General features: G+C 44.5%; 2 protein-coding genes, 1 long non-coding RNA gene and 1 other non-coding gene across 9 annotated transcripts; 3 read left to right on the top strand and 1 right to left on the bottom strand.

The window, feature by feature from the left end:
- Positions 1–37,565: 37,565 nt before the first annotated feature.
- ZNF746 (zinc finger protein 746) lies at positions 37,566–62,511 on the top strand. Of its 5 annotated transcripts, none has more exons than XM_024249647.3 (7): positions 37,566–37,893; positions 40,892–41,191; positions 41,326–41,407; positions 42,424–42,537; positions 57,567–57,758; positions 58,275–58,400; positions 59,842–62,511. In XM_024249647.3, the coding sequence occupies exons 1-7, from the start codon at positions 37,870–37,872 to the stop codon at positions 60,933–60,935; spliced, it is 1,932 nt and encodes a 643-aa protein (XP_024105415.1). In that variant the 5' UTR covers positions 37,566–37,869; the 3' UTR covers positions 60,936–62,511. The 5 variants fall into 5 exon arrangements, with proteins under 5 accessions (XP_024105415.1, XP_024105414.1, XP_009241667.2 ...); XM_024249646.3 differs by having other exon boundaries at positions 37,567–37,893; positions 59,839–62,511; XM_009243392.4 differs by having other exon boundaries at positions 37,567–37,893; positions 41,281–41,407.
- Positions 62,512–76,592: 14,081 nt separating this feature from the next.
- On the top strand, positions 76,593–106,556 carry ZNF777 (zinc finger protein 777). Of its 2 annotated transcripts, none has more exons than XM_024250362.3 (6): positions 76,593–76,711; positions 81,471–82,331; positions 83,273–83,399; positions 86,445–86,558; positions 101,080–101,331; positions 104,986–106,556. In XM_024250362.3, the coding sequence occupies exons 2-6, from the start codon at positions 81,486–81,488 to the stop codon at positions 106,140–106,142; spliced, it is 2,496 nt and encodes an 831-aa protein (XP_024106130.1). In that variant the 5' UTR covers positions 76,593–76,711; positions 81,471–81,485; the 3' UTR covers positions 106,143–106,556. The 2 variants fall into 2 exon arrangements, with proteins under 2 accessions (XP_024106130.1, XP_024106128.1); XM_024250360.3 differs by lacking the exon at positions 76,593–76,711 and adding an exon at positions 77,321–77,499.
- A 9,458-nt stretch (positions 106,557–116,014) lies between these two features.
- Positions 116,015–122,631, bottom strand: LOC134761695 (uncharacterized). The gene is made up of 2 exons (XR_010140773.1): positions 121,873–122,631; positions 116,015–117,127 (listed from the first exon to the last, which is right to left on the bottom strand). It is a non-coding gene; the product is annotated as an uncharacterized LOC134761695 (long non-coding RNA).
- Positions 122,632–122,668: 37 nt separating this feature from the next.
- On the top strand, positions 122,669–122,740 carry TRNAC-GCA (transfer RNA cysteine (anticodon GCA)). The gene has a single exon. It is a non-coding gene; the product is annotated as a tRNA-Cys (tRNA).
- Positions 122,741–140,048: the final 17,308 nt, after the last annotated feature.

Here is a 140,048-nt window from a genome sequence, read left to right as displayed (position 1 = left end):
CCAGGGGCCCTCTGTAGCATCCAAAAGCTAGGGGTTAGAAAAGACAACCTTGAAACTGAAGTTTGATTTTGGGAAGCCTGTTAAATATGTTAGAGGTTCAAAGCACTTGACATTACAAAATACAGTTCCAGATGACTATAAGCTATTTATTTTAGTCAAAATGATGACTCTAATCTAAAACAACCCTTTAACCCTAGACAGAAATTTACATTTCCATGCCTTCTTATAATCTTTTACTAAAAACATTTTACTGTTTTTGCATACCTTGCATGTAAATCTATTTTCAGTAATCTCAATTACATGTTATAATGGTAACTCTTAGCAATTTTTAACTTTAATGTAAAACCTGGCAAGTTGTTTTAATTATATACTAGGCACAGATAAAGTCTGACACCTTCCAGCATAGTTAAGGGCATGGTAAATTTGATATGTACTCAGGGCTTATCAATTGTGAAGCAGCCAAGTCAAATAGTTCTCAAAGACCAAAGAAGCAGTTTATAACCTTAAAACATTTAGCAAACCTAGTATCTGACCTGCATAATTTAAACCACATATTTACATATGAAAACATTTGTATTTTACTAATAATCTTTAAGACTGGTCTTATTTCTTAAAGATTAAAGTGACATGAACTAAATGCATTATAGCTTTTATTTTTCCTTCAAAAAATATTTGATCTAACTGCTTATTAAGCCAATTGATTAGAGCTTTTTAAATATAAACATTACACACATAATACATATGACTACACAGACAGAAGATGCAGCCATTATAAGGGTTTTTTTTGTTTATCAATCTCCATATTGGATTACCAGCCTCAGGGTGCAGCCCTTAAAGAGAAGGACTAGCAAAGCATGCAGTTTCTAGGGCCTAATAAACAGGCATACCTGGTATACAAAAACAGATTTTGAGAGGAATCTATTTACCTCCAATTCCTGGTGTTCCATGAGGAAAACAGAGATTTCTCCCAAAATGGAATCCATGGCATCTTTTCTTTCTTCTAAGGAGTCCCAGGCCATTAGAAGTTGTCCTAGAGCTTTTTATGCATGCATTAAGAGTGGCAAGAAAAAGTAGAGAAAAGTAATTTAGTTGACTGAGGGAAAAAAAAAAAAGAAAACCTTTCCAGAAAAACAAGATCCAAGAAGAAAAAACATAAAGGCCTTTTTTTTTTGACAGAAAGTCTTGCTCTCTCACCTAGGTTGGAGGGCAGTGGTGCAATCTTAGCTCAGTGCAATCCCCCCTCCCAAGTTCAAGTGATTCTCCTGCCTCAGCATCCTGAGTAGCTGGGACTACAGGCACACGCTACCATGCCCAGCTAATTTTTTTGGCATTTTTGGTAGAGATAAGGTTTTGTCGTGTTGGCCAGGGTAATCTCAGACTCCTGGCCTCAGGCAATCCACCTGCCTTGGCCTCTCAGTGTGTTGGGATTACAGGCATGAGCCACCATGCCCAGCCAAGGCTTTTAAAAATATACCTATAACTTGGATATCTACTTTTTTGGAGGGGGGCGGGCGGGGGGCAGAGTCTCGTTCTGTCTCCCAGGCTGGAGTGCAATGGCTTGATCTTGGCTCACTGCAAGCTCCACCTCCCAGGTTCATGTCATTCTCCTGCCTCAGCCTCCTGAGTAGCTGGGACTACAGGCTCCCACCACTATGCCCGGCTAATTTTTTTGTGTTTTTTTTTTTAGTAGAGATGGAGTTTCACCGTGTTAGCCAGGGTGGTCTCATTCTCCTAACCTCTTGATCTGGCCACCTCAGCCTCCCAAGGATATCCACTTTTAATTAAGCTGAGTATTCTTTAAGAACATCCTTTTTCATTAATTAAAACTTTGCAGAGGATGTAAACAGTGATCCTTATCATTCCTTTTACCAGTTTGCACAGGGAGAAAGAAGACAACAGTCCGACTGGTTAAAAAAAAACAAAAAAACTTTTATCCTTTTGCTGGCATGTCCGGCTTCTGGATTTTCTAGGGGAGTTTCTTTGAGGTCCTCCTTGGCTGCGTAAGTTTGCACCACTACCTGTTCACAGTCATGTTCAGGTTCTCCAGTTTCCTTTGGGGGGAAAGTGGCTGGGTTCAGACAAGGACAGGTTATTAACTGGACTGTGATCCCTCTAATAGCAGAGCCTGATATTTGGGGAGGCAATTATTTGTTAGCCAGAGACTTCCCTTAGAGAACAGCAGTTCTAACCACATTATGTGGGGTATATACACTTATTCCCAATGGTTAACTTGGTGACTTCTGGCACCAGCAAAGCCACCACAGCAACTGCTCAGAAGCAGGCTGGCCATCCTTTAGCCACCAAGTCTAGATCCTTGCTTAGGTAACCTACTGGCTGTTGAGCTGGACCTCGAGCCTGAGTCAAAACTTCCAGGGCCATTCCCTTCCTTTTTGATACATAGAGACTGAATGCCTTCCCTATGGGAAGACTATGGGCTGATGGTTTAACTAAGGTTTGTTTTAACTGATTAAAGGCTTCTTTAGCCCCAAGTTCCCAAGTCAGGTAGTGAATCTTAGCTGCTTGAGTTTCTTTTATAAGGCAGTATAAAAGGTGAGCTATCTCACCATACCCAGGTATCCATAGTTTGCAAAATCCAGGAATGCCTAAGAATCCCCCCAGCTGTTTAAGAGTTTGGGGTAGGGGAAAGGAGAAAATGGGCCTAATCTTTTCCTCACCTAGTGCTCTGGTCCCTTCTGATAAGACTAGTCCTAAGGACTTTACTGAAGTCTGAGTCTTAGATATTGAAACCCTATATCTCCTTTTAGCTAAGAAATTGAGGACAGCCTCAGTGCCTTCCTGAGACTTTCTTGGTTGGGGCACAGAGGAGAATATTATTGACATACTGCAACACTTCAAATTGACGGTCAGAAAAGTCAGAGAGATCTTTGGACAGGGCCTGTTTTTGCAATTTCCTTGTGATATCAGGGGCTGCCTGAGTAATAAACATGTTATTTAAGATTAGGTGTCCTTCAATTGAATTGGGAGACAGGGAGGTGTGTTTCACTAATGTTTCTCTCAGCTTTTCCAGACAGGCTGAGGGATTTTCATCTAGTTTTTGATCTATTATGGAAAGCTTGAGGTAGTTAAGAGGTTTGGCTCTAGTCTTTTGCAAGCCTTCCAAAATACACGTTTGAAAGAACTTCCCTCTCCATCTCTGATGCTATTATCATGGTCCCATTTAGGGTCCTCCAAGGGCATTACTACTCTCCCAATTGATTAAGGCTCTTCCCCTTCCCTGGCACTGTATGAGACAGAAAATTTATCTCCAAATTTCTCTGTTGCTTGCAGGGCTTCCTGTTTCACAGCAGCAGTTAGTTAGGGTTTGATTTAGAGTAATATAACATCCTTCCAGGAGAGTGTAAATACTTGGGTTAAATCCTAGAAGACCCTATATATGAGTGAACTTGGGGCTTTCCCAGAGCGAACTTCAGGGTCTGAGGGTTAGAGGAGATCCAGGCTACACTCAAGTGGAGTGAAGGCTTGAAGATCTAGAAAGGGAGGTGGGGAAAGGTGTCCCTTAGTCTTCTCCCTCCTATTAGAGTGACCCAGGGTAGAGAGAAAGATAGAAAGAGTGTACCCTTCTCCTCTTTCCTTTTTTCTCCTCTGGGTCCCAGCAACCATCATAGGTGCTGCCCATGGATGCAAGCATGACCTTCACCCATGGATCTGTAAGAGCTAGTCAGCAGGAGTAGTCATGCTTACCTACTTGATGCCTTAGCTCTCTGTCTGTCTCTGGGTTTCCCAAACCTACTCGACCCAAAAGGCTTCCAAGGTACCCCATGAGCCCAGGAGAGATTGTGCAGTAACTGGATTTGGGCAAGACCCTTTAATGGAGGGAGTGTCCTGACTCTATACCTGGCTTCTCTTACTATGGCTCTAATAAAGTACTGAATTCCCAGAGAATGGAACCAATGGATTTCTAAGCAAAAAATCCCCTTTTCGTTTAAATGGCAATGTAGCTGGATGTAGAACAGGTGCCTCAAAAGAACATAAGGATTAAATGGCTGTCATCCCTTCTATGGGGACAGTACTAAGCTAGAATTTGTCTCTTTAGGGTGGTTTCCTCCCAACTATTGAAAGTGGAGTTTACCTGCCTATAAATAGGGCATGGGGTCTGACTACTGATAGAGGGATGTAGGAGGGAAAGGATTTGGGGAACTAGAGGTTTGGGACAAAGGGCCGATAAAGCCCCCTATGAAGAAAAATTCCATTTCACTAGGTGGTGTGCAGGGACTGAAATGTTTGGTTAAAACTTTGACTCCAAATTATTTCCAGGCAGAGGTTAGAGAGGTGTGAGGCTGGTAGGCTGTCCCCACAATATGCCTACTGGCAGGAAGAAAATTGATTTGTCTCATGGAGGAACTTTTTGAATTCATTGGGCAGGGCTGAGTTCTTATGTGGAGGAAAAAAAACAACCCAAATGGAAAAGAGGGTATTCATTCACGGTGAAATATCCCCCTATACAGTGCCATGAATGACTACCACTGGTGGACAAAAAGGCCCTTACTAGGTGAAAGTTTAGACTGAAATCTTGAAATCACCCCATCCCAAGAAAATCACAGAAGCAGCAATTCTTTGAGTTACATTCCTGGTTACTAAGACATTTGCTAACTTTACCCAACAAGATTATCTCCCCAGGCTGTAAAAACTCCCTTAATATAGCATACAAAAAAGGGATAGGAGACATGAAAGCCACAAAAAAGAAAGGAAGAAAATGTGATAAGAAAATCTGGAAGTCCTGGTGCCAATACCCTGATGGCCTTCTGAGGACTGGAGTTAGTCCAGGGGCCTTCAGGTAACACTGAGGTGTAGCCTTGGCCAGAAACCTTCAGTTGTCCCAGGGCCTCCTTCCAGCCCCACGCAATTGCTAGGCCCTCCATGAAAGGAATCTGGATTGGAACAGAGCCAACATTCCCACCACCTGAGAGTGATTGGGGATTGACAAAGTCCTCTCCAGCATGTCTGTCCCCTTAGTCTTGTAAGGCTGGCAGCCACATTATTTATCTTTAACTGGCTGACAGAGTTCCAGTGTTTTGATTAATTTTTAAAAACTAAGAATGAGAAGTCTCAGAAATGAAAGTAAAGAGTTGGAGATCAGCTCGTACTCACCATTCCAATATCTTTTCCCGGCCAACACACCACAATGTTGCAGTCTTGTTGTCTGAGGTATTACCAGAGCTCTTTGTCTCACAACCAAGAACATTAAGGAGTATGGACACCAAGGGTGAAGTTGGAGCAAAAGTTTAATAAGCAAAAGAGGAAAGCTCTCCACAGCAGGGGACCCAGAAGCATTGCCATTTTTTCAGTTGAGTACAAAGGCTTTTATAAGAAACTTTCCCTATCTGTGCAGCTGTCTGTGTAACTGCCCTTATCTGTGCAGCTGCAGCATGTCCCAGGTAAGCCTCCCCCAACATGCAAGTTTCCACAGAGCCCACCATTTGCATGTTCATAGAAGGGGAGGAAACCTTTTCTTGGGAGCCTGTTGATCATACAAAGAACAAAGGCATTTCTTTATTGGGGCTTGCTCCCATGTCTGTGCAGCTGCAGCTTGATTTTTTTTTTTTTTTTTGAGACGGGGTCTCACTCTGTTGCCCAGGCTGGAGTGCAGTGGTGCAATCTCGGGTCACTGCAAGCTCTGCCTCCCAGGTTCACACCATTCTCCTGCCTCAGCCTCCCGAATAGCTGGGACTACAGGCTCCCACCACCACACCTGGATAATGTTTTTGTATTTTCAGTAGAGACAGGGTTTCACTGTGTTAGCCAGGATGGTCTTGATCTCCTGACCTTGTGATCCACCCACCTTGGCCTCCCAAAGTGCTGGGATTACAGGCATGAGCCACCACGCCTGGCCTGCAGCTTGATTTTTCAGGCTGTTTCTCTGTTTGAAAAAATTCCACTTAGTACCTGCCTTAACTATCTGCTCAACTGGGGTTTTTTCCTTTCTCCTCTCTCAGAGGGAGGCAAGGAAGTACCATAGTGTTGGACTGACATTGTAAGTAGTGGTGTGAATACACACACACACACACACACACACACACACACAGAATTTCATAACTGCCTTCTGAAAGGGACCAGAAACAATCATTTAGTTGCAATGAGCCCTCTTAATGCCCATACTTTAGAATTAAATTCCCTTAAGAGGAATCAGGAGACCAGGCATGGTGGCTCACACCTGTAATCCCAGCACTTTGGGAGGCCAAGGCAGGTGGATCACGAGGTCAGGAGATCAAGACCATCCAGGCTAACATGGTGAAAACCTGTCTCTACTAAAAAAAAAAATACAAAAAAAAGTTAGCCAGGCATGGTGGTGGGCACCTGTAGTTCCAGCTACTCAGGAGGCAGAGGCATGAACCCAGGAGGTGGAGCTTGCAGTAAGCCGAGATCGTGCCACTGCACTTCAGCCTGGGTGACAGAGCGAGACTCTGAAAAAAAAAAAAACAAAAAAAGAGAAAAAGAAAGAAAAAGAGAGAGAGGGAGAGAGGGAGGGAGGGAGAGAGAGAGAAAGTAGAAAGAAAGAAAGAAAAGAAAGAAAAAGAAAGAAAGAAAAGAAAAGAGAAAAGAAAAGGAAAAGAAATCAGGAACTCCTGAAGAAATGTCTGATTCCAGGGCTGGACAGGAAACCTAAAAGGTAAACAATGGAACATCTTGTGCCGGAAGAAAGTGCTTAAAAACTGATGGAGATATGTCAACAGAACACAGGAGCCAGCCTGAACAGACTCACTCCTAGCTAAATTTAGAGCAATTTAAGCATTGCCACAAATAAAGATAGGAATATTTTATAGCTCATTAAAGAGTCTGTGAATCCATATTAGTAAATTTATTTCTTTATTTAAGGTAAAGAGAGAGAGAAAATCTCTTCCTTACCAAAAAAATTAACTAACAAGTATAGATGGAATGATGGAAATATAAAACATCATTTTATAAATATCATTGTAGTAATTGATTTGGGTAACAATCATTATCAGATGCTAAATTTGTTAGTTGAAAATTGTTGGAGAACAGAATTTTTAAAAATATGTCAAACACCATTTAAGTTAAATAATCAAATTCAACTCCACCAGTCATGGGACAAACTGACTTCCTTGCCTCCTGATGTGATGCACTGAGAAGAACACAACCCCACCGCTGTAGTAATTTTACCAAAATATTGAACTTTATTTAAATAATGAGAAAACAGACAAATCCTCTCCAAAGAAACCAATATACTAATTTTAGCATATTTTGGGCCTATTTTTGACTTTACGTACTCTTATGTTTGTGAGATCCAGTCATGCTGCTGTATAGATATTGAATACAGGGACATTCTGCAAAACAGCTGGCTCAGACTCCTCAAAAATGTCAACATCATGAAAGAAAACAGAAGTCTGGAGAACTAGTCTAGATTAAAGTAATCTTAAAATGCATGGCAACCATATACAAACAAAAGCCTTGATTTGGTCCTGCATTGGAAATAAAAGACTGTCAATGATGTTATTGGGATAATTAAGAAATATAGAATGTGCATTGCATAACAGCTGATTGTGTAATTTATAAACTTTCTGAGTATATTGTGATTATATAGGAGAATGCCTTTGTTCTTAGAAGATATATGTAGAAATATTTAGGGGTTCCAGGATTTCTCCAACTAACTTTCAAATGATTCAGAAAAAAACATATGTATATCTGTATGTACACACACACATACACACACACACACACGTGTATATAGAAAGAAAGAGAAATAGCAAATGTAGCAAAATGTTAACAATTGGTGATCCTGGTAAAAAGTATAAGGATTTTCATTATACTATTTTTATAACTTTTCTACAGGTTTAAGATTTTCAAAATAAAAATAAAAAATTGTATTTTTATTTTTATTTATTTATGTTTTTGAGACAGGGTCCTGTTCTGTTGCCTAGGCTAGAGTGCAGTGGCGTAGTCACATCTCACTGCAGCCTTGACCTCCTAGCTCAAACAATCCTCCTGTCTCAGCCTTGTGAGTAGCTGAGACTACAGGCACACATCACCCTGCCTGGCTAGATTTTTTAAAATTTTGTAGAGACGAGGGCTCACCATCTTGCACAGGCTGGTCTCAAATTCCTGAGCTTCAGCTATCCTCCCATCTCAGCATCCTAAAGTGTAGGGATTACAGGTATAAGCCATTGCACCTGGTCTAAAAATTATTTTTAAAACTAAAAACAGAAAAACCATTACCAGCACCCCAGAAACCACTCTTGTGCCTCCTCCCATTTATAATCTCTCTCTCCTAAAGTAACCACTGTTCTAACTTCTAACACTATTTTTGAATTTTATGTATCTTTTCCCTCATATTATTTTTGTGATATCCAGCCATACTAATGTATGTAAGGATGGTTGACTCATTTTGTTTGCTGCATAGTATTCTACTATGCAAATGCATCATGACTTATTCACCTAACATCCTGTTGAAGAGTGTTTGGGTTGTTGCCAACTTGTGGCTATTAGGAATATTAAGGCTATTCATAGCAGCTATGAATGTGCTCATATGTGTCTTTGAGAAACACATGTACACATTTCTATTAAATATATGCCTAGTAGTAGAATTGCTGGATCATAGATATGCAATTGGTCTGTTTTGGTAGTTAATAAAATACAATTTTCCAAAGTGGTTGTGTGTACCAATTTATGGGCCATTTGGATATGATTTTTCTATTCCAGTCTCATTTTTCTATTGGGTTTTCTGTCGTTTCTTAATGGCTTGTAGGTATTAACTTTATATTTGAATGTAAGTTTTCTCTTAATTATGTGCACTTCAAATATCTTTATTTATTTATTTACTGAGATGGAGTCTCACTCTGTCACCCAGGCTGGAGTACAGTGGCACAATCTCAGCTCACTGCAACCTCCACCTCCCAGGTTCAAGTGATTCTTCTGCATCAGCCTACTGAGTAGCTGGGACTACAGGCGTGTGCCACCACGCCTGGCTAATTTTTTGTATTTTTAGTAGAGACAAGGTTTCACCATGTTGGCCAGGCTGGTCTCAAACTCCTGACCTCATGATCCGCCTGCCTCAGCCTCCCAAAGTGCTGGGATTACAGGCGTGAGCTACCGCACCCAGCCCAAATATCTTCTCTTTGACCTTTAGCTTTCTTAGTGGTGTCCGTTAATGACCAGAATTCTTAATTATAATGGTCTCATGAATCAATCTTTTCATTTATGTTTAGTGTTTTTTATGTTCTCTTTAGTAAATCTTTACCTTTACACCAGGACACAAGGATATTATTTTATGCTTTCTTCCAGAAGCACATTGTTTTATTTTTTATATTCAAGCTACAATCTATTAGGAATCAATTTTATTGTACAGAGTGAAAGTCTAAACCTTTTTTCTATACAGTTATCTAGCTAACTCTGCATCAGTGACTGGAAGAACCATTCCTTCTCACCAAACTCTGCAGCACAAAGCTTGTTATAAATCAGGTGCCCACATAGGTGTGGGTCTGTGTCTGGACCTTTTCTTCTGTTCCACTAATCTACGTATTTACACAAGCACCAATGCCACACCAATTATTGTAGTCTTAATTACTATATAGAGTGTATCTAATAAATTCCTCCAACTTTGTTCTCCTTCTTCATGAGTGTGTTACTGTCCTTGGCCTTTGAAATGTCCATTAAAATTTTAGAATTAGCATGTCAATATCCACCAAAAAAATGTGATTTTGGTTGAAATCACTCTGAGTCTATAAAGATGAGGGAGCAACTGATATTGTTACCACACTTAGTCCATCATTCCACTAATTTAGTATATCCTATCATTTTTTAAATAAAATATCATGTTCAATGACATTTTGTAGTTTTCTGTGTAGAAGTCTTGCACAACTTCACTTTCATTCCTCTGTAGTGGATTTTTATGTTGTAAATAGAATTGTTTGAAATTTTTCTAACTTTCATATTTCTGTCATACAGAAATAGGACTAATTTTTGTGGCTTCATCTTGTATATAATGACCTGCTATGTTCACTTATTCTAATAGTTGATCTGTATATTATTTTGGATTTTCTGCATGCACAATATCATCTGTGAATAATGACAATCTTATTTCTTCTATTCTTATCATTCTTGCTTTACATTCCCTTTTGAATATAAATCGTAACCCCAGGTATCAGTTCCTTTTTCCCACTCTCAAAGAAAACATTTCCAATATTTCCTCCTTGAATGTGGTACTTATATAGAAGTTTTATAACAACCTTTATCAGACTAATAATGTTGCCTTCAATAGTAGGCTGAGTAATGGCCCCAAAAAATATCAGGTCCTAATCTTTGGAACCTCTAACTGTCACCTTACACAGATAATGGGTCTTTGCAAATGTGATTAAAGATCTTGAGATGGGGAGATTATTCTAGGTTATTTGGATGGACCCTAAATGCAATAAATCAAGAGTATCTGTATAAAAGACAGGCAAAGAGAGATTTACAAAGAAGAAGGCAATATGACCACAGAGGCTAAGATTGAAGGGATGTGAGCACAAGCCAAGAAATGCCAACAGCCACCAGAAGCTAAAAGAAGCAAAGAGTGGGCTTTCCCCTAGGGACTATGGTGGGAGTGCAGCCTGCTGACTTGATTTAGGCCTGGTGAAACTCATTTTGGACTTCTGGCCTACAGAACCTGTAAAATAATAAATGTATACTTTTAAGCCACCTAGTCTGGTTATTTGTCACAGCAGCCATAGGAAACTACAACTTCTATCCATAATATGCTAATAGTTTTACTCATAAATAGATGTTGAGTTTTTCAAATGCTGTTTGTGCATTGATTAAGATGATTTTGTGATTCTTCTCCTTTATTCTGTCAATGTAATGAATTATATTGATTTTCAAATGTTAACCTTTAATTCCTGGAATAAATCTGATCAGTCATAATGCTTTATCCTTTTAAATATTGTTGGATTCATCTGTTAATATTTTGTTTAGGATATTTTCATCTAGTTCACAAGACAGATTTGCCTACAATTTTCTTCTCTTGTCTTTATCAGGTTTTAATATCAGTATAATTTTGGCCTTATATAATATGTTAAGAAGTATGTCCTATGTTTCTAATTCCCTGAAAGGTTGTATATAAGATTAATATTAGTTCTTCCTTACATATTTAGAAGAATTCACCAGTGAAGCCATCTGAGAATCAAGTTTTCTTTCTGGGAAGGCTTTTAGTTAGAGAACTTATTTAACAGATATAAGTGAATTCAATTTTTTATTTCTTCTTGGTCAGTTTTAATAAATTATGTTGTTAGGAATTTGAAAATTACATCTATTTTTTCAGATGTATTGGCATCAACTTGTTCATAAAATCTCTCTTTTATCTCTTTGTTGTCTCCAGGATCTAAAGTGCTCTTCCATTTTATTATTACTGATATTGGCTATATGTGCCTTGTTTTTTTCTCTCTTGATCAGTCTTGCTAATGACTTATCAATTTTGTTAGTCTTTTTCACTGATGAACATTGGCTTTGTTGATTCCATCTATAAATGTTTTGTTTCTGTTCTTATCTTCATTATTTACTTTCTGAATCTTTTTTACTGACATATAATAGTTGTACATATTTTTGGGTACATGTGATATTTTGACACCTATATATAATGTATAATGATCAAACCTGGGTAATTTCACTATCCATCACCTCAAACACTTATCCTGGGAACATTACAATTCTTCTCTCATAGCTATTTTGAAATCTATAATAATTATTGTTAATTATAGTTTCCCTATTGTATATCAGACACTAGATCTTATTCTTTTGATCTAAGTGTATTTTTATACTCCTTAACAAACTTCTCTTCAGCCTTCCCTTCCTTCATCCCTCCCCAGCCTCTGGTCAGCACCACCCTACTCTCTACCTCCATGAGATTCACTATTTTAGCTCCCACATATGAGTGAGAAGATGCAATATTTGTCTTTCTGTGCTTGGCTTATTTTACTTAACATAATGACCTCCAGTTCCATCCATCCTGCTGCAAATGATAGGATTTTATTCTTTTTTTATGGCTGAATAATATTATGTTGTGTATATAGACCACATTTACTTTATCCATTCATATGTTAATGGCCACTTAAGTTGATTCCGTATCTTGGCTATTGTGAATTTTGCTGCAATAAAGATAAGAATGCGGGTATCTCTTCAATATACTGATATCCCTTCTTTTGGATATATATACAGAAATGGGATTGCTGGATCATATGATAGTTCAATTTGTAAGTTTTAGAGGAATCTCTACACTGTTCTCCATAATGGCTATATGGCTTCACACTCCCACCAATAGTGGATGAGGATTCCCCCTTCTCCACAGCCTTGCCAGAATTTTTTTTATTTTTATTTTTTTATTAATTTTTTTATGTTCCATCAGGTACACTTAATCCTCTTTTTTTATTATTATTATTATACTTTAAGTTTTAGGGTACATGTGCACAATGTGCAGGTTAGTTACATATGTATACATGTGCTATGCTGGTGTGCTGCACCCATTAACTCGCCATTTAGCATTAGGTATATCTCCTAATGCTATCCTTCCCCCCTCCTCCCACCCCACAACAGTCCCCAGAGTGTGATGTTCCCCTTCCTGTGTCCATGTGTTCTCATTGTTCAATTCCCATCTATGAGTGAGAATATGCGGTGTTTGGTTTTTTGTCCTTGCGATAGTTTACTGAGAATGATGATTTCCAATTTCATCCATATCCCTACAAAGGACATGAACTCATCATCTTTTATGGCTGCATAGTATTCCATGGTGTATATGTGCCACATTTTCTTAATCCAGTCTATCATTGTTGGACATTTGGGTTGGTTCCAAGTCTTTGCTATTGTGAATAGTGCCGCAATAAACATACGTGTGCATGTGTCTTTATAGCAGCATGATTTATAGTCCTTTGGGTATATACCCAGTAATGGGATGGCTGGGTCAAATGGTATTTCTAGTTCTAGATCCCTGAGGAATCGCCACACTGACTTCCACAATGCTTGAACTAGTTTACAGTCCCACCAACAGTGTAAAAGTGTTCCTATTTCTCCACATCCTCTCCAGCACCTGTTGTTTCCTGACTTTTTAATGATTGCCATTCTAACTGGTGTGAGATGGTATCTCATTGTGGTTTTGATTTGCATTTCTCTGATGGCCAGTGATGGTGAGCATTTTTTCATGTGTCTTTTGGCTGCATAAATGTCTTCTTTTGAGAAGTGTCTGTTCATATCCTTCGCCCACTTTTTGATGGGGTTGTTTGTTTTTTTCTTGTAAATTTGTTTGAGTTCATTGTAGATTCTGGATATTAGCCCTTTGTCAGATGAGTAAGTTGCGAAAATTTTCTCCTATTTTGTAGGTTGCCTGTTCACTCTGATGGTAGTTTCTTTTGCTGTGCAGAAGCTCTTTAGTTTAATTAGATCCCATTTGTCAATTTTGGCTTTTGTTGCCATTGCTTTTGGTGTTTTAGACATGAAGTCCTTGCCCATGCCTATGTCCTGAATGGTAATGCTGAGGTTTTCTTCTAGGGTTTTTATGGTTTTAGGTCTAACATTTAAGTCTTTAATCCATCTTGAATTAATTTTTGTATAAGGTGTAAGGAAGGGATCCAGTTTCAGCTTTCTACATATGGCTAGCCAGTTTTCCCAGCACCATTTATTAAATAGGGAATCCTTTCCCCATTGCTTGTTTTTCTTAGGTTTGTCAAAGATCAGATAGTTGTAGATATGCGGCGTTATTTCTGAGGGCTCTGTTCTGTTCCATTGATCTATATCTCTGTTTTGGCACCAGTACCATGCTGTTTTGGTTACTGTAGCCTTGTAGTATAGTTTGAAGTCAGGTAGCGTGATGCCTCCAGCTTTGTTCTTTTGGCTTAGGATTGACTTGGTGATGCGGGCTCTTTTTTGGTTCCATATGAACTTTAAAGTAGTTTTTTCCAATTCTGTGAAGAAAGTCATTGGTAGCTTGATGGGGATGGCATTGAATCTATAAATTACCTTGGGCAGTATGGCCATTTTCACCATATTGATTCTTCCTACCCATGAGCATGGACTGTTCTTCCATTTGTTTGTATCCTCTTTTATTTCATTGAGCAGTGGTTTATAGTTCTCCTTGAAGAAGTCCTTCACATCCCTTGTAAGTTGGATTCCTAGGTATTTTATTCTCTTTGACGCAATTGTGAATGGGAGTTCACTCATGATTTGGCTCTCTGTTTGTCTGTTATTGGTGCATAAGAATGCTTGTGATTTTTGTACATTGATTTTGTATCCTGAGACTTTGCTGTTTGTTTATTTTTTGAGACGGAGTCTCGCTCTGTCACCAGGCTGGAGTGCAGTGGCGTGATCTCAGCTCACTGCAACCTCCACCTCCCAGGTTCAAGTGATTCTCCTGCCTCAGCCTCCCGAGTAGCTGGGACTACAGGTGCGGGCCACCATGCCCAGCTAATTTTTGTATTTTTAGTAGAGATGGGATTTTACCATGTTGGCCAGGATGGTCTCAATCTCTTGACCTCGTGATCCGCCTGCCTCGGCCTCCCAAAGTGTTGAGATTACAGGCGTGAGCCACCGTGTCCAGCCCTTTTGTCTTTTTAATGTAGCCATTTTAACTGGGGTGAGATAATATTTTATTGTGCTTTTGAATTGCATTTTCCTAATTATTAGTGATGTTGAGCAGTTTTTCATATATCTTTGGCCATTTGTACCATTTTTATGTCTTCTTGTAAGAAATGTCTATTCAGGTCTTTTGCGTGATTTTTAGTTAGGTCATTTGGTTTTTTTGCTATTTTGTTTAAGGTTCTTATATATTCTGAGATATATATATATATATATATATATATATATATAGTCAGATTGGTAGTTTGCAAATATTTTTTCCCATTCTGTATGTTGTTTCTTCACTTTGTTGATTGTTTCCTTTGCTGCGCAGAAGCTTTTTAGCTTGATGTAATCCCATTTATCTATTTTTCCTTTTGTTGCTCATGTTTTTGAGGTCTTACCCAAAAACATCTTTGCCTATACCAATGTCTTTGTAATGTTTCCCCAATGTTTGCTTTCAGTAGTTTCATAGTTTTTGGTCTTACCTTTAAGAATTTAATCCATTTTGATTTGACTTTTGCACATGGTGAAAGATGGGAATAGATTTTCATTCTTCTGCATACGTATATACAGTTTTCCCAGCACCATGTATTAAAGAGACTATCCTTTCCTCAATGTATGTTTTGGTGTGTTTGTCTAAAATGAGTTTGCTGTAAGTGCATGGATTTATTTCTGGGTTCTCTATTCTTTTCATTGGTTTATATGTCTGTTTTTATGCGAGTATCATGTTCAGGATCTTTTTTGGTTCCACACAAATTATAGGATATTTTTGTTATTTATGTGAAAATGTCATTGGTATTTTGATGGGGATTGCATTGGATCCGTATAGTGCTTTCGGTAGCATAGACATTTTAACAATATTGATTCTTCTAATTCATGAGTATGGGATTTCTTTTCATTTTTTGGTGTCCTCTTCAATTGGTTTCATCAGTGTTTTACAGTTTTCCTTGTTGAGATCTTTTACTTCTTTGGTTAAATTGAGTTCCAAGTATTTTATTATTTTTTGTAAGCTGTTGTAAATGGGATTGTTTTCTTGATTTACTTTCCAAATTGATTACTGTTAGTGCATAAAAATATTCCTGACTTTTGTATGTTGATTTTGTATTTTGCAACTTTACTGAATTTGTTCATCATTTCTAAGAGTTTTTAGTGGAGACTTCAGGTGTTTCTAAATATAAGGTCATATCATCTTCAAGAAAGGATAATTTAACTTCTTCCTTTCCAATTTTGATGCCCTTTCTTTCTTTATCTTGCCACTTGCTATGCCTTGGACTTACAGTACTATGTTGAATAGAAGTAGAGAAAGTGGGTGTCCTTGTCTTGTCCCAGATCTTAGTGGAAAGGCTCTCAACTTTTCACTATTAAGTATGACATTAGCTGTGTGTTTTTTATATATGGCCTTTATCATGTTGAGGTACGTTCCTCTATATCCAATAGATTTTATCATGAAGAGATATTGAATTTTACTGAATGCTTTTCAGCATCTATTGAAATTATCATATAGTTTTATCCTAGTTTTGTTAACGCAATGTGTTACATTTATTCATTTACATATGTTGAACCATCCTTGCATCCCTGGTGAATGATTTTTTAAATGTGTTGTTGAATTCCATTTGCAAGTATTTTGTTGAGTGTTCTTGCATCTATGTTTATCAGTGATATTGGCCTATTGTTTTCTTTTGTTGTTGTTGTGTCCTTGTCTGATTTTGGTATCAGGGTAATGCTGGCCTCCTAGAATGAGTCTGGAAGTATTCTTGCCTCTTAAATTTGTTGAAATAGTTTGAGAAGAATTGGTATTAGTTCTTCATTAAATGGTTGGTAGAGTTCAGCAGTGAATTCATCATGTCCTGGGATTTTCTTCAATGAAAGAGTTTTTATTACTGTTTTGATCTCATTACCTGTTATTGGTATGTTCAGGTTTTTTTGTATCTTCATGGTTCAACTTTGGTAAGTTGTATGTGCCCAGGAATTTATCCTTTTCTTCTAAGTTTTCCAATTTATTGGCATATATTTGCCCATAGTAGTCTCTAATGGTCTTTTGTATTTCTGTGGTATCCCTTGTAATATTTTAATTTATTTATCTGGGTTTTCACTCTTCTTTTTGTAGTCTAGCTAAAGGTTTGTCAATTTTATCTTTGCAAAAAAACAACTTTTTGTTTCATTGATTTTTTAAATATTTCTTTTTAGTCTTAATATCTTTTTTTTGCTCTGATCTTTATTATTTCTTTCCTTCTACTACTTTGGGGTTTGCTTTGCTCCTCTTTTCTAGTTTCTTGAGGTGCACTGTTAGGTTGTTTATTTGAAGTCTTTCCATTTTTTAATGTAAGTGCCTATGGCTATAAACTTCACCCTTAATACTGCTTTTGCTGTATCCCATAGATTTTGGTATGTTGTATTTCCATTTTCATTTGTTTCAAATTCTTTAACAATTTCCTTCTTAGTTTCTTCATCAGCCCATTGGTCATTCAGGAGTATGTTGTGTAATTTCCATGTATCTGTACAGTTTACAAGGTGCCTCTTGTTATTGATTTCTAGTTTTATTCCATTGTGGTCAGAAAAATTACTTGATATGATCTTCACTGTTTTGAATTTGTTGAGATTTGTTGTGTGGCCTAACACATGGTCTCTTCTGGAGAATGTCCTATGGACTGATGAGATAAATGTATTTATTCTGCAGCAGTTGGTTTCAATGTTTTATAAATGCCTGTTAGGTCCACTTGGTCTACAGCAAAATTTAACTCCAATGTTTCTTTGTTGATTTTCTGCCTTGATTATATACCCATTGCCAAAAGAGGGGTGTTGAAGTCCCTTACTATTATTGTATCACAGTCTGTCTCTCCCTTTAGATACTTTAATACTTGTTTTATATATCTGGGTGATCCAGTGTTGAGTGCATATGTATTTATTATGGCTATAGCCTCTTGCTGAATTGATACCTTTATCATTATGTAATGACCATTCTTGTTTCTTCTTACAGTTTTTGATTTAAAGTCTATTATATCTGATACAAATATATGATATACACTTTAGTTACTCCTGCTCTTTTTTGTTTGTTTGTTTCCATGGAATATCTTTTTCCAGCCCTTCACTTTCATTCTATCTAGGCTTTTATAGGTGAAGTAAATTTCTTGTAGGCAATATATACTTAAGTCTTGTTGTTAAATCTATTCAGCCACTCTCTGTCTTTTAATTGGAGAATTTAGTGCTTTTACTTGCAATGTTATTATTAAGGACTTACAGCTGCTATTTTGTTACTTGTTTTCTAGTTGTTTTGTAACTCCTGTCTTCCTTTGTGGTTAAGTGATTTTCTCTAGTAATGTGTTTTAATTTGTTGCTTTTTATTTATTTATTTATTTTTGAGACAGAGTCTTGCTCTGTTGCTCAGGCTGGAGTGCAGTGGCAGGATCTCGGCTCACTGCAAGCTCCACCTCCCAGGTTCATGCCATTCTCCTGCCTCAGCCTCCTGAGTAGCTGGGACTGCAGGCGCCTGCCACTATGCCTGGCTAATTTTTTTGTATTTTTAGTAGAGATGGGATTTCACCATATTAGCCAGGATGGCCTTGATCTCCTGACCTCATGATCCACCCGCCTCAGCCTCCCAAAGTGCTGGGATTACAGGTGTGAGCCACCGCGCCTGGCCTGCTTTTTATTTTTAATGTGTCTAGTATACATTTTTGTTTTGTGATTACAATGAGGCTTACAAAAGATTCTATAGTTATAGCAAGTTTTTTAAAACTAATACCAGAATGGGGTTGAAGATGGCAGATAGGAGGTGAGACTAGCATGCAGCTCCCACTCGGATGGACAGAGCAGCATGTGGAGAATCACCTCGTGAACTTTTGCTCCAAGAGCTACCACATAAACATACCAAGAAAGCCAAGAGAATCCACAAGCCCATTGAAGGAACTGAATCAGTGCCGCAGACTCCCTGAGATGCCGAAAAACTGTGAGTCTGCTTGCTTTCTCAACAGGGAGGCTTGTGTTCTGGTGAAAGTTCTCAGCCCTGGTCACTGGCTGCCTTGAAATAGACTTGGTGCTGTTGAGGGGCACCATGGGAGTGAGACTGACCTTTAGGACTGCAGGCTGCATGGGAGCAGGGTGCAGGGTGAGGCCTGTGACTGCTGAGAGAACGCTGAGAGAATTTGCCATTACCAAGCCAGCACTAGAAGAACTGCTAAATGTAGCTTAAATCTTAAAACAAATCCTCAAAATACACCAAAATATAACCTCTTAAAGCATAAATCTCACAGGACTTATAAAACAATAGCACAATTTAAAAAACCTAACAAGGTGTTAAGGTAACTAATAGCACAATGAATAGAATAGTACCTCACATCTCAATACTAACATTGAATGTGAATGGCCAACATGCTCCACTTAAAAGATACAGAATGGCAGAATTAATCAAAATCCACCACCCAAGTTTCTGCTGTCTTTAGGAGACTCACCTGACACATAAAAACTCACATAAGGTAAAGGGGTGGAAAAAGATATTCCATGCAAATGAACACCAAATGCAATCAAGAACAACTATTCTTATATCAGACAAAACAAACTTTAAAGCAACAGCAGTTAAAAGAGACAAAGAGGGACATTATATAATGATAAAAGGACTAGTTCAACAGGAAAATATCACAACTCTAAATATATATGCACATAATGCTGGCACTCCCAAATTTATAAAACAATTACTACTGGACTTAAGAAGTGAGATAGACAGCAACACAATAACAGTGCAGGACTTTGATACTCCACTGACAGCACTAGATGGGTCATCAAGAGAGAAAATCAACAAACAATGGACTTAATGTATACCCTACAACAAATGGACTTAACAGATATTTACAAACCATTCTACTCAACAACTAAAGAATATACATTCTTTTCATCACCACATGGAACATTCTCCAAGATAGCCCATATTATAGGCCACAAAACAAGTCTCATTAAATTTAAGAAAGTTAAAATTATATCAAGTACTCTCTCAGACTACAGTGGAATAAAATTGGAAATCAACTCCAAAAGAAACCTTCAAAACCATGCAAAAACATGGAAATTAAATAACCTGCACCTGAATAATTGTTAGGTCAATGAAATCAAGATGGAAATTTAAAAATTCTTTGAACTGAACAATAATAGTAACGTAACCTATCAAAACCTCTGGGATACAGCAAAAGTGATGCTAAGAGGAAAGTTCATAGCATTAAAGGCCTACATCAAAAAGTCTGAAGGAGCACACATAGACATCTAAGGTCACGCTTCATGGAACTGGAGAAACAAGAACAATTCAAACCCAAACCCAGGAGAAGAAAAGAGATAATAAAGATCAGAGCAGAACTAAATGAAATCGAAACAACAGCAACAACAAAAATACAAAAGATAAATGAAACAAAAAGCTGATTCTTTGGAAAGATAAATAAAATTGATAGTCCATTAGCAAGATTAACCAAGAAAAGAAGAAGATCTAAATAAGCTCAGTAGAAACAAAATGGGAGATATTATAACTGATAGCACAGAAATACAAAGGATTATTCAAGGCTACTATGAACACCTTTACATGCATAAACTAGAAAACCTTGAGGAGACAGATAAATTCCTGGAAATGTACAACCCTCCTAGATTAAACCAGGAAGATATAGAATCTCTGAGCAGACCAACAGCAAGCAGTAAGATTGAAATGGTAATTTAAAAACTTGCCAACACAAAAAAAAGTCCAGGACCAGATGGATTCACATCAGAATTCTATCAGACATTCAAAGAATTGGTACCAATCCTATTGACACTATTCCAAAAGACAGAGAAAGAAAGACCCCTCCCTAAATCATTCTATGAAGTCAGTATCACCCTAATACCAAAACAAGGAAAGGACATAACAAGTAAAGGAAACAATCAATATCCCTGAAGAACATATTTGCAAAAATCCTCAACAAAATACTAGCGAACCAAATCCAACAGCATACCAAAAAGATAATCCACCATGACCAAGTGGGTTTCATACCAGGGATGCAGGGATGGTTTAACATACATAAGTCAATAAATGTGATACACCACATAAGCAGAATAAAAAACAAAAATCACATGATCATCTCAATAGATGCAAAAAAAAGCATTTGATAAAATCCAGCATCCCTGTAGGATTAAAATGCTCAGCAAAATTGGCATAGGTGGGACATAACTTAATGTAATTAAAGCCATCTATGACAAACCCACAGCCAACATTACACTAAACAGGGAAAATCTGAAAGCATTCCCCCTGATAATTGGAACACGACAAGGATGGCAGTTTCACCAATTTTCTTCAACATAGTACTGGAAGTCCTAGCCAGAGCAATCAGACAAGAGGAAGAAATAAAGGTCATCCAGATTGGTAAAGAAGAAGTCAAACTGTTGCTGTTTGCTGATGATATATTTGTATACCTAGAAAACACTAAAGACTCATTCAAAAAGCTCCTAGAACTGGTAAGTGAATTCAGCAAAGTTTCAGGATACAAAATTAATGTACACAAATCAGTAGCTCTGCTATACACCAACAGCGACCAAGCTGAGAAACAAATCAAGAACTCAACCCCTTTCACAATAGCTGCAATAAAATAAAATAAAATAAAATATTTAGAAATACGCCTAACCAAGGATGTGAAAGACCTCTACAAGGAAAATTGCAAAACACTTCTGAAAGAAACAATAGACGACACAAACAAATGGAAACACATCCTATGCTCATAGATGGGTAGAATTAATATTGTGAAAATGACCACACTGCCAAAACCAACATAAAAATTCAACAAAATTCCCATCAAAATACTGCCACCATACTTCACAGAACTAGAAAAAACAATCCTAAAATTCATATGGACCCAAAAAAGTGCCCGCATATCCAAAGTAAGACTAAGCAAAAGGAACAAACCCAGAGGCATCACATTACCTGACTGCAAACTATACTATAAGGCCACATTCACCAAAACAGCATGGTACTGGTATAAAGGCACATAGACCAATGGAACAGAATAGAGAACCCAGAAGTAAAGCCAAATACTTACAGCCAACTGATCTTTGACAAAGCAAACAAAACCATAAAGTGGAAAAAGGACACCCTTTTCAACAAATGGTGCTGGGATAATTGGCAAGCCACCTGTAGAAGAATGAAACTGGATCCTCATCTCTCACCTTATAAAAAAATTAACTCAAGATGGATCAAAGACTTAAATCTAAGACCTGAAACCATAAAGATTCTAGAAGATGACATTGGAAAAACCCTTCTACACATTGGCTTAGGCAAAGACTTTATGACCAACAACCCAAAAGTAAATGCAACAAAAACAAAAATAAATAGATGGGACTTAATTAAACTGAGAAGCTTCTGCACAGCAAAAGAAATAATCAGCAGAGTTAACAGACAACCCACAGAATGGGAAAAAACTCCACAATCTACACATCTGACAAAGGGCTATATCCAGAATCTACAAAGAACTCAAACAAATCAGCAAGAAAAAAACAAATACTCCCATCAGAAAATGGGCTAAGGCATGAATACACAATTCTCAAAAGAAGATATGCAAATGGCCAACAAACATATGGAAAAATGTTCAATATCACTAATTATCAGGGAAATGCAAATCAAAACCACAATGCAATAGCACCTCACTCCTGAAAGAATGGCCACAATCAAAAAAATAAGAAAAGATGTTGGCATCAATGCAGTGAAAAGGGAACACTTTTACACTGTTGGTAGGAATGTAAACTAGTGCAACCACTATGGAAAACATTGTGGAGATTCCTTAAAGAACTAAAAGTAGATCTACTGTTTGATCCAGCAATCCCACTACTAGGTATCTACCCAGAGGAAAAGAAGTCATTACACAAGAAAAAATACTTGCACACACATGTTTATAGCAGCACAATTTGCAATTGCAAAAATATGGAATCAGCCCAAATGTCCATCAATCAACAAGTAGATAAAGAAAATGTGGCATATATATACCATAGAATACTACTCAGCCATAAAAAGGAAAAAATAATGGCATTTGCAGCAACCTGGATGGAATTGGAGACTATTATTCTAAGTGAAGCAATTCAGGAATAGAAAACCTAACATCATATGTTCTCACTCATATGTGGGAGCTAAGCTATTAGGACACAAAAACATAAGAATGAAACACTGGACTTTGGGGACTTGGGGGAAAGTGTGGCAGGTGGTGATGGATAAAAAACTACACATTGGGTACAGTGTACACTGTTCAGGCGATGGGTACACTAAAAACTCAGAAATCACCACTAAAGATCTTATTCATGTAACCAAACACCACCTATTCCCCCCAAAACCTATTGAAATATAAAAATTTAAAAATTTTAAAAATAAATTTAAAAAATAAAAATAAAATAAGTAAATAAATAAAACATCTGAGATAAACTATTATCATCGTAGCATGTAGACATCTGGTGGTCTAACTTGATCCAGGACAGAATTTGGAAGTCTGAAAAAATGAATGACATGAACCTTGAAAATTATGCTAAGTAAAAGAAGCCATTCACAAAGTACCACATATTACACAATTTCATTTATAGAAAATGTTCCAAATAGGCAAATCTATAGAGATAGAAAGTAGATTAGTGATTGTGTAGGACTGGGGGATTTGGGTAACATACAGTGATGGCTACAAGGTATGGGTTACTTTTGGGAGTAATGAAAATGTTCTAAAGTTGATGTGACAGATGCACAAGTCTGTGAATATACTAAAACCATTGTATACTTTGAGTGAATTGTAGGGCACGTGAATTTAATCTCAATAAAGACTTTTTTTTAAAGTGAAAAAAACTAATACTCTGTTAGTTCATTCTACCCAAGACTGGGTAATTTATAAAGAAAAGAGGTTTAATTGACTCACAGTTCTGCATCTCTGGGGAGGCCTCAGGAAACTCACAATCATGGAGAAAGACACCTCTTCACAGGGTGGCAAGAGAGAGAATGAGTGCTAGCAGGGGAAATGCCAGATGCTTATAAAACCATCAAATCTTGTGAGACTCGGTCATTATCATGAGAACAGCATGGGAGAAACTGCCCGCATGACTCAATTACCTCCAACCGGGTCCCACCGTTGACATGTGGGTATTATGGGGATTACAATTCAAGGTGAGATTTCGGTAGGCACAAAGAACCAAACTACATGAAATACCAACTTAATTTTATCAAAAAAAAAAAAAAACTATACACATTAACTTTCTCCCTTCTTGCCCCACATTTTGAATTTGTGATGTCACAATTTGCCCTTTCATATTGCCTATTTCTCAACAACATGTAGTAAGATATCTTTTTTTTTTTTTGAGACAGAGTCTCACTCTGTTGCCCAGGTTGGAGTGCAGTGGTGTCATCTCGGCTCACTGCAACCTCCACCTCCTGGGTTCAAGTGATTCTCCTGCTTCACCCTCCTGAGTAGCTGAGATTACAGCCACCTGCTACCATGCCTGGCTAATTTTTGTATTTTTAGTAGAGACAAGTTTCACCATGCTGGCCAGGCTGGTCTTGAACTCCTGACCTCAGGGGATCTACCTGCCTTGGCCTCCCAAAGTGCTGGGATTACAGGCATGAGCCACCATACCCAGCCTAGTAATTATTGTTTTTAATAGTTTTGTCTTTTAGTCTACTTAGTAAAGATATAAATGGTTTATATACCACAATTACAATATTAGTATAACAGTTACATTAGCATTCTTTCCTTTCAGTTTGAAGAACTTCCTTTAGCATTTGTTACAGGACAGTTCTGGTAATGATAAATTTCCTCAGCTTTTGTTTGGGAAAGTATTTCTCTCTTCTTCATTTCTAAAGGACAGCATTTCCAGGTATAATATTCTTAGTTTACAGCCTTTTTTCTTCAGCATTCTGAATATATCATTCCACCCCTTTCTGGCCTGTAAGTTTTCTGCTGAGAAGTGTGCTTCCATGCATACTGGATCTCCCTTACATGTTACTTGCTTCTTTTCTCTCACTACTTTCAGGATCTTCTCTTTGTCTTTGACCTTTGAGAGTTTGATTATAACAAGTCTTAGAATATTCTTATTTGGGTTGAATCTCACTGATGACCTTTGACCTTACTGTACCTGAGTATTTATATCATTCTCCAGGTTTGGAAAGTTTTCTGCTATTTCTTTGAATAAGCTTTCTACACCTTTGTCTTTCTCAGTTTCCTCCTTAGCTTCAACAACCTGAATGCTTGCTCTTTTGATGTTGTCCCATAGGACCTGTCAGCTTTCTTCATTTTTTCAAACTTTTTGCTCCTCGGATGTGTACTTTCAAATAGTTGATCTTTGAGCTTGATTATTTCTTCAGTTTCATCAATTCTGTTATTGATGATCTCTATTGCATTTTTCATTTTATTCACTGTGTTTTTCAGCTCCAGGATTTCTGTTTGGTTTTTTAAAATTATTTCAATCTCTGATAAATTTCTGAATTGGCTCTATGTGCTTTCTTGAAGTTCACTGAGCTTCTTTTAAATAGCTGGGGTTTTTTTGTTGTTGTTTGTTTGTTTTTTAGATGAAGTCTCACTCTGTCGCCCAAGCTGGAGTGCAGTGGTGCAATCTCGGCTCACTGCAACCTCTGCCTCCTGGGTTCAAGCAATTCTCCTGCCTCAGCCTCCCAAGCAGCTGGGACTACAGGCACACACCACCATGCCCAGCTAATTTTTGTATTGTTAGTAGAGACAGGGTTTCACTATGTTGACCAGGCTGGTCTCAAATTCCTGACCTCATGATCTGCCTGCCTCGGCCTCCCAAAGTGCTGGGATTACAGACGTGAGCCACTGCACCTGGCCTAAATAGCTGTTTTAAATTCTTTGGCTGAGAGATTACACATCTCCATCACTTTAGGGTCAGTCTCTGTCACCTTATTTTGTATGTTAGTAAGGTCATATTTCCCTGAATGTTCTTGATGCTTGTGCATGTGTGACAATGTCTTTGGATTGAGGGGTTAGGTATTTATTTTAGTCTTTACAGCCTGGCTTTGTTTGTGCCTGTCATTCAGAAGGTCTTCCAGGGATTCTAAGAATGAACTGTTGAGTTTCCTTAGACTGTGACCACTGCAGCCATCTCAGCAACAGAGGATACTCTAAACTCAGGCTTGCCACAAGTCTCACAAGGACTTCTAGGTTGATGTGGCTTTCCAGGTCCGATAAACCTGGGTAAGATCCAGCATTCCTGGAATGCTGGCCAGGAACCTGAGTCCACATGACTGTCCTGGTGGCCCAGATGGGCATGCTTCCCAGCAGGCCTCTGCATGGGTAGGATGGGTCCCCAAAAATAGTGAGATGGGCTGAAGTTGAGACTGCCCCCCACTCAGGATCTGCTGTGGGACACAGGCTGGTCGGCCTGTCTCATTGGCTCAGATGGGCATGCATCACCCAGCAGGTCCCTGCACAACCAGGATTATTCCTTGACTACAACAGGAGGGACCAGAGCTGAGACTTGTTCCCCTCGGGATCTGCAGTGGAACAGAGGCTATCACATTGGCTCATAGAGGCAGGCATCTCCCAGCAGGTCCCTGCATAGACAGGATAGTTTCTCAACTGCAGCAGGAGGGGATAGAGATGAGACCAGGCCCCCTGAGGATCTGTTGTATGGCAAAAGCTGGAGAGCCCACCCTTACTGGCTTAGAGGAGTATGTGTGTCCTGGCAAGTCCCTGCACAGACAAGATAGTTCCTTGATTGCAGCAGGAGTTGCTGGGGCTAGGACTGGGCCCCCTTGGGATGTGCTGTGAGACAGAAGCTGGAGAGTCTGTCTCATTGGCCCAGACAAGTATAGGTTTCCCAGCAGATCTAAGCACAGAGAAGATCATTCTCTGATTGCAGCAGGAGGGCCAGAGCTGAAACTGGATCCCCTTGGGATCTGCGGTGAGATGGAGGTTGGCAAGCCCAACAAGGAGGCTCAGACTCCTGAGTTGTGAGATATGAGCAAGTCTCCTCCAGATCCTTGTGTGAGCAGCTCTGAGCTGGGATTTTAGCTAAGGAGAGCTGTAGCTGAGTTAGAGGGTAACTTTCAGGTTCACTGCCATGACCAATGTCAGTGGGCAGATGAGCTTTTCCACCAAGGTGGTAGTGTACGCAGTTCCTCCTGGCCCCCTTGGCAGACAGTTTCTGTTACAGGTTCAAAGCCAAATGGAGCTGTAGCCAGGACCTTGGAGGACTGTCATTTCGGAGCTTGAACCCAAGAACAATTTTGATGAATCAGCCACCTGGGTGTTAATCTGTACTCTCAAAATGACCCTCCAAGGTCTTGTACTCCACCGAGGTTTCATAAACGCCTACCTGAATCCTGAGGCTCCCACAGACAGATTTCTGATTGTTGATGCATGTAGAATTGTTGTTTTTGTTGTGGGGGTATATGAACGGATTACCTTCTGTTCTGCCATCTTGGTGATGTCGCTCTGTTTTTGTCTTTATTATTTCATTTCTTCTACATTGTTCAGGTTTAATTTGTTTCTTTTTCTAATTTTGTGGTATGGCTACTTATATGGTTTTTTAGCCTTTCTTCCTAATATGTGAATTTAAGGATTTAAATTTTCCTCTAAGTATGGCTAGAGCTGTAATGTGCAAACTTCACATATGTTTGATTTTCATTTTATCATTTTCTTCAAAGTATTTTCTAATTTCTATGAGTTATTTAGAAGCGTATTGTTTGATTTCCAAACATTTGAGGATTATCTCATCATGTTTTTGTTATGGATTTCAAGCTTATTCTACTGTGGCCAAGAATATAGTTTATTAGTTCAGTCTTCCAAAATTTGTTGAAGCTTGCTTGATGACCTAACATATGGTCAATTTTGGTAAATTTTCCATGTGCACTTAAATGAAAGTTTGTTCTTCAATCGTTGCATACTGTTTTATACTTCTAAAGTAGATCAAAATTTTTTATTTGAGACAGGGTCTTGCTGTGTGGCCCAGGCTGTTCTCAGGCTCCTAAGCTCAAGTGATCCTCCCACCTCAGCCTCTGAAGTAGCTGGACTACGGGCGTGCATCACTGTGCCCAACTTAGAAAAAAATTATTAATTGAGATTTTTCAGGCTCCCCATCTTTTCTAATTTTCCCCACTTTTTCTATCAGTTACGGAAAGAGGTTATTAAAATCACCCACTCTTCAGAACAATTGGCTTTCAATGTTTAATTTTAAAACAAATAAAATGAAATAAAATCACCCACTATGATTATATATTTAAACACCTTTTCTTTTAGTTCTCTTAATTATTGCTTTATCTATTTTGAGACTGTGATATTCTGTGCACTAAAATTTAAATTTGTTTTAATGGTTCTGATGAGTTGACCTTGGTATCATTATGAAATATCTCTATCTATAGGAATGCTTCTTGTTTAAAATATAATTTGTGGACTATAACTTTACCTACTTTCTGTTAGGTTTGCCTGGTACATATTTTCCCCGTTATTTTGTGTTACATATCTTCACCTTCAAAGTATGTCTCTTATAATTTCATTGTTTGGAGATTACATTAATTCTAATTTTAGAAAATTCTGTTTTTAATTACTTCATTTCACTTAATTACTAATATATTTGCTTTTATATCGTTATTATTATTATGTTTTTCATTGTCTCAACTCTTCTACATTCCTTTTTCTCTACTTTTTAAAATCTTCTTTGCTAGTTATTGTAGTGAGCTAAATAGTGTTCCCCCAAAATTCATGTCCATCCAGAACCTCAGAATGTTACCTTATTTGGAAATACAGTTTTTATAGATGTGATTAAAGTAGAGCTTAGAGCAGGCTATAAATCAAATGATGATAATGCCCTTATAAGAGACAGAAAAGGACACACAGACCACACAGACACATAGGTAAGGCCATGTGAAGACAAAGGCAGGGATTGGAGTGATGCAGCCACAGCCAAGGAATGCCAGAAGCCACCAGAAGCTGGAAAAGACAAGGAAGCACCCTCTCCAGAACCCTTGATGGGAACGTGGCCCGGCTCCCAAAATGCCCTGATTTTGGTCTTCTGGCCTCCTGAGCCATAAGAGAATAAATTTCTGTTGTTTTAAGCCACCCAGTTTGTGGTAATCTGTTATAGTGACCCTAGGAAACTAGTTAAGTTCTATATTCTTTTACTATTCCTTCAGTGTTTTAGATGTTACAACACACAACCATGGCTTATTAAAATCTTATTTAAGTTACTACTCTTAACACTTCTTGGACAATATAGGATGTTACAACATTTTAAGTCCATTTACTCTCTATCTTGCCTTTTCTATTATTATTATCATATTTTGAAAAACCCTACATATAATTTAAAGATGACACATTATTATTATTATTTATTATTATTATTGCTTTACATAGTCGAAATTAATGCAGACTTACCTGGATATTTACTTTTTTTTGTTGCTCTTCATTCCTTTCTGCATTTATGCCTTCTTTCATCTGACTCATCTTTCTTTTGCATTAAAAACTCCCCCTCTTTATTTTCTTTAGTAAGGATATGCTGCTAACAAATTATCTGTTTTTGCTTTTTGGAAGTGTCTTTATTTTATGTTTGTGTTTGAAGGATACTTTTGTTGGGTATAGAATTGTAGGTTGTGGCTGGGTGCAGTGGCTCATGCCTGTAATCCCAGCACTTTGGGAAGCCAAGGCGGGCGGATCACAAGATCAGGAGATTGAGACCATCCTAGCTAACATGGTGAAACCCCATCTCTATTAAAAATAGAAAAAATTGGCCGGGTGTGGTGGTGGGCGGCTGTAGTCCCAACTACTCAGGAGGCTGAGGCAGGAGAATGGCGTGAACCTGGGAGTTGGAGCTTGCCGTGAGCAGAGATTACACCACTGCACTCCAGCCTGGGCGACAGAGCAAGACTCCGTCTCAAAAAAAAAAAAAGAATTGTAGGTTGTCAGTTATTTTCTTTCAGTCCTTTCAAAGTGTCATTCTGTTGTCCTTTGGCTTCCATTTTTCTGTTGAAAGTTAGTGATAGGTCTTATGTTATTTTGAAATGAATATGTCCTTTTTATCTGGCTACATATATTTCCTTTTGTCCTTCGGTTTTCAGTTGTTTGTCTGTGAGTCTACGTCTAGTTTCCTTTTTTGTAAGTGAGGGTTCTTTTTTTTTTAATAGACTATTTTTAAGAACAGTTTTAGGTTAACAGCAAAATTAAGCAGAAGGTACAGAGAGTTCCCTGATAAATAAACCATAGTATGTTTATCAGTTCACATCATTCCCTTTTTATTTATTCGAATTGGAATTTGTAACTCATGCAAGTTGTGCTTGTCTCATTTCATTTGTTTTGAAAAATTATTGGTCAATTATCTCTTTATGTATTACTCCTACCTCTTTTCTCTTTCTCCTGTCTTTCTGGGTTTCCGATTATGCATATGTTAGGCCATTTCTCCATGTCCCATATTCTCTTTTAGATTTTATGTATTTTTCACTATTTTGTCTCTCTGTACATCAGTCTGGATATTTTCTTCTGACCTGTATTCTGGTTTGCCAGTTCTTGCTTCAGCTGTGCCCACTGTGCTGTTAAACTCATCTACTAAGTTATTTATTTACATTATAGAATGACTGATTCTTTTTATCATATCTAACTCTCCTTTGAAATTATCCATCAGGTCATTTATTAATCACATTTAAACTTATAAATAACAGTTAACCTAAAGTCTATGTCTGGTAACTTTACTATGTGGCTTTCTCATGAATTTGTATCTATCATCTGTGTTGCTCTTGATTCTCACTCAATTTTATCTTTTTGCATGTTTGGTTGTCTTTGATTGAGTAACAGATACTATATTTGAAAATGTAATATTTTGAGGTTGTACAAGATGTTATCTTCTTTCAGAGAAATTTGCTTTTCCTCCTGTCAGGCAGTTAGAGTAGAAGCAGATTATCATAGATCAATCTGGGAATGATATGATTCCAAATTGGATGTGAGTTTTTATGAAGCTGATCTAGCCCTGCAAGGGTCAAAGCTGAAAGGGTGGTGTGTTTATCAGGGCCTCTTTTCTCAACAATGAGAGCTCCAATTTGTCCTCTTGCTATCTCACCTGAACTTTTGTGCTTATCTCTTGGTATCAGCCACACTCCTTTTACAGCAAGCAGTCATAAAACCTCAAGAGTAATCTTTCAAAATACCTAATTCTCCCTCGTCAGAATTTATCAGCTACTCTCCAACTCCTAAATCAGTGGTTTCCAAAGTGTGTTCTGTGGAAATGCTTCTAGAACTGCCAGTAGGGATGTGGAAGTGGTCAAGCTGCCAGGGGGCTTGTGAACTCCCCCTTCACACACACACACACACACACACACACACACAGAGAGAGAGAGAGAGAGAGAGAGAGAGAGAGAGAGAGAGAGACTCCCACAGGGCAGTTTCTCATTGATCCTATTTCTATATTGCACTTCTCAGATTTTTATTTGAAGAAAGGGGCTTGGAGCTAAAATGATTTTATAGCACTTGACTTAGATAATAGCATCTAAATTATGTACATAAGGCCGGGCACAGTGGTTCACGCCTGTAATGCTAACACTTTGGAAGGCCAAGACAGGTGGATTGCTTGAGCTTGGGAGTTCAAGACCAGCCTGGGCAACATGGCAAAAACCCATCTCCACCAACAAACAAAATTAGCCAGATGTGTTGGCATATACCTGTATATCCCAGCTATTCAGGAGGCTGAGGCAAGAGCATTGCTTGAGCCCAGAAGGTTGAGGCTGCAGTGAGCCGAGATCATGCCACTGCATTCCAGCCCAGGAGACAAAGTGAGACCCTGTCTCAAAAAAATTGTAAAAATTACAATGAATTATGAACATGGTATACAGAACTAATTATGATCTCACCTCAGTCTTATTTCTCGCCTCTCATCCCTCACCCCATCCTATGGCCACCCACCATTCTAACCATACTGAATTTTTTTGTCATTCTCTATGCATGGTCCAATTCCCCCATATTTCAGACATTCTATTTCCTGTCTGGAATATTCCTTGACCCAAGTTTGCTTAGCAAACATCTACTGATCCTTCTCTGTTCAGTTCAAGTTACCTGCTTTGAGAAGCGATCTCTGACTCCCAGGCAAGACTTAGCACTCCTTATTCACTCTCCTGAATTTTGTTTTCACATCTATCCCCTTATTGTTGTTGATTTGCACATCCATCTCCAACTAGACAGTGAGGTCTTTGAGGCAAGGACTGCAGCTTTCATCTTTGTGCTGAAACCTGGGCAGTTTTTGTTGAACAAAAGACCATGCATACTTGGACAATCATAATTACGCATATTCTCTTTTATTCAAATGAATGCATAAATTGGCCCATTTTTTCTATATTTGAGGTCTAAATTGCATCTCCTAGACTATCTCTTAGCACCAATAAATGACATAAAGATCTTTTGTTATACTAAAAACCCTGAGTTTTCTGTTTAGAAAATACTGTCACCTTGATTATATATGTTTCACATATATAATCTGGCTGAGGACCCAGTAAGTACTCAGTATGGACTTGTTGACTAATTTCTACTGAGTGGGTTTTGTCCCTAGCCAAGCTCAAAAGAACTCAGTGTCCCTATAAAATATTCTTCATTTCATCTGGCTAGCCTTTGATGTGACAGGCTTCCCCCACTCTGAAAGCCATGAGGGACTATTGTGAGGTCCTCAAAAATTGACGACTCAAAGGTCAGCCCTATAAAACTTCAAAATCTCTTGTAAATATGAGCCAGCATCTAAGTAATAAGCTTGTTTCTATTATAATTAATAATATTGCTGGGGTGGGCCATGTTCTGCACAGTAAGTACTCCTTGAGAAATCTAATTTTTGTACCTAGAACACTATTTTCAAAAGCTGTGGAGATTCTAGTTATGGGAAAATTCAATAACTTTAGTTATTAAAAATTTTTAATGAATCTAAAAACAAAACTCTGATGCTTGTTTCATATGTCTGGATTTTTCCATATTTCCATATTTGGAGTTTGCTCCAAATATGGAAGGGCCTCCTATATTCTTTTACCATCCACCTCATCTCCACTGGCGCAAGGTGACCTCACTCTTGCCCTGGAGAGCTCAGGCGCAGAGACTTGCACTCTTCTGAGGGCGTCTAGAATGCCCTGTTGTTCATTCCTGTCGCTCAAAGCTCTGACCCAAAAGAAGATGCCAGGGCCCTGGGATGGGTCACTCTCTAAGCTGTTGTCAGTCATAAACACCCTTGGTGTAGGCAGGTTTTAACATCACCATATCAGAATAACTGAGGCTATGGAAGCTTCTAGAAAACTTGAAAGGCAATCATGGACGCCAGGGCACTGAAACTTCCTCCACACATTTGCCACTTGCCCCCCTTGCCCCTGGCTTTCTAATGCCACATCAGGATCTTACCTCCAGGTTGGCAGAGGGTGATGCCATCATGGTGGAAACTCAGCAACACCTGAGATGCCTGGAGCTGTGCTTCTCAGACGGAGGCACAGACCCCCTGAAAGGGAGGTCCAGGGTGAGGAGGGATGTGGGAGTGATACAGGAGGGAGGCAGGAAAGTGCTGGGTAGAGAAAGGCAGGGTCCCTGGCAAAGGCTCTACCCTCAGGCCTGTGCCCACTGACCTGGTGAGGACAGGTATTTCTGTTTCTGTGGCGAAATGTTGCATTTCCAAGACCACCCTGGCCTGCCACACACCCCATCCTGTGCCTTTAAACATCCTTAGACCCTAGTGGGCACGAACACAAGCAGTTGGACGTCGAGAGGACCTCAACAGCAGAAGAACACATTGGCAGACACCAGCAGACGCTGGCAGGCCATCTATGACGGGACGACACAGAGTTCAGCCGAGGCCAGTCAGAGGAGGGCCCGGCCACTGGGCGGCCTGACTCCAGGGAAAGGCCACCTTCCCACTCCATCCTCCTTCTGGCCTCTCCATCCACCTCACTGAGAGCTACCACCACTTAATAAAAAACCTTGCACCCATCCCCCAAGCCCATGCATGATCTAATTTTTCTGCCACACTAAGGCAAGAACCCCAGGATACAGAAAGCCCTCTGTCCTTGTCATAAGGCAAAGGGTCTAATCGAACTGATTAACATAAGCTGCCTGTGGATGGCTAAACTGAAAGAGCGCATGGTAACACACACCCACTGGGGCTTCAGGAGCTGTAAACACTCTACCCTAGATGTTGCTGTGGGGTTGGAGCCCCACAGCCTGCCTGCCTACATGCGCCCGCTAGAGGTTTGAGCAGCGGGGCACCGACGAAGTGAGCCGCAGCCCCCATCTCACTCCCTGAGAGGGGGATGAGGGAATTGTTCCCATTTCAGGAGCAAGAGAGGGGTTTTGAAACATCAAATAAATTTTTTACTGTGGTCAATAAATCAAAATAATCTTTTTAAATTAAAGCAAGCACAGAAGTTTTATAAAGGAGACAAGATTTATATGGATTGTTAAAGTATGACAATTCATCACAACTTCTGGCTCACCGAGGGCCATTTCAGGCAGCATCCAGACCCACAGGACATACATTCACTTTTCTCTGTACTCAAGGGCTCTGGTATACAATATTTTTGAGGCACTGGCCTCCAGCCAGCCAACCCCAGAGGATTGTGAGTCTCCCAGCTCCCAGCAGAAGAAGGAAAGGAGGTAGCTTCTCAGAGCCATGGCTGGCCCTGACCGTCCCCATCTGCAAATTTCACTGAGGGATTTGAGGCAGGAACTTGGCACTGGCTCCATGGGAGAGACTCCGGGGCCAACTGCAAGTTCTCCGGCACTTCACCACATCTAACCGCTGCAGGGTAACGCTCAATGTGAGAGCACTCAGACAATGTAAGTGAAGTTAAGCTCGAGCAGAGACCACCTGGAGCCCAAGGATGCCTGCTGCAATGCCTGGCCAACTTTCACCATGCCTTTGTATCTGTCAGGATAGGCTAGGTTAAACTGTGGAACAAGCAACCCCCAAACCATGTTACAACAAAAAGTTTCATGTTCATGCTATAAGTAGCTCATCATGGGGTGGCTGGGGAGTCTACTCAATGTCCCCTGCCTCCAGGATGCAGGCAAATACAGCACCCACCTCCTCAAATATTTCTGGGTTACCATAGTAGAGGGAAAGAAAAAACATCAGCCAGAACTTGTCACATGGTCCAACCCAGCCAGAAGAAACCAGGAAGTGCCATCCAGCCATGTTCTTCAAGGGAAACCAGCTGGAAATATTTAGTGGGCAGCAATGATTACCACAGTCTTTTTGAAAACCCCAAGCCTGAACTTTTAGGCTGTGTGCCTGGTCCCAAGGGAAAAGCTCAGGCCTAAGGGAGCAGCTGGAAAAATAGAGGTCCACCTGTTCTGCTGTACCTGCTGGAGTATAGGAAGCACTCACAGGGGTGCATGGGTCCATAGCCCCTACATCTACACAGTCTACATGCAGTCTGAACCACATACTTCCTGCCTCCCTGACACCTTGAGTTGACATGTCGTCTCATGTTCTCTAGCCCTTCCAGGCTCCTTCTGGGTGTGTTGAAAATGCTTTATGATTTTTTTTTTCCAGGAATACTCAGCAGGAAGGTGGAGACTGTAGGGGCTGCAGAAGTATTAGAGCAGAGGAGGGGGATGATTCTTTGGACCACAGTTTATCACACCACACAGAGCAATCAATTCAGACTTGTACGAAGTCATTACTTTATGTTGCCTAAACCTGCCCGGTATTAGGCACTGCAGGAGAGACAAGAGAGATAAGATATAGTCCCTGCACTCAGGGAACTTATAATCCAAGAGGTGAGTTAGGAACTATTACCTTGCATTGTAATTTTTTTCTCGGTGCCAAATGAATGGCACCGAGAATAAAAATTATTAGAGTTGGGACAATGCAGAGCTTGCTGCAGGCGTGATTGGCATGGAGAGACTTAATTGGAAGAATTAGCGCATATGCTGGTCTGGAAAAGGTGTGAGAACTTTGGGTGGGCAAGAGGAGAGGGGAAAAGCATGAGGAAAGGCACAGGAGTGGAAACTCTCATGCCTGCTCTTGACACCTATGCCCAAAATGGAGGGAAAGGCTTTGGAAGCCTCATATATCAATCCAAGGAGGTTTATCTTCGTTCTTTTTACAAATAGAGGCTGGAAGACCAGCACCAGAGATGCTTTGCAATAGATCCCTGTCTTCAGTGGAGGACAGAGCAAGTCATCATTGCCCTAACTTGGCTGTCTGCAGAGCCCCACCTTCACCCTTACCTCGACCCCTACAAGGAACTTGTTAAAAAGAGACCTTCTTTTAAAATAAGTTTTCTCCACATTACTCAGGACCCATCCCAAAGACATTTTGATTCAGTAGATAGGAGATGGGATCCAGAAATCCATATCCTTCACAAGCTTCCCCAGAGACTGATGCATCTGCTCTGAGAGCCAGGCTTGGAAATTACTACCTAGAGATGACCCTGGCATATCTGACTCGGCCTGTCAAAAGTGGACTTTTTAAATTGCACACTAAAAATGTCTCTTATTTCTAATCACTGTATTTCTGTTGCAGGTGCACTCTCCATCCATTTGACCCATCGCCTTAGGGCTGTTCTGGAATTCTTTTTTTCTTTTCTTTCTTTAAGACAGCGTCTTGCTCTGTCGCCCAGGCTGGAGTGCAGTGGTGTGATCTCCGCTCACTGCAACCTCTGCCTCCCGGGTTCAAGCGATTCTCGTACCTCAGCCTCCCCAGTAGTTGGGATTACAGGTGCGTGCCACCACGCCTCGCTAATTTTTTCTATTTTTAGTAGAGACGGGGTTTTGTCATATTGCTCAGGCTGGTCTCAAACTTCTGAGCTCAGGCAATCCACCCATCTTGGCCTCCCAAAGTGTTAGAATTACGGGCGTGAGCCACTGCTCCCGGCCCTAAAATGCTTTATATCTTCCTACATCAATTTTTTTTTAGGCTGTCATCCAGCTCACACCTCTACTACCACCCTCTGGTCTGAAATGCTCTCTGCCTATCAATATTTTGCCAATTCTTCAAGATCCAGCTCAAATTTTATCTATTCTGTAAGGTCTGCCTTCTTTGAAAAAATTACAGATCTCTCACATATCTTCTTATCAGTGTGTGCTAGGCAGTTGGCTAGTTAGTCTTGGGGAATACACAGATGAGCAAGTCGTGTTCCTGAAAGGCAATGAGCCTCTGAAACTACGTGGGGGCCCGTCCAAGGCGCCCTCCTTCCCCTGCTCTTGTTGGCCTCTTTGAGAACATTTAAATTTTTATTTTTCTCTCCTTGTTTAAAAATACTATCCTTGTTATGGAAAAAGAAAAACATGAATTGGAAAAAAATTAGAAAAGGCATCAAAATGGCCTGTGGTCTATTAAAGGAAACTACTGAGGCCATGTTGATATGCTTCCAAACTTTTCAAAACTGTAATTATACATGTACACAGTATATAACGCTACATATGTCCTATATTGTTTTAAAATGTTATTTTTAAAACAAAGACAGGATCGTCCTGGACAGGCTTTTTCTCTTAAAACATCATGAACATCTGTCCCTACCAAGATCTTCACCGAAATAATTTTAAATGATGGTATTGCGTTCCATTGCTCATGCCATTAAAAAATATTTACTGTAATAAACCCATTACAGAAAATGCTAAGTGGCTGCCTGACGGGGTTTACCGAACTATATTCCTGTTGTTGGAAGTATTTATTCCATTTCAAACACAGGTGGGCATGAGTTACGTCTGTCCTCCCCAAAATAGCCCAAACCTCCAGACCCAGGACCTCGGGCAGCAGAAGTACCGTGGGGCGGGGGAAGGGGAGCCGGGCCTCCCGGGGCGAGGGGGCCGCCCTGACCGCGGTCACCCGGGGGACGCCCTGCCCGGAAGCCCGTGCTCGCCCGCGGGCGCGGCCAGGCGGGTCCCATGAGAGGGACCCTTTCGGTAACCGAGTCCTCGGGCTGGGCCGCGGGGCCAGCGCAGTGACTCCCCCCGCGCTCGGCAGTCCGGCCGGGGTCGCGGGGTCGGCCCGGGGTCGCTAGATCCTCCCGTCGGGCCCCGCGGGCGGGGCTGGGCTGGGCGGGGCGGGGCGGGGCGGGGCGGGGCCGCGGGCAGGCGGGCGCCGCGCCTGCCGTTCGCCTCTCAGGCTGCAGGTGGGGCTGTGCGGCCGCGCTGCCTCCAGGAAGCCTCACGGGCCTTCGTCGGCCGGGCCGCGGCGCCGGCTCCCAGGATGCAGTGTGGACCGACCGGGCGCTGACGGAGGCGGCGCGACTGCGGGCGGCGCGGCGCAGGGGCAGCCAGCGAGGAGCGGCGGCAGAGGAAAGGCCAGGCAGGCGCCGCTTGCGGAGAGCACCGGGCGGCCGGGCCTGCGTGGTGCCGCGCGCGGCGGCGGCAGCGACGACTTCCTCCGGGCCGGGCGGGACAGCGCAGGGCCATGGCCGAGGCGGTCGCGGCTCCGGTAAGGGCGACCCGCGCGCGCACGGACTCGCGGCCTGGGGGCCCCAGGCGGCCCGGCCCCGGCACACGGCGCCGCAGGCCCTGGGGAGGGGTTCCGGGGTCCGGGCCGGACCACCGGGCCTGGGGCTCCCGCGAATGGGGCGCGGGGTCCGCCGGGGCCTACTGCGCCCGTCGGCCGGGCCCCCACTCCGAGCCGAGCCCGAGCGCTGGCGGAACGGTTGTCCCCGCGCCGGGGCCGCCCCACGCCAAGTTCTTTGGGCCCTCCGGGGCTTCCTGCCCCCGCCCCAGCCGCTGTCCCCTCCTTCTGGGTGCCCCCCCACCCGCGGCTCCTTTCTCTGCCTGGCGCTCGGCCTGTAGGTCCCTCTCCATCTCCCCCGCAGCGGCCTGGTGGCACCTGGGAGGTGTCCGGCTTCGAATCCGCATACACCGACACCCAGCTTCCCGGGGTCGGCGCGGAAGGGAATATAGAGCCACGCACTTCAACAAGCCCTGTTGAGGCGTTAGTCTGTCCTCACAGCAAGCCTGTGGGATGGGTACTGGTGTTATCTCTTGTCATACAAAAGAAAAACCCGGGGCCTAGAAAACTTAACTTGTCCAGAATTACCCAGCTGGAAAGTGTGAAAAGACACACAGTGGCTGTGTGTTCAAGGACCAGGCAGACAGGTACGCGGGCAGTAATCGTGCAAAACAGAAAGGGGTGAGTGCTGGCGCCCAGGTGGAAGCTTGCGGTGGGCTCCGGGGGAAGGAGTGTCAGGGGGCCTCTTTGTACCGCTGCTCACCCCTCCTGGCCTGATGCTCTGCGCCTCTGTGATTTGAGCCGGGCTTTTAGGGAAGGCTAGGATTTCAGGCCCAGCTAGACCGGTGGTGCTTCCAGGGAGAGAGGAGTGCCTGGGCAAAGGCGCAGAGAGACGGGACAGTGCAGGGCGTGTTCAGGCACAGAAAGGAGTCCATGAGCCTGGAGATGGTTTTGGTTTGGAGGCAGTGAGAAAGGAGTCTGCAGAGAGAGACTAGGAAGGGGCTTGCATGCCTGGACTTCATCTTGCGGGTGGGCGGCCAGTGAGGGATCGGGCTCCTCTTACCATCAGCTCCTCTCAAGCAAAGAGTTTCAGCTCCCCTGGCAGGAGTCCAAGGACAGCCCCACATATTCCAGCCACTTGTCAGTAAGAAGCTGGGCTGGAGTGAGCAGCGCACAGTCGCCACCTCCCACCACATAGTGTGAAGGCCTTCCACAGGGTTTCCTGGCCCCATCAGAATTGTAGGAAAACCATGCACCTTGTTGTCCATGAGTAAAAGACTAATATTTTCTTAATAAAGTAGTTTATGCAGAGGTCCCTTTCATGCCACACAAAGACCATAATAATGCACGTGGAGGATGGGTAGGATTTCAGTGGATGGGGAGCTGGTGACTAGTTGAAAGGAAGCTTCTGGAGTAAACTCTTGGCGTCTGGGATCACGTGACAGGGATTGATCTGAGAAAGGAGAGGTGAAGGAAGGAACAGTGGCCTTAGGTGGAGGGTGAACTCAAGCCCAGAACCACGCTGGCCCACCCAGGTGCTGTGGGACCACCTACTCCTTGAGAGCAAGACTCCCACACGCATTGGGGTTTTCGCCTAGAAACAGTTCAGCTTGTCCAGAATCTCCCAGCCTTGAAGACCCCTTAGAGTCCTACCTTCTTTGGGTCCTGCTTCCTTCCAAATAGACAGTTATCTTAAGCACTGTCCTAGGCAAGTTTGTTTCTCCCTCTGCTCAGACTCTCTTTTTGTCTCTTTTTTGAGCTGTCCATCCACATTCTAGTTCTCAGTGACTTTCTCTAAGTGAATCCACACTGGTTTCTAGTAGCCACTTCTTCATTTTGGAAACAGTCACCAACCTTTTGTTGAGGAATTATTTTGCAGAATGTTGTAAGGAGGCGTTGGTCCTCAGGTCCCGATACCAGGAGCTCCTCTCTGCCCTGTGGTTCCCACATTCAGATGTGGGTGGCTCAAACAGTCCAGCTCCCTACCCACCGCAAAATGTGCCCATTCTTCCTTGTCCCAGCTGCCGGTCACTGATACGCCATGTGAACGTTTCCAATGACAGGGAAGGCCCCCGTCTCTAATTAAGATGATTGCTGCCCATATACAAGTCTAACTGTGGCATATATGTACTTTCCTCACCAGACTGCAGGGTATGTCACTGCTCCTGGTACAGCTACAAAAATGTCGGAGGCCATCATTTTTACCTTGAGGGGGTGGGAATTGGGAAAGAGAAAGAATTTGTAGGGCTCAGGCAGTGTCAAAAAGCCTAACTCTGGACTGATGGAGATTTGCAGTCATGGGGATTTTAGCTTGTGGGGGAGGGGCAGATGGGAAGGTGACAAAATGAGACTGTCCTGGGGGAAGAGGAACTGGCCATTAGATTTTTATGTTTGTTAAAAGAGGACATGAGATGCTTAAAAAAAAAAAAAAGAAAAGAAAAAAGAGATTGAGTAATACTCTTGTTTGTGCCATTTCAGTGAACCAGCTGTTTTTTTGCTGGGTCATCATCAGTAGACAGTTCCTGTGTAATCATGAGGGGAGGTGCAGGCTGGGCTCTAGTAAATCTGCAGTTTACCATTTCTCCACTAAAATGCCCAGCAATGCTAAGTCACTGTTTACGTAGCAAAATTGCACTGGGTACCTGCCATGTGTCAAGGACAGTGGTATGAAAAGATGCAATACCATGTTCAGGGAGCCCACAGTGTAGGCGTGGGTAGGAAATTACTGTGTAGGGTGATAAGCACCATGATAAGGGTCTGCATTGTGCTGCAGAGGTCTGGAGTAAAGGCACCCACCCAGACATAGACCTAACATACCCAAGCAGGTGATTGCCAACCTGAGATCTGGCATGTGGTATAGGATAGCCCCACTTATCCACACATATGGACTCCCAGCCCAGCTCCCCTGTGCCTAGGGAGAGAGGGGCTCAATGAAGACGGTGAATGGAATGAATGATGCCAGTTTCTCTTTTGTTTCTGAAAGATTTCTCCGTGGACGATGGCAGCCACGATTCAGGCCATGGAGAGGAAGATTGAATCGCAGGCTGCTCGCCTGCTTTCCCTAGAAGGTCGAACCGGGATGGCCGAGAAGAAGCTGGCTGATTGCGAGAAGACAGCGGTGGAGTTCGGGAACCAGCTGGAGGGCAAGTGGGCTGTGCTGGGGACCCTGCTGCAGGAGTACGGGCTGCTGCAGAGGCGGCTGGAGAACGTGGAGAACCTGCTGCGCAACAGGAACTTCTGGATCCTGCGGCTGCCCCCGGGCAGCAAGGGGGAGTCCCCCAAGGTAGCCCTGGGGACGCCTTGGGGTGTGGGAGCCCAAGCGGCCAAACCCGTGAGCGTGTGGGTGAGCGAGTGTGACACTTGTGGTTCCAGGTGCCCGTGACCTTTGATGATGTGGCCGTGTATTTCTCCGAGCAGGAGTGGGGCAAGCTGGAGGACTGGCAGAAGGAGCTCTACAAGCATGTGATGAGGGGCAACTACGAGACACTGGTCTCCCTGGGTAAGGCCTGACTCATTTCTCTGTTAAATGGGATTTTGCAAGTGCTCAGACTTCTCCCTCCACGTAGTTGTTTTCATGTCAGTGTTACATAAATCACCAGAAACATTGTTGACCTTGCAAGTTGTTACCTTTTGTGAAAGATGAGCCCTGGGTGATGGAGCTAAAAGCTCCCTTCTCCCTGTGTTGAGTTTCCCAGAATGCCAGTCTGGGAACGGCGGTGGCTTCTCTCCTACGCAGGCCCGGGATGTGGACCTTTCTGTTCTTGCTGACTTGGAGTGGGGAAGGCCCCTTGTGCTCTCAGATTCAGTATGTAATTGACTCACATTTGAGAAAGACTCTTTCCTTCAGCCTTCTCCTACAAACATGCGTGGCCCTTACGGCAACATGCCTCGAGGTCAGTGGAGAACATGGGCAGACGGTGCTGCTTGCAGCAGACATTTTCTTCATGCCTCAAAACTTTGCTTCCCTCAGCCCCTGGGGCTGCTGCTCTTCTCCTTGTTTAATCCTGCCCAGGAAGGGCCTGGACTCTGTTTCTTCCTGGGCTGGTTTCCTCTTCCTAGTGGTTTCTGTGTGACCCCGGAGCCGAGGGCAGTGAGACCTGTTAGAGAGGGCAGGAGCAGGTGCAGACGTGAGGTTATGTTTCGTCAGCACAAGTGCACTGCTGTTGAACGTGCACTCTCTGTGGCAGTTTCTTCACGCCGGCACTGTTGACATTTGGGACCAGGTGATTCTGTGTGTCGGGGGCATCCTCTGCATCGTAGGATGTTGAGCAGCAGCCCTGGCCTCTCAGGGCATCTCCAGATGCCAGTCACCTCTCCCCCAGCCCTGGGCACAACAACCAGAATTGTCTCCAGACTTTGCCAGATGCCCCCAGGGAGCAAAATTGCCTGTGGTTGAGAGCTACTGCTCTGTGACAATCAAGAGATTTCGTTTCTAGACCATTGTTGGTTTTCCGGGATGACTGTCCCCAGCTTTGACTGGAATGTGGCAAAAACTACCCTTCTGTCTTTCCTCAGACTACGCCATCTCCAAGCCCGAGGTCCTCTCCCAGATTGAACAAGGGAAGGAGCCCTGCAACTGGCGCCGCCCTGGCCCCAAGATTCCAGATGTTCCTGTGGACCCCAGTCCAGGTAAGGGCTAGGAGAAGGCCAGGGAGGCATCAGGGGATGTGCGGGAAACAGAGACGGAAAGGCCAGGAAGGGTGTGATCTTTCCAGAGAGAGTTGAGGAGAAACATGAAACTTACAGGTTTTATGTCTGAGTTTTTTATAGTTGAGTTTTAATCTCTAACTTAGTGAGCTAATGCTCCAGAAACGAACACTTTCTACCAGGGAAACAGGTGGCAAACCTAATCTTTTAGGAAGAGACAAAGGCAGGGCACAAGATGAGGGGAGGGAGAGGAGGACACTGAGAAGGAAGGCGGGAGCATAGTGGACCCTTAACGCAGGGGCCAGGGGCACCAGCCCCCAATCCCACGCAGCCAAAAATCTATGTATAACTTTTGACTCTCCAAAAAGTTAACTACTAATAGTCTCCAATTGACCAGAAGCCTTATTGATACTGTGAACAGTCAATAACACATATTTTGTATGTTCTATGTGTTACATAGTGTATACTTACAATAAGCTAGAGAAAAGAAAATGTTACTGGGAAAATCATAAGGAAAAGAAAATATATTTATTACTCATTAAGTGGAAGTGGAGCATCATAAAGGTCATCCTCCTCATTGTCTTCTTCAGATTGAGTAGGCTGAGGAGAAGGAGGAGTGGTTGGCCTAGCTGTCTCAGGGGTGACAGAAGCAGAAGAAAATCCATTTATAAGTGGGCCTGCATAGTTCAAACCCATGTTGTTCAAGGTCAGCTGTATATTGACAACAAAATTAATTCAAAGCTTTGCAAAGAGTCAGCCTTGCCTCCAAGAACCAACCTTAATTTAAATCAGCAGCAGTTGGAGAGCTACTTTGGTCTACATTGGTCAGCCTTATGGTTTGGTATTATTAGAAGCACACATTTATTTAAGGTGAATCTGGTTACCAGATATCAGTGTCTCAGATTTCCCTGGAGCCAGTCAGCACCTTTGAAAGTTAAGGGAAGGACAGGTGGACACAGGAGAAAAACCAAATTCCTAAAGTGAAGACCTGCTGGGTCATTTGACCAGGGAGACCACATCTCTTGCAGGCTCAACCCCTGATTCCTCCAGAAGACCTGCCCTTGACAGTCCCACCTGCCTTGGTTTTCCCTTTTGTCTGACACTGAGAAAGGTGGTGTTCCGCAGAGGTCCTCCTGTGCTCCACTTGTGTGAAATTAAATGCATCCCCCATGTTCGTCATCTCATCTCAGTCAGATTTGCACTTTCCTAAGGGCAGAAGCATGTTCCGAGCTGGCTGCTTTGCCAGTCGTCATCAGGACATTGACAGTTTAGTTCTATAGATGCATTTTTGAGAATCTTCTAGGTGTCAAGGTCAGTGCTGAACACTAGAGGACAGAAAGATGGCTGAGAACACATACTATTGGGCTGGAAAAGAGGGTTAGAACCCGTGTGCGTCCCCAGCTTCCTAGCCTGGGTGGGAGGTTCTGGGTGGGTGGGTTTGGTTGTATTTACACCATGTGTGGAGGCTTCCCTCACTTCCACAGCATCATTAAATGAGAGGAAAGAGGGGCCTGGAAATATGCTGGTTGCTGGTAAGACCCCGTAACACTCTCTGGCTGCATCGTATGATGTTCAGCAGCATCCGTGGCCTCTACCCACCAGTAGACAAGATGAGTAGACAAACTCCACTGTCCATCCCGAGCCTGTCGGCAGGGATCTCTGTGGCCTTTATCCCTGTCCCCTTTGTCTGAGAAGCCAGGACTCCCAGCTCATCCCTTGCCACATTTGGCCTGGCCCATCCCCTTGTGAGACCTCACCTCCCCTTCTCCTCACCTCCTGCACATCCCTCCACTGAGCCTTGTGGGACTCAGGGCTCAGCAGACCCGCCAGGTCCTGAGTGTTCCCTGCTTGGACTGAGCTCCAGGGGACTGCAGCCCTCTGAGTGCTTGTCATCCTCTTCCCTCACTCCCTCTTGAGCCCAGGCCCACTGGGGACAGGGTCCTCACCCCTCAGATTGTGCCTGTGCCAGCCTCAATCCCTCTCTAGAGACCCTGCCTTTGGGTCTCAGGCCTTGTCTTTTTGCTGCTTCTGCAGACCTTCCCTCTCTTCTCATCACTCTTCCTGCCCTCAGTCTTGGCCATGGCAGCCTCCCTGTTGATGGTCCTGTGTCCCCTCCACCCATCCCATGGCCATCCGTGACTGTGGCGACAGTGACTTTACCATACCCACCATCTCCATCTCCAGCACACCACTCCCTGGCCGCCTCCTGCCGTCCCTTCAATTCCGTCTGGTGTCCTGATTCCAGCAGTTTTCCAGTCCTTCAAGACCTGCAAGCCATCGACCCTGCTGCCTTTTCACTGCCCTCTCTCCTCATTTCCCTCCATACCCACCATTGTGGTCCCCCTTGCACACAGCCCCAGCACTCTCGCCCTGTGTCGTTCATTGTGTCCACCTGGTGAAATCCATCGGTGTTCTGCACCTGCAGCCAAGCAGCTGCACGTGGCTGCAGAGAACCAGGTAAGCTGGCTGCTGGGGTCACGTGACATCCACGCCCAGCGACTTCAGTGGGCGCTCTGCCACGCAGCCATACTGTGTCTCCTTAGCCCAGGGGCCAGCATACTGTGGCTGAGGGCCAAACCTAGCTCATCTGTTTCTGTGTGGTGCACAACTGAGAACGGTTTTATATTTTAACCCTTTTTTTAAATTAAAGAGAAACACCACTCGCACAGCCCTCTCCACGCCATCTGCCTGCATCTGTGCCCCCTTCTCTGCCTTCACTCCTGTGACTGCTAAACTGTCGACTCTCCAGCCAAAGCCCCCCTTCGATGTGGCACCAGATCCCACCTCATGCCATCTTCTCAAGGGCAACACAAGCAATCCTGCCTTGACCTCTAACCCTGCAGCCACGGCCCGCTTCTCTGTTCCCCTTCGTGGCAGAGCCCCTTGGGGACATCTGCGCTTGCCATCTCCTGCACCTTCCCTCCCACTCTGTTACCCCTTCCACCAAAACCTCTCCAACCTCGGTTACCAGGGCCCTCCGTGGTGCTGAATGGTCTATCTTCTTATTTGGCCTTGTCCCCTCTACTCTGCCACATAGGCCCATCATCTCCTGCCAGCCCCTCTCCTCCTGCCCTGATCCCCCAGAGTCTCGTCTCAGCCCAGCAGAGTAATCCCTTTTAGACCCAAGTCCTGGCTTTCCATCTGACCCACACCGTCAGCTCACCTCCTCCACTTTTCTCTCACTCTCTGCCCAGCTGCACCATCCCTGGTGCTGTTCCCTCCACCCTGTGCCAGGGCCTTCGCAGTGCCCTCTACTGGGAGTGCTCAGGCAGGTCCCACCTGCAGGCCTTTCCTGTCATCAGCACTGCAGCCCCTCCCCACCCAGGACTCCGGGCCTCCTTTCCTGCTTTGGGTCTTCCGTGTTAGACAGCGTCACGTAATATATATGTTTCCTATTTATAGATTCATTGTATGTCAGGTCTCCTTCATTAGAATGTCAATTTCAAAAGTATAAAAATTTTTATCTGTTTAATCATTCCAGGAACCTAGAATATTTCCTAGTACAGAGTAGGAATTCAATAACTATTTGCTTGAATGTATGCTGTTTCAAAATTTAAAATGTGTGTGTGTGTGTGTGTGTGAAATAATGTATTTCTGATACCGTTTAAATCCCTTTTTAGGTCTCCCAGGCCTCCCTAGGAATTTCCTGTTTATTCTTTCTATCCACATTTTAAAACGTCTGCTATGTACTTTGGTAGCTGTAAACAATATATAATATGGTTTTTTGTGTTCTGAAAAATTACATAGATGTCATTATATTTATCACTCATTATTCTGTATTTCAGACCTATCCATGTTGATACATATAGATCAAGTTCATTCCTTTTAACAGATGCTTAATATTCCAGAAGCAACTATATCGTAATTTATTTTCCATTCTTCCACTGATTGGCACTTAATCTTTTTCTGATTGTTCACTCTCACAAGCAATACTGTAGTGAGCATTCTTGCGCCTGTTTCTTTGTGCCCCTGTGGGGATGCTGCTCCAGGGAGTAGACCCAGCGGTGGCCTCACCACGTCGTAGGCTTGATTTCATCTCTTCCGTTACTGTATGGCCCTCCCCAGGGGTACCCAGTGCCAGCGGGTGCTCCTAGAACTTGCTTCCTAACATCTGCGCAGTTTCCATAATTACATTTTTGCCAACCTGATGGGGATGAGATGGCCTCTCGTTTCAACTTGTATTTTCCCTACTGTTAGTGAAGTTGCACGCCCTTTTCATACGATTATTTGGCTGCTTCTCCAGTGAATTGTCTTCTGTTTTTCTATTGAGATATTCTTCATTTTCTTCTTGATTCAGGGCTTCTTTGTGTTCTAGATACAAATCCTTTGTCTATTATTTGCATTACAAACATTTTCTCCATGTCGGTGGCAGGTCTTTAACGTTGTAGTTCTTGTATGGACGTTTTCACTGTTGAAAAAGTCAAACATGTCAGTCTTTTCCTTTATGATCTGTGCTTTTTCTGTAGTGAGATATCCTTGCTTACCTGACTCAAGGTCAGAAAGATACTCTTCTCTACTTTTTAATAAATTTTTAAAAGTTTTGCTTTTCAACTTTAAGTCTTTAATTTATCTAGAATTAAAATTTGTGTAGCTTGCAAGGGAGGATTTCAGTTTTTTCTCCCACAGCGATGGTCTCATTTTCCAACAAAGTTTGCTGAATGTGTTAGCTTTTCTCCACTGATTTGTGATGCGATTCTGTCTTGAGCTGCTTTCTGCATGTGCACAAGGCTGTTTCTGGGTGCTTGCTTCTGTGTCATTGGTCTCTTTGTCAGTCTCTGCACCAACACCTTGCTCTTTTAGCTTCATAATAAGTGTTGATATCTAGTAGACTAATCCTTCTCTGCTTGTTCTTCAAAAAATTGTCTTGGCTATTCTTGGATCTTTGTTCTTTTATATGAATTTTGGGATCTGTATGTCAAGTTCCTAAGAAAATCCTGTTGGAAATTTGATTGGAATTGCATTGACTTTACAGTCTAATTTCTGGAGAATTGCTCTCATGACAACATTAGCCTTTCTACTCATTGGAACACTCATTTATTGAAGGCTTCTATGTGCTTGAATAAGATTTTACAGTTTTCTTCTGATAGTTGTTTTTCATTATAAATGGGATTTTTACAGTTTATTACATGTATTAGTTATTGCAGGTGTACAGGTATGCTGTTGACTTTTGTTTATTAAAAAAAATCTTGCTGTCATGTCTAATGGTTTGTTTCTTTATATTCTCTTGGATTTTTTATGTAGATAATTATATCCTCTACAAATCACACAAAGATCGTGTCTGTTTTTTAACTTTTTATAACTTTATTTTTCTTATTTAGCAGTTTGACTAGGACATCGTTGAATAGCAGCAGTGATAGTGGCATCCTGTCTGTGGACAAGATATATTTCTAGAGTTTCAGCCTTAAGTATGATTTTTGCCTTTGGCTTTTGAAAATACTGTTAAAGACATTTCCTTCTAACCATGCTACCCAAAAGTTTTTGTTGTGAACAAGTGTTATATTGTATCAAATGCTGTTTTTTTCCTTTTTAAAAATATTGTGTTTTGTTTCTTTTAAAATAGCAGTCCCGAACCTTTTTGGCACCAGGGACCAGTTTCATGGAAGACAATTTTTCCACCAATGGGGGACTGGGAAGATGGTTTGGGGATGAAACTGTTCCATCTCATAAGAAGGGAGTGTGACCCAGACCCCTCGCATGCACAGTTCACAATAGGGTTCGCGCTGCTGTGAGACTCTAATGCCACCACTGATCTGACAGGAGGTGTAGCTCAGTTGATAATGCCAGCGATGGGGAGTGGCTGTAAATACAGATGAAGCTTCACCTGCTAGTCTTCAACCTACCCCCTGCTGTGCAGTCCAGGTTCCCCGGGGCATGGAGACCCCTGTTTTACAACATTGTTACTGTGTATTATACATAAGAAACAAAATACATACAGAACAAAATTCATGTGACATTTAGAGATTAGTAGTAAACCCCGTATTCCCAACACCCAGCATGAGAGAGAGACCACAGCTTGAACCTCCTGGACCCCCGTCCTTCCCTGATCACACCCCTTCCTTCCTCTTATAGTATACATAAACTGAAAATTCAGAAATAGAGTCCCTTGCCTTTCTTTACATTTTTATTCCCTCAGTATGTATCCTAAGTAACACATTTAGTTTTATCTGCTTTGGAACTTTTTGTAGATGGAATCATACCACATATGTTCTTCCTTAACCTGCTTTTCTCATTTGCCGTTATGTTCTTGAGAGCCATCCATGTTAATGTAGTATAGCTGTAGCTCATTCATTTTCATCACTTTACAGTTTTGTATTTTATGATCATAATACAATGTATTTATTCCTTCTACTGTTGGTGGGTGCTTGTGTTGTTTCTTTTCTTTTTTTCTTTTGTTTTTTTTTTTGCTGTTGTGAACATTCTTATGCATATGTAAAAGCTTCTCTAGGTGTAGATCCAGGAGTGGAACTGCTGGGTCATAGGAAAGAAAAGACACGTGTTCAAACTCTTCCAGGTGATGTCAAGTGGGGATACCAACTGGTGTTCCCAGGAGGGCCTGGGGGTTCCAATCACATCTCATCCTCACCACCCTGGGAAATACTGTTTTTATTTCTGCCCATTTGGTGGAAGTGAAATGGTTTAAAATTTATGGTTTAAAACTTGGATTTTCCTAATTAATAAGATTGAGCATTACATCCTCTACTGGTGAGCCGTTTGTCCTTCCTCTTCTGTGAAATGCGTGTTTATGTCTTCTTTGCGTTTTTTTAAGTTGTTTTTTGTTGACAGAGTCTTGCTCTGTTGCTCAGGCTAGAGTTGCAGTGGTGCAATCTTGGCTCACTGCAACCTCCGCCTCCTGGGTTCAAGTAATTCTTCTAACTCAGCCTCCCAAGTAGCTGGGACTACAGGTATGCACCACCACGCCCAGCTAATTTTTGTATTTTTAGTAGAGACAGTGTTTCACCATGTTGGCCAGACTAGTCTCAAACTCCTGACCTCAAGTGGTCTGCTGCCTCGGCCTCCCAAAGTGCTAGGATTACAGGCATGAACCACCGTGCCTGGCCTGTAAGTGTTCTTTATGTATTCTAAATATTAACCTTTTTGTTAACTATGTGTGTTGCCGTTATCTTCTCCATTTGTGGTATATTTTAAAGAACAGATGCTTTTCATTTTAATGTACTTGGATTTACTAGTCTTTCCTTTATGGTTTGTCCTTTTTGTGTCTTAAACAATTAAGAAATGTTTACGTTCTTCAGTGTTGTTGTACACCAGTGCACTTTCTCATATTTCCTACTAAAGGTTTTCAGAGTTCATCTTTCATGTTCAAGTTCTTCATCCTTCAGAAATGGACTTTTGTGGTGCTATGAGGTGGAGACCCTGTTTCTTTTTCACTGCACTTTGGTTCTTCTTTTCCTTTGCTCTTTCAGATAGACCCTCAAATTGCCTTATCAAGTTCCATGAAAAATTCCAGTTGGGGTTATGGTTGCAATTGCATTCCATCTATTAACATTTTGGAGAGAATTGACACTTTTACTATATTCAGTCATGTTATCTGTCAATGTCCTAAGTCACTACATTTGGTTTGTCTATAATGTCGCAATGAAGTTTTATATTAAGGTCTTGCACATATTTTGTTAGATCTATTCCTAGGTTCTTTTTTTTAAATCACTTTTGTCAGTGGTATCTTTTTTTAACTTGCATTTTCTGTTTGTTGCTGTTGGGGACTTGAGGGCAGAGAATACCCCTCTTCAAATGCTTTTTCTCCTATCACAAGAGCTCATTCCAATATCCCTGCCCTTTATGCAGAATTATGCCCTGAATTATCAGTAATAAAAATAGATTAGCCTCACCTGTCTTCCTCTTTTGTTTTGTTTCTGTGTTTGTTAAGACCCTTGATAAGGAAGAAAAATTGTAACTGATAGGCTTTCTCAAAAGCCTCACAGTATTAATATATAAAAATGTAGTTGTCTTTCATTTATTGATAACGATCTAGGAACCCTACTAAAATTTTCATTAATGCTAATAACCTTTCTATTAATTGTCTAATCATTCTCAGATTTGCTGAAAAGTTAATCATATCTATGAGTAATAATTTTTTCTTTTTAAATATTTATGGGGTTTTTTTCTTGTTTTATTGTGTTGACTGAGAACTCCCAGAAAATCCTTAAATAGAAATGATGATAACAGGTATCCTATTGGTTCATGATTTTAAAGAGAACACTTTTTAACTTTTCACATTGAGTATAATATTTGCTAAAGATTTTGTTTACAAGTATCCTTTATCTGGCTAAAGAAGTTTCCTATGTCTGTGTTTGGCTAGGTGTTTCTAACAGTAATGACTTGAATTTTATATAATTTATTTTGGTGTCCATTGAGATGATTATATATTTTTTTCTCCTTAACCTGCTAGTAAGGTAAATTATGTTACTTTCTAATGTTGAACCAACCTTGCAGTCTTGGAATAAACCTAACTTTGTCATGATCCTTTATGAACATTGCTGTATGCTAATTATTTTGTTTAGGATTTTTGAATCTTTGTTCATGGATGAGATGGGCTTGTAATTTTCTTTTCTCAGACTGTTTTTGTCTGGTTTTGGTATTAAAAATATGAGCTATGATGTATTCATTCTGTTTTTAATTTTCAGAGAGTTTTTGTAATGTTGGAATTATCTATTCCTTGAACGTTTAGTAGAAAACACCAGTGGGGCCACCTGAGCCTTAAGTTTTCTTGGTGGGGAAGATTTTTTACTACCGATTTAATTTATTTTAGTTACAGGACTATTCAGGTTTTCTATTTTTTCTTTAGTTTTGGCAGGTTGAAATTTTCCTAGGAATTTGTCCGTTTCCCCAGAGTTTTCAAATTTCTTGGAGTAACATTCATAATATCCTCTATATCTTTTAAATCTCTGCTGCATTTATCATTATGTTCCCTTTTTCATTCTTCCAATTGGTTATTGGTGCTGTCTCTCCCATTCTCTTGATAACCTTGCTAGAGGTGAATTGGTTTAATAGTCTCTTCAAAGAACCAACTTTGACTAACTATATTCTATCTTTGTCTTCTCTTTTATTAATTTATGATACTCTTATATGTATTATTTCCTTCTACTTTTGAAAAGGTTCTTAAATGTTATTTATTTTCTAATGTCTTGCATTGACTGCTTAACCCATTAATTTTTGACCTGTGTTATTTTATTTTATTTTTTTACACGGAGTCTCGCTCTGTCGCCAAGCTGGAGTACAGTGGCGCGATCTTGGCTCACTGCAATCTCCACTTTCCGGGTTCAAGCCATTCTCCTGCCTCAGCCTCCCGAGTAGCTGGGACTACAGGCACATGCCACCACACCCAGCTAATTTTTGTATTTTTAGTAGCGACAGGGTTTCACCATGTTGGCCAGGATGGTCTCGATCTCCTGACCTCACGATCCGCCTCGGCTTCCCAAAGTGCTAGGATTACAGGCGTGAGCCACTGCACCCAGCCCCTGTGTTATCTTTTTTAATATAAACATACAAGGCTATAAAATTTCCTCTAAGTACCGTTGTAGCTGTAGCCCGTACATTTTGATAGATAATATTTTCATTAATATTGGGTTCCAGATATCTTCTAATTTTCATTGCGATTTTTTTCTTAGACTCAGATTATTTAGAAAGCAGTATATTTTAAAATTTTAGTATGTATGGGAGTTATTGATTTCAAACTTAATTGTGTTGTAGCTAGAAAATGCAGTGTGTAAAATACTAGTCGTTTAAATTTTGCTGAAGTCTGTTTTATGACCTAGAAAGTGTTCATTTTTCCTTAACGCTCTGTAGCTTAAAAAGCTTATGTTTTCTCTGTGTTTGGAATCTGCTTAGGTCCCTTTAATCAGGTTTGTTAGTAGAGTTGGTCAAATTTTATATAACCTTTAGTTGGCTAGATTTATCAATTACAGAGAGATATATCAAAATCCCCCACTGTAAAGATGGATTTGCTCATTTCTCCCTAGAGTTTTATCAGTTTTGCTTCATTATTTTGAAGCTATATGATAAGCTTAAAAAATTAGAGTTATTGGCTGGGTGTGGTGGCTCACGCCTGTAATCCTAACACTTTGGGAGGCTGAGATGGGTGGATCACCTGAGGTCAGGAGTTTGAGGCCAGCCTGGCCAACATGGTAAAACTCTGTCTCTACTAAAGATATAAAAAATAGCCAGGCGTGGTGGCACACATGGGAGGCTGAGGCAGGAGAATTGCTTTAACCTGGCAAGTGGAGGTTGTAGTGAGCCGAGATTGCACCATTGCACTCCAGCCAGTGCAGCAGAGCAAGGCTCCATCTCAAAAAAAAAAAAAAAAACCTTAGAATTATTTTATCTTCCTGGTTACTTTACTATTATGCAGCAATTCTTTTTATTTCTATGAATTATTTTTACTTTCAAAGTTTATTTCATGTGATATGGTATAGCTACATCATTTCTTTACATTGTTCTGGCTTAGTACATCTTTCATTCTTTTACATTGCTTTCTGCGTCCCTCTGTTTGGTATGTCTCTTGTAAACAGCAGATAGCTGGGGGATTTGTTTGGTTTTAGTCTGAAAATCTTTACCTTTACCTTTTAAATATCCAAACAGTAGCCACTATCCACCTGTAGCTACTGAGCACTTGAAATGTGCTGTAAGGATAAAATACATACCGCATTTCAAAAACCGTGTACAAAAACAAGCCGTGAGTACAAAATATGCATGTATTAAATAATATAAATCATTTTATATTGATTATACGTTGAAGTAACATTTTTTATATCTTGGGCTAAATAAAATGTACTGTTAAAATTTATTTCACCTGTTCTTACTTTTTTAACATGACTACAAGAATACTTAAAATTAGATATGTGGTTCACATTCTTTTTTCTTCTTAGCTCTGGTCTAGGCCATTTACATTGATTATGGTTATTAGTTTATTTGGATTCTTTTTACCATCTTAAATTGTGCTGTTAACCTTTCGTTCTGCCTTTTCTGTATTTTTCCTGCCTCTCCTTTGGCAATTATTCATTTAGGTTTTTTCCTTTTCAAACTATTGTTATTTTAAATTAATTTGACAGTTATGTATTCTATTTCTATTGCTAGAGAGGAATCTTTAGAAATTTTTTCTTCCTTTAGAAGTTATTTTTTTGTGGGTCTGATGGTAATGAACCCTCAGTTTGTGTGTGTATATGAGTTTATATGTGTTTATATGTGTGAATATATCTTTATTCCATCCCTATACAGTGAGTCCTTTGTATTTATGTGTTCCACATTTGTGGATTCAAGTAACTGCACATTTGAAATATTCAGGAAAAAAGGTGTCTACTAAACATATACAGACTTTTTTCTTGTCATTATTCTCTGAACAATACAGTGTAACAACTATCTACATAGCATTTACATCGTATTAGGTATTATAAGTAATCTAGAGGTGATTTAAAGTATACAGGAGGATGAGTGTGGGTTATATGCAAATACTACACCAGTTTATATAAGGGACTTGAGTATTGTGGATTTTGGTATCCATGGGGTGCCCTAGAACAATCCCCCACTGACACCAAGGGACAACTGTAGTGGAAAGACATAATTTTAGCTTGAGTGTTATTTTCTCTTAGCTTTTGAAGATAATTTGCCCCTTTTTTCTGGCTTTTGTTGTTGCTATTGAGAATCTGCCATCAGTCTAATCAGGATTCCTTTGTGGATGATCTGCATTTTTTCTTTCCCTGCTTTTAGGTCTCTGTCTTGGGTGATCTGCAGTTTTAATACAATGTGTCTAGATGTGGATTTATTTTCTTTTATCCTGCTTTAATCACTGAAATGTTTCACCAATTTGGGAAAATGTGTTATCTTCCCTCTTTGAATTTTGCCTTGCCCCCTTTCTCTCTGACCTTTTATTCTGGAACTTTTTCATACTATCCTTTATAACTTCAAACCCCGCTTTATAGTTTTAGCTCAGTCTCTATGTTAAGGTTGGAATAATTTCTTCTATCTTCTAGTTAGTTCACTATTCACCATTCAATCATTTCCATTCTGTTGTTTAACCTACACATTGGATTTTAAATTTCAGTTATTAGCCAGGCGCGGTAGCTCACGCCTATAATACTAGCACTTGGGGAGGCTGAGGCTGGCAGATTGCCTGAGCTCAGGAGTTCAAGACCAACCTGGGCAACACAGTGAAACTCCATCTCTACTAAAATAAATTAGCTGGGCCTGGAGGCATGCACCTGTAGTCCCAGCGCTACTGGGGAGGCTGAGGCAGGAGAATTGCTTGAACCCGGGATGCAGAAGTTGCAGTGAGCCAAGATCGCGCCACTGCACTCCAGCCTGGGCAGCAGAGCAAGACTCCATCTCAAAAAAAAAAAAATCATTTATTTTTTCTTACCATTCTAAAGTTACATGTGATTCTTTTTCAAAATTTGGACAGTTTTGATAGTCTTATTTTCTCATACTTTCACTCCCCCTTTTTATTTCTGTAAATAATGAAACTTTATATTCCTTATATGATAACTTTAATATCCAAAGTCATGGGTCATATTCTCCAGTTCATGATTTCTACTGAGTTTGCGGCGCTGGTTTTCTTGAGATGGTGATGTGTAATTGTGAGCTCATTGATTATTTGAAAGCTGTGTTTAAAATGCTTTCCTCCTGAGAATGTGTGTGTATTCCTCAGCTGGTCATCTGATGCCAGTGCAGACTTAGGACCACTTCAAGCTACAGTCTTGACCTGGAAGTTTTTGGGCCACAGTGGGCCTCCTGAGTAGCTGGGACCACAGGGGATGCCACCATGCCTGGCTGACTTTTTTTAAAAACTTTTTTTTTCCCCTCTGTGGAGACAGGGTCTTCTATGTTGCCTAGGCTGGCTTTTTTTGTTTATTTGAGACAGGGTCTCACCCTGTCACCCAGCCTGAAGTGTAGTGGCACAAACATGGCTCACTGCAGCCTCAAACTCCTGGGCTCAAGAGCTCCTCCCACCTCAGCCTCCCAGACTGCCGAGATTACAGACATGAGCCACTGTACCCAGCCTACTCAGCAATTTTAGATATTCCACATTGGGAGGAATTTCTGTTTCTCTGCACATCTAGCCAGCCATATGTCAGAAATAGAAGAGCTAAATGCTGTTTTTACATCTGTTGAGATGATTATATTGTTTTTGCTATTAATCTTAACTTTGTTCGTTATAATATTATATTTTCTAGTGTTATCCTTGAGCTCTCAGAATAAACCCAATGTGTTCATAATATATTATGTCTTTTTGTTTTTTGAAAATATATTGCTGAGTTTGATTTGTAATTCTTTCATTTAGAATCTTTGCATATCTGTTCATATACGAGATTATTTTTTAAATTTGTTCATATACTACCCCTCTAGTTTGTGCAATAAAAATTGTCTTAGCCTCATAAAATGAGTTGACAGATGTTTTCTCTCAACATTTGAAGATATTCCATTATCTTCTGATATCCTAGTTGCTGAAGAAAATCTACTTTAGTCTGAATGTCATTATTTTCTCTTGGGTACCTTTTAAGATTTTTCTCTTTGTCTTTGCTGTGGTTCCATTTCACATGAATGTTGTCTAGGTTGGTTTGTTTGTTTTATTACCTACTTGGGAATTGGTCTGTTCCTTCAAACTGTGGACTTACAATGCCTTCAGTTTTGGAAAATTCTCAACCATTATTTCTTTACCTATTGCCATTACTCATTTCTCCATTCTCTTCTTCTGGGATTTCTACCAGCATGTGTTGGAATTTCTCATTCTGTCCTGCATGTCTGTTTTTCATATTTTTCATTCTTTATCTCTCAATGTTGTACTCTGGGTTATTTCCCTGGATCTCTCTCCCAAGTCACTAATATTCTCTCTAGCTGTGTTCAGTCTGTTGTTGAGCCAGAGCCATCCATTTGAGTTTTTCATTTCCACAACTGCCTCTCTCATTTCTAGAATGTTGAGTTCTTTTTCAAATCTACCTTTTTCAAAATAATTTGCTGTTCTTGCCTTAAAGATTCTGTTCTTTATCTCTTTGATGATCCTAGACATACTTAGGTTACTATATCATTCAGCCTCTCCTTTTTTTTCTGTAGTTCTTGGGAGTGAACTCTGCCATGACTCTCATGGCCATTTGGCACTTCTTCTGTTTTGTAAGTCTTAGTTTTTCTTCTGGTTTTAGTTTTCCCTTAGGAGCCCCCTGTGGACTGCATTGTGTGGGTGCCCCTCTGAGGCAGATCTGCATTTGCCCATGCTGGGGCCTCCTGAATTGCCATGGCTCTCAGCCAATTTTTCTGTGAATTTCTCAGTTTATGGTGTCTGCCCGTGTGGGTAGTGTGAATTCTGTGTGGACATGGGATTCCAAGTTTTTATGGGTTTCTTTCCCACACATAGCCCTGGACAAGTAGGCTGCTTCCTGGTGGCTCCCGCAGGCAGATGGAGTTTTCCTAGTCCCCATCTCACAGACAGGCCAGAGCCTATTGTTCCTGGCTTCAGGCCGGCAGCTCAGCCACACTCCCAACCTCACATGGACATGAAAGCCCCGCCGCTAAGGCCTGTATCCTACTCCAACAGCTCTCTAGGTCACTTGCCTTCCACTGTAACTCTTGATTGACTTTGTGTGTTCTCTGTCATTCTTGCCTCTGGGATCTTTTCTTTTGCACTCACTTAAATATATGAGGGGGGGAAGGTTTTGGGGGGACTTGGGGTTCACTTTTATCCAGCATTTCTTGTGTTTCAAGTGAGGGCAGGCCATCCCCAGGGCAACTCAGTCTCCCCCCGGACCAGCAGCCTAGCCCTGAGAATGTGCTTGTGTATTCTTCCCCTCCCCCACCTCACCCTTTCCTACCCTACCCGCATTCCCAATACCATGTGACCTCAGGCTCTGCCCCAGGCTCCCATCCTGTTTGCTGCTGCCTCCCTTCCCACCAGGCTCTTTTGCTGTTGGACCCTTGTAAGGCCCCTATGTCTACCTCTCCGGCTGGGTGCGTGTCTGCCCCAGGGCTGAGGGGCCGTGAGGCTGTATCCTCATACTCACTCCCTTTCCTAGGCTCAGGGCCCCCAGTTCCCGCCCCAGACCTCTTGATGCAGATCAAGCAGGAGGGTGAGCTCCAGCTCCAGGAGCAGCAGGCCCTGGGTGTGGAGGCGTGGGCAGCCGGGCAGCCAGATATTGGGGAGGAGCCCTGGGGCCTCAGCCAGCTGGATTCCGGAGCAGGAGACATCTCCACGGATGCCACCTCTGGTAAGTGGCTGAGACGGGGACATAAGGAACAAGTTGCAGGGATCACGGGAGGGACAGGGGAGGGCTCGTGGCAGCATGGGGGAGCTGTGGGCCCTCAACACTTCCGGCCTGACAACTTTAGAAATTTTCCCATCTTGAGGTAGGACTGTACTAAAGGACTTGTCTCGAGCCTCTCTCGGGTGGCTGATGCTGTCCCTAGGTGTCTCTCTGTCCCTGTTCCAGCGGCCCCTATATCACCGTGCAGCCACTCCTCTTGCCCCAGCATTGGGCATTGAAGTCACTGGCTGCCTCTATTCGAGAGGGGCCCGTGGGAAACACGCCGATGATGTCTGAGCTTCCCAGTGCCTCAGAAAGGGGGACAAAAGACACTGGGTTCAGAGAGGCTGGGTCCTCGTGGTCACTCAGAAAAGCCCCCAGTGGGGGGACCTCAGAATTTAGCCTGCTCTCCTCCCCAACAGTCTCCTGTCCTCCCCATCCGTCCCCTAACCCACCGGCTCTGCTCTCCCCTTACCGCAGGTGTCCATTCCAGCTTTTCCACCACCATCCCGCCCACCTCCTGGCAGGCAGATCTCCCTCCCCACCATCCCTCTTCAGCATGCTCGGACGGGACCCTGAAGCTCAACACAGCAGCCTCCACGGAAGGTACAGGTGGCGAGAGGAGGAAGGGAAGGGCCATGCTTGCCTGTGGGGAGTACCTCGGTCCAGGTGTCCCATTTTCACTGGTGAACTGCTCTGACCTTCCAGCCAACAGACATTAGGGTGTCTGCACTCTTATGACCCTTTGCACATTCTGTTCTTTATCTCCTTGCCAAATCATAGGCGTCAGCAGCCCTTCTTGAGGACATCCATGTTTCAGTCTGTTGCTTTTTCATATAGTGTTAAGTGGTCTATTCTAATAAGCCGATCTCTTGAAGGATATACCTCCTCCCCAGCTTAAGCAACTGTGGCTTCTCTCTGGCATGGAAGAAAACAAAACCGAACTGAAACCACTTCTTGGATATTGTTACTACCAAAGACAGGTGTCTGAAGGCTGATTTCAGAAGAACCACCACCAAATTTATCTGTTAACTTTCTGTTTACTTCTGTTTTGAAGACCAGTCACCTGTTACTTTAATAACGTCATATTTTAGCACCCAAAAAACGTGCTAATAGCCAAGATCCCTGATGTGAAACCTCAGAATGTGACGTTGAAGTACGCTTATATAAAATCAAACACATTCTTTTTTTTCTTTTTTTTGAGGCGGAGTCTCGCTCTGTCCCCCAGGCTTGGAGTGCGGTGGCGCGATCTCGGCTCACTGCAAGCTCCGCCTCCCGGGTTCACGCCATTCTCCTGCCTCAGCCTCTCGAGTAGCTGGGACTACAGGTGCCTGCCACCACACCCAGCTAATTTTTCGTATTTTTAATAGAGACGGTGTTTCACCATGTTAGCCACGATGGTCTCAATCTCCTGACCTCATGATCCCCCCACCTTGGCCTCCCAAAGTGCTGGGATTACAGGCGTGAGCCACCGCGCCCGGCCAAACACATTCTTATTCACTAATATTTTTATCATTAGCTAGTGGGTCTATTTATTGAATGCTGCTGCATGTCAAATAGCTCACTAAGGTGCTTTCAGACATGTTGTCTGGTTTAATCCTCACACCTGTGAAGTGGGCATTCACAGATGAGCGGTGGGTTAGGAACTGCCTGCAGCCCACAGCTGGTGTGTGGCCGAGCTGTCTGAACCCCCATTCCCTGCACTGCGGTGGGGCACAGTGCCTGCAGCAGTTCGAATTCCTTTCTGAGGATCAATTCATGCTTAGCCTTAACAGCCAAACTGAAAAATGGAACCTGGGGAGCAGATATGGTGGCTTGTCCTGTGGTGAAGGTGCCACAACACTGGTGTCCTCGGGGGGTGTGGGGAGGCAGCCTCACAACCACCAGGCTGCTCTGCTGAGCTGCCCTCTGGGCTCAGCCACGAGGGCCTGGGTGGAGTTTGTCTGGCCACGCAGCTGCTGATCAGGTGATGGTGGCCGATCGTGGCTCGCTCAACAGTTAAGGGACAGGTCAGTATCTGTCTCTGTCTTTCTGTCTTTCTCAGCAGATGTAAAAATTGTAATAAAAACAGAAGTCCAGGAAGAGGAGGTGGTGGCCACACCCGTACATCCTACTGACCTAGAGGCTCACGGGACCCTGTTTGGACCAGGCCAGGCCACACGGTTTTTCCCTAGTCCTGCCCAGGAAGGAGCCTGGGAAAGCCATGGCAGCTCCTTCCCCAGCCAGGACCCTGTGCTGGGGCTGCGAGAGCCCGCCCGGCCTGAGAGGGACATGGGTGATCTCAGTCCTGCTGTGGCCCAGGAGGAGACCCCTCCTGGGGACTGGCTCTTCGGAGGGGTCAGGTGGGGCTGGAATTTCCGGTGTAAACCGCCAGTGGGCCTGAACCCGAGGACGGGGCCCGAGGGGCTTCCTTACTCCTCCCCGGACAATGGAGAGGCCGTCTTGGACCCCAGCCAGGCCCCAAGGCCCTTCAACGAACCCTGTAAATACCCTGGCCGGACCAAAGGATTTGGCCACAAGCCAGGGCTGAAGAAGCACCCCGCGGCGCCCCCCGGGGGCCGGCCCTTCACCTGCGCCACGTGTGGGAAGAGCTTCCAGCTGCAAGTCAGCCTGAGCGCGCACCAGCGCAGCTGCGGGGCGCCCGACGGGTCGGGCCCGGGCACAGGCGGCGGCGGCGGCGGCGGCGGCGGTGGCGGCGGCGGCGGTGGGGGCAGCGCACGGGATGGCAGCGCCCTTCGGTGTGGGGAGTGCGGCCGTTGCTTCACACGCCCCGCGCACCTCATCCGCCATCGCATGCTGCACACGGGCGAGCGGCCCTTCCCCTGTACCGAGTGTGAGAAGCGCTTCACCGAACGCTCCAAGCTCATTGACCACTACCGAACGCACACGGGCGTGCGGCCCTTCACCTGCACCGTCTGCGGCAAAAGCTTCATCCGCAAGGACCACCTCCGCAAGCACCAGCGCAACCATGCGGCGGGCGCCAAGACCCCGGCCCGAGGCCAGCCACTCCCGACGCCGCCCGCACCTCCTGACCCATTCAAGAGCCCCGCCTCCAAAGGACCTTTGGCCTCCACAGACCTTGTGACCGACTGGACTTGTGGCCTCAGCGTCCTGGGACCCACCGATGGCGGGGACATGTGAGCGCCTCCAGCCCCATAGCCCCTGCCGGCCGCACGTGTAAAAAGCCACGTGTGCAGGCAGCAGGGCGGCGTGGAAGCTTCAGGCAGAGGCGGGACGGGGAGAACCAAAATGTCCAAGTTGCTGAACTGATGATCACTGGAGGAGAAACTATCCACCAGGACAGCTGCCACCTCTAAACCAAGTAGAATTCTCTGTGAAATGGGAGCGCTGTAGAATTTTAAGTAATTTAATTGCAAACCTGTTTTTTTGTTTTGTTTAATTCTTAAGGAAAAAGCTGGAAAATAGTAATAGGGCCATTTAAATTTTGTAGGTACTTTTGGTTTTCAGGGCGTGCATTTCTGTCACTATCTCACTGAGTCTGATAGTGTGTTGGAAGGTTGGCCAGTTGGGGACCCCTGACCCACTGACTCCTGGGGATGGGGTCCCGTGTTTGCCCCTGCTCTGCCCAGGTGGGCTGAGTGGGCCTAGCGTGCCAAGCCCCTGGGCAGTGAGGGCCATTGGATCCCTTGGAGCACACCTCAGCGCAGCAGGAAGGACCCCTCCGGGAGTAGCGGTTGCATTTCCCAGCTTGCCTCTCCTGAAAAGGCCCCCCAAAAGTGCTGGCCGCAACTTTTCTCTATTTTGGGCCATCTGCGGTACCCATCCCAAGGGCACTTGGTGGTGTCCCCTAGTGTGTGACTCCCTGGCCTCATAAGGACGAGTTGTCTGAAATCACAGCATTAGGTCTGGAGAGATGGAGAAGCTGAAACTGGGGAGCTGTACCACAAACGTCTAGCTTTCAGCAGAGCCGGGAGCAAAGCCTGGCCGCCCACCCCAACCTGGGGCTGCCTCCCACTCCGTGAGATGCTTCTGTCTCCTGTTCACTTTGTGTGGTAGTTTCTCATTTTCAGAATGCATCTCATTTGATGATTACTGTGACCTTGGGAAGCAGCAGGACAGGGATTTCTTTTTAGAAGTGCAAACTGCTCAGAGGGGACACACCTCAGCCTCTCACTGTGGGTACACGTGGTGTGCCATGAGTGGGGAAGAGCAACAGGCGAGATGCCTCATTCTACTGGAATATCATTGTGGGGGAGCAGAGATTTCCAGGTTTTCCCTCTTAAAATATTTGTCCCACACCGACAAGAGTCCAGTCACCAGGCCTCAAAGGAACTTCTGCTTGTAGCAGCCGCCTCCCCTGTGCCCCAGCCTCCTTAATGTGTGCACTCTCAGAGGGCACAGCTCGCGAGGCTGGGTTTGGGGGCCAAGTGGCTTGTTCATTCCAGCATCTAACATCATAAAGGTGGGCCCAGATTTCTTGATTCGACCACAGTGCTGTTCCTACCACGCAAATATCCATTCCTGTTTTGTTGAAGCAGCCACTGGTCCTCTTGTTTCCCCTGCAGAGGGAGGGACCTGGCAGCGCCCATTCATTCAGCCCCCTCATGCATACTTTTATTAGGCGATAGACTAGTTAAGAAAATTGTTTCTATGTACTGTATATTTTGTACCTGTTTACACTTCTAATATTGATATAACTGATATTTTGAAAAATAAGAGAAAACATCCTGTTAAAATAAAACCTAACCACCACCAAGGCAGTTTGTTGGGTTCCATTCCTAGGCATGTGTCTTTGTCACTGATGCCCCCAAACATGCCCTCCAAGGGGCTATCCAGTTAGCTTTCTTAGTGTTCTCCTTCTGGGCTTGGTCACCTTGGACCCAGACAGGTAACTGACCTTGAGAACTAGGAATGGAAGATTCCAGAGAAATTTGACTCTGTGAAGAAAAACTGACATTTAGAGAGAGAAATCAAAACACATCAAATCACTTTCCAACAGGATATAAACATGGTTTATGTCATTACATCGTATATGATTTGAGATGACATACATGAAGATAGGAAAGTCTGGGAGAAAAATTGCAGAGTATCCAAGATAAATGGATGTGGGATGCTTTCTTCTTGCATCCTTTCGGGGTTTTGTTTTGTTTTGAGACAGAGTCTCACTCTGTTGCCCAGGCTGGAGTGTAGTGGTGCAATCCCGGCTCACTGCAACCTCCACCTCCTGGGTTCAAGTGATTCTCCTGCCTCAGCCTCCCAAGTAGCTGGAATTACAGGCGCCCGCTACCACACATGGCTAATTTTTGTATTTTTAGTAGAGACGGGGTTTTACTATGTTGGCCAGGATGGTCTCAAACTCATGATCTCAGGTGATCCACCCACCTTGGCCTCCCAAAGTGCTGGGATTACAGGCGTGAGCCACCACACCCGGCCTCTTCGTGCATCTTTTCTTGGTTGGGCAGGAGGTGAAGAAAGGACCGTGATGCCTGTAGTTGTAATCCAGGTCTTAGAGCAAAGTCTAGCCAATAGCAGTTGAGCCAAGCTAGCACCCATATTCCCATCAGCCAGAGTTAATAATCATTACCCTTTTATCTCGTGTTTTCAGTCTTCTGTTTTGGTCATAGCGTTTTTAAGAAAATGAAAATGTCAAATCCACCTTAATTTTTGCCACAGCGGGCATGGGAGAAGATCTGCCCTGGCTGCTGTGAGGATAGCTGGGGATGGGAACGTGCTGCCCTCCTCGCCAGCCCTGACCTCTCTGCTGTGCTTCTGGTCCACCTGCCTCCTGGATGGGTCTCCAGCACGTGGAAGCTGGCTGGGGTAGCCTCTGGTGTCTGTCCACCTTGGGGCACCTCTTCACCCCATACCCTCCCCAGTGATCTTGTGTGCTGTCACACTCCCTCTCATTCACACACCAAATGCAGAAATCTTGAGTACCATGGCCAGAATCGTGGCGTGTGGTTTCCTAAATGAAGGACTCCTTGGTCTCTGGTTTGGGTGCCACTCACCAAGACAGAACACAGGGAGGAGCAGGTTTGGGCAGGGGAGTTGAGTTCTGCTTCATACATCCAGAGGAGGTGCCCGGTCAGTTGTGAGGGAGACCAGATGAGTACCAGTGAATTAGGGGGCCACCACTCCCCACGGACTTCCTGGGAACCCTTGCACTACTACTGTCCCAAAGCATCATGCTTGGCCAAGCACAGGATTCCCTTCCTCTAGTAGTTTCTTGCTGCTGCTGCTGCTGTAACAAATGATAACGAACCTAGTGGCTGAAACCAGCACACGTTTATCTTAACAATTGTGGTGATCAGAGTCCAGAATGAGTTCTGGAGCCAAAATCAAGGTATCATGAGGGCAGAATTGCTTCCAGAAGCAGAGGCTTCAGAGGAAAATTCATTTCCTTCCCTTTTCCAACCTTTAAGGCTCCCTCCATTCCTTGGCTTGTGGCCCCTTCCTCCAACAGGAATCACTCTGACCTCTGTTTTTATTATCACATCTTTTTCTGACTGTCACTGTCCTGCCTTTCTTTCATTAAAGACCCTTGGGATTACATTGGGCTCACTCAGATAATCTCTCCCTCTCAAGATCCAAATTTAACCAAGTCTGCAAAGTCCCTTTTGCTATATAAGGTTAACACATTCACAGGTTCTGGGGACTAGGATGTGGACATCCTGGGTGGGGCGGCAGCGGTGCATTATTCAACTTACCACACCTCCCAAAAGTCAGGGCAACCCTCATTGCTTCTCTGAGGCCAGGCCAAATACTCCCTGGGACATTCATATATGTTCTGGTACTGAAATAACTTGTGCCAAAATGAGAACATTTGAGGTTCATCATTCCAGCCATTCCTTCATCTTGGCCACCCTCTGTTGCCCATCAAAAGGTGCTCATTTGCTGTTACCTCCTCTTGACATCTTTTCCTTCATCTTTTTACAGTTTTGTTCTCTTATTCCCGATGACTCTGAAGATGGCCCCCTCCCTCCAACTCTCCATTGTTAAGTAGCAGTGCTGCATCATTGTCAGGTTCACAGGCAGATTGAAGACAAGATGGGTTAAGCTGCACTTTAACCATCTCAATAGCATCAAGATCTTTGAAGATTGCCCTGACCACTTATAACTATTACGCTGACATTCCTCTGACATTCATCGATCATTTTTCCACATTGAAGCCTTATTAGAGGTCTCTGGGCCTTAAGTCTATAACTCCTACCTCCACCCTGCACCAGTCCATCCTTCATACTGACCCAGGGGGGCCTTTATTAACTGGGAAGTCTGCTTACTGAGGCTCCCTGATCTAAAGTACTCCAGTGGCTCCCCGTCATCTGCTGGCTGAAATCCATACTTCAGCACAGCACATCCAGCCTCTCATGAGGGCACTCCTTCCTTGTTCTCCTCATCTCCTGCTCCTCCACTTGGATCTCACCCTCTAGACAAACCGAACTGCCAGCCTTTCCCTGAGCACCATGCCGTTCCCACTGCATGTCGTATCCTCCTTCCTCTCCTCATTGGACCACTTGGTGCACTCCCACTTTCCCCAAGGTCTTGGCCCAAGGCATCACCCAGCCTTCCCTCATCTTTCCAGGTGGAACTGATACCTCTCCTGTTTTTCCCACAGACCCCTGCTCAGGCTCCATCTGTCACCTCATGAGACCATCTCTCACTTTGTGTGTAAAAGTTGTCTGTTTAAAAATGAGGCAAGAGGCCGGGTGCGGTGGCTCATGCCTGTAATCCTAGCACTTTGGGAGGCTGAAACGGGCAGAACAGGAATTTGAGACCAGCCTAGCCAACATGGTGAAACCCCATCTCTACTAAAAATACAAAAAATTTGCCAGGTGTGGTGGCACGCGCCTGTGGTCCCAGCTACTTGGGAGGCTGGGCAGGAGAATCGCTTGAACCCAGGAGGTAGAGGTTACAATGAGCCAAGATCACGCCATTGCACTCCAGCCTGGGCAACAAGAGTGAAACTCTGTCTCAAAAAATAAAAATTTTAAAAAAGAATTAAATTAAAAAATAAGGCAAGAAACTTAGAAGTCATAAGGAGGCCTTCATTCCCTGACAGCTATAAAATGAAGTTTCTAATTTTGTTGTAATTGTCAAGTTTCTTTTAGCCCAGAGTTGTACAATTGTACCTGATTATTTAAAAACATTAAAAACACAGTTTAGACATGAAATACATACACTTAAATAATTATGTTTTATAAAAAATTTGGTCAGAGAGTCATAAATGCAAATATTATGGATTATATGACCCAATTACATCTGGAAGTTCCAGATAGGACCTAATAAACATAACTTTAAATATAGAGCTAAGATAGAATGAAATAAAAGGAAACTCCAGTGTGCCCCAAATGAAGGCAAAACTGTACACCCAAGTTGTCAGCACATGGGTCGCTGCTGGGCCTACCTGGAGTGGGGTGAGGAGAAGGATATGTAGGCCTTGGGCCGACAGAGGTAAAAACTGGCACCTCCTCATGAAGCCCCTTGAAGGCCTCATTTTCGAGGGCCTCATCTTCATTAAATACATGGTACAGAAAAAAATGCATCCCAACACCAAAGGATGATGTGTTAGTTGTATCTCTGGGAAGCAGACACTGAGACATGGCTTGGAGTTCAGGAGGTCTACTGGGGAATACTGCCTGTAGAAGATAAACAGAGGAGGAAGCAGGATCTTTCAGGCAAGTCTTAGGCCACAAGGCAGGGCCAATACCTGTGAAAGGAAAGAGGCAAGGAAGCAGGAACAGAGCAGGATGTAGATCTGAGTTTCAGCCAACCCGATGAGGGGCTCTAGAGCAAATATTGCCTCTCAGAAGTCCTGTGTTGGGCAGAAATAACCAGGCCCTAGGACCCCACCTGCTCAGCCATGGGCTGGGGCTGCCCAAGAAAAGCATGAAAACGAAGGCATTTCCTGAAGGGGTTCACTACTTGAGCTGTCAGTTAGCAGGGCTCCTTGCAGCTGAATGGTAAGTTCCTGAATGGAGATGTGAGTGGCATAGCTCCACGGCTGCCACAGATGACAGAGAGTTTATCTGTTTCAGGCCAGACTCTGGGTGATGGCACCAGAGGGGGCAGTATCTTCCTTGAGAATTCAAAACTACAGCTAGTACCTCATACAGGTTTGTGATTCAAATGTACATTATCCACTGGGCTAATAAATTGACATAAAAATTGGCCTTAGCCCAATGATTGCACTTGAGGTTTCTGGCTGAAGCAAATTCAAAAACAGGAGAAACCATCCCACAATGCGGACCACAAGCCCTGCTCAGTGTAAGCTCATAGTCACACATTGCAAAATCCACAAGGAAACAATCCACCATCAGTGAGAACACAAGCAGCGGATTAAAATCCAAGAGCTCGAATTCATGTAAAGATAATTCAGAAGATAATATAACATGCGTATTTTTGTAATATATAAGACTAATTTAAATGGATGGCACAAAGTAGAAAAAGCAGAGTGGGAAAAGCATAGAAATAGAAATCACCAGTGGCTCTCCCTCTCCCTCTCCCTCTCCCCTTTCTTCGGTCTGCCTCTCCTTTTTTCGGTCTCCCTCTGTTGCCAAGGCTGGACTGTACTGCCGTGATCTCGGCTCGCTGCAACCTCCCTGCCCCGGGCTCCTGTGACTCTCCTGCCTCGGCCTGCCCAGTGCCTGGGATTGCAGGCGCGCGCCGCCACGCCTGAATGGTTTTTGTATTTTTGGTGGAGACGGGGTTTCGCCGTGTTGACTGGGCTGGTCTCCAGCTCCTGGCCTCCAGTGATCTGCCTGCCTCGGCTTCCCGAGGTGCTGGGATTGCAGACGGAGTCTCACTCACTCAATGCTCAATGGTGCTCAGGCTGGAGTGCAGTGGCCTGATCTCGGCTCGCTACAACCTCCACCTACCAGCCTCCTGCCTTGGCCTCTTAAAGTGCTAAGATTACAGCCTCTGCCCCGCCGCCACCCCGTCTAGGAAGTGAGGAGCGTCTCTGCCTGGCCGCCCATCATCTGGGATATGAGGAGCCCCTCTGCCCGGCCGCCCCATCTGGGAAGTGAGGAGCGCCTCTGCCCAGCCGCCACATCGTCTGGGAAGTGAGGAGCGCCTCTGCCTGGCCACCCCGTCTGGGAGGTGAGGAGCGCCTCTGCCCGGCCGCCCCGTCTGGGAAGTGAGGAGCGCCTCTGCCTGGCCGCCACCCCGTCTGGGAGGAAGTGAGGAGCACCTCTGCCCGGCCGCCATCCCGTATAGGAAGTGAGGAGCGCCTCTGCCCGGCCGCCATCCCGTCTAGGAAGTGAGGAACGTCTCTGCCCGGCCGCCCATCGTCTGGGATGCGAGGAGCGCCTCTGCCCGGCTGCCCCATCTGGGAAGTGAGGAGCGCCTCTGCCCGGCTGCCGCATCTGGGAAGTGAGGAGCGCCTCTGCCCAGTCGCCCAACGTCTGGGAAGTGAGGAGCGCCTCTGCCCAGCCGCCATCCCGTCTAGGAAGTGAGGAACGTCTCTGCCCGGCCGCCCATCGTCTGGGATGTGAGGAGCGCCTCTGCCCGGCTGCCCCATCTGGGAAGTGAGGAGCGCCTCTGCCCAGTCGCCCAACGTCTGGGAAGTGAGGAGTGCCTCTGCCCAGCTGCCCCGTCTGGGAGGTGAGGAGTGCCTCTGCCCGGCTGCCCCGTCTGGGAAGTGAGGAGCGCCTCTGCCCGGCTGCCCCATCTGGGAAGTGAGGAGCGCCTCTGCCCGGCCGCCACCCCGTATGGGAAGTGAGGAGCGCCTCTGCCCGGCCACCCCGTCTGGGAGGTGAGGAGCGCCTCTGCCTGGCCGCCCCGTCTGGGAAGTGAGGAGCGCCTCTGCCCAGCCGCCACCCCGTCTGGGAAGTGAGGAGCGCCTCTACCTGGCCACCCCGTCTGGGAGGTGAGGAGCGCCTCTGCCCGGCCGCCCTCTCTGGGAAGTGAGGAGCGCCTCTGCCCGGCCGCCCCGTCTGGGAGGTGAGGAGTGCCTCTGCCTGGCTGCCACCCCGTCTGGGAGGAAGTGAGGAACGCCTCTGCCCGGCCGCCCCGTCTGGGAGGTGAGGAGCGCCTCTGCCCAGCCGCCCCCGTCTGGGAGGTGAGGAGCGCCTCTGCCCGGCCGCCCTGTCTGGGAGGTGTACCCAACAGCTCCGAAGAGACAGCGACCATCGGGAGCGGGCCATGAGGACGATGGCGGTTTTGTTGAAAAGAAGGGGGGAAGTGTGGGGAAAGGAAGGAGAGATCAGATTGTTGCTGTGTCTGTGTAGAAAGAGGTGGGCATAGGAGACTCCATTTTGTTCTGACTAGAAGTTCTTCTGCCTTGGGATGTTGTTGATCTATGGCCTTTCCCCCAGCCCCATGCTCTCTGAAACATGTGCTGTGTCAACTCAAGGTTAAATGGATTAAGGGCGGTGCAAGATGTGCTTTGTTAAACAGATGCTTGAAGGCAGCATGCTCTTTAAGAGTCATCATCACTCCCTAATCTCAAGTACCCAGGGGCACAAACACTGCAGAAGGCTGCAGGGACCTCCGCCTAGGAAAACCAGAGACCTTTGTTCATGTGTTTATCTGCTGACCTTCTCTCCACTATTATCCTATGACCCTGCCATATCCCCCTCTCCGAGAAACACCCAAGAATGATCAATAAATACTTCATAAATAAAAAAATAAATAAATAAATAAAAATAAATAAAATAAAAAAGACTTGTGGACAGGAAAAAAAAAAAAAAAGAAATAGAAATCACCAAACACTAACATAAATCAAGATACTAGGAGTGCAAAAGTCTTTACTTTTTTTAAAAATCAAAATATTATAAAAAAGAAAGTAACATTAGAAAAAGAAACCAACAGAATTTCTAGAAATAAAATATATACTCATTGAAAAATTTTAATGGACTGGTGAAACTGCAGAACTAAATACAGCTGAAAAGAATTAGTTAAATCAAAGATAGACAAGAAAAGTATCCAGAATGAAGGGCACAGAGAGAAAATTATAGACAGAAACATGACATGTTAAGAGCATAGGCTAGGAATATTTACCATGCCTCTATCTAATCAGATGCTCTCATCTAGAAAGCAATGATTAGGAAATCTGGAGAAAAGAAACTTTTTTTAAAAAAAGAATGGCTAACAATTTTCAAAATTTGATGAAAGATATAAATCCTCAAATTTAAGAGGCACAAGTCCTGAATAAGGTAAATAGAATGTAAACCAAAAATAAAATTCTAAGCTCCCCAACTGACTGATGGACCCTTCCCTCGGCCAAGGGCATTCCAAAGCTAACCTGAAAAACTAGTTCAGGCCATGATGGGAAGTGGAGGTTGGACATGCCTCATTATACCCTCCTTCTTTTGGAATCCAGGCACAGCTGACCAGCATTAACATTAAAATGGAGATCCTAGGACTGCCAGAAAAGACTTTTTGTAGCAATAAGACACAAATTCTAGCCTCACTCTAGTATGGCATCACATGAAAAATAGCAGGCCCTGAAAAAATTGAAGTATTTTATCCCAAAACATATTGCTTTGACATATTTTGAAATGGCCCTGCCAAGCTGTCTCTTGAGAGGAAAAATCTACATTCTATAGAAAACCTGTTTCTTTCCAGGTCTTTTCCCTGATCCAGGAGACAATTAACTAAGAGTCTGGCATCTTTTTAGGTCTCATAAAAGCTCTGAAGCCTGCTAGCTGGAGGTTTCATCTGCATGATAAAACCTCGGTCTTCACAACCCCTTATCTTAACCTAGACATTCCTTCCTATTGATTCCAGGTCTTTAGATAATAACTCTTTCAGCCAATTGCCAATCAGAAAATCTTTGAATCCACCTATGTCCTGGAAGGCCCTGCTTCCAGTTTTCCTGCCTTTCCAGACCAAACCAATGTATATCTTACATGTATTGGTTGATGTCTTGTGTCTCCCTAAAATGTAAAAAACCAAGCTGTAGCCCAGCCACTTTGGATCCCCTGGGGCTGTGTCATGGGCCATTGGTCACTCATTTTTTTTTCTTTGTTTACTTCTTAGTCACTCATATTTGGCTCAGAAAAAATCTCTTCAAATATTTTATAGTTTGACTATTTTCATCAACAAAAGGTAAAGTCACATGTAAAAATATTGTGATAAAACTATCAAACACCAAAAACAAAGAGGACATCCTGAAAACAACCAGAGGAAATAACCAGATTGGCTTCTAAAGAAAACTAGTAGATTGATAATAGACTCTTCTATGGTAAACATGGAAGTTGGAAGACAATGGACTAACATCTACAAAGTGGTAAGGGAAAATAACTGTCAATGAAGATTTTATACCCTGATCAACTATTATACAACAGCAAAACCAAATAAAGATGTTTTCAGAAAATAAAAACTGAGATATTCCATTCATATACCCTCACTGAAAAAAAACCACCAAGGACTATCTTTTGGGAAGAAGAAACTTGAACTCAGTAGGTAAATCCTGTAGGAGAAGGATATAAGAAGAAACAATGGTGAGAAAAAAGATCAGTAAATGTGGGTAAATCTTAACATGCATTGACTTTATAAAACAATACAAAGTTTAGGGATACAAAAAAATGGAACTAAAATACTAGAAAACAATCACATGTAAGGTGGATGGAGTATGATTAAAATGAAAGCATTCTATGGTCCTTGTGACTTCAAGAAAAGGGCAGAGATATCAATTACATATAGACTTTGTGAGTCCAACACACATGCTTAAAATGTTCATTAAAACGGCTAGATAAATAGAAATAGAATGTTGCCCAGTAGAGGGAGAAAATTTGATTGAAGAAAGTTTCATTAATCTAATAGAAGATAGGGAAAGGGAGAAAGAAGTGATGAAAAGATCACAAAATAAAATGATGAAAAAAATCTAAATATATTATATTCACTACAAATATAAACAAAATAAGCTTTCTAGTTTAAAAACAACTTGTCAGATTATAAAAGAAAACAAAAATCCAGCTCTATGCTTTTAAGTTTTAGGAGGAGTATTAATTCATAGGAGCATAACCATAAAATAGTTTTCCTTTTTCTTCATGACTACCCTGTAGTTGTGCTACATCAACCCTTCGTTGCTTTCCAGCTATTTGATACCATATGACATCTTGTCAAAATTCTAATACTATATTTCATCACTTTCTGTTATAAGAAAAGTCTCATTTCAGTCTTAGTGTGAGGCACATTTGAACTTTGAGTGAAGCTCAACACAGAACTCAGGTCCCCTCAACTCCGGCTCAGGCTAGCTCTACCTAGAGCACTAACAGCTTGGGATGAAGAGAACATGTGGTCTGCTCTTCAGACCCTGTCATGCTTCCTTCACACAGACACTAGCCTAGGCCTTCACAAAGTTTCACTTTTGGCTTTATAAGGTCAAAAAGGAGGTAGAGGAGAATGTGCTTACATCTGTTGATGGAGAACCTTCATTCAGCTTGGTACCACCTGTGACTGCAGGCATCTGCTGGTATGGTGGTGTCCAGGTAAGTGGGGTAGTGCTCAGCTTCACCCTCACCCCCTCTGACACTGAGAATCACTCCTAAGAGAGGGATCTGGAAAGTATTGACCCTAACTCTTTCTCAGAGGCAGACATCTCATCCTGTGGCCTGTGGCCCACAGCAGCCTCAGAGTCCCTGCCCCTCCCATTCATCTGTGTGCTCTGTCTCAGGGAGGCAAGGAAGCTGATGAGGTCTCATCGCACCATCGGGTTGAGAGGAACTGGGATGGAGTGGGAATAGCCCCACCTGCCCCCTATGTTGCTTTAAGCCCTACTCTGATGAGTTACTTCTTCAGAAATCGACATGAGATACTGTCTGTTTCCATGATTCAGTACATCCACACACTTCAGGAGACACATATCAAAGGCCTCCTCTTCTTCCCTACAGTGGAAGATGGAGGCTGAAAAGGCTCATGAGCCATGTCCTGGGCTCCCACAAAAGAAGACCAAGACTCTCATGTGGTGGAAAGGGAAGGAATAGCCAACAATCTCCCTCTCTTGAAGTCTTCTTTTTCTGTGTATAGGGGGGAGGGGTGTCAGTGGTGGGCCAGTCCTGAGGTGGTACCTCCTGGTCAGCTCTGTGAGTAAGTGACTGTCTCAACTCCTTTTGGCCACATGAAGTTAAAATGCGGGGTTCCTCACATCTTTTGTCCTTAGTATTGAGCCTTAGCCTCAATTCCCAGACACGGGCAAAATGATGCTTGACATCGTGTCACATGATGTTTGCAAGCGATAGACCTAAAACTAGAGGGCACAAAATAGTTCAAAGTAACTCACTACACAGAAAAAGACATACCAGCAAACATTAACCAAAAGAAAGCTGGAGCATTAATATTACTGGACAAAACGGGCTTTAATGCAAAAAGCATTACTAGGATAAGTAAGACCACAATGTTACGAAAAAAAAGTGAGGTTCAATGCCCCTAACAACATGGCCTGAAAATACATATGCAAAAAAGGACAGAGTCACAGAGGAAAAATGGAAGAATCGCAATGGGAGATTTCTACATACTTCTCTCTGTAATTGATAAACAAAAATTAGTAAGGATATAGAAAATTTCAAAAGCATATTCAACTAGTCTTATCCAAACAATTAGAGATTTTGTTCTTTTCAAGTATACATGGAATATTTACAAAAATAGGTTACAAAGCAAATCACAACAAATTCCAAATAACCTATTTTACTCAGGCTACCCTTTAAAACCACAATGCAGTAATCAGAAAGAAATAATAAAATAATATACAAAATGTTTTTAAAAAGAAGAACCATTTACTGAAGAAAATACAAAACAATTTTGCTAACAATTTAATACTGTTTTTGAAACAATTCCTATTGTGATAAATTCATAACAAAAATCTGCAGCTGATTACACAATATTCAGCATTAATGTGCAAATATACAGTTGGTAATCTTGTGGGGGGAAAATAAACCAAGAGTATACACAATTATAGGAGTAATTTCATATTAAGCATGTCATTTTATGAAATGAAATATGGACTACTGAGAAACACAAAGGACTGAACTACTGAAAATGCAACAGCATGACTGAATCTCAAAAACAGTATGCTGACTAAAGGAACCTACATACAGAAGAGTGTGTATGTATGATTCCATTTCTATGAAAAGGCAAAAGTAATCTACCATGGCAGAACAGAGATGCATGGATTCATCAGAACTCAAAGACTGAAAAAGAACATAAGGAACTTTCTTCAGTAATGAAATGCTTTATATCTTTTTTTTTTTTTTTTGAGACAGTTTTTGCTCTCTTGCCCAGTCTGGAGTGCAGTGGCATGATCTCAGCTCACTGCAACCTCCACCTCCCAGGTTCAAGAGATTCTCCTGCCTCAGCCTCCAGAGTAGCTGGGACTACAGGCGCCCGCCACCATGCCCAGCTAATTTTTGTATTTTTAGTACAGATGGGGTTTCACCATGTTGGCCAGGCTGGTCTCAAACTCCTGACCTCAGGTGATCCACCCGCCTCAGCCTCCCAAAGTGCTAGGATTACAGGCGTGAGCCACCGTGGCCGACTGAAGTGTTTTATACCTTGATGGCAGGTATGGAGTACTTAAGTCTTCGCATTTGTCAAAGCTAGACAAGCCATAAACTTGAAATCTGTGCATTACACTGCATATAAATAATACTTTAATTTAAATAATTTTAATGTTTGTGCAACACTTACCATGAAACATGTTAAAAGACAGGCTGGGAGAAGATATTTGCCATCTGCCCATCTAACAAGGTATTGTGGAGATTATATACATAAACATAAAATGTATGCTAACAACAGTATAAAAGATGGTAGGGATAACCTGTTGTAAGGTTATCGCACCATATGTGAAGTGGCATAATTTATGTAGACTGTTAAAAAATTAAAGATGTATATTGTAAAACTGACGACAACCATTTAAAATTATATGTAACTAGTAAGAGAATGGTGAAAAATAGAAATTACTAAAAAATAGAATACTAATATAAAAATAGAATTAAAAAAAAAAAAAACCTCAACTCCAAAGCAGGCAGAGAGAGAGAGAGAGAAGTATCACTGAGCACCTGGAACACAAAGAAAATAACTAGTAAGATGGTAGATTTAAATGCAATCGTATTAGTAATTACATTAAATGTTTGGTGACATGATTAAGATCCAGAATAGATTTTTAATGAAATACCTATAAGCCAATAAGAAAAAGATCTCACAACAGAAACATTGGCAAATGATATGAAGAGGAAATTCAGAGGAAGAAACCAAATGCCTAGTAAACATGAAAAGATGTCCAACTTCATTAATCAGGGAAATACAAATACAAATTAAAATAATCAGCTACCATTTCACACTCATCATGTCGGCAAACGTTCTGAGTCCATTATCAGTAAGTATGAGCCAGGATGGGGAAAGAGAAAATTACACGATGGTGGGTGTGTAAGTAGGCACCATCCCTTCAGTGAGCAGTTCGGGAAGCCGGGGAAAGATGAAGGTGCTCTTGCCATCCAGAGGCCCATGTCTAGGCGTCTCTAGAGACGCACTTTAGCAGTGCACAATGAGACATGCATGCAGATGTCGCTGGCAGCAGGTTTGTTCTCATTCCTCTAGGGGGAATGGAACGTAAACTGTAGTTTATGTATTCAATGAAATACCATATTGTGGGTAAAATGAATGAACCAGATATTCTTGTTTAAACATGTCTGTATCTCAAAAACAAAATGACCCATGGAAAAAAGCAAGTTGCAACAGGATAGGGACTGGATAATATCATTCACATAAAATGTAAAAATACCAAAACCAGTAGTGTGCATTGTCTACGAATGCACACGTTAGGAAATGCATAAAGACCTGGGTGAGAACTCTAGCCTCCGGGAAGGGAGGGGACAGGATGCATAGCTCTGGCCTTACCTCTATCTGTAACTTTCCTTTTTTTTTTTTTTTTTTTTTTGACACGGAGTCTTGATCTGTCCCCTAGGCTGCAGTGCAGTGGGGCGATCTCGGCTCACTGCAACTTCTGCCTCCCGGGTTCAAGAGATTCTCCTGCCTCAGCCTCCCGAGTAGCTGGGACTACAGGGCCGCGCCACCACGTCCAGCTAACTTTGGTATTTTTAGTAGAGACGGGGTTTCATCACGTTGGCCAAGTTGGTCTCGATCTCTTGACCTCGTGATCTGCCCACCTCAGCCTCCCAAAGTGCTGGGATTACAGGCATGAGCCACCGCGCCTGGCCATAACTTTCCATTATCTGAGCTGCCAGCATACTGAGTCCTGTTGCCTTCCAAGACCAGCTCCACTCCTGGGGTTCCATTAGGTAAACACAATGTCCTCTGCTCCCCCCGTCTCCCCCCACTTAAGTTAGTTTCAGTTGGGCTTCATCGCTAGTAACCAGGACGCCTGCCTATAGTTTCTCTTTTTTCCTTTTCAATCCATCCCGTTCTCGCCACCTCGTAGGTATTGAATTAATACATGTTTAAATGGACCTGTCCGGGAAGGGGAGTCCTCAACTCTAAGCTCCTGCATTTCTTTTGGGACTTCTCATGGTTACAAAGAGCATTCATTCATACTGTGACTGAGGGTAAACAAGTCGCTGCCCACTCGGCCTCAGTTTCCTCCTAAATGACCCGTCTGGCCACTTCCAGCCCCAGCAGGGTCTGATTCTAGGAATTCGGTCCTTTCATGTCGAAAACAACACTCGGGCATTTCACAAAAGCACCCAACCCCCTGGCTCCCCTTGGAAGCACAGCCCGCGTCCCTGGAACCCGGGCTGCACTGAGCTGGTCACATGAACTCCGGGCTTTCTCTGGTGTGACGGGTTTCTTAGATCCCTTTGTGAGCGCAGGTTTTGAAAGGGAACGACCCCGGGTTCTGGGTGTGAGAGGCGCAGGGGATCGGCGGGAGGAAGGCTGTCGGAGCCAATCAAGCCGCCTCCAGACCCCAGCACGTCGCCTGGGCTGCGCGCTCCGACTGCGCCTCCGCCCGCGCGCCTCCCGGCCTCGCCCGAGGGTGCCTGGGCAGGCGACGACCCCAGGTGAGAGGCCGGAGGGTCCTGGAGGGTGGGAGGCCCCGGCGGTTCGGCCCGGGCTCCACGACGGGCTGGCCCGGGCTCAGGGCGTGTCCGTCGCCGCCGGGCGGCTCGCTCGACACTGTTCGCTCCTACCGGCTGTAGATGGAGCTGTCTGGGTTCCGGCAGCCTCCGACGAGCCTCGGAGTGTTTCTCTTTAAACGGCCTGAGAGGGACATGCCTCCCAGGATGCAGTTTGTAGCAACATGGCAGCTGCTGTGCAGCTCCCCTGCTGAAGAGGCGCCGGGACGGCAGCGCAGCTCGCAGCCGGGGCCGGGGCCGAAGCCGGGGTCCCAGCCGCGGCCGCAGAGGGGCGGCGCGCGGGCCGGGGGCCGCCGTTGAGGGCCGGGGCCCAGCTCGCCGCCGGGACGCAGCCGGCCGGGCCGCCCGCACAGCCGCGCGCCCCGCTCCGACGCCGCCGCTCGGGCTCCGCGGCCCCGCGCCCGCTGGCCCCGCGCGCCCCGAGCAGGCCGGGGCCCGACGGCCGCGCGCGATCCCCGGCGGGGAAGACAGGGCTGGGCCGGCGCCGCCTGCGGAGAGCGCCGGGCGGCCGGGCCTGCGTGGGGCCGCGCGCAGCAGCGGCGGCGGCGGCAGTAGCGGCGGCGACTCCGGGGGCCCGGGCCGGACAGCGCAGGGCCATGGCCGAGGCGGCCCCGGCTCCTGTGAGGGCGGCCCGCGCGCGCACGGACGCGCGGCCTCGGGGCCCCGGGGACGGCCTGCGTGTCCCGGGCTCGGCGGCCCGGCCTGGGATCTCGGTAAGGGGCAGAAACGCTGCGACGTTGGCGCGGGGGGTGGGGGCGCCCTGGAGGGGCCCGCGCGTCTTGACCCGGGCGGTGGGGGAGGGCTACGGGCCCCGCCGCCGTCCGTGCGAGGCTGCGCTCACGCCCGGCCCGCCACACACGCGGCCCCGAGGTGGGGCGCCCGGAGGCGCGCTCGCTCCCTGCGGGGCCCGCGCTGCGTCCGTCGGGGTAGCCGCCGGCACGTTTTCCGCAGAGCTCGGCCCCGCGGAGCTTTCCCCGGCCCGGGCGCGGCGCTGACGCGGCTCTCCCATTTCGCAGAACGGAGACACTGAGGCACAGACACCTGGCGGCGACCCGCCCTGCCGGCCCCAAGGTCACGTAGCAAGGCATCCGTGGCACTGTGCGGCAGCCCCAGAAAGGCCTGCCCAGCGGGCTGCGGGCCTGGACGGGGAGGGGGGTGGCTCTGACGGCGGCCGCCCCTGGGTGAGGGGCCTGGGCCGCCCTGGCAGCAGACGCGGCCCGTCGGGGGCGGCGGGGGAGGCCGGGCAGCGCCCAGCTGGGCATCTCCGCGGTGGGAGCAGGTGACCCTCTGAGCTCCAGCCTCTGCCTCCGGCCTCTGCGTCTGGAAGGTCGCAGGCTAAACTTTGGGTGCCCTGACAGATGGTGTCTGGGGAGTAAGCTTCTCAGGGGTTGGGGGCTGATGTGCCTCTTCAGGGAAACACTCTTAAAAAATCATCCCTCAGATCCTCCCGCAGACCTGCTCTTTGAGACACCCTGGCCGTGCTAGTGAGAAGATTACTGCATGAGAGTCAGTGCCTTTGAGCCTCAGTTTCCTATTGTGTACACAGGAAGGAGGCAGGATATATAGCTTTCTAAAAAGCCTCCCAATTCTTTAATTAAAAAAAAAAAAAAACTCTTGAGAAAATAAAATCAAACGAAGATTTTTACATGCCTTACTCTGGGCTCAGGCCTTCGGGGCCCTTGAATGGTATATAATGCTGGGTGAACCATACTGGGTCATTCAGAAAAATGCCACGACTTTCTTAATAAGTCAGATACTGTGGTTATTGATGCTTCTGCTAATGTGGCATGAATCCTGGAGACTCCGTCCACTCCTGATCCGTCGGGGAAGGAGGGATGGTTAAATCCTGCAAATATGGTTCAGAAGAATTCTCCCTCCAACCCCCTACCAGCAATTTGAGAATTTGAGCTTATTCGTTTTAGATATATTTACAGCTCCCTCCCTCTCTTTGGTCATTTCTTTCTGCTTAGGGTAAGATAAGCCGCAGGTTTACCGGGATGGATGAAATTATAGCAAAGGGCTTTTATTTGGGAGGCGAGGGAGGGAACATGCTCCTGTAGCCCCTCTACAGTCCTCCAAATCCGGAAATGGAGAGAGATGGTCTAATAAGAGCAAAGAAATAGTATTTTCCTTTGGTCTCTGATTTGTCTAGCTGGTAAAGATGCCTTGGTCTGCTGGCTCTGTTTACTATACTGGAGGGTTTTTTTTGTTTTTTTTTCGTTGTTTCAGTTAAACCTCTGCATTACTCAGAGAGAGAGAGACTAACTTGCTTCCCGGGGATTTTTTCCCCTTCTTCTTTCTAGTGCTAGGGAGATACCCTAATCTCCCTCTGAGGCAAGGGCTGTAATGTGCCTATTGTGTTGCCTTAGGCAGTCACTTTCCCTGAGAGCCACACGCCTAGCCTCGAGGGTCCCCAGCGCTTCCTTCACAGGGAGTGAAGAGTTGAGAGGTGGCTTAGCTGTTGATGAGCCTGCAGGTTTAGGGGTCTGTGAGTTCCTTGAAGATGTTTGCAAAATTCTGTGTATGTGCCCTTGTGTCTTTTTTGAGGACAAGAACCCACAACTTTCATTAGGTTTTCAAAGAGGTCCCTGACCCCAACTTAAATGATAATATCTCGAAAGGCAAGGCCTTCCTCCCCACCTCTCCCAACCCTATCAAACCTGCCACAGGTCTTTGTGTATAAATAATATCCAGGCCTCGGGATTTTAGAGGTAAAAAGGATTCAGAGCACACACCTGCCTGGCCAGCTGCCTCAGTTGACAGTTAAGGCCTCAAGGTAGCCTGCAGGCTGTAGAACCAGACCACTGGGTGACCTGGGGCAAGTTGCTTAGCCTCTCCTGTCCCCAGTGTTTCCCTTTACTAAATATGGATAGTAACTCTAGTAGTACCTGTTTCATAGATTTTGTGAGGATTAAATGAGATAATCCTTTAAAATGCTTAACACAGCTCATGGCACATAATAAATGCTGGATAATTGTTAGCCATTCTCAGCTGATTAGTGCTCATGTCTGGTTCACAGCAGAGGCTATTAGACGATACTATCTCAAAAACCTTTTGTGAATAGGATCTTGAATATTCAATCCGTGGCTTAAAAGTGTGATGCTGTCACAGTTAAGTCACCTATAAATGAACCAATAAAAGAAAAAAAGCTGTAGAAGATATGGAATCGCTTTAGATAAGTCTCTGATAGGTGACTAAAGGAACATCATTATTTATCCTAATAATTTTTTTGTAACTCAACAATTTACTCTTCAGCAGGCACTTATCGAACACACACTATATGTCAGACTGAACACTGGGGCTATGCTAATTTTCAACGGAAGAAAATTGAAATTTTAATTAAAGACCACTTGGATATAGAGCATAGTCACTGAGCAGATTGACTGAAGGAAGATGATGAGGGAGTGGACAGAAATTGTTACAGGAGAAATTGTGTTAGGTTCCAATAAAGATATTGACGATCTAGGTAAATACATAACTAGTTACTCACAGAAGATCGTGGCTTCACCTCCCCAGTGATTCAAGAATTCTCTCAATGTGAGTATGGCAGGATGGGGAACAAGGAGAGCGTGGATCATTGAGATCCCAGAAGGACTCCAAGTCTTTATGTTGGTCTAGTCCCCCCAAATCTGGATACAAGTCACCAGTCCAGCTGATTTCTGCTCTACTTCCCCATCCTTCCAGGCCTCACTGCTTCCTCATTCCCCATGTTGGAAACCCCAGGGTGGAACCCAGACCACCTGAGCACACCTACTGCAGTGGACCGCTGCCCACTCCTAGGAGTGGTTGAATTGCCTGCCTTCACCTACCTCGATGTCTCGCTCTGCTTATAGCAGAAGCCAGGCCAGAACACCCAGAAGCCCATTCAGCCTCTACAGCAGGGGCCGGGCACATAGAAGATGTTTCCAAGTCAAACATATACCATATTGACTCCTTGAGATGAGTCTGCAGTGCAACTGTTATCAAAGAGTAAGAGTCTGGGAAACTTCAGATAGTGTCATGTCCTCACTTTTGGACCAAGGGAAGGAAGGAACCCAGGGCCACCACAAAGGCCTAATGCTGGTAGAAGTGGTGGTGGCTGGATGCCAAGTCCACCTTCCAGTTGAGAACATTAACAGTTCTGGCCCCTGCTGGTGAGGCCCCCACCCCTGCTGGGAGATATGGGATAGTAAGTGCTTGGCTTTTACAAAATTCTGCTCTTTTGTTTCTCAAAGTTTTATGTTCAGTGCTCCAACAACTCAGGGAGGTAGTGTGTGTGTCAGATATTATTATCCTCGTTTTATGGATGAGGACACTAAGAACAGAGAGGTCAAACGACCGATCCAGAGTGACACAGGTGGCAATAGGTGTAGACAGGGCCAAAAGCTCTAACAGGAGTCCAGCACCCTTCCCCTCTCCCACACTGCCGTTCGTAAGGTACCCGTGCAATGTATGTTGTGAAAAAGGAGATGGCTCTGTAAGAAACAAAAGGTGGCATAATCATCTTTCATTTGCAGTTCGTAATAATGTTATAATTGATATCTAAATTGGTGCTGTGGTCTCTAGAAGAGATTCACATATGAGGGGCACGTATTATTGCTACCAAACGGAAGCACTTTTTATGTGTATACTTGTCTTTGGGATTTATTTTGCTAGCTGGAGACTGTGGCCTTCAATCCTCTTTTCCTTTCTTCCATGAACACAGGTTCAGCAGCTGGACATGGAGAACCAACGCTCATCACCTCTGTCGTTCCCCAGTGTTCCACAAGAAGAAACCTTACGTCAGGCCCCTGCTGGACTCCCCCGAGAAACTCTGTTCCAATCCCGCGTTCTTCCTCCCAAAGAAATTCCCTCTTTGTCTCCCACCATTCCCCGTCAAGGCTCCCTGCCGCAAACTTCCAGTGCTCCCAAGCAAGAGACTTCTGGCCGGATGCCACATGTGCTCCAGAAGGGACCCTCACTCCTGTGTTCTGCCGCTTCGGAACAAGAGACTCCTCTCCACGGCCCCCTGGCTTCCCAGGAAGGGACCCGGTATCCACCCCCAGCTGCTGCTGACCAAGAAGTCTCCCTTCTCTCCCACTCCCCCCACCACCAGGAAGCCCCCGTTCACTCCCCTGAAGCTCCTGAGAAAGACCCCCTGACCCTTTCCCCAACAGTTCCCGAGACTGACATGGACCCCCTGCTCCAGAGCCCGGTTTCCCAAAAGGACACCCCTTTCCAGATCTCTTCTGCAGTCCAGAAGGAACAGCCGCTCCCCACGGCAGAGATCACCCGCTTGGCTGTGTGGGCTGCCGTCCAAGCAGTGGAGAGGAAGTTGGAGGCCCAGGCCATGAGGCTACTGACCCTGGAAGGCAGGACGGGGACAAATGAAAAGAAGATAGCCGACTGCGAGAAGACAGCCGTGGAGTTCGCGAACCATCTGGAGAGCAAGTGGGTCGTGCTGGGGACCCTGCTGCAGGAGTATGGGCTGCTGCAGAGGCGGCTGGAGAACATGGAGAACCTGCTGAAAAACAGAAATTTCTGGATCCTGCGGCTGCCACCCGGCAGCAATGGAGAAGTTCCCAAGGTAAGCACATCCCAACAGGGGCTTCCCAAGGAAGTGATCTGAATTGGAGTGTGGTTTAGGAATGTAGTGTAATATGAAAGAAAGGGGTGATTGAGAAAGGAAAAAATATAGTGATCCCAGTTGCTAGGACGTGCCAAAATCAAATTATTTGTCCTGTTGATGAGAGTATAGGCTAGTACAGAAATGCCCCTGGGATCGGGGGTTGTTAGTTTGGAAGGGTGTTCAGCAGAGCTGTCCATGGTGTGAGAGACTATGAAGGCAAAGTGAAGGCCGATGAGAGCCGTGGAGAGGCTTTACCATCAGTCACTGAGGGTGCGTTAGCTTCACAATTGCCGCAGAGGAAGGAGCTTGGGTTAACCCTCACAAGGATCTGTCCTGCTCCACATTTTTATGAGTTCACTTATAAGCCATGTTAAGTGCCAGGAAAACTGATTTCAAGAGGTTTCCTTTCAACAGCTAGAGAAGTTAGGTTTCCAGAAGGTTGTGAAAGAGCTTGAGTGTGGACTGGCTTGCTTTCTCTTCAGTGCTGCTGCCCCCCTTTCACAGCCATATGTAGGGAGAAAACAGACTCTGTTCTCTAGCCCGGCATGTCTCAAATGTTACTGTGCACATGGATCTCCCCGGGATCTTACTGAATGCAGAAGCTATTTAGTAGGTCTGAGGTGGGGTCTGAGAGTCCGAATTTCTAGCAAGTTTCCTGGTAGCACCATTGCTGCTGGTCCACAGACCATGCTTTAGAGCTGCAAGAATTATATCCTGAAGGGGAGGAAAAGGATCTGACAAGACAGGTCCCTCACTCTCTGGGGCCAGGACAGTGGCCAGACTTCTAGAAAAGTCCTAGGTGAAGGCCCAGAGCCAGGAGTTTGGGCCTTGGGATTGGCCAGCTGTGGGCCTGTCACTGCCTTCCAGCGGTTCTGAGCCGAGTTGTTGTGTGGTTTCAGGTCCCTGTCACATTTGATGATGTTGCTGTGCACTTCTCAGAGCAGGAGTGGGGAAACCTGTCTGAGTGGCAGAAGGAGCTCTACAAGAACGTGATGCGGGGCAACTACGAGTCCCTGGTTTCCATGGGTAAGGAGAAGCCTTCGCTCGCTGGGGGCTGCCTGGACACCAGCTCAAGGTGCATTCATAAACTTAGGGAGTTCTGAACCCCAGCAGAGCCAATAGTCGCAAGCAAGGAGAACAGAATTTTAGAGATCACAACAAATTACAGCAAACGCCCTCATATACCCACACACATCAGAGTGGCCCAGGCCAGAATGGCTTGTAAATTGAGACCCCACTCTCGGAGAAGCTGCTGGGGCAAGGAGGAGGAGAAAGACCTAGACATCAGTGGTCTCCCCGTCATCATATTTTTCCCCATGGGGACCCCTTTTTAAATAAATTAGTTTGTCCAGCAAACTATTATTAAGGAAGGAAAAAAGAATGAAAGAAAAGTGTGCTGAGTGTCTCCTGTGTACTAGCCACATTTGAGGTGCTGTACAAGCATCATCTCCTTGGACCCGCACAGCCAAGATGTTGGGGAGGCTAAGACAGGTGTTCACACTCCTGTTTGATGATTCAGGTGCCTGAACACTGAGGCTGTGATCAGGGAGGTTAAATGCTTGTTTCATGGAGATCTGTCTTACCCCGAAGTCTGTAGATTCTTGTGATTTTAATTAAGAATATTTAAGGATGAAAACCTGGAAAAATATACTTTACTTAGATATGTATATGTGTGTGTATATATATATTTGTTTCTCTGATATGGAGAACTTTGTGGGTATATACAAAAAAACGTTATCTTAAACATTTAAATGTGTTGTCACATAGAAACTTTGATTCCAGCTAGAATTGATAATTTTATACATACCTTTCCATAGGATACATTCCCTTCCTTTTAAAATTCTTTTTTCTTTTTTTAATTGTGTTTTTTAATTGTGAAAATTCAACAATTTAAATGATTTATGTAATTAAGAGCAACCACCACCCATTCACCAGTACCACTCCCCAGAGGTAACCACCATGAACACTGTGGCCTGTGTTCTCTCTCGTCTTTTTTTGCATGTGCAGATATAAGCATGACACATGCACTGACCCACATGCAGTTTGGGGTTTGCACAGAGGGGCCTGTTTGCCTATTTTACCTAATGTGGGGGTGTAGAGAGTGTTCCATGTCAGCACACATAGGCCTCCTTGGAAAGACAGTGCAGTGTTCTACGTGAACCATTAGGGCTTTTGACCTTTCTGCTGTTGCTAAACAGTAGGTTGATTCTGTTTTTCTCACTGTTACAAAGTGTTATGATAAACATCTCTGTGTATTTGTGCACTTCTGTGTGTTACAGTAGGACAGATACTAAGAAGTGGGATTGCCAAATAAACAGGATGCACATTTACAGTTTTATGGCTACTGCCTGGTGCCCTCCAGAAAGCTGAGCCAGTTGATATTTCTGCAAGGATGTGTGAAAATGCCACTTCATACCCTGGCCTGAGCTGATGTTCTTCTATTTTAAATATTAGCCTTTTTTATAGGTGAAAAAATGATACCTTATTTATTTATTTATTTATTTATTTACTTTTTTTTTTTTTGAGACGGAGTCTCGCTCTGTTGCCCAGGCTGGAGTGTGGTGGCACGATCTGGGCTCACTGCAAGCTCTGCCTCCCGGGTTCACGCCATTCTCCTACCTCAGCCTCCTGAGTAGCTGGGACTACAGGCACCTTCCACTGCTCCTGGCTGATTTTTTTTTTGTATTTTTAGTAGAGATGGGGTTTCGCCGTGTCAGCCAGGATGGTCTTGATCTCCTGACCTCATGATCCGGCCGCCTCAGCCTCCCAAAGTGCTGGGATTACAGGCATGAGCCACGTGCCCAGCCTACCTCATTTATTTAAATATGTATTCTTTGATGATCGGTGAACTTGTGCATCTTTTTTTTTTTTTTTTTTTTTGAGATGGAGTCTCGCTCTGTCGCCCAGGCTAGAGTGGAGTGGCGCGATCTCGGCTCACTGCAAGCTGCGCCTCCTGGGTTCACACTATTCTCCTGCCTCAGCCTCCCGAGTAGCTGGGACTACAGGTGCCCGCCACCGCGCCCAGCTAATTTTTTGTATTTTTAATAGAGACGGGGGTTTCACCATGTTAGCCAGGATGGTCTTGATCTCCTGACCTTGTGATCCACCCGCCTCGGCCTCCCAAAGTGCTGGGATTACAGGTGTGAGCCACTGCGCCTGGTGAACTTGTGCATCTTTTTATATATTTATTGGCCACTCATATTTCTTCTATGAATTACCTATTTATAGCTTTTCAATTTTACTAGTTATAGAAGTTCTTTATGTATAACTATGGATATTAACCCTTTGCCATATGTCAAACATGTATATATATGTATAATATTTCCTCCAAGTTTCTTCATCTTTTAACTTTATTTCCAAAGAACTGCAAACTCATTTTATGTAAGAAAATCTATCAATATTTTATGGCTTTTAGATTTTTATCAGGATTAGTTTGTTTTTTCCTTTTTTTGAGACAGAGTTTCACTCTTGTTGCCCAGGCTGGAGTGCAGTGTGCGATCTCGGCTCACTGCAACCTCTGCCTCCCAGGTTCAAGTGATTCTCCTGCCTCAGCCTCCCGAGTAGCTGGGATTACAGGTATCCGCTACCATGCCTGGCTAATTTTTTGTATTTTTAGTAGAGACGGGGTTTCACCATGTTGACCAGGCTGGTCCCAAACTCCTGACCTCAGGTGATGCATCTGCCTCAGTCTCCCAATGTGCTGGGATTACAGGTGTGAGCCACTGCACCCGGCCAGGATTAGTTTTTTACTTTACAAAATTTCAAATATCTTCTGCCTTTGTCATGAAAACCTGGGCAGGTTTTGACCACCTCTGAGCAACATGATCCCTCTACCCCCCGCCGCCACGCACACACACACACCCACACACCCCCACACACCCACACCCCCACACCCCCACACCCCCACACCCACAGTGGGCTCTTGGGAAAAGGGGGGGAGGCTTGGCGGTTTTCTGTTATGGTCTCCAGTCGAGGAGCTGCTCCTGGAATCACATGCCCACAGATGATACCTTAACAACATCCAGTGCAACCTCATCCCAGAGCATATTTTTTTCCCTTTCTTCTGCCCAGACTATGCAATTTCCAAACCAGACCTCATGTCACAGATGGAGCGCGGGGAGCGGCCCACCATGCAGGAGCAGGAAGACTCTGAGGAGGGCGAAACGCCGACAGATCCCAGTGCTGGTGAGTGGCTAAAGGTGATCTGCAGCTCTGCATTCTAGATCTTTCAGTACTCAGGAAGCCCCAGCATGAGGCAGCACAATCCAAGGTAGGCCCTGCCAGGATATGTTAGCAGGAAGGAGGCCCGCAGGTGCCAGGACCTGCTTTGGAGTGCCGTGATCACCAGTGGCCCAACTTGTTGATTAATGGGAATGCCGTTGGGTTCACTGTCTCAGGAATTTTTTGACATGACCATGTGTCACCTCACTCTCTGTAGGAAATAAAGCAAGAAACTCAAAGAAAGGCAGTCCCTTGTCAAGCAGTCATTAGTGCTTAAAATTCCTGGAACTTCCAAGAAAAGGGCCACATCCCTGAGTCCTGCAGGTGGTCAGTGGAGGGATAAGGGGCAGGCATGGAGTTTACCAGGAACATCCTACATGCACAGCTTCAGCAGGACAGCATGTAGGTGGAGTCAGCAGATATGCACCCAGCGAGACTGACCAGAGGCTGTGTGGCTTACATGCACACTCTGGTGTGAGGCTGCCTATATCTGAGTACAGTTTTTCTGCTTACTGGTGGTGGGATTTCAGTTGCTTGATCTTTTTAGAGTCTCAGTTTCCTCATCTATAAAATAGAACTGGCACTAATATCTAACCGTAGGGCCTGGCACAGTGATTGGCACGTAGCAGTGGCTCAATAAACACCAGCCGCTGTTGGTGTGCCTGGAGGTCGCCCTATTCACAGCAGCTGGGTCAATGGCTCACACACTCACACTGCGGGTGCTTTTGTGGTGCGTGGTTGCTCTCTGAAGCCCCTGCTTTGGAACTGCCCTTGGACTTGCATCACTTACCTCGATGGTCATCAGCAGAAGCTGATCCTTGTCCTTCGTGGGCAGGTGTGGTGTGTGAACATAGCTGAGTGTTACTGGCGATTATGTCTGCTGAAAAAGGATGATCCACCTGGAGAACTCTGTTTGCGGCCAACAGCCAGGTCTTGTTAGGAACTAATGTTGTTGATTTGGGGACCTATCAACTGGCTCCAAGCAGATGTTCTAGGAACATGGGAGTAATGTTGGCCCCATGTACTGAGTGGGAAGGTGACTTCCGGGAGAGACAGAATCCTGTAAAAATACAAGTGCTGGCATGTCCCAGATAAATCCAGCGGTATCACTTTCTATGGACTTGCCTAAAATTTAACTCGAGGGGAGGGGCTAATCCTGAGTTCATTCTGGCGGACAGAAAAGAGGAATTTAAAAGTCGATGAGGATGAGGGATTGGTGAGTGTGGCACATGGCAGGGTGAACTTTTGGTTGAGGAAAATCAGTCTGTACCTTAAAGGTTTGAGTGGCCACATCCAAAAGCAAAGGTCAAGTAGAAACAGAGAGATTCTAGGTGGAAGAAGTGAGAAAGAAGTGTTGGGAGGCAGAGAATGAGAAGTCAGGAGAGATGATTTGTGGTAAAAATCCTAAAATACAGTCTGCTGTCCCAACGGGGCCTTGCGGTTCAGGTGCTGCTCTCATAGAATTTTCTTGGAAGGACTGGATGCAAGAGCATGGATCCCCTTTCTCTGTCTGCTTTTCCCTGCCTCATCACAGATGGCCTCCCACAGAATGGGGCCGGAATTGAAAAGCAAATAACCCAAATCCATTCGGCCCTGGGCTGGGTTTGTTCTGACACATGCACATCCACAGGAGCTTCTGCTGGAAGAAGCGGCCTCACAGAGGCCTCCTTGTGTGGCTGAAATGTGTCATTTGTTCCAGTCACCATCTCCAGGCCCTGGGAGTCTGCAGTGGGAGGACAGGGGAGGACATAGGTACCGCTGCCCCACAGAGTGGGCCGCACACTTGCACCTCTGTGCTAAACCAAAGGCCCCGGCCTCGCCATTGCAGGCTGGTTCTGCAAAACTGCAGGTATCAGAGCCGTAGCACTCGAGTGGTAACCTGTCCATCCAAGCGCCTTCTCCTTTTGCAGAATGGCAGCAAATCCAGCCATGGGCTAGACCAAAAGTATGAGACAAAGGGGGAAAAGTCCAGAAAATTGAGACTTCTCATAATTCCAAATATACCAAACATGACAATTTTATGAATTGGCTAAGTACATTCATTCAATAAACTATCATTTAATGGTTGGCTTCGCAAGGGCAAAGAGATCCAAAGATGATTCAGATGTCAGCCCTCCAAATACTCAGAACAGGGGCTCCCATTCGTTCACGGCCCTGGAAGAGTGGCCATGGAGGCCGGGGAAGCCAGGCACCATCTTCACCTAGCAAATTGGCAAAGAGTAAAGCGAACCAGAAGGCATGGCTGAAATCTGTGTGCTCAGACATTGCCACTCAGGGTTCATCATTTCAGTCTCTCGAGAAAGCAATTTGATGCTTTCTAGTCTTAAAATATATATGTATTCTTTACTATATATATATATAGTTTTGTTTTTGAGATGGAGCCTTACTTTGTTGCCCAGGCTGGAGTGCAGTGGCGTGATCTCTGCTCACTGCAACCTCCCACCTCCTGGTTCAAGCAATTCTCCTGCCTCAGCCTCCTGAGTAGCTGGGATTACAGGTGTGCGCCACCATCCCCAGCTAATTTTTGTACTTTTTTTTAGTAGAGACGAGGTTTCACCATGTTGGTCAGGCTGCTCCTGAACTCCTAATCTCAAGTGATCCACTTGCCTCAGCCTCCCAAAGAGTTGGGATTAAAGGCATGAACCACTGTACCTAGCTTATTTTTAAGTATATTTTAAATATTTTAAATGTTCTTACATTTGACCTAATAATTTACTTCCTGAGAGTCTAGCAGGAAAAAGAATCCAAAATATAGATTAAGATGTACAAATACAAATCACAGTGTGATAGACTATTACACACTAAAATCACATTTATGAAGAGTTTTGAAACCATAAGTTTCACTCGTATGTTTATTTAGTTCATCAGATCTCTTTGGTAGCAGGTACTGTGTCAAGAACTATATTAACCCTGAGGCCCTTGCCCTCAGACTTAACTCCTGTGGAGCGACTGACATTAACAACCAAAACACCCCCCACAGATGAAAGCACGGGCACCAGCTGTGACAAAGCTGAGACGCAGAGCATCCAGGACTGCGAGACACACGACAGGGAAGGTGCCCTTGAATTTGGGAAGTCAGAAAGGCCTCTTCGAGGGTGTGGAATTTCTAGTGGAAACCTGAAGACTAAGTAGGGCTCTGGTTGCTCCGTAGAGAACTCACTGGAGGGGGGTTGGTCTGGAAGCTAGGAGACTACTTGGAGGTTCTTTCTGTCTTCCAGGTAGGAAACCTTGGCATCACCCCAAGAGAGAAGTGGCTGTTGTCAAGATATATTCTGGCAGTGGACTAGGAAGGACTTAGGGATTGGTGGGTGTTGAATAGGAGGGCTGGGGAGGTGCTAAGGATGGCCCCCAGGCCTCTGGCTTAAGTAAGAGTAGAGGGAGGGTAATGTAAAGTTCAGATTTGGAGAAACACTGAGAATTCCGTTTTGAACACGTTAGGTTTGAGATCCCTGTGAGACATCAAAGAGCAGGTGTTGAGAAAGCAGCTGAATAAAGGAATCTGGAGTTCAGAACAGAGGTCTGAGCTAGAGACATCTGGCCTTGGCACATTTGGACATTTGGGTGTTGGCAGCAGAGTTAGATTAGGTTGCTCAGTCTGTAGAGGGGGAAGAGAGGAGAACACAAGCCATGCCCTGCAGAATCCTGGCTTTTGGGGCAGATTCGGGGATTGGGAATATGTTGTTCATGATGGGGCCCAGATGTTAGTATTTTTTAGCTTCCAAGGTGATTTTCATCTGCAGCCAGGGTTGAAAACCACTGTTGTAGGATTTGGAAAAAGAAGGAGCCAGAGGAATCAAAGGAAACAGAAAGAGTGGCCAGAAAGGTAGCAGGAAAATTAGGATAGTGCCTTGTTGGGTATTTCTAGAGAAGAATGTTTCCAGAAGGAGAGAGTATGCCCAACCATGTTGTATGCTGCTGTGTGGTTTAGGAACAGGAAGACTAAAAAGTGTCCATTGGATTGCAAGCTAAAAATCATCAGTGACCTTAGGAAGACAAACATTGGTACCTTAGTGGAGGTGGCAGCCTGGTAGTCAGTGGGTGAGGAGCAGGTGGGAGGCGAGGAAGTAGAGAGATGGCAGGTGCTGACAGTCATTTCAAGAAGTGTAGCTGTGGGGGAGTGGAAATATGGGACAGTTGGGAGGATTCTTGTTTGCCTAAGATGGGGATCGCTAAAGCCTGTTTGAAATGTTGATGGGAATGATCCAGTTGATAGGAGGATTAAGGATGTAGAAGTGGGAAATGTAACTATAGTGAGGTCAGTGATGTAAGCAAAAGTAGATTTAAAAAAACTGGATGGAAACATACCAAAGCCATATTTCTCTATGTTTTTTAAAATGTTCTGATGTGAGCATATATTACTTCTTATTCAGTAAAAATATATTTTTTAAAACAGTACACAATGAAAGATTGAGTTGAGCAGGGCAGATTGAACATGTATTTATTCCCACCTTCCCAAATCCTTCCTTTTTTTTTTTGAGATGGAGTTTCGCTCTTGTTGCCCAGGCCGGAGTGCAATGGTGTGATCTTGGCTCACTGCAACCTCCGCCTCCAGGATACAAGTGATTCTCCCGCCTCAGCCTCCCCAGTAGCTGGGATTTCAGGCATGTGCCACCACACCTGGCTAATTTTGTATTTTAGTAGAGATGGGGTTTATCCATGTTGGTCAGGCTGGTCTCGAACTCCCGACCTCAGGTAATCGCCCGCCTCGGCCTCCCAAAGTGCTTGGATTACAGGCCACCACACCCGGCCTCCCAAATCCTTCTAAAACAAGAGTGAAAAAACTTTTAAAAAGAAAGGAGAAACAGCAATGAAGTTTTTCAGCCCTGAAGCGGGTGGATAGATGTGGTGAGCTGAATCTGAAATTGGTACTGGGGAAAACTGAGAAGAAACCCAATTTGCACCCCCACACCTGCTTGGGGCTCAAGAGTTAATAGTACCAGAGACTCTAGGGATCCCTGGAAGTAGGAATGAAGTGAGGCTAAACACAGACAGCTGGCTGAACATCTTTTAAAGAGACTGCTTAATGCTCCCCTCAGCTCTCATTGCATCCCTCAGTCCCTACTGCAGGCATCTGCCTCTCCCTAGTCCTGATATGTGACAGGCTTATTCTCTGGAGAGGGTGCAAAGGAGGCTGTCTGGACATGGGCACCAGGCACAGTTGAGGGTGGGGCACCATATTGAAAACAGGGGAAGAAGGAGACTTGACGTGCAGATATTGAGATCTCCAGCCTTCTTCTCTAACTCGACTCCCAAAATGTTGCCAACACCCAGAATTAAACCCATTGGGCAGGATATTGGAAGAGCCTTATCTGGAGACTTTTGGGACCAGCCCAAGAGGTTTCTGAGTCAAATGACTTGGCCAAAGCACCCTATGGGCCAAACAGAGTCCCATAGTTAGCAAGCCCCACCCAAATGCACTCAACTCCCTGTTCTCTTGAGTGTCCCCTTTTAAGTCTCCATGGACAACCAAGAACCAGAAGACATTTGGGAAAAGTCTGTGGTGTACAGAGACAAGTAAAGAAATCAGAAAAAATATATTTAGAGGAACAGAGACCATGCAGAGAGGAAAAATGTATATATGAATACTTACATGTAAAATCCGTAGATCAAATAAGTGAATGCATTCATGACACAGAAGTGTAATGCTTGTTTTTTTAAAAAAGAATAGAAAGGAACTCTTGGAAATAAAAAATGTAATAGTACAAATTAGAGACTCAGGAGCAGTGTTGGAGGATAAGCACACATCCCAGAAAATAAAGCTAAAAGAAAAGAAAATAGGGAAAAAAAATAAAAATAAAGGATGGAAGGGAATAGGGAAAGAATAAGAAAACTGAAGGATGGAAGTCCAACATCAGATAATAGGAATATCCAGAAAAAAAGAGTAGCAGAAACAGGTGGGAATTATCAACAAAATAATTCAAGAAAAAGTCCTGCCAATTAAAGCCATAATTTTCTAGATCGAAAGAGCCAGCTGCCCAGAGCACTGGAAGAAAATAGACCTACACTTTCAGCACGGAATTTCAGAGCAACTGAGAACAAAGGAAATCCTATGAACTTCCAGGGAAGAGAAACAGAGTCATGTGAAGAAACAAGAATTAGAATGGCCTCAGACATTGGTAACCACATTGGGAGCTAGAAGACAGTAGAGCAGTGCCTTTCCAATTCCAAAGGAAAATATTTTCCAACTTATAATTCAATATCTAGCCAGACTATTTCGATTAAATATGAGTGAAACTGAGACATTTTGAGATATTCAAGTCTCCACAAATCCTTTATCAAACTGGGGCAGGCGCTTTGCCAAAATGAGGAAGTAAACCAAGAAGGAGGCATTACAAACCCCAACTTGAGACAGAGGTAGAGGCACTCCAGGTGCACGGCACAGGGGCATTCCGAGAGGTCAGCTGTGCACCTAGAGGCAGCCAGTCAAGTGGGGCATCTCCACAGGTCCCAGAAATTTGTCTTCAAGTAGATGAAATAGATAAATACCCAATATATTTGAATGTTTGGAAAGGAGAGTTACACAGCAAGGTAAGATTGGGGGAGTTTGGGGCTAAGTTCATGATAATTAGTCGTAAGCTGGGCAAAAGAAAAAAGTGTCAGATTTAGGGAAAGCAAGAAGGTTTGCAGGCATAGGAGGCACTCACTGAATACTACAGAGTTTAGTTATAAATAACATTGATATAATCTAGCGAGGTAAACACCCAGTATTGATCCAACTAAAATTACAACAAAACTGTATTGGCAGGATCAGTTTGGAGGAGATGGTTCTGACCTTCATCCCTTGGAAGTCAATGGATGATGCTTAAAATTGAAAACTCAAGGAGTAGCAATATAAGTGTGTTACTTAGAGTTATGGAGGTAAATGACCAAAGAGTCAGCTGGAATCATTGAAGTGATTGCTTCAGGGAGCAGGAAATGGGGGCAGAGGAGTGGAAAAGAACTTTTAAAAAATAAGTTTTGGGCCGGGTGTGGTGGCTCACACCTGTAATCCCAACAGTTTGGGAGGCCAAGGCAGGTGGATCACTTGAGGTCAGGAGTTTGAGACTAGCCTAGCCAACATGGTAAAACCCCATCTCTACTAAAAGTACAAAAAATATGTATATATAACTGGGCGTGGTGGCCCGTGCCTGTAATCCCAGCTACTCAGGAGGCTAAGGCAGGAGAATCATTTGAACCCAAGGGGTGGAAGATGCAGCCCCATCTCAAAAAAAAGAAGTTTTGAAAAACTGTTCAACTATGTTCAACTAGCCTATGTGCATGCATAACTTAAAAAAAATTTTTTTTAATTAAAAAAACCTAACAAAGTATAGCCATGCGAAGATTGGAAAGTCAGTGTCAACCAATATTTATTTACTTTGAGCTGGTAGAGAGAGTTAATGTGGCAATACTGGTTTTTAATTTCACAAAGAAAAAGTACAGAGAGAGTGAAAGTCCCCCATAGTTTTCTCTCAAGAGTCAGCAGTTTATTCATTCCAATTTTATGTGCATGTGATTACATACACATAGCCTTAATTATATAAGTAATACATATACACATTATCATTGTAAAAAATTCAGACAATATAGAAGTATTGGCAAGTTTCTTTTTTCAATACTATATCATTGACATTTTTACATGTGAGAATATATAAATTTGTCGTGTTCTTTTCCATAGCTGACAGTAGTATTCTGTGTATTGATTTCATAATTTATTTAAATACTCTCCCATTGATGTGCATTTAGGGTGTTCACAAGTTTCAGTGCTTCAGTAAAGATGATTATAAATAGATCTTCATGCACTTGTCTGGAATTTATTTAGAAATGGATTTTCTGGGTCAAAGGATACACCCACTTAAAAATTTAATAGATCCTGGCAAATCTCTTCAAATCACTTGTGCCAATTTACATGCCTTCACCCTTCTAAGCATGAGAATGTTTGTTTCTACACACTCTTACCAGTAATAGGCATTATTTATCTTTTTCTCATTTGCCAAAGTAATAAGTAGAAAAAACACAATATTTGGATGTTTTTATTTGACTTTCTATAATGGTGATGTTGAGCATATTTTCATACCTTTATTGATTACTAGTATGTCTTACTACTCTGTGAATAATCTTTGTTATTCTTTTGAAGTATTCGTCTTTTTATTATTGATTTGTAAAAAGCTTTTAAAATATTAAGGATATTAGCTGTTGTCTAACAGTATGTATGTGAATACTTTTCCCAGTTTCTGGTTTACTTTTTTTTTTTTTTTTTTTTTTAATACAGAGTCTCACTCTGTTGCCCAGGCTGGAGTGCAGTGGCGCTATCTCAGCTCACGGCAACCTCCACCTCCCGGGTTCAGGCTATTCTCCTGCCTCAGCCTCCCGAGTAGCTGGGGGTTACAGGTGCCCACCACCATGCACGGCTGCTTTTTTTGTAATTTTAGTAGAGACGGAGTTTCACCATTTTGGCCAGGCTGGTTTCAAACTCCTGACCTCCAGTGATCCACTTACCTTGGCCTCCCAAAGCGCTAGGATTACAGGCATGAGCCACCACGCCTGGCCTGTGGTTTACTTTTATATTGTGTGCGTGTGTGTGTGTGTGTGTAATAGCAGTTTTTAACTTTTATGTATTCAGATTTATCAGTCTTTTTTTTTTTGAGACAGAGTCTCACTCTGTCGCCCAAGCTGGAGTGCAGTGGTGCAATCTCGGCTCACTGCAACCTCCGCCTCCCGGGTTCAAGCGATTCTCCTGCCTCAGCCTCCCGAGTAGCTGGGATCACAGGCCCCTGCCACCACGCCCAGCTAATTTTTGTATTTTTTAGTAGAGATGAGGTTTCACCATGATGGCTAGGCTGGTCTCAAACTCCTGACATCAGGAGTTTGTCCTGACGTTACCCGCCTCAGCCTCCCAATCTGGGTTTCATATCGGGTGTAGAAATATTTACTCAAGCTATTTTATTTAGTGAATACTATGATCACAGATCTTAGGTTTGTGAGCATCTCAAAAAAAACCTATAAAAATATTTGAAACACAAAATAAAATTTTTTTTGCCCTAGAAAACAAAAAGAAAATTGTTAAGTCTAAGTAATTAAATGCTTATTTTAACTAAATGTCTAAAAATATAGCATCATATCAGTTTCAGTAACCAATAAATTCAGTCTTCACAAATGTTTAATACATTTGAAAACAATTTATAGGATTTTCCCCACCTCATAGGAGTTCTTATGAACACGAATTATTACAAAGATTAAAAACCAATCACAGATTAAATGTTTCTTATAGCCAAATGATGGCAACAGTAAGCTACAAGAATCCTTTCAAAACAATTTATTGCAAAATTTATAGTTGATAAGAGTTGGGCACGTTTAATATGTTTGGCACGAATAACCAAACATCCTCCAGAAGGAATATCTGAAATCCCATAGGGTTACAAATAGCCTGTTCCTCAGCTTAAAGTTGTAAAACTTAGGTATGAATTTCTTATTTATACATAAATTTTTTTGTTCATCAGGAGTTTGATGTGAAATATGTGAAGTAGCTTTTTTCCCTTTCTAGGCAGGAAGCCAGTTGTCTCCATTCCTTTTAAACTTTTCCCCACTGGATTGAAATGTTACCTTTTTCATAAACTATATTCCCACAATGTATGCGTCTTCGATTAATTTTTTAAATGGGAGAACAAATTCCTGCTTATAAATAAATGCAGCTTGGTTGTCAATACTCTTTGAAAAGTTGTTCAGGGTGGGGAGACGTTTTTGGTGGGAAACACTGGCGTTCCCTGCTATCTAGCAAGTGGAGGGGAGGTGAAAGTGTGTACATACTGCCTGTTTTGAGGGAGAAAGAGTACGTGCCACAAAGAGGAGCAGGCGAATGCCTGGAGCTCAGGGAGGAGCACAGCTACGTCCAGCTGAGAGCACTGAAGAGGCTTGATGGAGTGGTGGACACTCGAGTTGCGTCTTGAAGTAGGGCCAGGTATTGAAGGCACTAGTCTTCAAGCTGAGGTACCCATGCTCTTGAGGGGACAAGGGTACTCCCCAAGAGGGACATAATACAGGTGGCTTTGAGGGCACAATTTCCAGTCCTTAGGCCATCTCTTCTTGTCCAACTGATCAGCCAAAAGCACACAATGCACGTGGTCCCTGAAATGTGGCTTCTCATCTACATCTCCCATTATTTAAAAAAAACAAAAAAAACCCCAAAAAAAAACAGGCTGCTGGGCATGGTGGCTCATGCCTGTAATCGTAGCTCTTTGGGAGGCCGAGATGGGAAGATCACTTGAGTCCAGGTGTTTGAGACCAACCTGGGCAACATAGGGAGACCTCATCTCTACAAAAACTTTAAAAATTAGCTGGGCATGGTAGCACATGCCTGTAGTCCCAGCTACTCTAGAGGCTGAGGTGGCAGGTGGTTTGAGCCAGGAGGTTGAGGCTGCAGTGAGCCATGATCTCACCACTGCACTCCAGCCTAGGCAACAGAGCAAGGCCTCATCTCTTAAAAAACAAAACAAAACAGTTACTTCTTGCCCATCTCCATCTTACTATAAAGCATTTCTCAGAGGCATGAAGCCCCCAGGTCACCAAACAGAGAGAACATTCAGAATTTTCAGATACGTGTCCTGCAGCGCGTCACTCTGGGGCCTGGATGGCAAGTTCTCTTGCAGCTTAGGTTGTTTGCAATATTTTACCTTTAACAAAATTGAAAGAGAACCTAATCATGTTGTGAGCTGATAGGTCATTAGAAACAGTTTTTGATGATAATGTTGACCATGTGATCTTTGTGGCATATAATTCAGAAGTTCAGAATTGAGTGACAGTTCCATAACAAAGCTTCTTCCAGCCCATCTGCATATTTATGTAAATGAGGTTTCCCAGTGTAAATGAGGTTTCATTTATAAAAATGAAAAAGACTAAAATTGATTCTGAACTGTACATTCTACAATAAGAATATTGATTTCTAGATAAGTAAACTAATTGGAAAAAATTTCTATTCATCCTTATAAGAGATACATTTCCCAAAGTTTCTTTATTTTCTATCTTGGATAATTATTTATCATTCTATAGTGATAATCACTAAGGATAACTTAAGCCAGAAAAAAAAATGAACACTTAGAGACCTGTGGTTATTAGAAATGAAAGCAAAATTAAACTTTCAACTTACATACACATTTTTGTGGCAGAGTGGTAGATGAAGTGATCAGTAAAAGGCTTCTAAGCATACAAATATGTTCTATTAGGATAAAATTCTGTGGGCAAAGTGGGAATAGAAATAGAAGTTCAAGGTGAAAAGGAATGATATAAAAATTCCAGCTATCAAAGAAGAATTTGTTCATGTATTTTTAAGTGAATAATGGTGGGTTTAAAATTGCTGAGGTTCTTAGATTCCATTGGCGACATTAAAGGGTGATGGAAGAGTTTATTTCAAAGTATCAATATTTACAATACTCCAGAAATTACATCTTTTGCAGTTACTGATGCATTTTATATATTTATTCAAAGAGGTGCAAAGGAGTACATAGTTTTAAAAATTATTTTAAGGTGTAAGCAAGCAAAATATTTGAAGTAGTTTGTGAAGTCAGGGAAGAAGTTTTCCTGATGCTAGAGTTTGTGCTCATGTTTGTGGAGGGATCATAACAATTTAGCACAGAGACAAGGATTGAAGACAGACGGGAAAAGGCACACAACTAATGGAGCAAAACCCCAGGGAGAAAGAAATGGGCAGGGCTAAGGAAACAAGCAGAGGAGTTCAGTGACAGGAGGAGGGAAGAGAGACATTATTTTCCCTGAGATTGGAGAGAAAAGGGAGGTAAACATGGTGACTTTGAGCCAGTGTAGGAAGTAGGGGATGGAGGTATGGATGACTTTTTCTTTTCCTTTTAATAGAGAATAGGACACAGACATCTTTGGAGAGAGTGGGAGAGTCCCACAGTTCTGAGGGAATCAAAGGTCTTCATTTAAGGCTGTGGCGGGGGTGGGGGGTAAATGAGAACATTAGAGCTGCTTTATATTCCATCTGCTTCCAAACAGTTGGTGAATCAGAGAGGCATTAAAGGAGTGCCACGCATCCGAAGGAATCCAGCTTAGGTCATCTAGCACCCATTTTCAGCCTGATGAGTTTGCCTGATTTCTTAGTAAGGGAATGAATGGACTTGGCAGAGGAGCACAAGGAGCCTCAGGAGGGCAGGACTGAGGCTGCTTGGTTCATTTATCTCCTGGTTTCTTTTCTCTTTTTCTCACAGCACTTGTCACCTTCTAACATACAAAGTAATTTATTTATTGTGTCTACTACCTTATGTAAGGTCTATGTTTTTTTTCACTGGATATATCAAAAGCCGTTAGACCACATGACATGTAGTTGGTGCTCAGTAAGGGTCTGCTAGTAAACATTCAATGAATGAATGAATATGTTTGTACATGACATATTTTATTGTTATTGCAGTAAACATTTGTTCACCATAGCAAAACTCTGGGAACAAAAAGCGAATGTTCTTCTATTAGGGAAAGAATGAATAAGCTACGGTATTATCCTGACCATGGAATATATACAGCATTTTTAACAATGTATTAGCACTGTAGAAATTGATTTGAAGCCAGGTGTGGTGGCTCATGCCTGTAATTCCAGCACTTTGGGAGGCTGAGGTGGGCAGATCACTTGAGGCCAGGAGTTCGAGACCAGCCTGGCCAACATAGTGAAACCCCATCGCTACTAAAAATACAAAAAATTCACGCCTGTAATCCCAGCACTTTGGGAGGCTGAGGCGGGCGGATCACGAGGTCAGGAGATCAAGACCAGCCTGGCTAACACGGTGAAACCGCGTCTCTACTAAAAATAGAAAAAATTAGCCGGGCGTGGTGGTGGGTGCCTGTAATCCCAGCTACTCGGGAGGCTGAGGCAGGAGAATGGCGTGAACCTGGGAGGTGGAGCTTGCAGTGAGCTGAGATTGCGCCACTGCACTCCAGCCTGAGCGACAGAGCGAGACTCCATCTCAAAAAAAAAAAATTAGCTTGGTGTGGTAGCGCATACCTGTAATCCCAGCTACCTGGGAGGCTGAGGCACAAGAATCACTTGAACCTGGGAGCTAGAGGTTACAGTGAGCTGAGATCATGCCACTGTACTTCAGCCTGGGCAACAGAGGGAGACTCTGTCTCAAGAAAAAAAAAAAAAAAAAGCCAGGTGAGGAGACTCAACGCCTGTAATCCCAGCACTTTGGGAGGCCGAGGCGGGCGGATCATGAGGTGAGGAGTTCCAGACCAGCCTGACCAACATAGTGAAACCCTGTCTCTACTAAAAATGCAAAAAATTAGCCGGGTGTGGTGGCAGGTGCCTGTAATCCCAGCTACTCAGGAGGCTGAGGCAGGAGAATCGCTTGAAGCCGGGAGGCGGAGCTTGCAGTGAACCGAGACCGCACCATTGCACTCCAGCCTGGGCAACAGAGCGAGACTCCGTCTAAAAAAAAAACAAAAAAAGAAAATAAATTGGTTTGAAGGGATTTCTACAAGATATTTGAGTAGAGGAACACAGAAGAGGCCAATAGTGACCAAAAAAAAAAAAGAAAAAAAACATATAAATGTGTATGTGTTGTTTAGAATAACAACATAAGCACAGAGAAAAGTCCTGGTAAATTATAGGAGTTACCTGGGAAGTCATAGTGGTGAAATGGGAAGTGAGGGAAGGGGAAGGCAGATTAGACAGAAAAAAATACTGCACTAAAAACCAAAAATGTGTTATAATCCCATTTATGTAAAATGACACCTATGTATGTAATGATACATTTGAAATTAATCTACAGACCTATAGGCAAGTTTAAAAACAAATTTCAGGGCACTGTGTAATAGGATGCTATTTAACTAAAAACAAACCCAAATGCCCATGGTGTACAGGCATACGTGCTTGGGAATGTGAGTGTGTTTTTGGCCACCTCAGGGTATGGGGCCGAAGGGTGGGAGTGGTCAGGAGGTGGTCTTTTTTCATCAACCTGATTGTGAGTGAGCAGATGAGAGAGAAACTGTGTTAACTGTACCAGTTGGCTGGTCTGACTGAGAAAGGGAATGAGCATCTCTTTAAAATAAACCTTGGCTGGGCGCAGTGACTCATTCATGCCTGTCATCCCAGCACTTTGGGAGGCTGAGATGGGAGGATCACGTAAGCCCAGGAGTTCAAGGCTGCAGTGAGCTATGATCACACCACTGCACTCCAGCCTGGGTGACAGGGTAAGACCTTTCTCTATTGAAAAAATAAGAGTAAAAATAAACCCTGACAATGCTGAATTTTTTTTTTAATTATGGAGCTCATAGAAAACAAACTTTGCATCTATTTTAACTTGACTACAGTTTGTATTGGTATTCAAAGCTACAAGGTGTCCAGAAAATTCTGTGTCTACTCATTTCCAACTCAATATTACATTTCTTCAGGGTCTCTAAGATAAGACTTATTGAGATGTAAATTGTAGGGCTGCAGAAACCTGGGCAGTTGGCATGAACATTCTGGGTTCTTTTCTCCTCCTCACCCCTGCCTACCCTTTCTCAGCACATGATGGGATCGTGATTAAGATCGAGGTACAGACCAACGACGAGGGCTCAGAAAGTTTGGAGACACCTGAGCCCCTGATGGGACAGGTGGAAGAGCACGGCTTTCAGGACTCAGAGCTGGGTGACCCCTGTGGGGAACAGCCAGACCTGGACATGCAGGAGCCAGAGAACACGCTGGAGGAGTCCACGGAAGGCTCCAGTGAGTTCAGCGAACTGAAGCAGATGCTGGTGCAGCAGAGGAACTGCACGGGTGAGTGCTGGGCGGGGACAGCCGGGGAAGTGTTGCCATGAGGCCTCCCGGAGGGCCCCTGCCCCCTGGGAAAGCTGTGGTTCCTTCAGAGAGGTAACTGGACACTGATGGGGCAACAGGTGGGAAAGAATTACCAAGCACGGCCTCGAGTATAGGCTCCGTGACGTGGGACTTGCAAGAATCCGTCTCCAACCTAGGAAAGAAGTGGTTACATCTAAAGACTGGTTCAGGCAAAGGGATCTCAGAGCTCCCCTATCCCACCCCTCATTTTACAGGCAGAGGTTAAATAGATGGGGCAAGGCCACACAGAGAGTGGCAAAGCTAGAACTCTCCCAACGTGTCCTTGATCATCTCATATCACCCTAGAAGCCTCAGCTACCTTGAAGATTTTAGCCCTGGAGAGCATGGTTTTCAAATAACGATAGCACTGACATTCTGTGGTCGAACCTAGTCTTCATTTTTGTTTAATTATAAAACTTATCACCATGCTGCTCACTCTTGTTCCTTCTGAGTTCAGGAATAGTAAGGCACTGGGGCTCACGGTGGCCTGATCCCAGGACATCTTTCGTGATGGATTTTCTGATGCTGAGCCATCCTGGCAGGCCCGGGAAAAGCCCTACTTGGTCATCATGATGTATTTTTTGAATTCACTATTGGACTTAGGTAATAAATATTTTATTCAAGTTAGGCAACTGTATTCATAAATGAAATGAACCTTTTCTTGAATTATTCTCATCTAATTTTGGAAACAGTATTATACTGGACATATCAGATGAACTGGGCAGCTTTTGCTATTGTTCTGTATTCTGAAGAAAAAAAAAGGAATTGAATATGTTCCTTGAAAAATTGGTAGAACCCACGTGGACTTTTGGTTTGTCTGGATGTTTCTTTTATGTGTGAATCATTCACTATCACATGTTTGTATTGTATTTTTATATTTAGAAATAGATCCACATACATTTCTGTTTTTAAAAGTATTATATTGATGTAAAATATTTAAAAATTATCTGTAGATAATTCCTCTGTAATTTGCCTTTTTGCACTTAATAAAATACCCCATGGTATTTTATTAATGACCATCTCGTTGGTCAAAAGATATGGATCTAGGCCCAGAGCAGTGACTCACACCTGTAATCCCAGCACTTTGGGAAGCAAAGGCAGGAGGTTTGCTTGAGCCCAGGAGTTCATGGCCGGCCCAGGCAACATAGGAAGACCCCATCTCTACAAAAAATTTAAAAATTAGCTGGGAATGGTGGCGCATGCCTGTAGTCTCAGCTCCTCGGGAGGCTGAGGTGGGAGGATTGGTTGAAGCTGAGAGGCTGAGGCTGCAGTGAGCCATGATTGTATCACTGCACTCCAGCCTGGGTGACAGAGCAAGACATTGTCTCAAAAATATGTACATATATGGATCTATCACCTTATTTTTAAGTAACTCCATGGTATTTCAGAAGTGTTTTTGACATACCATGCTGTCTTTCATAAAAGAATAGTGAAAAGACATAAGGTAAATTCTGAGTATATGCTAAATTGGGACCATCATTGTATAAACTCGATTGCCTTTTGAGCAGTCCCCATTAATTGTAGTAGAACTTTAGAAAACTACTAAACAGTAGTTTGTGGAGTTTTGAGTCTTGAGTTTTAGGGCCAAATGTTTGGTGTTTATCATTCCATTAAGAAAAAAGCACCTTCAGCCAGGCGCAGTGGCTCATGCCTATAATCCCAGCATGAGCTGGGAGGCCGCGGCAGGCGGATCACTTGAGGTCAGGAGTTCGAGACCAGCCTGTCTAATGTGGTGAAACCCCATCTCTACTAAAAGTATACGAATTAGCTGGGCATGGTAGCAGGCACCTGTAATCCCAGCTACTCGGGAGGCTGAGGCACGAGAATTGCTTGAACCCAGGGGGCAGAGGTTGCAGTGAACCGAGATCGTGCCACTGCACTCCAGCCTGAGCGATAGAGCCAGACTCAGTCTCAAAAAATAAATTAAAAGAAAAAAAGAAATAAGCACCTTTGATGCTCAAGGAGAGTTTAGCGCTTCTCAGGATCTATTTTCCCCTTTGCCTTTCAGACGTACTCAGTATTTTCGGGATAAACACCAGGGCAACTAGTTAACCACACTCTGCAGCTGCCTGCTCCTTGATCTTTTAGGCATCATGCTCCAAGGATGTTCTGGGTCGCTTCTTGCTGAGAATCCTAACACTACTGCGGCAGCCTTGACTCAGCACACCTGTGTCTTCATTTTACCACTGTAGTTCACTGGCTATAGACGAGGCCAAGGAAGTGCTAAGGACGGGGAGTCACTAGCAACCTTACAAGACGTTGGCTGGGTCACAAACATTGCTAGCTTCAGTCCATGTTACTTGAGGAGGTAGACCAGGTGGGTCCCAACCTGCAAACTCTGGAAAGGCCTAGGACTTCATTTTCTGTTTGGAAACATCACTTGATATCTCTGGGCTTGGATGACCCATCTGTAAAATGGGGAGAATTCTTGCTTGACTCATCCTATAATAAGATATTGTGCTCATGAAAAGAGAGGACAGGTATGAGTGCTCTGAAAAGGTCTTGTTGGTTTGTTTTTAATTATTCTTCAAACACAGAATTTTTGTGTCTTCTGTCACAGATGGGTCCAGAGAAGTGAGTGACTTTCTTATGTCACACAAAGCTGGTGACTAAAAATAGAACTCGCCAGTTAGTGCCAAATAAGTACAAGGCACTTGAGAAAACTCAAACAGGAGTCGGGAGCCACTTCTTTTCTCTAAAACTTACATTATCATAAAGGACCAGGCTAGAGAATTGAGGGGGCATCCCCGGGTGGGGCATGCATTGCCTGCACCTGATCCAGATTCAAGGGTGGTCGAGTCTGACTGTGCCGGTGCATCTTCCACCCATGAGAGGCTGCAAAAGGCTGAGTTCCTGATTCCTGGGGTGGGCACCAGTGAGTACTGTGGGCTCCAAGGAGGGGTGGAGTGCTGTAGGTTTTGATCATCAAGGCAGACGTGGAGAGGAGAGGCAAATTTCTGGAGGAAGGTGAGGAAAGGCACCAAGAGGAGAAATCTCCAAGTGGATTAGGAAAGAAGTGGGCTGGTCTGAGCAGAGTTCAGGCAGAGATGTCCTCAGAGGGGCAAAGAAAGACTGAGAACCTTAGGAGTGGAGACCCTTTGGTACAGCTGGTAGAAACCCAACCTTTTAAGTAGCCTAATGGAAAAAGGGGTGTGTATCGCTCATATAATTAGAGAATCGCGAGTATTCCAGCATCAGGCATGGCTGGATCCAGGTGTTCCCACACCGGCTCTGTGTACTGGTTTCCTTCTTTCCTGCTGGGTCCAGCTGTACCAGCAAGTTTCGCATCATAACCAACAGGAAGCGATTTCCCCTGCGGTCCTCAGTATAAAATCCAAAGAGGACTCTTTTTAGCCCTTTTAAGTCTGGACTCATTCCTAAACCAAACAGCAAGGCCAGTCTGGGTTACGCGTCTACCCCGTTGGGGGAGGGAAGCGGACCAGGAGCCGCAATGAGGGGAATTTTCCCAAAAGAAGGAATTTGGGCCAATAATGCAATGTTTTGGTGAGGGTGAAGCAATGCTGTACCTTCATCCAGGTAGGTTAGGGGCGCCAAGCAGCAGCTAACGACTTTTTCTCTCTGTCCCTGGAGCAGAGGGGATCGTGATCAAGACAGAGGAACAAGATGAGGAGGAAGAAGAGGAGGAGGAGGATGAGCTGCCGCAGCACTTGCAATCCCTTGGGCAGCTGTCCGGGAGATATGAGGCCAGTATGTACCAGACCCCGCTGCCCGGCGAGATGTCCCCCGAGGGCGAGGAGAGCCCCCCGCCCCTGCAGCTAGGAAACCCCGCGGTGAAAAGGCTGGCGCCCTCCGTGCACGGTGAGCGGCACCTGAACGAGAACCGCGGGGCCTCGAGCCAGCAGCAGCGGAACCGGCGCGGCGAGCGGCCGTTCACCTGCATGGAGTGCGGCAAGAGCTTCCGCCTGAAGATCAACCTCATCATCCACCAGCGCAACCACATCAAGGAGGGGCCCTACGAGTGCGCCGAGTGCGAGATCAGCTTCCGGCACAAGCAACAGCTTACGCTGCACCAGCGCATCCACCGCGTGCGCGGAGGCTGCGTCTCACCTGAACGCGGGCCCACGTTCAACCCCAAGCATGCGCTCAAGCCGCGTCCCAAGTCACCCAGCTCTGGTAGCGGCGGCGGTGGCCCCAAGCCCTACAAGTGCCCCGAGTGCGACAGCAGTTTCAGCCACAAGTCCAGCCTGACCAAACACCAGATCACGCACACGGGCGAGCGGCCCTATACGTGCCCTGAGTGCAAGAAGAGCTTCCGCCTGCACATCAGCCTGGTGATCCATCAGCGCGTGCACGCGGGCAAGCATGAGGTCTCCTTCATCTGCAGCCTGTGCGGCAAGAGCTTCAGCCGCCCCTCGCACCTGCTGCGCCACCAGCGGACTCACACAGGCGAGCGGCCCTTCAAGTGCCCCGAGTGCGAGAAGAGCTTCAGCGAGAAGTCCAAGCTCACCAACCACTGCCGCGTGCACTCGCGCGAGCGGCCGCACGCCTGCCCCGAGTGCGGCAAGAGCTTCATCCGCAAGCACCACCTCCTGGAGCATCGGCGCATCCACACAGGCGAGCGGCCTTACCACTGCGCCGAGTGCGGCAAGCGCTTCACGCAGAAGCACCACCTGCTGGAGCACCAGCGCGCGCACACGGGCGAGCGGCCCTACCCCTGCACGCACTGCGCCAAGTGCTTCCGCTACAAGCAGTCGCTCAAGTACCACCTGCGGACCCACACGGGCGAGTGAGCGCGCGCCCCGCCGCCGCCGCCGCCCGGCCAGGTGCGCGGGCCGAGCCCCCCTTGGACACCGCCAGGCCCGAGCCCAGCGGGCGGGGGCGGGGCGCCCCCCAGCCCCTTTGCCGTGAGCTCCCCTCTCCTCTCGTCCCTCCTCCCAAGGACATGGGGGCAGTGAGACCAGGTCCCTTGCTGCCGCCTTTCCCCGGGGGCCCCAGGGGGGAGGGCGCGGACCTGGGGAACCCTTTTCGGGCTGTTAATTTCGTTGACAATAAAATGGATGAAACCAATCAGCACGGGGGGCGTGATTTGGCCGCCGGCCACTCAGAGGGGCGGTGTAGGGCCCATCTAGTTGGGGATAGAACTTTATAATTACCTTTTGGATACTGTGGTTCTATTTGATAATAATAGAGTAATTTTTAAAAGACGAGCGTTTCCTGTTTGCCGTTTTTGTTTGGTTTGAAGGGGAGGGGTTGAGAAGGCCCGAGGGACATACGCTAGTGTCAGTTGACAGGTTCTGTTGGGACCCTTTTTTGTGTTCCTTCTCCATTTGGGTGGTGAAGGAGACGCTGATCCCGCCGGTTCTGAAATGGAGAAGGAGAGGCAGGACTGATGTCTAAGGGACCGCGGGAGCCCCAGACCATCGTGTCTGCCCTGGAGTCCATGAGGATGCTGGGAGCTCAGGACGGAATAGGTCCCAGTTGACTAGCGTGGTCAGGGAGAGTGACAGTCAGGTTTGGAATGAGCTGGAAAGAAGGTCCTGTAGCAAAAGCTGGGTGCTGCCTTCCGTGCCCAGGCGTTCCTGCGTAGCTTGAAATGCAGCTGGCTGAGGAGTAGCGTGGCGGGAGGGAAGCCTGAGGCCCCTGGTGCCAGTCTTTGCAGAAGCCACAAAAGGCACCAGTCAGAACATTTTTTATTTGAATGTTGCACCAAAGCTACTCTGGACTTGCTGAATGCACTGACGAACCCTGGTTTCTCTAGGTATTCATTCATTTCCCATCTCCCTCCAGCTCTCTCTTATAGAAAGAGAAACTGCAGGAATGTTACATTGCCCACAGAGCGATTTACTCTGCTGATGGGTTTGGCAGTGGCCCAGAGAGAATTCAGGCCATTCGAAGGGATAATTCATGGAGGCTAGCAGAGTGCACAGCTCAGCCTCGCACATTGGGGAAGCTGGGCTGAAAGCGGAGAGACTGGCCTGAGAGGAGAGCACTGCTGAAGCCAGGCCTGTCAAGTTGTGACAAGATACTTGAAGGGGGTTCAAAAAAGGGGATTTGGAGGAAGAAGCTGATACACTCTTGACTTTCAGGGGACCATAGAGATCATCAACTCCCTCTGCTTTGTATAAAGAGTTCGTAAGCTAAGCACAAAAAGGGGAAGTGATAGCACAAGATCTCACATGTGAAGCTTCTCCATTTAGACTGAATTTCTAAGTCGATGGTAGGACATAAGGATGGTGGCCAGAGGAGGGAGCAGAGGTCTGGGCTGGTGTGAAGGACTGAGGGGCAGTTTCCACCAAGACCTCAAGCATCAGCTGCGAGGCTGGTGCAGACACGTAGGCAGGTAGTTCCGGTAGTGTGCAGCCAGCTTCACCAGTTGCCAGGCAGAGGGGGCCTGCAGGAGGACAGCTTCCCCCAGGAGGTGGAATCTGAGCTGGGCCTGCGGGATGGAGAGGATTTCCATAGATGAGAAAAATGAGGAAAGCTTTCTTGGTGGGGGTGGTCATTAAAGGAAAAGTGTGGAGAATAGGCTGCATGTAAGATCAGGAGCAGTGATGGATTAAACCTCCGTTGGAGGAAAGGGCCTGTCTAGGAAAAACAGGGCCAAATGTTGGTTTGGAGTAGACTAGGGGTGCAGAGAGGATCTAAGACTTCAAGGCTGCAGACTTTGAATTGGATCTTGTAGGAAAAACCATTGAAGATTGCTGAGTAGGAGAAAGAGATGATACAAATAGCTATCCAGGGACTGAATCTGGTAGAAGGCAAAGAAATTTAACAGTCAGGTGTGGGAGAACCAGCTCTGTTCCACGGACGGGTTGCAGATAACAGAACCCGTGGGTGGAGGTTGAAGGGATGGCAGGGGAAATGGTTCTTTTGAACGTGAGGATATTTGAAGTCTCGAAGAGTTGTTAGTGGAGGAATTTGGGGGAGGTATTTGGTAGAGGGCTGTTGCTGCCCTAAATTTTTACTAGCTCTGGAATTGGAGGACCAAAGAGTGCTGGAAATATCCAGCTTGAGTGGAGATGGAGGTGCTGTGGGGTAGAATCCATGTGGGAGACTCAGAGAGGAACTTCATTTATTACATGAAGTTAGCAGGACATTATGGGGTCAAATGAGAATGGTGCTTGAGAGGCTTTCTTTTCCTAGGAAATCTGGGTGGTTTTTGTTTTGTTTTGCTTGTTTTCTGAGACAGGGTCTTGCACTGTCACCTAGGCTGGCATGTGGTGGCACGACCATGGCTCACTCTGACCTCAACCTCTTAGGCTCAAGCAGTCCTCCTGCCTCAGCCTCTGGCATAGCTGGGGAACTACAGGTGTGCACCACCACACCCAGCTAACTTTTTTTTTAACTTTTTTGGAGATGGGGGAGTCTGTCTGTGTTGCCCAGGCTGGTCTCAAACTCCTGGCCTTAAGCCATCTTCCCACCTCAGCCTCCCAAAGTGCTGGGATTACAGGCATGAGCCATTGCTCCCATCTGAAATTTGGTTTTTAAAAGGATCAAACCAAATATAGTCAAAGATTGGTATTTCTTTTTCTTTTAACTGACAATTTATTGCATCAACTAGAACAGCCCGGTTCGTGCATCCTTACGTCTCTGTCTATTGGAATGCCATTTAAAGTCTTTCAGGACACATCATAGTGTGTCAAGATTGGTTCATGTTACACGTAGCTGGGCTGCCATGACTTCCCTGACTTCTACCGCCCCTTTCTTGGCTTTGACTCCCTCCTCATGCCTCTTCTTCCCAAGTGCCCGGCACCCTGTGCCCCAAATCGTCTCTCCCCTTGTTCTGACTTCTTGCCACCATCTTGAATCTCACTTTCCATTTGTCCTCATCTCTGCTATTGGTTCCTAAAGTGTAGATAGCCTTTGGTGTCAAAAAGCCGTGGCTTTAAACTTCATAGTTGTATGGCCTTGAAGAAGTTAATTAGCAGAACATCAACTTCCTCATCTGTTGAATAGGGATAATAAAGTTCCCATTGTTCTGAGGCTTAAATCACAATAAATCCATAGCAAAGACACTGGCAGATACTAAGGTCTCAATAAGAGTTTACTAATTTCAAACCGAAGTTCAAGTTGGTAGTGAGCTAGTGTTATATCCTAAAAGAATGAATCTTTGAGAAAGAAATTTCAGTAGGAAAATGTAGATTATTTTGGTGTGAGAAAGTACAAATTAAACCACAACTATATCATGGTCCTTATCTAGGAGTGGACAGGGTTTCAGTTCACCCCTTGGCCACACTCCAGAGTTTGCAGGAGGTAGTATCCCACCTCGCTGAGTTTTCTGGTCCTCTTTCACAGTGCTTTTTTTGGGTGCCCTTAATTTAATTAGAAAGTCAGACTTGTGAACTTCTAAGTTGCCTGTTGCTGTTGGCCCCATAAAGCTGTGTAGCAGAAGGAATAACTACCATTTATTGAGAGCTTCTTACTTTGGAAGACTTTACATACATCCCTTCATAACTCTGATGTATGTTTCATTACACCCATTTCATAGGTGAAGAGCTCCAGGCTCAGGGAGGTTAAGTAGGCCCAAAGTCACACAGCAACCAAATAGTAGAGCCAGGATTTGAACTCAGTTCTTTGACTCCAAAGCCCATGTGCTTGGCCAAAAAGTTGTTTTCCTGGGGCCAGTATGGTTGTTGAAAAAAGAAAAGCCAGCACCTCTTTTAAATTATTCCATTTTGCCTCCAGATTTTTTGACTGAAGATAAAATTGGGGGAAACAATATATTAAACAGAACATGCTCTGTGCATTTGCCAAAATGATGAACACAGTAAGAGGATAAAAAAGAACGTTCGAGGCAGGAAAAAACCCTTAGCGCTGAGCGCTAGCATTTTATAGCTGAGAAATGAAGAGGAGAGGAGTTGGGTCCTCTGAGGTCACAGGTGGGACAGGCAGGGCTGGTGCCGAGGGGATGCTCACTGTCTTACAGCACACCCCCCCCACCCCCCAGAATTTATTAATCACCACTTGTTTGCAAAGAATTGTGCTGGGCTCTGTGGAGAAACACAAGAGGATTAGGAATCCATGGCTGTCTTGACAGCACTTAGCATCTGGTGGAGACTGGCAGCCTGGTTAAGCCTCTGGGGATCTGGAAAGCTGGGACCATCAGAGAGGCCTTTAGGCGGCTGTCTCCGATAAAGGACCTCATCCCCAGCTTTTCTTCATTCCTCTTCAGTGGATGTAGCCTGAACCAGCCAGGTGTCTGTGGGAGACCTTTCCTGAAGCACTGTGGTGGCAGCTCCTCAGATTAAGGGATCAGGGACAGAGGCCCTCCAGGCCCTACTGTTGCCAGGGCAACGTTGAGTCAGGCCAGGGCCTCTCCTCCAGCGCTCTGGAAAGCATTACTGCTGCTGAAGCCTCTTGTTGCTTCCCAGTCATACTGGCAACTTCTGGATGACAATTTGTAAAAAAAAAAAAATCAACTTTGCAACTACCATTTCTAGTTGGTTTCCTTGAAATGAGGAATTTTAGTTAAAATATAGACTTTAGCCCTTTTATTTCTGTTTTCTACAAAGGACAGCTCCAGGTTAAATGATTTTTCTAAAAAAAAGAAAGAAAAGGAAGGTGAAAGGAAGGAAAAAAGGGGAAAAGACCAGGATAGAAAGAAAGAAAAGAAAACATTAAACATAGTACTATTGATTGCAACCTTACATGAAAAGTTCTGTTCAGAAGTCAGAACTAGCCATAAGTTTATTAAGGATAACTAAAATCACTACAATTCATTGAGTTTTACCATGTTGCAGTCACTGTGCCAAATCATAAACGCTTTCCTTTCATTTTACCTTGCAACAACCTGTGAAATTGGTATTTGTGTCCCCTTGAACAGATGAAGGTCAGAGAGGTTCAGCAATCAGCAGCCAAGGTCACACGGCCAGAATTTAAACCTAAGTGGGTGGGAACCCCAGTTGTGTGCTATTAACCACTGTTTACATACTGCCTCCCAATTTCAACATGGATCCTTAATAAAAAGGGCAAAACATGACTATTTCTCTTTGATTTGCAGCTCTCACTGTCTATGGGCGCAGCATGTGAGTCTGGACCTGTCTGAAAGCACAGTTCCCTGGCTGCCTGGCCAGCCAAGCCCAGGCGACATTGGGACACACGCTGAGATTCACCTGACCAGGGTAGGATAGGTGTTCCTGGGCACATTGGTGGTTAGAACACCAATCCAGCCCCCATTTTAGACCGAGCCCTCTATACCTTAGGGACTTTGGGGAGAGCACTGTTATGGCAAGAGGCCACCTTTCTCTGTTTATTTCTGATGCTGGAACCTAAGAAGCCATTTGTTTATCAGTCAGAGGAGTAGTTGCATGAAGGAGATTATTATAAGGAAGACATACCTGCTCCATAATAACATAAAATACACCCTTGACTCTAATCCTGCTGGCTCACTGCTACCTCTGAGTTCTCACCATTCCCTCCCCGCCACTACCTCATGAATGAAACTCACTGCTTCTCTTTGTAAAATAATATCTCAAAATAACTCAAGTATTATAAGACAGGAGCATCACTGCTGTCTATTAATTTAGGTAATGGAAAGTTGAATTTTAATGACAAAATGTTTCAATGAAAATTTCTATCCCTGCTAGTAATTTTATTTAAAGAATGATTATCAGGACAACAGACTGTTTCTTCTTAAAATCAGCATAGTCTAATAAGTATAAAATCTTTTTAAAAATTAAATGCAATCAGCTCTTCATTTACAGGATACACAAATAATCAAATTATGCCCTCAAAGGATTGAAATAGCTTGGATTTAAGCTAAACTCAATTAAGAAAAGTAAACAAGTATGAAAGATGAAATTTGCCATTTTTCCACGGAAGGTACCAGCCAAGAACTACATGGTCCCATGATCAAATTTGCTGCAGGTAAATTATGCAAATTCTAAAATTTAAGATTAAAAATATTTATTTATTTATTTTTGAGACAGGGTCTTGCTCTGTCTCAGGCTGGAGTACGATGGCGACATCATGGCTCACTACAGCCTGGACCTCCCATATTCAGGTGATCCTCCCGCCTCAGCCTCCTGAGTAGCTGGGACCACAGGCATGAGCCACCAAGCCTAATTTTCTTATTTTTAGTAGAGACGGGGTCTCATTACGTTGTCTAGGCTGGTCCCAAACTCCTGGACTCAAGCAATCCTCCTCCATAGGCCTCCCAAAGTGCTGGGATTATAGGTGTGAACCACTGCGTCTGGCCTATACAAAAAATTTCTGCTGGGTGTGGTAGTTCACACCTGTAATCCCAACACTTTGGGAGGTCTAAGGAGGAGGATCGCTTGGAGCCCAGGAGTTTGAGACCACCCTGAGCAACATAGTGAGAATCTGTCTCTTAAAAAAAATTCTCTATATATTTTTCTATTTGGATGATAGTCATCACTATAAATCACATTAATTTTGTCCAAAAGTAAAGACACTAAGTTGGTTCCCATAGTTACCCCCTGAACAATTTAATAATAATGACTGTCCAACTAAAAATTTGTATTATTTCTTTCCCACTTTAACCCAGTGGTTGCTTACTGTATCTTGAATTAATCAATGCCTTACCAAGCCAATTTATCCAGTGATGCATTCTGAAATAAGTTTGGGAGAAAAAAAACCTCAAATGTTTCAGAGTGCTGCTAAAAAAGCAAGTCAATATTCAGACCAATTTAAGCCAATCTCTGCTGTGTTTAATTCATACAGTAGACAAATTGAGAGAAATAGACACATTTTCCTTGCCCAAATTGTTGCCAGCTCTTCAGAGTCTTGAAACAAACGTTAATTGCATACAAACATGCTTGGGTGTTTATTTTACCAAAAAGATGAACTCTCATTAGTATGTAATAATCACATAACAGAATTCCAGAATCTTATTTAAAATTCTTTGCCCCCAAATGAAAATAGCGTTTTTTTCTGGTTGTAGAAGGAATTTCTATGTTCTAAACAATAAAAACTTACAATTGAATGAGTCCCTTATTTCTCCAAGAGAAGGTATCAAGTCTTTTCCATAACTATGGAAGAAATCAATTTTATTTACCACCCAGTATGAGGACTTTTAACCATCTCCACCTGTGAAATTACTTGGAAGAGTTCATCCCTTCTCTGTAGAACTAAATCTGTAATATATTTTAGAATCTCTTTCAGACTCAGGACATGAAATCTTTATCAAATTTATAATGATCAGCCAAATTTTTTGCACTTCATCTGTCAGTGTTTTCAAGCTTTTGTTTGTAGCTGGAATCCCTTGTTTAAATAAAACAATTTTCAGAAGCTAAATATGTAAAATAACTCGTGCCTTAAGAGGCTGGAGAGGGAGCCCAGCCTCCCTGCTCTGGCGCCCCCATCTTCCCAAACTCCCCCTGCACTGAGGGGTCTCCGAGGAGGAAGCTCACTTCAAAAACCTCTGCCCTGGGCAAGTCACCAGGGCTCCTTTTCTCTTGCTTCAACTTTTCCTAGCCTCAATCCAAATTCTGTATGTTTAATTTATCCAGTGACACACTCCATGCTTACTTAATTCTTTGATAGAACAGTTTCTTAGGTTTATTTTTTTCCTTGTGGGATATGCATGCTTTCCTATTCTCTATACGTTACTTGGCAGATGTTCATATCAGAAAATGGTAAGTCTCTATAACCTTGCCAGTGAAATCCAGAGAGCTAACATCCACTGAGAATCCCTGGAAGGCCGGGGAAGATAGCAGGACAGATGTCTTAAGCCCTGTGAGAAAGCTACAAAGACGTCTCCCCCGCCCCAACCCCCATGTTATTTTTACAGCAAACGCTTCCACGGTGAAGGCAACGGGCGATTCAGGTGCAAAGTGCAGCCTAGCAAGACCCCTGGCCCCACACGCATCACTGCGGGAGGTTGGAGGGTCCCCTCTACCGGGCTTTCCAGGGCTTGGCGCGTGCTCGGAGCGTGCACTCAGCGGCCATTGTGTGTTTGACTTTTCCCAAGGGCAGGGCTGGCTTTTGTTCATTTCGCGCTTGCTCCAGAGTCTGGCGCAAGGTCCTCAGAGGTCCTCAGTGCACGCGAAATGAACGGATGAACAAGCCACAGGTGACAATGTGCGGGAAGAAACACGGGTACAATCCCAAATCTCTGCCCAGCTGGGATGGAGATGATTTTCTTCATTAAAACTGATCCAACACCTTTAAACGCTATCACTTAAAAATGGATTTTATCATTCCTTCTGATATTTCAGCCCCAATATTAGGTAGAGTACCCGGATCACTGCCAAATCCTCTTACCACCGTTGCAGGTGGCTGGTGTGCGGCAGAAATCCTGTTCCACGGCCCTGCCCTTGCAGCAAGGTCACCCAGCTACCTGATAAGGAGTCCAGGGACGGGCAACAAGCAGGACTGCGGGGAAAGCGCCGGGCACGCCGTGTGGCACCCGAGGCCCGCCCGCCCTTCCTGGCTGGGTATGAACACCAGCCGCGCCCGCGGGCGGCGACCCCGGGCTTCCTCTCGTTCAGGTCGCCTGGCGCGGCCGTGCCTTCCCGTTTCCCTACGGCAGCGGCACACCGGGGCCTTGGGGACCCGGGAAGGGGCCCTCCCCCAAGCCAGGCCTCTGGCTCAGTCCAGGTCCCCTCGAGTGCCCCCAGCTCACCCAGAGCTCAGCGGGTCCCGTCCTCGGTCTCCCCGCCAGCCTCGCGGCTCCATTTCTGCCGCCCGAGAGGCCCTACGCGAGCTCCTAAAACCCTGCGCCCCCCATTTGGCGCCTATGGGATGGGGCACAACCGTGTCGGTCTCACTGGTGCTGTGAGTGCAGCTGCGAGCCAATGGAGCAAAGGCTTAAACGATTATATTTTTATTTTAAAGATGTATTTATGCGTCTCTATCCATATTTTAAATATGCACATTTTCTCGATTAAATTAATTTTGATGACTTGACTTTTAGACGTTCCTCTGCCTGGGCGTTTTTTTCTCCCGTCTGATGAGAACGGGAGCGCGCTGCTGGGTGCCCGGCAGGGCGCGCCGGCGGCCCACGGGCTGCTTCCCGGGCCAGCGCCACGTCGGGCCGCGCGGGGCCGCGCGCTGCCCCCTGCCGGCCAGAGCCGGGGAGGCCCGGGAGGCCGCGGCGCCCTCACCTGGCCGCTGGCGGCCGCTCTAGGAATGCGCGCGGCCTTCTCGGTGGTGGCGGCCGCCTAGCTCCAGGGACCTGCTAGTCCCGACATCCGAGCCCCAGCCCCGCCTGCCAGCCGGCTGGTCCTTAGTCGCAGTGCGGGAGCCGCCCGGCCGCAGCCCCGAACCATCCCTGGTTAGCAGGAGCCGCTCTCAGGTTGCTTTTCTTGTACACACTGGCCTGCCGGCCCAAGGCCCCAGCAAATCCCCGTGCAAACACAGTCGGTGCAAACACAGTTGATGCAAACACAGTTGGTGCAAACAAAGGTGCGGCCGCAAGAATCTGAGAGCACAGGAAATACGAGATCTACCCCACCTCGAAGGCTCAACCCACGGCACAAAACAGCACAGAAGACCCGGAGGGCCTTGGGTCCCAGAAGGAGAGGGGACTCCGTGAACTGACCCCGAGTTTAGGGTTGCTCAAGCTCCTTCCCGGGCAGCCTGCATTCTACCCACTTTTCTCGTTGTGCAGATGAGGAAACCAAGGCTAAGGCCCAGCTCCTGGCCGCTCGCTGTGTTTGGTGTTTGTCTCATGCGGAGGGGGACCTGGAGGCGCTCTCTCATGATAGGCTGCATTTTTTTTTTTTTTTTTTTGAGACGGAGTCTCGCTCTGTCACCCAAGCTGGAGTGCGGTGGCAGGATCTCGGCTCACTGCAAACTCCGCCTCCCGGGTTCACGCTGTTCTCCTGCCTCAGCCTCTGAAGTAGCTGGGACTACAGGCGCCCGCCACCACGCCTGGCTAATTTTTTGTTTTTAGTAGAGACGGGGGTTTCACCGTGTTAGCCAGGCTGGTCTCGATCTGCTGACCTCGTGATCCGCCGACCTCGTGATCCGCCCTCCTCGGCCTCCCAAAGTGCTGGGATTACAGGCGTGAGCCACAGCGCCCGGCCTGCACTCTTTTTCGTTGATATATTTTCAAATGTCTGCCTAGTTTTTTCCGAAGACTAAATTCTTTAGCCCAGGCTGCGGTGGCCCCCTAATAAAGAAAACAAATGCCATGCAAAGACTAACCTCCTGGAGTGGAACTGCCTGGTCCAGGGCACGAGCGTTTTCTAAGGCGTTTGAGGCATAGGGCCAGACGATCCTCCCGCAGGTCGGCCGTCTCCCCTAGTTCTGTGTGGGGAGCAGGCAAGGAAACCCCGCTCGTGGGCCGGCGGGAAGGCTGGCAAGCACCCGGTGTATTTGAGTGACGTGTGCCTCCGTGTGAGTGATGTGCAGGCGGCAGGGCCTCTGTCCTATTGTGGGGCCTCACTCTTAACGGATTTGAATGCTGTGGGAGCACTGGGCAGCCAGGGGATCTTTTGAAAAGGCAAATTTGATCATAGTCCTCTCTTGCTTGGGCGGTTCCCCATTGCTCTTAGGGTACGGTCCAAAATCTTTCAGGGCCCACTAGGCCCTGCCTGCCTTCTCGGCCCTGTCCTGGGTTGCTGTAACAAAGTGCCACAAACTGGTTGGCTTTAAACAACAGAAATGGATTCTTGCAGTTCTGGAGGCCAGAGGTCCAAGATCAATGTGTGGTCCGGCTTGGTTCTTACTGGAGGCTCTGAGGGACACCGTCCCATGCGTCTCTCCTGGCTTCAGCATTGGATGCAGCACGCCAGTGTGCACTTGGCCTGCTCCCCTTGTCTCCTCTCTTCTGATGAGGATAACAGTCATATTGGACTGAGGGCCCACCCTGCGCAAAAATGACCTGGTCTTAATTAACTATTACATTGGCAATGACCCTATTTCCAAAGGTCACCTCCTGAGGTTCTTGGAAGGACATGAACTTTGGGAAGACCCTACTCAGTCCACACAGGCTGCCCCCCAGACTCCAGCACCCTGACCTTCTTCTCTCTGCTCTTGGCACCCCACTGCCTCAGGCTTCACCCATGCTACCCAACTTCCTGGGCAGCTCATCTCCCAACTAATGTTCCTTCCTCCTGCACGGTGTTGTGGAAATGTCACTCCCTCAGAGAAGGCCTCTGCAACACCCCAGCTTAGGGTAACTGTGGTGCCCACTCTTCCCCTTCCCCTTTCTAGGTTCACAGAACTTAAGACAGTTATCACTGAAGTGACACCGAGTGACAGTAGATGTTCATGTGTGCCTCCTCCACCTAAATCTGCTCCTCAGGGGCAGAAACCAGGTCGGCTGGATGAACAATAACCTTAATTGCATGGCCGAGGAGGCTTACAGGCTGACCTGGGAAGCCTGTCTCCACAGGACAGGCCCGAGATGACAAAGACCTGTGCCAAGCCCAGCACAGAGTCTCTGAGGAAGGGCTCAGAGATGTGGCCCCTGCACATGGCAGGGAGATCCAAATCCAGGCTCCACTCTTCCTGGGATGACACAGTAAATAAATGCCACCTCCTGACCCGGCTCACAGGGCCCTCTATGGCCTGACCCCACCTTACCTCCACCTCAAATCACTGTCCTGCTCTGCCCCCTCTGCTGCCCCACACTGGCCTCGTTCTTGCTTCATCCTGCCAAGCCACTTCCAAGTGGGTCACTCTACCCAAGGCCTGGGATCCTCTGCATCCAGAATTTTAGTTATTTTTATCTACTTATTTTTTGAGACAGGGTCTCATTCTGTCACCTAGACTGGAGTGCAGTGGCACTGCAGCCTCGACTCTCCAGGCTCAACTGATCCTCTGACCTCAGCTTCCCAAGTAGCTGAGACTACAGGTGCATGCCACCACGCCTGGCTAATTTTTTAAAAAATCTTTTGTACAAATGAGTTTTCGTTATGTTGCCCAGGCTGGTCTTGAACGCCTGTGCTCAAGCAATCCGCCCACCTCGGCCTCCCACAGTGCTGGGATTGCAGGTGTGAGCCCGGACACGCATCCAGATTTTTCCTCACTGGCTTCTTATCATTCGGATTTCAGCTCCAATCGTCGTTTCCTGACCATCCCTGTTGTTTTCCATCAGAATACCATGCTTTATTTTCCTGTAGTGTTTTCAATATCTGTGATGATTTCATTCATGCATTAGTTTGCTTGTCTGTCACACTGCACCTCTGGGAATATAGCTCCATGGGGCCAGGGCTGTGTTTCTTGGCCTCATTCACTGCTGAGTCCTCAGTGCCTAGACTAGACCCTGGAACGTAGTGTATTTGTTAAATGACTGAATGAGTCACTTAATCCCCCTGAATCTGTTTCTTCAGCTATAAAATGGGGGCAGTCTTAACTATTTCCTAGGATATAACAATTGTACCTGCCTCAGACAGCTATGAGGATTCTGTAGGACAGTGTATATGAGCCTCCAACATAAACACTCAGCACACGTGAGCCATTATTTCTATCTCAGATTCACCCGTCCTCACATGGAGAGGGCAGGACTGGGAATGAGGTGGTAACTCTTTCAGATCCCAGTGATCAGCTCTCTGTTCTTCCAGTTATCCAACCTTTACTAGAAAAGATGGAAAAAATATAGTATTGTGGAAACAGCCCTGGACTTGGACAGAGAGGTCTTGAAATTGAGTTCCTTGGAAATTTTCTGAGGCTGTGTCCTCATGTGCAAAATGGAATTAATTATTCCTATAAAAGCATAAATGAGGCCAGGCATGGTGGCTCACACCTGTAATCCTGGCACTTTGGGAGACTGAGGCAGGAGGACTGCTTGAGCCCGGGAGTTCAAGACCAGTCTGGTCAACAGAGCAAGACCTTGTCTCCAACAACAACAACAACAAATCCAGATAATGTGATGGTGCAGCAGGCCTGTAGTCCTAGTGACTTGAGAGGCTGAGATGGGAGGGTCGCTTGAGCCTAGGAGTTTGAGGTTACAGTGAGCCATGATCACGCCACTGCATTCCTGAGCAACGGGGCAAGACCTTGGTTCTTTAAAAAAAAAAAGAAAAAAAAGCACTTGAATGAGTACGTTATGTGTAAATTATAATGTACTTATTTCCCAAATTAGCATTCCTTGGAGTCTTTTTTGTCTTATTTAAGCAATTACGTACTAATTATGTCAAAAGGAAATGATATTGCTTGTAATTACTAGAAGAGATATGCTTAAATTTGTAACATCTATGGGTTTTTCTGATTTTCAAAGTGATACATTTTATTGCAGAAAATGTGAAGAATATAGAGGAATATAAAGAAAAACGTTCTGAAATCACCCATAACCCCCGTATTCATGCTTTAGTCTTCACATGTGTGCCCTGGAGCAAACAGTGCATGTGAAGGGCATCCTCACCGAACTGAGATACCCTCAGGTGGGTGATCCAGGAAGCTGACAGGTAGGTGGCTTCCTAGAAGGCCACGGAGAGGACCTGCGCCTGTTCCATGCACTGATGCTTGTTTGACTGAGTCCTGGGAGTGGCTGGATGGGAGGGAAGGCACAAGAAGGGGCTATGGCCCTATATAGGGCATTTAACTACAGATTAAGAGCTTCCAATTTGAATTGAGGTGCTTCTGGGGGCCCTTAAACTCAAAAAATAATTTCTTAGTGGTTTAGGAAAATAAAACAATTACTGAAAATACCAAAAAGTATAAAGAAGAAATAGTCACTAACAATCTCACCATGGAGCTAGGAGATATTAGGATTTCAAAATATTTCTTTTTAGCTTTTTGTTTGGTTGATTCTATTTATTTTTACCTTTGAGATAATACCCACTCTCATTTAACATCATGATTCCCAACCATGGCTGCACACTGGAATCCCCTGACAGTACAAACTATCAGTGTCTGGGTATCACTCTAGATATTCTGATTCAACTGATCTGCTCCCTCCTGACTGCATTAGTACTTTTAAAACCTCCCTAGGTGATTCTAAGGTACAGTCAGAATCGAGAACCACTGACTTAAGATGTAATTCACATTTTCTTGTGAATTATATCAAACATTTTAAATAGCTAGTTTTCTATCACGTAGATATGCCATAGTTTCTTAACCACCTCTCTAATATTAGGCATTTCTGTTTCTATTTGTTTAATTATTATTATTATTATTATTATTATTAGAGACAGGGTCTTCCTCTGTGACCCAGGCTGGAGTGCAGTGGCGCAATCTTGGCTCACTGCAACCTCTGCCTCCCGGGTTCAAGCTATTCTCCCACCTCAGCTTCCTGAGTAGCTGGGATCACAGGCACGCACCACCACAGGCCGGCTAATGTTTGTATTTTTAGTAGAGACGGGGGTTTCACCACATTGGTCAGGGTGGTCTCGAACTCCCGACGTCAGGTGATCTACCCGCCTCGGCCTCCCAAAGTGCTGGGATTACAGGCATGAGCCACTGCGCCCTGCCATCTATTTGCTTAAATATTTTAAATAACACTTAAGAGCACTTAAATATCTTTGAGCCAACATTTGTTCATATTTCAGGCTTTTTCTGGGCTGGGTTTATAGAAATAGAATTACTACTAGGTCAAAGGGAATTGTTTTAACTTATCTCTTATTTTATACTGCCTTTCCTCTCGAGAAAGATTATACCAAGGCCAGGCGTGGTGGCTCAGGCCTGTAATCCCAGGACTTTGGGAGGCCAAAACAGGTGGATTGCTTGAGGTCAGGAGTTGGAGACCAGCCTGGCCAACATGGTGAAACCCTTTCTCTACTAAAATACAAAAATTCGCCGGGCATGGTGGCGGGCACCTGTAATCCCAGCTACTTTGGGAGGCTGAGGCTGAAGATCTCAGCTCACTGCAACCCAGGTGGTGGAGGCTGCAGTGAGCCAAGATCGCAACACTGCGCTCTAGCCTGAGCGATAGAGCAAGACTCCATCTCAAAAAAATAAAAATAAAAATAAAAAATTGTACTAGTTTACAGGCCTAAAATAGTATGGACTTACCATGCCCTTGCCAGTATGAGGATTGCTACTTTGATTTTTGTCCATTTCAATACAGGAAAAATGTTAAATGGTGTTTTCATTTGCATGTCTTTGGTTTTACTAAGATTTATTTTGACTTACTGAGCTAATACTTATACTTTTCTATCAACTACTATTATACTATTTCCTTTTGTGAATTGTCTTTTGATGCCCTTTGCTATTACATGTGGGCTCTTTACTTATTAAGGATATTAATTTGTAATATTTTGACTGCCATACATGATAGTAATATTTTCCCAACTTGGTATTAACCTTTTGATTTTGTTTACATACCTGAACCTTTAATGCTTATGTAGCTGAATCTATTGGTATTTTCTGTTGGGATTTGTTCCATTGTGTATTAGGGAGTCCTTCAGAAATCAGTTAGATGCAATTCATACTGTCTTATGCTTTTGTTTGATATTTTATATGTAATAATTTAATCCACTTGGACTTTATTTTGGTATATAATATGAAGTTTAGTTGCCACTTTATTTTTCCCAAATGGCCAACTAAGTCTCCCAGTAGAATATATGTACATGACTCTTCCTTTCCCCTATGAATCTGTGATGTGTAAAACACGGTGGTTGAGTGTATGGACTCCGTTGACAGACCACTTGAGTCTGTATTTCCACTTACCAACCATTTGACGTTGGACAGCTTTTTCAACGTTTCTGTGCCTCAGCTTTCTCTCTGTAAAATTGGGACACCAGTCATAGCGCCTGCCTTACGGAGTCGCTGTGAACACAACTGCTCTGTAAAAGTGAGTGACGCTCTTTCATTCAGCTCGTGCGTGGGCTATGGTGTGCTCCTAGGTCTGCGTTCCAGGTGTTCTGTCCCTGCACCGAGTCCATTCTTGTGTCCTGGCAGACGCTGATGTGTAGTGGGGCAGGCTCTCTCCCGCTGCTGTCGCTTTTTGGTTTTCTTGGCCTCCATTGCCTATTTTGCTTTAGGAAATAAATGGCCTACCTTTTCTTCACTGCTCCAGGCCCTCCATTTTCATCGCAGATAAGCAGTTAGTTGAAAAAGACAATGCTTGCATCAGATAAAGGCCTAAGAGGGTCTTCGTGGTTTGCGGGGAAGATAATGGGTGTGGGGGAGGGCCATGAGTGACGTCAGAGGATCTTGGGAAGAGGACAGAGGTGGAGAATAAAGATGAGGAGAGCAAAAAGGGAAAGAGCCCAAAAGGGACGGATAAAGAAAAGGTTCGAGGTGAGGGCGGCCGAAGGAATAAACGCGGTGAGCCTGGGCTGTCACCCCGGGTTTCTTCCCAAACTCGGGGAAGAAAGTGCATTGGAGTTTGACGGTAAGAGCGCAAAGACCCGAACTGGCCGCCGGAGGAAAGCGCCGCCCAAAGCGGGGACCCTGCAGTGCTGTACGCGGCTTGCGTGTGGCTGACTACGAAGAAGTGAGTGATGCTTTCTTCTTGTGTGATGGGGGTATAGCTCAGCGGCAGAGCATTTGACTGCAGATCAAGAGGTCCCCGGTTCAAATCCGGGTGCCCCCTGCACAGTGGCTTTTAGAGGTTTCTTCGCTCATAGCAAGACTTGCATACAGAGCGCCCTGATTTCCAAAAAACCTTGCAGTGCAAATCCGCGTTTCTCCTGCGCAATCACTTTTAGAGGTTCCCAGGCTCTAGCAAGACCTGCATACACAGCACACTGATAGCGAAAGACCCTGCAGCCCCAGTGGAACTGAAATATAGGACGGTCTTTACCCTCAGACTCCCAGAGAGGGCTGGTTTCCCATCACACATTTCTTCTGACCCAAGTGGGGGTTAGCCAGGTGCTCTTGGAGAGGCAGGATCTCCAACGGCTGCTCCTGGAAAGGTGTAGAAAAGCCCCGCGGGTTTCCGGGCTTCAGTAGTGCCTCGCATCTCACACACCTGCGCCTCTGGAGCCACAGTCAGATTCCCAGCCACGTATATTGTTCAAGTAAGGATGATTTGGAGAGGAGTATAATTCTGAGTATGATTTGTCTAAGTATTTTGGTAGACCAAATATTGAATAGCGATTCTATTCAATAGCTATTTTCAAAAACACTTGCAGAAAGTGCATACTACCATAACTAAATATTTTATTATACTAAATCAGCTCTGTTACAAAAAAATAATTTAGTTTATCTGCATATATATCACCTAAAAAAAAAACACCTCACACTTTATCTGAATTGGTAGACTATCCCAGCCTGTTTGGATGGACTTGAGAGTTGTATGTACACCACATCCGGTTCCAACGTCATCCTGCTGAATCTTCTTAGGATTTACTAAAGACTTCCTTGCCAAGAACACTGTTTTTATCACAGTGCTGTGCTCCCCAAATCGCACCCTTGTATTGTTGCTGCACAAAGAGTTCTACCTTCAATATTGCACTTTTAAACCGAGTACACCAGCATTCACAATAATGGCAACTGTTTCATCTTTTATAAAATGAACTTCCAAAAGCTTTGGTTCCATTAATTAGATGCCAGGACTACAGACCTGAAAGGGGATTGTCCTCAATAACAGACTTACGTTCACCTTTTTAATGATGGCTTTGTAGTTTCTCAACTTCATTAATCACCAGCTTACCAACTCATTATTCCCCAGGATAATGTTTTCCTCAGAAAGGTTTATCTCCGTTGGCTGGTGGGGAGGGTGCACTGGAAGGAGGAGAAAGTCAAAGTAGGGTAGTCCGTGCTCCTCCTGAGGTGTGAGATTGAGATTCTGGAGCAGAAATCAAAACCTTGGAGTCATAGTCTTTTTTTTTTTTTTTCTTTTGAGACAGGGTCTTGCTCTGTTGCCCAGGCAGGAGTGCAACAGCACAATCATGGCTCGCTGCAGCCTCGACCACCTGGGTTCAAGCAGTCCTCCCACCTCAGTCTCCAGAGTACCTGAAACTACAGGCGATTTCTTTTTCTTTTTCAATTTCAAGGATTGTTTTAAATTTTTTTTTATTTTAGGGTTTGGGGTACATGTGAAGGTTTGTTACATACATAAACACATTTCACAGGGGTTTGTTGTACATATTATCACATCACCCAGGTATTAAGCTCAGTATTCAATAGTGATCTTTTCTGCTCCTCCCCCTCCTCCCACCCTCCCCCCAAGGTAGACTGCAGTGTCTGTTGTTTCCTTCTTTGTCTTCATAAGTTCTTATCATTTAGATAAGTGAGAACACTTATAAGTGTTATACTTACTTATAACACTTATAAGTGAGAACATGCGGATTTGGTTTTCCATTCCTGCATTACCTTGCTAAGGATGATGGCCTCCAGCTCCATCCCTGTTCCTGCAAAAGACATGATCTCATTCTTTTTTATGACTGCATAATATTCCATGGTGCATATGTACCACATTTTCTTTATCCACTCTATCATTGATGGGCATTTAGGTTGTTTCCATGTCTTTGCTATTGTGAGCAGTGCTGCAATAAACATTTGTGTGCATGTGTCTTTATAGTAGAATGCTTTACATTGCTCTAGCTATATTCCCTGTAATGGGATCAAATGGTAGTTTTGCTTTTAGCTCTTTGAGGAATCACCATACTGCTTTCCACAATAGTTGACCTAATTTACACTCCTACCAACAGTATATAAGGGTTCCTTTTCTCTGCAACCTCGCCAGCATGTGTTATTTTTTGACTTTTTGGTAATAGCCATTCTGACTGGTGTAAGATGGTATCTCACTGTGGTTTTGATTTCCATTCCTCTAATGATCAGTGATATTCGGCTTTTTTGCCCATGCTTGTTGGCCGCATGTATGTCTTCTTTTGAGACCTGTCTGTTCATGTGTTCATGTCTGTTCATGTCCTTTGCCCACATTTTTTTTTTTTTTTTTGAGACGGAGTCTTGCTCTGTCACCCAGGCTGGAGTGCAGTGGTGCCATCTCGGCTCACTGCAAGCTCCGCCTCCCGGGTTCACGCCATTCTGCTGCCTCAGCCTCCCCAGCAGCTGGGACTACAGGCACACGCCGCCACGCCTGGCTAACTTTTTTTTTGTATTTTTAGTAGAGACGGGGTTTCACCGTGTTAGCCAGGATGGTCTCGATCTCCTGACCTCGTGATCTGCCCGCCTCGGCCTCCCAAAGTGCTGGGATTACAGGCGTGAGCCACAGTGCCCGATTGTCCTTTGCCCACTTTTTAATGGGGTTGTTTTTCTCTTGTAAATTTGTTTAAGTTCCTTATAGACCTTTGATGGATGCATAGTTTGCAAATATTTTATCCCGTTCTGTAGGTTGTCTGTTTACCCTGTTGATGGTTTGCTGTGCAGAAGCTCTTAAGTTTAATTAGATCCCATTTGCCAATTTTTGCTTTTGTTGTGATGGCTTTTGGTGTCTTTCTCATGAAATCTTTGCCCATTCCTATGTCCAAGATGGTATTTCCTAGGTTGTCTTTCAGGGTTCTTATAATTTTCCGTTTTACATTTAAGTCTTTTTTTTTTTTTTTTTTTTTTTTTTAACATTTAAGTCCTTAATCCATTTTGAGTTGATTTTTGTATATGGTGTAAGGAAGGGATCCAGCTTCAATCTTCTGCATATGGCTAGCCAATTATCCCAGCACCATTTATTTAAGACAGAGTCCTTTCCCCCTTGTTTGTTTTTGTCAGCTTTGTCAAAGATCACGTGGTCATAGATGTGCAGCCTTATTTCTGGGCTCTCTATTCTGTTCCACTGATCTACGTGCCTGTTTTAGTAACAGTACCATGCTGTTTTTGTCACTGTAGCCTTATAGTATAGTTTGAAGTTGGATAATGTGATTCCTCTAGCTTTGTTCTTTTTGCTTAGAGTTGCCTTGGCAATTCAGTCCCTTTTTTGGTTCCATATAAATTTTAAAGTATTTTTTCTAGTTTTCTGAAGAATGTCATTGGTAGTTTAATAGGAATAGCATTGAATCTATAAATTGCTTTGGGCAGTATAGCCATATTAATGATATTGATCCTTCCTATGCACGAGCATGAGATGTTTTTCCATTTGTTTCTGTATTCTCTGATCTCTTTTGATCAGTGTTTTGTAATTCTCATTGTAGAGATGTTTCACCTTCCTGGTTAGCTATAAGAGATATAAAAATTCCCGGACATTTACACTCTCCTAAGACTGAGCCAGGAAGAAACTAATTCCCTGAACAGAACAATAAGGAGCTCCAAAATTGAATCAGTAATAATAGCCTACCAACCAAAAAAAGCCCAGGACCTGATGGATTTGCAGCTGAATTCTACCAGATATACAAATAAGAGCTGGTATCATTCCTACAGAAACTATTCCAGAAAATTGAGGCAGAGGGGCTTCTCCCCAGCTCATTCTATGAGGCCAGCATCATCTCGATACCAAAACCTGGCAGAGACACAACAAAAAAAGAAAACTTCAGGCCAGTATTCTTGATGAACATCAATGCAAAAATCCTCAACAAAATACTTGCAAACAGAATCCAGCAGCACATCAAAAAGCTAATCCACTGTGATTAAGTTGGCTTCATCCCTGGGATACAAGGATGGTTCAACATACAAAAATCAATGAATGTCATTCATCACCTAAACAGAACTAAAGACAAAAAACACATGATTATCTCAATAGACGCAGGAATGGCTTTTGAAAAATTCAATATCCCTTCATGTTAAAAACTCTCAATAAACTAGGTACTGAAGGAATATACCTCAAAATAATAAGAGCCATTTATGTCAAACCCACAGCCAATATCATTCTGAATGGGTAAAAGCTGGAAACATTCCCCTTGAAAACCAGCACAAGACAAGGATGTCCTCTCTCACCACTTATATTCAACATAGTATGGGAAGTCCTAGCCAGAGCAATCAGGCAAGAGAAAGAAATAAAGGACATCCAAATAGGAAGAGAGGAAGTCAAATGATCTCTGTTTGCAGACAACATGATTCTCTATCTAGAAAACCCCATATTCTTGGCCCAAAAGCTTCGTCAGCTGATAAACAACTTCAGCAAACTTGCAGCCTACAAAATCAATATACAAAAATTGCTAGCATTCCTATATACCAACAATAAACAAACTGAGAACCAAATCAGAAAAGCAATCCCATTCACAATTGCCACAAAACAAAACAAAAAAATACCCAGGTGATTTGTATGTTTTGTAGATACACAGTCTTTCTTTGTTGCCTGGGCTGGTCTCAAACTCCTCGGTTCAAGCAGTCCTCCTGCCACCACCTCCCAAAGTGCTAGGATTACAGGCCTGAGCAACTGCGCCCAGCTTGGAGTCATAGTCCTGACCATTGTCAACAGCCCAATCAGACACAGTCAGGCCTCTGAGTCTCTTTCCAGGTGGGTGGCATGGAGGAGGCAGCTAGATCCGTGTTTTCCAGCAGTCCCTGAATTCTCCGAAGAATTTTTCTGTTCAAATTTTAAACACAATCTTCACATTTTTAATATGGGCATTCTAGGACTTGTTTGGGTGGACACTTTATAACCAAAAGCTATTTCTAGGCACTGTGTGCTTGGGTGTGCCTGTACGCGTGTTTGTGATTCACTTGTCACCATGTGGTGCTTTGATACCTGTGACGGCAAAAGAACAGAAGCTGAACTAAGTCCACAAGAGAGGGAAGTGAGAGTTGTGCTCACAGAGGCGGTTTCCCAGATATGCCGGGGACCAGCGGGTCTTCACAGGCTTGTGAGGGACAGCCTCACAAACACATTACACAGAGACTATTAATTCTAGCAAGTTAGTTTCCTCTGAATGAAACTATTTGAGTGTTATTTGATTTATGATTTCATTTGTAATGATTTCTAAAAAAAAATTTTTTTTTTTTAGAGACAAGAGTCTTGCTCTGTTACCCTGGCTGGAGTGCAGTGGTGTGATCTCGGCTCACTGCAACCTCCACCTCCTGGGTTCAAGTGATTCTCCTGCCTCAGCCTCCTGAGTAGCTGGGACTACAGGCACACGTGACCATGCCCGGCTAATTTTTGTTAATTTTAGTAGAGACGGGGTTTCACCATGTTGGCCAGGCTGGTCTCAAACTCCTGACCTCAGGTAATCCACCCGCCTCGGCCTCCCAAAGTGCTGGGATTGCAGGCCTGAGCCACCACCCATGGCCTGATTTCTAAAATTATTTTGTCTTTATAGCCGTATAAAACTGTAAGTACAGGGCATTTATATGTAGTTTTGTGTACATATGTGTATACAGATCTAAGAACTAAACTAAATAAACTAAGAAATAAACTAAAATAAAATTAACTCTGGGGCTGTAAGAGAAATGTTTCTCTTTTAAAAGTGTACAAGAAACCAGTAAAGAAGTTACATGCTGGCCAGGTGACAAGGATGGAATGGAGTCTTAATTTTTCTCTGTATGCCATCTTGTACATTTTAAATTCCGAGCCATGTGAAATCATTACTCATACAAAAGCTAACTAATTCACACATTTAGAAAATCTCAGTTTAAATGTTCTGACTTTCCCAAAAGCAAATGCAATAAAAACAAAGATAAATACCCGGGACTTAATTAAACTAAAGAGCTTTTTCATGGCAAAACAAACAGTCAGCAGAGTAAACAGACAACCCATAGAGTGGGAGAAAATCTTTGTAATCTATACAAAGATTACTAATATTCAGAATCTATGAGGAACTCAAACAAATTAGCAAGAAAAAAAATAAACAATCCCATCAAAAATTGGGCTAAGGTCATGAATAGACAGTTCTCAAAAGAAGATATACAAATGGGCACCAAACATATGAAAAAATGCTCAACATCACTAATGATCAGGGAAATGCAAATCAAAACCACAATGTGGTACCACCTTACTCCTGCAAGAATGGCCATAATAAAAAAAATCAAAAATAATAGATGTTGCTATTGATGTGGTGAAAAGGGAACACTTCTACACTGCTGGAGGGAATGTAAACTAGTACAACCACTATGGAAAACAGTGTGGAGATTCCTTAAATAACAAAAAATAGAACTATCATTTGACCCAGCAATCCCACCACTGGGTATATTCCCAGAGGAAAAGAAGTCATTATACGAAAAAGATACTTGCAGATGCATGTTTATAGCAGCAAAATTGGCAATTCCAAACATGTGGAACCAAACTAAATGCCCATGAATCAATGAGTGGATAAAGAAACTGTGGTATACATATACAATGGAATACTACTCAGCCATAAAAAAGAATGAATTAATGGCATTCACAGCAACCTGGATAAGACTGGAGACTGTTATTCTAAGTGAAGTAACTCAGGAATGGAAAACCAAATATCATATGTTCTCATTCATAAGTGGGAGCTAAGCTATGAGGATGCAAAGGCATAAGAATGACACAGTGGACTTTGGGGACTCAGGGGGAAAGGGTGGGAAGGGGCTGAGGGATAAAAGGTCACTAATTGGGTGCAGTGTATACTGCTTGGGTGATGGGTGCACCAAAATCTTACAAATCACCACTAAAGAACCTACTTATGTAGCCAAACACCACCTGTTCCCCAATAACCTATAGAAATAAAAAAATTCTTAAAAAAATAGTTACCAGATTTGGAGGCAGGGAAAGATTTTTCTTTTATTACCCTAGACAATTTGTAGCTTACATTTGTATTTACAGAATCATTCTGTTTCTCTGACTGAGACTCTTCAGATCTCTTTTTGAGGGGAAAAAAAAGCTAGGGTCTGCTTTTGAACATGCATTATACATCTTGGTGAGACATCTAGGTGCCACTGTCTTTTTCCAATAAAATCCATGACAACAAAGTAACAGCCAAAGGCCTGCTGACTTCCTTAAAGTGGCTCAACTTACTTTTGTATACAGTAAGATTCAGGGGGCACAACAGAAAACCTAATGCTGTCTGTCTGTAGGGATTTAAGAAAAAAAAAAAAAGGAAACCTAATGCTCACATTAGAAGTAAAGCAACCAAATAGTAGAAAAATTATCAAATAATGTGGTGAATCTGAGAGTAATTTCTGATGTATTAATATCTAACACTATTAAGGTTTGATCCCAAATTGAAAATATAGCTGTAAAATAAGTTAAGCAAGCTCTTCTGAATATAGAAACCATTTTATCCAGGATAATATAGATATCATTTGGCTGCTTCCCTGATATTAATTTTTAGAGTACACAGTAGCTTCCACAGAAGGTTGTGGATCTCCCTTCAGAGGCTCTTAATGGTAGGAAATGAACTAGATGATTTCTTGAGGCTTCCCCCACCCCTATGATTTTGCAAATAGCCAGCTCTACTCGAAGGCTAACATGTCTCATTGCCAGGGGCTGGGGGAGGTGGGATTGGAGTGATGTCTGCTGATGGGTTTGGGGTATCTTTCTGGGGTGATGAAAATATTCTGAAATTTGATAGTGGTGATAGTTAACACAATCTGTGAATATACCAAAAACCACTGAATTACATGCTTTAAAAGGGTGGAGTATATGATGTATAAATTATAGCTGATTTTTAAAAAGGTTATTATGTCTCCATTTAGCTGCTATTAAAATGTAAACTTTTATTTTAAATATTCTGTTACATAAGAGGTCTGTAAGTAGTTTATCATAATAAATAATTCTGACAAATGTCACTGTTCCTGTGGTGTATAGCCTCCTAAGCAATTCCTTTCTGAAAGTATTTTGACCAGAAATAATTCTAATTTATTAATTTGGTTTTCTTCAATGAAATTGAGAACATTTATTGGCAATTTGTAAGAATAACAAAAATGTTAGCAAATTGCGAATGTATGTAACTTGCAATAAAATTAATTACCACTGGCAAAAAATAATAAATACATGTTCTCACTTCCAGAAGCCAATGCTGGGCCCTCTCAGGGCACTTGGGTTAAATGGCCTTCTCTGGGCAACCCCATTATATAAAAGCAGGGAGCGCTGGCAGGGAGGAGGCAGGGGATGAGGTTGTAACAGAGCAGGGAGAGGGGTCCGCTGGGAGGCGGCAAAGCCCTGCAGACCCAACCCAAAGTAAAGAGCAGCCTAGTGGAGGCTGCATAATGTAGTGGCTGTTTAGCTTTATTTATTTATTTATTTATTTATTTATTTATTTATTTTTTAAGGTCTTGCACTGTCACCCAGGCTGGAATGCATCATGGCTCACCACAGCCTTGACTTTCTGGGCTCAAGCAGTCCTCCTGCCTCAGCCTCCTGAGTAGCTGGGACTACAGGTGTGCACCCCCACGCCCAGCTATTTTATATATATATACACACACACACATACACACACACACATATATATATACACATATACACACACATATATATACATATATATATATATTTTTTTTTTTGGTAGCGATGGGTTTTCGCCATGTTGCCCAGGCTGGTCTCAAATTCCTGGGCTCAAGCAATCCATCCGCCTCAGCCTCCCAAAGTGCTGGGATTACAGGCATGATTCACCATGCCCTGCCTTTACTTCTTGATTCTGTCACTTAACACTGATTTGGGGCAATTTGCTTCAATTCCATATGTCATTGTCATCAATGATGATGGTGGTAGTGGTGATAATACTACCACAAATAATTTTTTAAATTATACATATGAAGCTCTTACAATTTATTTAGAACAATTGCACAAAAATATTAGGTATTATAGTAAATGTAGTGTCTTGGGTGTGGCTACACAGGTGAAATGTGCTAAGAAGGAATGTCCCTCAGGCAAGGGGGTATAGCTGAGGGGTAGACCATTTGGCTGCAGATCAAGTGGTCCCTGGTTCAAATCTGGGTGCCTTCTATTCCCAAGTTTCCTTCCCTTTCCCCTATCAGGTTTTGTGGTAATGTTCCCCCTCCCATTAATGTTACTACAAATTTCAGCTGGAAAACTTACCCCTATGACACCACTAAAGGCATCTGGAGACTATAAAATTAAATAAGGTAGAAAAAAACCAAGATGCATATGCTGTGCTATCATTTGTGCTTATAGAAAAGGTAGGAGAAAATATGCACTAATAACTCCTCACACGTAGAAATTATCTATGGAAGAATATGTAAGAAACACAAGACATGGGCTTCCCCCAAGTGAGTGGAGTCTTGGTAGATAAACAAGAGGGAGAATTTTCACTGCCTGCTTTTTCATTCCTTTAGAATATTGTATTGTGTGAGTTCTATGAATTCGGTATTTATTTTTAAAATATACATTTTTTATTTGTTTTTATTTTATTTATTTATTTATTTATTTTTTAAGAGATGAGGCCTCCACTCTGTTGCCCAGGCTGGAGTGCAATGGTGTTGATGGTGGCAGGAGGCAGACAGGTTTCTAGATAGGAAGGGATGGATCCCAGATGAAACCCCACCTTCAAGCCAAGGACGGACTGAAGCCTGGGGGCCAGGCTGCCAGGTCCCAGTGAAGTCTGCTACCCAGAGTGAAAAAACTTCCTTGATGCCTTTCAGCCAATCAAGTGGTGCTTCTTCCAGGCCCACCATGGACCAATTAGCATGAACTTCCTCCACTCTGAGCCCATAAAAACCCCTGGACTCAGCCAGACTCATACACTCTGGGATTACCTGCCTGTGGATAGGAGCTACCCACTTTGGGTCTCCTCTCTGCTGAAAGCTGTTCAGTCACCCAATAAAGCTCTTCTCTGCCTTGCTCAGCCTCCAGTTGTCTGAGTAGCCTCATTCTTCCTGGACACAGGACAAGAACTTGGGACCCACCACACAGTGGAAGCAAAAGGAGCTGTAACACTTTGCTGACTGGCTCACCAGGCTGTGGGCAGTGATACGCTTCTGGACTGTGGGAGTTAACAGTGGCAACCTTTCTGAGGCCCAGACCTTGGGATTCCCCAAGCCAGAGCTGTAACCCTATAGCCCTCCCGCCCTCTGTCAGCAGTGACAGGAGGCAGGGCCAGACCAGCCCAGGAGCTCCAGGCCAGAGCAGGGCGGTGGGACCAAAAGAGCTGTGACACAAACTGGCTGAAATACTCCCCCAAAACACCCCCAGCCCCACTTGCCACACTGCAAGTGATGAGAAGGAGAGAAGAGCTGTGGGCCTCCCCAAGCCAGGACCGTGACATGCTGTAACACCCTTTGGGGCTCTGCGGTTCCTGGCATCTCCAAGCTTTTGGGCAGCAATGCGTTCCCCTCATCCAGTTGCTGGTGCCTGTGGTGGAAGGTCCAGCTGCAGCTTCACACAGAGCTGGCACCTGTGCCTGTGCCTGGAGCTGCCCACCCCACCATAGCAGCTAGTGTGCCTGGCTACGTGCAGTGGCCAGACCCCACACCCACACACTCACACACCCCTCTCTCCTCCGCGCTTGGCTTGCCCATGGCAGGCGGGGGGTCTGGGCTGGTAGCGTGAACTGAGCACAGCCTGCCAGACGAAGTAGGTGGAAGGAGCTCAGCGGCCACGAGCAAAACTCAAGCAGAGGTGCCACTGGCCACAGAAGTTTCCCACTGGCGAAGCGATACCAAAGTCAACACTGAAGGATCCAGTGACAGCGCGGTCAGGGCTCACTGCGAAGGATCCTGTGACAGCAGGATCGGGGCTCACTGCGAAGGATCCCGTGACAGTGAGGTCAGGGCTCACTGCGAAGGATCCTGTGACAGCAGGATCGGGGCTCACTGCGAAGGATCCCGTGACAGTGAGGTCAGGGCTCACTGCGAAGGATCCTGTGACAGCAGGATCGGGGCTCACTGCGAAGGATCCTGTGACAGCAGGATCGGGGCTCACTGCGAAGGATCCCGTGACAGTGAGGTCAGGGCTCACTGCGAAGCATCCTGTGACAGCACGATCGGGGCTCACTGCCACCTCAAAGTCCTGGGCTCAAGGGACCCTCTGCCTCAGCTTGTCCAGTATCTGGGACCACAGCTACTGCCACCACACCCAGCTAATTTTTTTTTTTAATTTTTTGTAGAGACTGGGGTCTCTTTTTGTTGCCCGGGCTGGTCTGAAACTCCTGGCTTCAAGTAATCCTCCCACCTCAGCCTCCCAAAGTTCTTAGATTACAGGCATGAGCCACTGTGCCCAGCCTAAAATATACATTTTAAATTTTAAAATAAATCTAATTAAATTAGGTCTCACCCACCAGGACTGCTGGATCTAGATGGAAGAGACTATTGTTTTTGTGTATATTTGAAATTTTCCATAATGAGGGTCTGATTTTGAGGGTCTGATTTTGAGGTTCTGATTTTGAGGTTCTGAGTTAGTTTTCTATCTCACGTTAATGGAGTTCATATTGGTGTGTCTGGAGAAAACTTTCTTTCCTTACTTTTCTTAGCACCGTGGAGACAAGCTGACATTTCCAATAGGAACTTTGCTGAAAAACAAGGAGAAACAAAAAAAGAAGGCACACTCAGAACCAGTCACCATGGTTTCTGGTTCACTAGCATTACTAGCAACACAGGGCTAGGTGACAAATGTCCTTAGAAACCTTAGCTGCTCTGCAGGTAGGTTCCTGCCTCAGGGATGGGCTTCCCGGTTCATCCTGCCCAGAGATTTTTAAAGCAGAAAACTGCTTACCTCCAGTTTCTCCAAGGACCCTCCCACTTTTGTTTTCAGATGGTGATACTCCTGGAACCTGAAGATAAAGTCACTTGAATATAACATCAGCCCATGGGCGTGAAGCTAGAATAGCTTCTAGCTGAAAACCGTTTTACATTTTAAAAGGTGACCAGGCATACTTGGAAGTTCAAAGCAGTAGGATGCACCATGCAGGGAAAGAAAGAGGAAAGCCCTTTTCCATGTTGTTTCCAGTCGCACTGGGTGGGACTGAGGTCAGCAGAAGTGACCCAGAGAGAAGTGTTCATGTGAAGGAACAACCAAAGTGACTTCTTCAAACTGACAAAGAAATTCTTCTTCAAACAAGAATTTCCCCCATAACATCCTTTATGACTTAAGTTCAATGACAGTTTGTGTTTGGTGGTAAAGGATTTTCTCCATGGCCTAAATTAAGACCATTGGAAAGCACCAGGCAGTGGGTGCAGTAACCATCTGATGACTGTGCTGGTGTGTCCCATGTCCAGGGACGTGGGGCAGCATGCCTCGTCTGTGTTAGAGAAGGGAACGGATGGGATCTGGTGCTCCTCTTCTCCTGGATTCACATCCCCACCCAGCGCCCAGTTTTACTAAGTATTCTGCTCTAGCCTGGTTCAAAGAGCTCATCCAACTGACTTTATTAAGTGGAGTGGGGTATATTTGGTATATATTTGCCTAACAACATGGAAAAGGGCTTTCCTCTTTCTTTCCCTGCACGGTGCATCCTACTGCTTTGAACTTCCAAGTATGCCTAGTCACCTTTTAAAATGTAAAACAGTTTTCAGAAAAATGAGGATTGCTTTCCTTGCATGCACTTATGATCTTGACTACCTGTATTACAAGGGATTTTTATATATTCATATGTTCCAAAGTCAGCAGTTCTCCTGTTGGTTCATTATTGAATGTGATGTAAAGGAAGTCTTTTGCAATTAAAATGAGATTTGCCCACATCCAAGAAAAAAATACACAAAATAAAATAAACGAAACTGCAGTCTAATTAACTGTTTCATAACCTCACAGCCTAAAGTCATGGGTGGTGAGCTGTTATTTCCCAAATATCTAAGAAGGGAAATCAGACAATAAGGAAGTGGCAGGTGTTTTATCTCCCAATACCATGTAGGCAAAGACCCTTTGTAACCTTGTTTTAGAAAGAATTCTTGTAATATGATCACGAACTTTGGTTCTGAAGTTAGACTGTCTAGGTTACTGAATGTCTCTAAGCTTTGGTTTCTTTGTTTGTGAATTGGGGATAATAACAGTACCTATCTCGTTGTGAAGACAAAAGGAGGCAATTAATGGAAAGCATGTGGTGGCCGGTCATATGAAAGCCCCCGTAAGACCTGTTCTGGGAAGGATGGAGAGTCATGGGGAGGTGGAGGGAAGACAGAGAACATTTGAGAAGCTGGGTCTTCATAATGGGAGATAAGAAGCGAGATTTCACGGCCAGGCGCGGTGGCTCATGCCTGTAATCCCAGCACTTTGGGAGGCCGAGGTGGGTGGATCACCTGATGTCAGGAGTTCAAGACTAGCCTGGCCAATATGGTGAAAACCCATCTCTACTAAAAATACAAAAATTAGCTGGGTGTGGTGGCAGGTGCCTGTTATCCCAGCTACTTGGGAGGCTGAGGCAGGACAATTGTTTGAACCTAGGAGGCGGAGGTTGCAGTGAACTGAGACCACACGCCATTGCACTCCAGCCTAGGTGACAAGAGCAAAACTTCATCTCAAAAAAAAAAAAAAAAAAAGCAAGGTTTCTGCCCCCTGTGGCTGCTGTCGCCACGTGCTCTCTCTCATCCGGACAGGTAGGCCTTCTGCCTTTCACACCACAGGGAAGGCTGATGCCATAGAATGCAAATTGTCGGTGCTCATCTTTTAATTTCAGCAGTCTGGGTGCTGGGGGACTCAGGCAATAAAGATTGGCATGGAAGCAGCACTGTCCCCGCATGGGAGAGCCATATGGGCAAGGCTGGCAGAAGGCACAGTGGGGACCAGCAAGGACCCCGAGGCAGCAGGAAACCAGAATATCTCACACTCACATGTGGTCAAGATGATGTGAACAAGCAAACCCCTAACCCCACCTCCAGTGCTGCGGCACTCCTAAAGCCACTGCCGAATTTAGGGGCAACACGGGGGAAATATTGGGGGGATTTATAGTTGAGTCATTAAATTTCTGTCGCCCAGCAGGACAGCACACAAAATAGAAATCAAGTTGTTCTGTAAAAAAATAAAGTCACAGTCCTCTACTCCTCAATTTGTGGACTGAGATTTGGACACACATAGCGGATCACAGAGCCAAGACACTAGTAGTGACGACGGGTGTCCAGGTCCAGGGGACTGAATGACAGGACTCAGTGACCTGCCAAGGATGAGCAAGGAGTCACTGAGGGTCTCAGTTCCGTGGATGTGAGATTTTGGCCTCTAGAGAGGGGACAATACTTCGGAACAAGAATCACTCATGATAATTTTCTATGACCTGAGAAAATCCCCTCAAGAGCCTTCAATTCCCTTTGCTCTGATTGCAGCCTCACTAAGCAACCTTCTGATGGCTCTTAGTTTCCCAGGTAACCTGAAGAACATTCTGGCTTATTATGTATCAGTCTTTGAGAGTGTAATTAGGGCCACCTTGAGAGCCTGGTCAAATTAGGTTGCATCTGCAAGTTCAGGGGTCTGGTGCCGCCAATCTGAGTCCCAGCCTCCATACCTTCAACCTCATTGAGGTTCTGCCAGTTCAGAGTTTCTGGACGCCTTTCTGAAGCCAATTATTAGCTCTCCAGTAAGGAGCAGATTGACTGCTGTAACGCAGCATGTACCTTGGTGGGGAAGGAGAGGGAGAGAGCCTGTCGGAAGCACTGGAGATGGAGTTACTGTTGAGAATCACTGTTGTGAGCCACTCTGCTGAGCTCCATTTTCACTTTTAGGAGTCAATCCTGGGGATGTCCCTCTCTGGAGCCATTTCACAGGTTTTGATGATAATATTTATTATCGTTTGCTTCCAGGTATTTCCATTTTTCATTGTAATTTTTTCTTTGACCCATGAGTAATTCAGAAGTCTTTCAATTTTTGTCAAAGCATATAGGATTATTTAGAAGTTATTTGTTACAAATTTCTGCCTTTACTACATTTTGTCAGAGAATGAGGTTTGTATTATACTAATTCTTTATAATGTGCTAAAATTAGACTTATAATATGGTCAATTTCTATAAATGTTCTATTTGTGCTTGAAAAATGTGCATTCATTATTGTTTTTGTTTTTGTCTTTTGAGACGAAGTTTTGCTTTGTCTAGGCTGGAGTGCAATGGCACAATCTCAGCTCACTGCAACCTCTGCCTCCCAGGTTCAAGTGATTCTCAGGCCTCAGCCTTCTAAGTAGCTGAGATTACAGGCGCCCACCACCATGCCCATCTAATTTTGTATTTTTAGTAGAGACAGGGTTTCGCCATAGTGGCCAGGCTGGTCTGGAACTCCTGACCTCAAGTGATCCACCCGTCTTGGCCTCCCAAAGTGCTGGGATTACAGGCATGAGCCACCGCACCCGGCCTCATTATTATTGAGTGCAATGTTTTACATATGTATATAATATGTGTCTATTAAATTAAGGTTATAGTTTACATTATTCAGATCTTTAAAATCCTCATTTTTGTCTGCTTAAATTATCAATTACTGAGAAAGCTATGTTAAAATCTCTCTGTATCATTTATTTATTTATTTTTAGACAAGGTCTTGCTCTGTCACCCAGGCTGGAGTACAGTGGCACAATCATGGCTCACTGCAGCCTCAACCTCCTGGGCTCAAGCGATTCTCATGCCTCAGCCTCCCAAGTAGCTAGGACTACAGGGGCACACCACCACACCCGGCTAATTTTTAAATTTGTTGGTAGAGACAGAGTTTTGTTATGTTGCCCAGGCTGGTCTGGAACTCCTGGGCTCAAATGATTCTCCCACCTCAGTCTCCCAAAGTGCTGCAATTACAGGTGTGATTTATTGTTACACAAGTATTTGTGCTTCACCTTGTTTTGTTAATGCCCAAATACCTGCATGATTATCAATTTAAAAATAAATTAATAATTATTGTATTATTAGTCTTCTGCTCAATTAATGTTTGTTACATTAGCCAGATTCTTAAATTTCTTTTCTAATTCTTTTATTTCCTATCATTCATTCCTGCTGTATACAGTTGTCTTCTTCCTGAAAAAATATCCTTTAAAACTTACTGTAGATCGGGCACAGTGGCTCACGCATATAATCCTAGCACTTTGGTTGACTGAAGCAGGAGTTTGAGACCAGTCTGGATGACATGGTGAAACTGTCTCTGCAAGAAATACCAAAAAAAAAAAAAAAGAAAAAATTAGCTGGGCATGATGACACACCCTTGTAGTCCCAGCTACTTGAGAGGCTGCGGTGGGAGGATGGCTTAAGGACCTCCCCACTGGGACGTCAAGGCTGCAGTGAGCCACGATCATGCCACTGCACTCTAGCCTGAGCAACAGAGTGAGATCCTGTCTCAAAAGACAATAAAATTTACTTTAGTGAGAGTTTGCTGATGGCAAATTCTCTCAGTTTTTATCAATGAAAGGTTCTCATCTTTTCATTATTATTGAACAGGGGTTTAGCTGTTATCATAGTCAGGGTTCTTCAGAGAAACAGGACCAATAAGATGTGGGTGGATAGATGGATAGATAGATATAGATAGATTGATACAGATAGATAGATCTGGATAGGTAGACAGAGAAAGATACTGTATCATCCATCTATCTATCATCTATCTATATGGAGATTAATTTTAAGGAGTTGATTCATGAAATTATTGAGGCTGGCAAGTCGCACGATTTTCAGTACGGGAATCAGGGAATAAGAATCCACGTAGAGGAGGGGTAGGGGGTGCTAACAGCAGGACAACAGCAACCGCAGAGGGAAGAGAGTCAGGCCAATGAGGGAAGGGAGGAGAACGGGTGTCCGGGACAGGTTCTTCTTGCAGTCCAACTCGATCCCAGAGGAGGCAGGACGAGCCCTTGAGCTCCCTGGCCAGTGTCCCGGACCTGAGGCAAGGTGAGAGCTATGGTTACGGGAGCTCTCCAGGCCTCGCTCTCACAGCCCTCGCCCCAGGGACAGCAAAGCAGGAGCTGGAGGGAAGTGGACCCGGAGAGACACTCCATAAAAGGGAGCGGCACCTGGGCAGGAGGATGATGCTGGTGACGTGTAGGAGTGAATCCGTGAGTGAGTTGTGGCGGCCGGGCGAGGATCCGTGTTGCCAGCACCAGTTCCCTGAAGGTGAGAGCCTGGGAACAGCCAGAGATCAGAAGAGGCGTGGGACTGCAGCCTTGAAAGGAGCTGATGAGAGGAGCTTGCCACTGTAGAGGGTATAGCTTGGTGGAAGAGCATCTGACTACACATCAAGAGGTCCCTGCTGCAAGTCCAGGTGTCTTCTA

This window comes from Pongo abelii, chromosome 6, assembly GCF_028885655.2.
Source record: "Pongo abelii isolate AG06213 chromosome 6, NHGRI_mPonAbe1-v2.0_pri, whole genome shotgun sequence".
NCBI classification, from domain to species: Eukaryota; Metazoa; Chordata; class Mammalia; order Primates; family Hominidae; genus Pongo; species Pongo abelii.
This window is presented reverse-complemented; position numbering and strand designations above follow the sequence as displayed.

Bases quoted from the DNA above. Each gene is read 5' to 3' on its own strand.
- ZNF746 (XM_009243391.4), top strand. From the start codon at position 37,870: ATGGCCGAGGCGGTCGCGGCTCCG. The intron at 41,408-42,423 runs GTAAGGCCTGAC...GTCTTTCCTCAG, and splicing joins CGAGACACTGGTCTCCCTGG to ACTACGCCATCTCCAAGCCC. The intron at 58,401-59,838 runs GTACAGGTGGCG...TGTCTTTCTCAG, and splicing joins CACAGCAGCCTCCACGGAAG to CAGATGTAAAAATTGTAATA.
- ZNF777 (XM_024250360.3), top strand. From the start codon at position 77,383: ATGGCCGAGGCGGCCCCGGCTCCTGTGAGGGCGGCCCGCGCGCGCACG. The intron at 83,400-86,444 runs GTAAGGAGAAGC...TCTTCTGCCCAG, and splicing joins CGAGTCCCTGGTTTCCATGG to ACTATGCAATTTCCAAACCA. The intron at 101,332-104,985 runs GTGAGTGCTGGG...TCCCTGGAGCAG, and splicing joins GCAGCAGAGGAACTGCACGG to AGGGGATCGTGATCAAGACA.